General features: G+C 33.5%; 15 protein-coding genes and 1 non-coding gene across 30 annotated transcripts; 13 read left to right on the top strand and 3 right to left on the bottom strand.

Moving 5' to 3' along the window:
* Positions 1 to 1,580: 1,580 nt before the first annotated feature.
* On the top strand, positions 1,581 to 3,764 carry LOC129309329 (adenylate isopentenyltransferase 5, chloroplastic-like). Of its 2 annotated transcripts, XR_008592895.1 has the most exons (3): positions 1,581 to 1,719; positions 1,997 to 3,069; positions 3,403 to 3,764. XR_008592895.1 is itself a non-coding variant. In XM_054950873.1 (2 exons), the coding sequence occupies exon 2, from the start codon at positions 2,029 to 2,031 to the stop codon at positions 3,013 to 3,015; it is 987 nt and encodes a 328-aa protein (XP_054806848.1). In that variant the 5' UTR covers positions 1,581 to 1,719; positions 1,997 to 2,028; the 3' UTR covers positions 3,016 to 3,764. The 2 variants fall into 2 exon arrangements, 1 of the variants encoding a protein (XP_054806848.1); XM_054950873.1 differs by having other exon boundaries at positions 1,997 to 3,764.
* Positions 3,765 to 15,630: 11,866 nt separating this feature from the next.
* LOC129309064 (DUF21 domain-containing protein At4g14240-like) lies at positions 15,631 to 22,578 on the top strand. Of its 2 annotated transcripts, none has more exons than XM_054950409.1 (13): positions 15,631 to 15,948; positions 16,148 to 16,224; positions 16,688 to 16,771; positions 16,874 to 16,987; positions 17,642 to 17,725; positions 17,897 to 17,968; positions 18,437 to 18,504; positions 20,008 to 20,095; positions 20,170 to 20,243; positions 20,335 to 20,698; positions 20,795 to 20,841; positions 20,941 to 21,022; positions 22,095 to 22,578. In XM_054950409.1, the coding sequence occupies exons 1-13, from the start codon at positions 15,705 to 15,707 to the stop codon at positions 22,200 to 22,202; spliced, it is 1,506 nt and encodes a 501-aa protein (XP_054806384.1). In that variant the 5' UTR covers positions 15,631 to 15,704; the 3' UTR covers positions 22,203 to 22,578. The 2 variants fall into 2 exon arrangements, with proteins under 2 accessions (XP_054806384.1, XP_054806385.1); XM_054950410.1 differs by having other exon boundaries at positions 15,806 to 15,948; positions 16,148 to 16,250; positions 16,659 to 16,771.
* An 8,292-nt stretch (positions 22,579 to 30,870) lies between these two features.
* LOC129307673 (uncharacterized) lies at positions 30,871 to 34,632 on the top strand. Its single transcript, XM_054948529.1, has 6 exons — positions 30,871 to 31,166; positions 31,474 to 31,710; positions 32,400 to 32,511; positions 32,598 to 32,772; positions 33,576 to 33,813; positions 34,041 to 34,632. The coding sequence occupies exons 1-6, from the start codon at positions 30,980 to 30,982 to the stop codon at positions 34,337 to 34,339; spliced, it is 1,248 nt and encodes a 415-aa protein (XP_054804504.1). The 5' UTR covers positions 30,871 to 30,979; the 3' UTR covers positions 34,340 to 34,632.
* A 9,486-nt stretch (positions 34,633 to 44,118) lies between these two features.
* Positions 44,119 to 44,685, top strand: LOC129308346 (uncharacterized protein At5g19025). The gene has a single exon (XM_054949424.1). It carries the CDS (start codon positions 44,119 to 44,121, stop codon positions 44,683 to 44,685), a length of 567 nt encoding a protein of 188 aa, XP_054805399.1.
* A 5,111-nt stretch (positions 44,686 to 49,796) lies between these two features.
* Positions 49,797 to 52,700, top strand: LOC129309245 (pentatricopeptide repeat-containing protein At5g19020, mitochondrial). The gene has a single exon (XM_054950726.1). It carries the CDS (start codon positions 50,448 to 50,450, stop codon positions 52,563 to 52,565), a length of 2,118 nt encoding a protein of 705 aa, XP_054806701.1. The 5' UTR covers positions 49,797 to 50,447; the 3' UTR covers positions 52,566 to 52,700.
* A 9,639-nt stretch (positions 52,701 to 62,339) lies between these two features.
* Positions 62,340 to 71,702, bottom strand: LOC129308270 (mediator of RNA polymerase II transcription subunit 33A-like). Of its 3 annotated transcripts, none has more exons than XM_054949335.1 (13): positions 71,092 to 71,702; positions 70,755 to 70,865; positions 70,363 to 70,561; positions 69,528 to 69,766; positions 68,406 to 68,725; positions 68,231 to 68,322; positions 67,454 to 67,814; positions 66,430 to 66,640; positions 65,893 to 66,007; positions 65,638 to 65,799; positions 64,404 to 65,058; positions 63,949 to 64,155; positions 62,340 to 63,694 (listed from the first exon to the last, which is right to left on the bottom strand). In XM_054949335.1, the coding sequence occupies exons 1-13, from the start codon at positions 71,364 to 71,366 to the stop codon at positions 62,577 to 62,579; spliced, it is 4,065 nt and encodes a 1,354-aa protein (XP_054805310.1). In that variant the 5' UTR covers positions 71,367 to 71,702; the 3' UTR covers positions 62,340 to 62,576. The 3 variants fall into 3 exon arrangements, with proteins under 3 accessions (XP_054805310.1, XP_054805312.1, XP_054805311.1); XM_054949337.1 differs by having other exon boundaries at positions 69,528 to 69,571; positions 71,092 to 71,701; XM_054949336.1 differs by lacking the exon at positions 70,363 to 70,561 and having other exon boundaries at positions 69,528 to 69,875; positions 71,092 to 71,700.
* A 12,914-nt stretch (positions 71,703 to 84,616) lies between these two features.
* On the top strand, positions 84,617 to 87,242 carry LOC129308344 (uncharacterized). Its single transcript, XM_054949422.1, has 5 exons — positions 84,617 to 84,842; positions 86,004 to 86,025; positions 86,117 to 86,243; positions 86,348 to 86,437; positions 87,102 to 87,242. Exons 1-5 carry the CDS (start codon positions 84,617 to 84,619, stop codon positions 87,240 to 87,242), a joined length of 606 nt encoding a protein of 201 aa, XP_054805397.1.
* On the top strand, positions 85,273 to 91,420 carry LOC129308791 (endo-1,3;1,4-beta-D-glucanase-like). Of its 7 annotated transcripts, none has more exons than XM_054950158.1 (11): positions 85,273 to 85,545; positions 86,004 to 86,025; positions 86,117 to 86,665; positions 86,760 to 86,860; positions 87,102 to 88,659; positions 89,050 to 89,071; positions 89,615 to 89,741; positions 89,916 to 90,006; positions 90,174 to 90,263; positions 90,489 to 90,589; positions 90,984 to 91,420. In XM_054950158.1, exons 5-11 carry the CDS (start codon positions 88,512 to 88,514, stop codon positions 91,122 to 91,124), a joined length of 720 nt encoding a protein of 239 aa, XP_054806133.1. In that variant the 5' UTR covers positions 85,273 to 85,545; positions 86,004 to 86,025; positions 86,117 to 86,665; positions 86,760 to 86,860; positions 87,102 to 88,511; the 3' UTR covers positions 91,125 to 91,420. The 7 variants fall into 7 exon arrangements, with proteins under 7 accessions (XP_054806133.1, XP_054806134.1, XP_054806136.1 ...); XM_054950161.1 differs by lacking the exon at positions 85,273 to 85,545 and adding an exon at positions 85,552 to 85,920; XM_054950159.1 differs by having other exon boundaries at positions 86,004 to 86,665.
* Positions 91,421 to 94,595: 3,175 nt separating this feature from the next.
* LOC129309256 (40S ribosomal protein S15a) lies at positions 94,596 to 96,827 on the top strand. The gene is made up of 4 exons (XM_054950745.1): positions 94,596 to 94,724; positions 95,766 to 95,903; positions 96,266 to 96,426; positions 96,573 to 96,827. Exons 2-4 carry the CDS (start codon positions 95,771 to 95,773, stop codon positions 96,669 to 96,671), a joined length of 393 nt encoding a protein of 130 aa, XP_054806720.1. The 5' UTR covers positions 94,596 to 94,724; positions 95,766 to 95,770; the 3' UTR covers positions 96,672 to 96,827.
* An 8,113-nt stretch (positions 96,828 to 104,940) lies between these two features.
* Positions 104,941 to 110,798, top strand: LOC129308492 (mitogen-activated protein kinase 15-like). Of its 3 annotated transcripts, none has more exons than XM_054949615.1 (11): positions 104,941 to 105,793; positions 106,546 to 106,954; positions 107,114 to 107,241; positions 107,321 to 107,380; positions 107,901 to 108,050; positions 108,139 to 108,294; positions 108,379 to 108,590; positions 109,046 to 109,147; positions 109,248 to 109,396; positions 109,536 to 109,681; positions 109,958 to 110,165. In XM_054949615.1, the coding sequence occupies exons 1-11, from the start codon at positions 105,770 to 105,772 to the stop codon at positions 110,018 to 110,020; spliced, it is 1,599 nt and encodes a 532-aa protein (XP_054805590.1). In that variant the 5' UTR covers positions 104,941 to 105,769; the 3' UTR covers positions 110,021 to 110,165. The 3 variants fall into 3 exon arrangements, with proteins under 3 accessions (XP_054805590.1, XP_054805589.1, XP_054805588.1); XM_054949614.1 differs by lacking the exon at positions 109,536 to 109,681 and adding an exon at positions 110,359 to 110,798 and having other exon boundaries at positions 104,944 to 105,793; positions 109,958 to 110,253; XM_054949613.1 differs by lacking the exon at positions 109,536 to 109,681 and having other exon boundaries at positions 104,945 to 105,793; positions 109,958 to 110,798.
* A 153-nt stretch (positions 110,799 to 110,951) lies between these two features.
* LOC129308493 (guanylate kinase 2, chloroplastic/mitochondrial-like) lies at positions 110,952 to 112,581 on the top strand. The gene has a single exon (XM_054949616.1). It carries the CDS (start codon positions 111,278 to 111,280, stop codon positions 112,196 to 112,198), a length of 921 nt encoding a protein of 306 aa, XP_054805591.1. The 5' UTR covers positions 110,952 to 111,277; the 3' UTR covers positions 112,199 to 112,581.
* A 3,491-nt stretch (positions 112,582 to 116,072) lies between these two features.
* On the top strand, positions 116,073 to 119,505 carry LOC129308489 (uncharacterized). Its single transcript, XM_054949609.1, has 2 exons — positions 116,073 to 118,654; positions 118,771 to 119,505. Exons 1-2 carry the CDS (start codon positions 116,606 to 116,608, stop codon positions 119,194 to 119,196), a joined length of 2,475 nt encoding a protein of 824 aa, XP_054805584.1. The 5' UTR covers positions 116,073 to 116,605; the 3' UTR covers positions 119,197 to 119,505.
* A 33-nt stretch (positions 119,506 to 119,538) lies between these two features.
* LOC129308491 (uncharacterized) lies at positions 119,539 to 128,274 on the bottom strand. Of its 3 annotated transcripts, none has more exons than XM_054949610.1 (14): positions 127,761 to 128,274; positions 126,453 to 126,534; positions 125,914 to 126,017; positions 125,163 to 125,289; positions 124,500 to 124,594; positions 123,834 to 123,957; positions 123,392 to 123,472; positions 123,164 to 123,262; positions 122,661 to 122,819; positions 122,498 to 122,558; positions 122,316 to 122,386; positions 121,413 to 121,457; positions 120,271 to 120,447; positions 119,539 to 120,168 (listed from the first exon to the last, which is right to left on the bottom strand). In XM_054949610.1, exons 1-14 carry the CDS (start codon positions 127,796 to 127,798, stop codon positions 119,662 to 119,664), a joined length of 1,770 nt encoding a protein of 589 aa, XP_054805585.1. In that variant the 5' UTR covers positions 127,799 to 128,274; the 3' UTR covers positions 119,539 to 119,661. The 3 variants fall into 3 exon arrangements, with proteins under 3 accessions (XP_054805585.1, XP_054805586.1, XP_054805587.1); XM_054949611.1 differs by having other exon boundaries at positions 125,914 to 125,982; positions 127,761 to 128,273; XM_054949612.1 differs by lacking the exons at positions 126,453 to 126,534; positions 127,761 to 128,274 and having other exon boundaries at positions 125,163 to 125,209; positions 125,914 to 125,993.
* Positions 128,275 to 134,921: 6,647 nt separating this feature from the next.
* LOC129309070 (glutamine synthetase leaf isozyme, chloroplastic-like) lies at positions 134,922 to 139,002 on the top strand. Its single transcript, XM_054950416.1, has 14 exons — positions 134,922 to 135,102; positions 135,507 to 135,772; positions 135,965 to 136,004; positions 136,090 to 136,193; positions 136,286 to 136,334; positions 136,434 to 136,540; positions 136,908 to 136,995; positions 137,094 to 137,222; positions 137,313 to 137,387; positions 137,581 to 137,634; positions 137,707 to 137,744; positions 137,833 to 137,992; positions 138,098 to 138,156; positions 138,483 to 139,002. The coding sequence occupies exons 2-14, from the start codon at positions 135,519 to 135,521 to the stop codon at positions 138,622 to 138,624; spliced, it is 1,299 nt and encodes a 432-aa protein (XP_054806391.1). The 5' UTR covers positions 134,922 to 135,102; positions 135,507 to 135,518; the 3' UTR covers positions 138,625 to 139,002.
* A 115-nt stretch (positions 139,003 to 139,117) lies between these two features.
* On the top strand, positions 139,118 to 140,602 carry LOC129309071 (membrane protein PM19L-like). Its single transcript, XM_054950417.1, has 4 exons — positions 139,118 to 139,537; positions 139,812 to 140,031; positions 140,146 to 140,191; positions 140,295 to 140,602. The coding sequence occupies exons 1-4, from the start codon at positions 139,411 to 139,413 to the stop codon at positions 140,394 to 140,396; spliced, it is 495 nt and encodes a 164-aa protein (XP_054806392.1). The 5' UTR covers positions 139,118 to 139,410; the 3' UTR covers positions 140,397 to 140,602.
* A 58-nt stretch (positions 140,603 to 140,660) lies between these two features.
* TRNAP-UGG (transfer RNA proline (anticodon UGG)) lies at positions 140,661 to 140,732 on the bottom strand. Its single transcript has one exon. It is a non-coding gene; the product is annotated as a tRNA-Pro (tRNA).
* Between the last annotated feature and the right edge of the window lie 792 nt (positions 140,733 to 141,524).

Genomic DNA, 141,524 nt, shown 5'->3' with positions numbered 1-141,524 from the left:
TATTTTTATATTTTTATATTTTCTGGTTATTTTTTAATGAACTAAAAGAAATAAGATCCTAGCTAATAAAAGATTATTTAGATTAAAATAAAATTAAAACCTATTAATTATTTTTTTGAAAATATAATATTAAAAAGGATTAAATTTTATTTTTTGTATTTTTATATATTTTTGGTTATTTATTATTATTTTTATTAAATTAAAAAAATGCCTGAATAAAATATAGTGTTCACAGTCATGTTAAACAGACTTTTGTTATGTATGCTAGTTTGATCAGAACAAAGCACACAATGGAAGTAGGTATTAATCATTTGAAGGCATATGAGAAAGTTGAGTAATTGCTGGTAGTGGAAAATTAGTGTTAAAGAAACTAAATAAGTAGGAGAATATTAATAAACCCTCTCACTAACCAAAGTAGAAACTAGAGCCGTTAATTTGGGCTAAGCCCAACAAGCTAATTCAAATTTGCTCGAAAAAAGTTAGGGCCGAGTTTAGAAAAATATAATTTTTTTATGTTCGGCCCTATTCAGAAGCTCGAATAGGCTCAAGAAAATTCGGGCCAAGCTCGATCGGGTTCAAGCTTGGGCTGAATACCTGAATAAAAATTTTTATTTTTATAAAATATATTAAATATGATAAATATTAATTAATTAATTAATTTTTAGGTTATTTTATACTAAAATATCATATATTTGAGTTCTATACATCATTTAAGTATAAAAAAATATTTTATATTTTTTATAAAATAAAATAATTAATTTTAAAGTGAAAAAATTAATTAAAAATAATTTTGAAAATAAAAATTCAGATATTTGAGCCGCTCGAAGCCCAAAGGAATTTGGGCCAGGCTTGGCTATTCTAGCTTCTTAGGGAGTCAGGCCTATTCGGGCCGGACGTATTCAGGCCAAGGCCAAATAGGCTTAGCCAGTCCAAATTTTCAGCTCTAGTAAAAATGGAGGATTTAGATTCGGTGACTGTACTTAATACAGACACTCAGTGTTTGTAGTATCTGAACCATTAAAATCTAAATTAACTATTCAGATAAAATTACTCATTTATTAATCTTAAGTGGGGTATAAATTTGAAATTGTTGATTTAGATTTCAACAATCTAGATACTACATGCATTCAATCTCTGTATTAACTATAGTTATTAAATCCAAACGGATCAGCACACATGCAAATTAAAGAGAGAGAGAAAAAAAAATAGAGAGATCAGAGCTGTTTGAAACTATTTTTATTTTATAGTTTTGAGAACTAGTGTTCTGCAAAATATGTTCTGAGAACAAAAAAAAAATAAAAATAGGTGTTTTTTTCATTTTCTCTTGTTCTCCAGAACAATAATCACAGAACACCTAAAAGTTGTTTTCATTTTTCTGTTCTTCAGAATAATATTTTATTTTTTTTGATCTCCAAAATACTTTTTAAAAATACATTACCAAATAATTTTTTTATTCTCTTATTCTGAAAAATAAAAAACCGTTTTTAAAACAGGTTTCCAAATAGGCTCATCATTTCCAAATGGGTGCACACGTGGCACGAGAGTCTGGGCTTTTCGCCTGTATAAATAGAGTGGCCTTCCCTCGTCTGCCCATCGAACCATGGGACACCAAAACAACGGAACACCTTACTCTCCCTGAAATCCCTCCATTTCAATCCATCTCTCCCACTTCTCGCCACTGCACATCTTCACCAGGTCGCCGCGTCTTTCACGCTAAAGGTACGTCCCATGTTACACTGAACATCATACAACTGTTCCCCGTGGTCCATGTATGCTCTATATATTTCGTGTTTTTAACTTTTGGATTCAAACACGCTATAAAGTCATGGGATTTTCTTCTCCCCTGTTTCTGAGCTCTCAGCTTCTTCTCCCTCGTCTTCCTTCCCTTCCTCCTCCGCTAGTTCTCCTGATTTCAATATTATTAGTTTAATACCTCTGAGCTGGTTTTTGCGTCCTCACCCCGGCCTAATTAAAATATCTTTGGTCAACTCTGCAGGTTCCTTCCTTTTCCTTTCTTTAAACTTCAATATGAATATCGTCTCGCTTTCTGTCTGCCGACACGTACCGCCCTCGGTCAATTTCCAGAGAGGACTCGCCATGGAGCCTTTCTTTCACCACCCGCGTAAAGACAAGGCCGTCGTCATACTCGGCGCCACCGGCACTGGCAAGTCCAGGCTGGCCATCGACCTCGCCTCCTGCTTCCCTCCGGCCGAGATCGTCAACTCCGACAAAATGCAAGTCTACCGGGGCCTCGACATCACCACCAACAAGGTCAGCGAAGAAGAATGTCGCGGCGTCCCGCACCACCTCCTCGGAATCGCCGATCCCGATTCAAATTTCACCGCCAAGGACTTCACCCGCCACGCCTCCTCCGCCATTGATTCCATCGTCCGCCGAGATTGCCTCCCCATCATCGCCGGCGGCTCTAATTCCTATATTGAAGCCCTCGTCGAGGACGACTCTGCGTTTCGGTTGAAGTACGAGTGCTGCTTTCTCTGGGTGGACGTCTCTCTGCCCGTCCTCGATCCATTCCTCTCGAGGCGGGTCGACCGGATGATCGAAGCGGGTCAGGTCGATGAGGTCCGTCAGTTTTTCGACCCGGCAGGAGACTACACGGCCGGAATCAGAAGAGCCATTGGACTGCCTGAGTTTGATGAATTTCTCAGAACAGAGGCCACGGTCGATGAAGGGACCAAGAGGAGGTCACTAGACGCTGCCATTGCGAAGATTAAATCCAACAATTGCTCGCTGGCTCGTCGCCAGCTTCAGAAGATTCATCGGCTTTACAACATGTGGAAGCGAAATATGTACCGCCTCGACGCCACCGAGGCGTTCAAAAAATTCGGGGACGAGGCAGAGGAACTATGGGAGACTAGCGTGCTTGCCAGGAGCCAGAGGATTGTACACAAGTTCCTCTACGACGACAGTCCGGTGGTTCCGACAGCCTCAGTAATGTCCTCGGTGCCACCGTATCAGCAGCCGAAGCAGGTGGCGATGGCTACTGCCTGTCATTAGAGACAGAGCATGGCAGAGCATCTAGAATCGTCATCAGTGAGATTGAGGCACCTCGTAATACTCCGTCTTAGATTATAAAATATTTTTACATATCAATAAAATTTATTAAATATAATTTATAATTTTATTTTTTAAAAATAAAAATATAAACTTTTAAAAATATTTTTCATTTAATAATTCATTAAAAAAATAATATTAAAAAGAAATAATATATAAGAAGAATAATATTAAAAAAAGTATCATTATTAAAATATTTAAAGTGTCTTATATTTTAAAATATTAAATCTTTTTTAAAAGTGTTTTATAATTTGGGACTGAAAAAATATTTATTATACAAGTACATAAGGCATTCTGAAATTTAATTTTCCTTTTTTTATTTTATTCTAGGGTGCAAATTTATCTGCATTGATGCACCAGACAGAAGAAGAAGAGCTCTTAAGGTTCTCTTATTTTGGTGGAGACTCATCAACGCACCAACGAAATTCGTTGGAAAGTGGGTTTCGTTGCCATCGAGAATCCTCCTTCGTTGTCTCTACTTCAGAAGAAGTTCATCAATTAGCTTGTTGCTAGCATTTTCTTCTTTTGTTGGTGACTTTTCTCTTGTACATTAGTGGTGCAGATAGAATATAAATTTCCGCCACAGAATTTAGTTTTCTTTTCGCGTCAGTTAATAGACTTATAGTAAAAGTTTTCTTACCTTTTGTAAAATGATCGACAGCTAATACTAAGGAAAGAGTTGTATTTTTATATGTGTATTTCACTAGGTCAGATTTGCACATTGTTATGTATACATGCATATATAAATTTTCAGAAAATCTCCTTACTTGAAAGTTAATTACCAGGAATGTGAATCACTCTGCTCTAACAGATAAAAGAACGCAGTCGGATGAAGAGTAAATATATAAAAACCAACCCTGGCTCCAGTAGTGGCTGTTACTCTGCATATGGCTATCCACTTAATTGATAAGGGAAGTATGTCATCTTAACTAGAGATGTCGAACTCAAATATTGGAATGCAATTGTGTTGGTAGCGTGACTTCCATCTAAGGGAATGTTATCTCGATTTGATCCGTATTAATTTGAATGCCTGTTAAGTGATCTGCTCATCGGATTGATGTACAGTAAGCGTAAAATAGCGGATTGTCACGGATGATATTTCCGTGACCGTGTAAAGACCAAGATAATGAACGGTCCGCTGGTTAGCCTCGCACAATATGGGTAAAGGGGGCGACATTAGCATTGGGGGTGTTCTGCCTCAGTCTTCGGACTGTGTGCACAACTGGTCGGGAGCTAGTGCCGCCTCCCTGATGAGCCTATGGCAGGGCGAAACCAGTGTGATCCGTACGTGGTAAGGCTTGTCCTGAGGATTATGGGGTCCTCCAGGACGCCGCACGGGCGCCGTGTGCTGCGCCAGACTCTCAGCCCGTGACAGGATGCTCACTTGCTAAGAAAAAAGTGGATACTGCTTTCCATTTACTGGAATTGGAAAAACGCTGTTTCTTCAGCTTCTTTTCACCCCTTTTTTCGGAGACGAGGAAAATGAGGTAGTTAACTCTGTTTACATTTGACGTCCGTACGGATAAGGAGCAACATGGAGATCCGTGCCCAAACGGCTGCTTGCTGGTGTTTCCAAGTCTTTATCGAAAGGAATATGAATCTTCCTAATAAAACAATATTTTGCAAACAAGATAGATACTCCATATACCCACTCTAAAAAAAGTTATATTTTCACGCAATCAGGGAATTCCACTGTTCACTCCTCTTTAATTAACAGTGTTATGTGACTTCTTCACCCCAGAGATCCAGATCCTTGAGAAAAGTGACAAATTCTCTGATAAATGTAAACAAGTTTTGAAATTTAAACCACTATAGTGCCTCAAATATTATAAAAGGTTGCATTTAAATTAAAAGAAGCATTTAAGTGGTGGCGAGTTTTTTAGTCTAATGTAGCATTGTAATTAAAGTGTAAATTAAACATGGATATTTATTCAAATTATTTTTCTTTTCATGGCTAAGGATATTATTTCTGGACCTTATTTAGTTTAAACCATCTGTTTATGAATTTTCACAGGATTTGACGCGCAATAATCTATTTTCTTTTCAAGAGTAAAATTCATCACTCATAAATGATATGCCTAGACCTAATCATCTAATTAAAATACCATTTTCATTCAACTTGCGACCAGCTGTTATCTTTTCCACGCATCGCTTATCGTTAATAACTTTTTTGTTTTTAAAATTCAGTAGTTTTAACTTTAATTTGAAATTAAACTAAGTTTCATGCTAAATTTTAAATCAAATCTTCCTTCTTTCTAAACTTCTGTATATGTTAGAAGTAGTATTCAATATTAATTGCCAGAAAGACAGTAGAATCAGTTCTTGATAGGAACAAAAAGGTGGCTCGTGTTCAGTGGCGGAGGCCGTGGAGCCACATTAAGCTGAGAGGAAGCAAATGCACCCGTTTAGTCTAGAGAATATTTAAAATTTGATTTACAAATTTTAATATTTGCATTCAAGTCTTTAAAAATTTAAACTACTTACCTTCATATTTTAATATTTTGCACAATTATTCTTAAGTTTTAAGACATTGCATTCACTGGCTTGGAGATACTACACTAGCTGCGCCACTGCGTATGTGCGTGCAACAATGCATTCACAGCAGCCCTATCAAAACACACAAATAAATAATTGTGTTTTTTTTTTTGCACAGAATATAAATTCAAGGAATTGATAATTAATGTGCTTAATCAATAGTTGCTGTTTATCAAACTCGTGCCTAACAACAACGCGTTCGATGCGTGTAAGTACCGTAAATATTCCTTTTATGGTCTTGGCCGAAGGAAAAAAGAAATTCCATTCACGATTCCGCCAAAAAATTTAAAAAATAAAAAGAAACTAAAAGTTAAGCTGTAAGTAATTTGTTTTCCGGCCAATAATTAAGTTGATGAGCAGTTGTATATGTTAATATGCCATGCATGGCCATTGGCCCGACCCCTAGTGGGGCCCATTTCCGGTCCTTTAAAATAATGATAGTTGTGATGAAATGGCGTCTCAACTATTTACCTTTTTTGAGTTCTGATGATTAATTAATCATGAGTAGAGTTTGCTCCCACACATGTAGCTATGTCAGGGGCTATGTGAGACTCTAGCAATATAAAGCAGGTCGATTATTTTTTTCGGGGGTGCTCAATCTATACACTACTAAAGGCATGCTTGTTGGAGGAATGAGGCGTGGCTTTGGGGAGGTTGAAAGGTGCATACAATTTATAATATATGTATATCCACACATACACATGTAAGTAACATACAGTACACTAAAAATGAATCTAGCTAGCCAACAGGGGAAGAATAATAATAATAATACTTGATGAGGATCAAATCAGTGATTATTAATGCGGGTGTCCATGTCAGGAAGGAGCCACAGTGATCAATATAGCGAGGTATATTAATCAATTCCAAGTGATATGATGGAAATGAAGGGGATGGAATGAATGGGAATGTAAGTTGAGGGTGGCGAAGTAGTGATGAGATGGAAGAGGAGGGGTAAAAGGGGGAGGAATTAGAATTACCCCAAGATATTCTTATTCCTTTTGCTTGTGGGGAATCTTGAAAGAGACACTAAACAGAAGAGCGGGTAGTTTATAATTTAAAATGATGGGACCAAACAAACCTCCTCTCCTCAATTCCTCTCCCTTTCCCTCTCCCTCTCCTTCATCTCATCTCACATGATTCCAACCAAATATATTCAACACAAGTTTGCCTTTATGCTCCCACTCACCGCCCCACTTTCTACACAAACCACAATATTACATCTAATTACGTCATCTTAAACATTTTATTACACCTCACTTCTTAATCAACCACCCACACCTCCATTCATGTTTTCATACTTATTTGTATTTTTAATACTGATAATTAGTTACAATTCAAGTTGTCTCCAGTTCTAAATATGACTCTTCTATGTTGAGATTATTATACATGGAAAATCGAGTCCTACTCCTTTCTAGACCACGGGAAAAACTCTTCAGATTTGGTTTGAATGTAAGGAAAAGTCAGGGAAAAAGAACAGGAGAAAAGAAAAACTAGGAGGAGAAGTTTTCAAAAATAGTGTGTGTGTGTGTATTTACTATTTTTTAAAATTTTTCTCTCTTCATGTTTCTCACCATCCAAATGAAGGATTAGACTTGGTTTGGATGAAGAGAAAAGTGAAAAAAAAAAAAGGAAGGGCAAGAACTGGAAGAAAAGATTTCTAAAAATAATAATTTTTCTTTACTATTTCTAGAAGTTTTCTTTCTTAATTTTTCTTTCTCCCTATCCAAATAAAAGGGTCAGGATTTGTTTGGATAAGTGGGAATGAAAATAGGAAGAAGAAAAAAACTATGATAAAAGACTAAAGAAAAAAAAATATTTTTCAACTTTTTTGCCCTTTAGAGAAGAGGAAATTAAAGCTAAGAAAAATTATATTAGGGAGAGAAAAGCGTATTTTTCCTCTACTTGTTTATTATAGTTTTGTGTCTCCCTCTTTTCTTGTCATTTCAAATGAAAGATTACTGATCCGCACCAAAATTGCGGCCAAAAATTGAAAAGCGGAACATATTTACCAAAAATTGAAAAGGGGAACGCACGCACATAAACGAAAAAGGTGAAACAAATTAAAAATTTCCATGTATGGTCAAAATCAACTTTAGTAAAGAGTGGGGGCATAGTCGCCTGGCTTTGCATCTCACATAAAAAGGGCAAAAGATAAAAAGGAGAAAGGCGATTTTTGCCCCCATTGCTTTCCTTCCTCGAGCATCTTGGTCCACATCAACGCAAATAGAATATCAATTTTTCCCAAAAGCTGCCTTTATAGTTACTAGCTAGTAATGCTAGAATATAATATATGGTTTCGGTTCTTATCGGTCCCGTAAAATCGTCCATGCTTAATATATACCTCAAAGCGTGCAAGTTCATTCTATACAACTATATACAAGTCTATATGTATGAAAACGATTTACAATTACACCGCTGCTAGTAATTAATATAATATAACTAAAAGTGTGCGACTAATTTACTCTATACAGGCTCCTTTTGCATGATATTTGTGGAATATTATATGTAAGAATTGCAACTAACATAGTATAAATCTGTGTGTATGTCATTGTTACACCAATGGGGTTTGCAAAAAGTGATCTCTATGGGTCTGTACAATGAGCGATATTAAAGTATTTTAAAAATTTCATATCGATAATTCACTAGTTAGAAGTCATGTTATACAACTCACCCTCAGCTTTGTGAAACTACCTACGTACTCATCCCCACTCCTTTTTCTTCGGTTTAAAGCAACTGAAGATAAACACTATGCCACTCAAATGTGTCATCTTAATTCACTTAGATATAGAGATACTTGTGCAAATTAATAATTAATTAAACCGATATTGTGTGCATGCATGTGCATTCAATATTTCCAGCGTTATTTATAAGACTCTTTTAATCAAATTACATGGGATTAAGGAAAGGGGTTAAATTTAGTTAAGATTCTTATTTTTTCAAAAATTTCTGTGATATTCTTTAATTACCCTTAATTTTGTAAAATTATTAACTTTGGCTTTGAATCTTAAAGTTAAACATGCCATCCAAGAAACCAACTAGATATGTACGGATAATTTTAAAAATAACTCATTAATACTTCATTAATTTTTATAAAATATTTTATATTCAAGACTATATAAAAATTTTAAAAGGTGTAAAAAAAATGCATACAGTCCTGTATAAAAGATTAAATGAAAACTACTAAAAGAAACAAGTGTTTTTTTATTTTTGGCCAAAAAAGGAACAAGTGTTCAATATTTATAGGAGAGAGAGCGTTTCGTAGGGGCGAATCTAGGATTTTTAGTTTAGGCCGGGACCATGATTGAAAAAGCACATACGATAACGGAAGAAAAGTTATGCATGTGTAACATAAATATTTTAACACACTTGCAATTAATTTTATAAATATATAACTAAAATAACATGTTTTTTTCATTTTTTAAGCTTTGACCGTGGGTCATGACATAAAAATAATTAATTATTATATTTACAAAAAAAATTTAATATTTTTTATAATGTAAACTATCATTAAATTGGTGAAAAATTATCTTCCATATCTTGTTTTCATAATTTTTTTAGCTTAAAAAGCTCATTTGATCAATGGTTGCTGTTGATATCAAAAGAGATAGTATAAGCTTCCCTAATCTATCAATCGAATGATAAAAATTAAACTTTCCAACCTGTAAAAGTTTTGACATAATTCACCCATAATAGTCAAACTATGCAAAATTAGGATCATTGAGCATATTAAGTTCATAATATTGTAATTCATAATTTCACATTCCAATCAAATCTTTCTTGATTAGAAAAATCAAAAGAGTAAAATTTTCATAAAGATTGCAGATGTTCTTAGTTTTAAATTATTTAAATTCATCTTTAGAATTTAAAGTTGGGGTCATTTTAAAAAGATTTATTGCTTGCTCACTAAATCTATTATTCAATTCTTTCATTGCTAAACTATATGACAACTTAAATATATAACACAGTAATGATATTCAATGATTATAGAATCTATGTCAGCAAAACCAACTTATATCAAAGTAAGAAACAATTCATATAAGGTATTTCGATAGCTTGATTGTTATAAAAAAAAGTAACTTTTTTAATAAAATTAATACAACTATAATCTCTTAATTTTTAAATAAGTGATTATTAAAGTGTAAGTAGAAAGTTAAATTTTATCAGCATCAAATATACTTGAGGGCTAAAAATATATAGCTCATATATTTTATTAAAAAATTAAGAAAGTTAAGGGATCGTGCTAGCCCCTTTTTGCCCCAGCCACTTCGTAATACGGGAAAGAAAGGTGAAAAGATATATTTTTTGCCCTCACGCGGTCATGCATCCATGCATGTTAATTAAAATTTACGTACATGACTGATCTTCCTCTCCATCAATTATATGGGTGATATAATAACATATTATAAGTCAGCAGGCTCCAACTTAAACTATATATAATTATTAATAACATATATATGACCAGTTCAATCTCTGATGAAATGAAAGATGTATGCAACGTCCATACAGGGGCGCATTCTAGAGATAGATCAAATCCCCCCGGGGCCGAACTTTAATTCTGAATAAGAATAATAAAACATGCATATAGATTCATTAAATCTTTGTCGGCTAGGAATGCGAAATGGGACAAATTACGGTAACTACCAAAACGGAAAACGAAAGAATTGCCGCGCAATATTAACATCGTTTTCTTCTGCCATAGCTTCTTGTCCAGCCTTTCTTTTATCATCATTCTCTCGTGATAAAAAGGAAGTTAGATTAAAGTTTGATTGGGATAGCATGTGTGGGCGACAATAATAATTATCATCAAATTGCGATCCATCTAACAGAGAAGACAGTATAAAGGTCAAAGGATGTAGCTTTCTCTCTCTCGCTCAATAACATAAAAGGACAGTATAAAGATCAAATTCCTGTTTTAGTCGCTGTCTATGGAATTATCATTGGGACTGCTCACCCAATTCCATGTGCACACAAGGACAATTATTATTCTACGTTCCTCACGGAGCACCACTTCTTGCATCATTCTGTTATCGTGACGTTTTCGTCCTATATGTGACAACGCCTCGTCATTGCATTCTGAAACGCAGGTATGTTCTGATCTTCATACATTCTACCTGGCCTCTCTCTCAACTCTGTAAAAATAAGAAAATCTACATAGCAAAAGGCTTGTCTCTTTTTCGTGTAAAACCCGGAGAAAGGACTCGCGTGCACTAACGAGCCAACACATTCATTAGTCTCGCAGAATACATGGTCCGATATCCAAAATAATATTCAAGTCCGAGCAAGGTAGCCTCCAATTTCTTCAGTCAAATTACGCGGTCAGGTGCTGGACATTATCCCGCTGTCATGCGTGTTTTGAGTACTTTAATGTTAAAACCTTGATGTTTCTGTCTAGATTCCTGGCCGTTACTGAATTTTTCTTTCGTATAAGATTTAGACTTGTCAGAGGAAACGTTAAAATCCAATCCCAGTCACTCGATAATTAAAGTTTCGTAATTATATCATAATTACTGCATAGTGATCACTCGTATTACCAAATAATTAATAACTAAGATCATTGAGTTGGGCAAAACCACTTCAAATACATGAAGCTCCTTGAATACAATGTCAGGGACTTCCCTTTAATTTTGGCCGCTTCTGTTATGCTCAATTTGCATAGTCTTTCGTTTGACTGGTTTGTTTTACATTCCTCTCTTGTAACGAAAGAGAAAAAAGAAGGAGAAAAGAAACATCACATGAAAGGCATTCAAAAAGCGTAACCTAGTTTAAACTATGAACCCATATGCTTTGCACTGATCTTTGGAAGAAAGTTGTATTAGTTTATACATAGGGTTGTTTTCTAAAATTTTCATCTTATATATCTAGATAATTCGTAAATATTGAACCATACATACATACATACATATAAAATATAAAAAAGACTATTTCTAGTCAAATTCTTGAAAATTTTAAATTAAAAAAATTTAAAATTCTTGTAAAAAGACTATTTTCGGATTTAATGCTAAGCATGTATAAATTCATGTGAAAATTGATCATGTAATATAATATTGTCATAATATCTAGAATACAAAGAAAAATGTAAATATAATGTACACGGATGAATATATATATATATATATATATAGATAGATCGATAGAATGATAGATAAGATATGGGACCCCTTGCAAATGAAAAAAAAACTTAAGCCTCATTTGATTTGTCAATGGAGAGGTAATTGAAATAGGTAATTATGTGTAATATCAACTATGCTTGTAAATAATTACTATATTCCTCCAATCTTATTTATAGGATAGAAAGAATTAGAAAAGATTTTTTTTCCTTCTTATTTATAAGGTATATTATTAAATTTTTATAACAACAAATTATCCTTTTTACCTTCTGTTAAATGTTGAGAGAGAAAATATATTATTAAAATATATATATTTAATGGAGTTAAAGCTAAAAACTTCTTAAATTTTTAGATAAAATTAATGAGTTTTAAAGTTTTTTTTGATTATAATAAAACATATTAAAAGTAGAGGAGTATATTTATAAAATTCTTTAAATATGATGGTACAAGTGTCACTTTTCCGCATAAATTTTCTTAGTATATTTTTAATCTCGCGTGCCTTTTTTTTTTTCCAGCTCCATTCTGCATAGTAAGCAATGGTTAGTGATGAGACAAAATATTAATTACCTTAACTCCTTAGCAAATATCTTGTTAGACTCTATATCTCGTATGACAGACACCAGTAAAAGTTATAATTATATAATCTATCACAACACAAAATTTAGACCTATACATATTAATGATATAACACACCAACGGACCATTTTAACCAACCTGTTTTATAAAATAAAATCTACAATTAATATATGAACTTGTTACAGTTATAAAATTATGAAGTGACACGGTATCTATGTTCATGTCATGGGAGAGAGACAGAGCACAGGCTTTTTTTTCTGAGCTGTTATGATTCCTTCTAATCCAATTAAGCAAGTGAAGCTGCATATCATATCCAAAGAGACGGCGGTGCAAATATAGTTTCTTTCTTTGATAGTACATAGAGTTTATCGTTGCTGGTCTGATCCTACTCCAATAATTTCAGATATATAATCAAACCAAAAAGGTTGCACGTGTGGACCGGTGGTCAAATCATGCATGACATAAGAGCTGCCAATATTATGAGGTTGAATTCCATGCACTTACTTGCTGCTTTGCATCCGCCGCACGAATCCAAATTTATAGTCTCCATTGGCATTATTAATTCATCGACCCACTTTTTTAGCTTCTTAGCTTGTCAACATCTTTGTCTTCTTCTTATTCTTCCCTCTCATTCGATCTTTCCCCTTGAAATAACATAGAGCTTCGGGGAAACTATATCGGCTCCTTCACTTTGTATTGTTGTTAGCATTTCTTATGTGGGTCTTCTTCGCATGTATTGTCTGTAGCGAGGAGTGGGTGATGCCTGTCATATTCAGACCACATTAACTGATTCACAACTAAGAAACGCGTAACCTTTAGCCATATTATTTTCCATGAGAGGACGCGGTTTTGGAGGTTGGAAGACATGTATATTAAAAATGGAATCTTAATAGTTTGTTTAGAATTTACATGTATAGTGTGTATTTGTTACGTCAGTTCCTTTTGGCAATTAAAATATATTCTCGATGTTTGATATGGTAGATTAGATCTAATCTATTATTGCCTCTGTATATATTTCACTTAGATTTTGAAGATCGGGTCTCTTGGGATATGATCTCGCGGCAGTTTTTCAAGTACATATCTTCATATATTAGAGATATTCATCGTATATCTCCGTCTTGAGAATAATGTTAGATTTGCATCTAAATAAATAATTAAATAAATTAAAACGTGGTAATAATGCATGTATACAATTTTGTTCAACTCTTCCAAACTAGTTGCCTGCGGTTTACTTATTTCTTCATCACATCGAGAGATATGCACAAGAATCTTTGAAGGTTTCAAATTTATTTTCTTAATAACCGCAACTTCTACTTGATCAGATTCAGTGATCAGATTCAGCAGTGAGATTTAGTGAATATCTTGGTCAGTCAACTAAAAAAACAACTACTTATTGGTTATCATGTGGTTCAAGTAATGTTTTGTGTACATTTCATCATCACTTACGTATCTATTTGGTTGAGAATTTGTCTGATATTAGCCAAGGAAAAGAATCATTATTTTCTGTTTGATAAGATTGATGCACTAATTAAATCACAACAATGATAGCAAAAATAGGGCTATGCTATGTGAAAGAGGTGATGGAGGACTGAAGAAGGATGGGACTTCATCAACTCTGCTAGAATATGAAAGAAATTTCACACCTAAAGATTTAAAAGATAAATTATAAATATATAAACTTAAGAAGTATTTAATCAAATGACTTAAGCTATTTTGGTGGAGTATATTATCATTAAACATATTTCGTATAAGAAGTCTAATATAGTATTATGATCCATTGAATTGAGGATAAAAAAAACAAAAAAAAGAGAGAAAAAAAGAATGAAAGATGAAAAAAATAAGAGATTAAAAAAAAGCAAGGAGGAGAATGAGACGAAGAAGAAATTGATTAGATTTGAAGTATTTGAGATTAAAAAAAGTAAAAACTCAGGTAATAAGAAGAAGAAAATAAAAAGAAAGAGAAAAAGTAGTAAAAAAATATCAAAACATAAAAGCAATCTCACATCTGAAAATTAAAAGATAGATTATAAATATATAAATTTAAAAAGTATCGAATTAAATAGCTTAAACTATTTTGGTAAAGTACACTATCTTTAAGCATACTTCATATAAAAAATCTAATAAACTCAATTGAAGTAGTTGGAGGGCAATACTCAAACCATTTCAAAAGATAAAAACATTAGAAGTGGAGGTTGGGTCTAGCACATAAAGTTAGTCATAGCACACAAATGCTTGAATTCTCATTGAAAAAGATGATAGAAGCAAAGGTTGGATTTAGCACAAAAAGGTTAGTCATAACAAATTAATATTTGAATTCTCATTAAAAAAAATACTCTCATCTAACATTCAATTATATTTTGAATAAAATTGTCTCTAATAAGAAAACATTTGTGTGCAATAAAAAAACATATAAATGTTACAATGTGATTAATAACGTAATTGCCCTTCATTGGCAAACAAGTATGTGGTCGTCGACTGATGTACAAATTGATCTGAGCTGTGATCTCTTCCAATCCGTCTTCGTACCTCTTCATTGAATCATTTAATGATCGGCAATCACTTCATTTTTTTTGCTAGTGGTGTCTGGGATTTATTTTGTCATTCTTGCTCATTATAGTTTGCTCCAAAAAGTTGTTTGTATGAGGGGAATAGTTGTAAAAATTGGACTTAAAAAACAATACCTCGGCATGTGAAGAAACACGAAGATAAAATCGAAATGGAAATTATTTCTTTCTTTTGATCCAATCAGGGGTATTTGAAAAACCAAGAGCTCTCATTCATTCAAAAGAAAAGTGAGTCTCTCTCTTCTACTGAATTTTCGTTTGCTTGCTGCGTGTTTGGTGTCAGTGTTGACTTAAAATTAACAATCGGGCTAAGTGGAGTGAAGTTTCCGTTTATTTTGGATCAAATTCAGATGCAGAGCCAATACATGGGCTCTCTACCCCCGGCCTAAAAGCTGTAGAAAAGTAATGGGCCACAGGACCCATGTCCTCTAAACAAGCCCATCGGTTCTTTTTCATTAAATTTATAAATTATTTTTCTGATGTTATTAAAAAAAAGATATAAATGTAAGTGATTTATTATTATTTAATTTAATTAATTAACTTCAACTTGGAGTTGGCGGGTTGCTCATGAGCGTTCAGGATTTCACGACCTCCATGCGCACCCGATTGGACCAATCTGGACTGATCAGGAAATGACGTGGACCCTGTAAAACCGTCAATCTACGACACGTAACAGTGGGATCCACGTATCAGACAAATCATCTCTTTAAGATTCCGACACGTGTTCAAACGACTGCACTTGCTCTAGCAGTCTTCAGTCAAACGCCAACAAAACTGCAAACTGCGCTTCCAGGCGAGAATTGGCAAACAAAGAAGAAGAAAATTGCTTGCGCATTCAGCCACGATCACGATGCATCTGTTGAATGTGGTGATGGTGAGTCGGATGCTTACTCGCAACCCTGGCCTAGAAGAGGGGGTCATCGGTGGCATTCCCTTCGGTTCACTCTGGTGGTTTATCTATGCCGGGATTTCCTGTGTCCTCGTCCTCTTTGCGGGAATCATGTCCGGTTTAACCCTTGGGCTCATGTCTCTCGGCCTCGTTGACCTCGAGATTCTTCAGCGCAGTGGTACCCCAACCGAGAAAAAGCAAGCAGGTTCGTTTACCCCCTTTTTATTATTCGTCCCCTGGATTGAGATTCAACTACGCTTTTACTTTAATTAAAAAAAGTCCCGCACCTAAAGTTTCTTTGAATCTTTAGGGATAGTCGAATTTGGAAGGTTCAATTCCTTCTTTCATTTTAATTGTCTTGTTTATGAAGATAAGTAACGATCTGTTATTGGGGGTGTATTCAGCGGCAATACTTCCTGTGGTTCAAAAGCAACACCAACTGCTCGTAACTCTGCTTCTCTGTAATGCTGCTTCAATGGAGGTCAAACAGTTGCTATGCTCATTTTCGTATAAATCTCTTACTTTGTTAGTGCGGTCATACGCATGTTTGTTTTTTTGTTTTATTTTTTTGACCTATCAAGATTAAGGTCGCGTGGTTGAACTTGTTTGTGAAGTTAGAAGTCCGAATATTGGTATCAGTGTCACTATGTCTCTGGACGTAAGCATTATTGAGATATTTATAAGCATTTATTTTAGGCACTTCTAGGAAGGTAATTTTTCGTAATGTATTATATATTCGCCTTAAAAGAGAATTCTTAATTATATCTCGTTGGACCATGCACTAAAATGTTGAAAGTGGTCACCAACGCATCATAGCTAACTTTGTTTTGTGGTTATGTAAAATGTGTTTTTGCTTGATATTGACCATGATTAATCTTCGTGCTGATCCATAAATACTGTCTAACGTTTAAACAGCGTTTGTCTTTGAATCATGCCATCTGCAGGCCCTTCCAATATACCTTGATAAACTGTTCAATCAGTATGTGGCTATCATTCTCTCTGTGACTTTTGTTCTAGCTTTTGGGGAGGTATGTATTTGTCTATCTTTCATGTTCAGTAAACCACATTTTGCTTTTTAACCTAGTGAATATCCTGATTTTATTCTGTTCCTTGCCTCTCTACAATTTCAGGTTATTCCACAAGCAATTTGTACTAGATACGGTCTTGCTGTAGGTGCCAACTTTGTATGGCTTGTGCGGATTTTAATGATAGTCTGTTATCCAATTTCTTATCCCATTGGAAAGGTGACTTCTCTTACAGTGGCTAAATTTAATCTTTCTGGAACATGAACTGTTAATAAAGTTGAACTATGTTAAAAATATGTATTCGTTTCCTTTCTTTTGTATGTAACCAGATTACTTTAAATGTAAAGAGAAAAAGGTAGAATTTAGTGGTATGTCTTTTCATGAAAGAATGAAGCATTAGTACTCAAACATGTTACTAGATGCATGATATATATATATATATATACATACAAATTAAGGTCTTTTATAAGTTGTTTTATTGAACCTTGTATCTGTCTTGCTTGGTGTAGGGGAACTAATTAGTGTCTCAACAAGGCAAGAACATTACATGTTTGGTTTTTTGCTAAAATTTGGGTCACTATCATTTCATCTCTTCTGAAACAGATTATTCTTCCCAATGTTTATGTTACCTCAGCTTATTAACTGCTTTAGTTATGATGCTGTAATAAATATGTTAAATGCCATTGGCGATTGATTTTACTGGCTGAAGTTTGCTCCTGTCTGAGGATACTTCCTCTATATATGGAGGAACTTTCTTACAGTTATGCTCTTTAACCCCTATGAGGTTAGAGGTCCTCTTATTTTTGGCAATGGAACAACGAATTTTATTTGTAACATGGCCATGCAATTTTTCCTCATTGACATTCTTTCTAGGTTCTGGATTGGGTATTGGGACATAACGAGGCTTTATTTAGGCGTGCTCAGTTAAAAGCTCTCGTTTCCATCCACAGCCAGGAAGTAAGGAATACTATCTCTGACTCTGTCAATCAAGTTATAATACTTGGATGGTAGATCCAGTTATTATGAGGTTTCTGAAGCTACCCTGTTATCTGTGTTAATTCTTGGTTTTTTAATAAATAACAGTTTAACTATATATCTATATCTACATATATTAAATTGCTTTTTTAGGCTGGGAAGGGTGGTGAACTTACCCATGATGAGACAACAATTATCAGCGGAGCACTTGATTTGACTGAGAAGGTGCGGATTTCAATTAATGTTGCATGCTTTTCTTGTTTCCTTATTTACTTTTTATTATGTATAACATCTCAATGCAATTAAATGTGCATGGTATGGCTGTCAGGGTATCAGAGTCTTGAAATTTCTGACCAATTTCTTTCTTTCAAATTTCAATGTACATTCGAAACATGTAAGGGTATTCTATGAACCTGGTAACTGATGAATAGAAGTCCTATTGTAATGTCTTGACCCCTCTCCCTTTTCTCTTTATGAGATATGACAAAGTCAAAGTTCTTCCCCTACTTCCTGATGATTTGTTTTCCTTAAAACAATGCACTGTCATTTTCTCAAAGCTTTCTCTGTTATTTGCTTAATCATGAGACTCATGCCACATGCTGTCCCCTAATACAGATAGTGTTTTTTGCTTCCATTTTGCAGTTTGTTTTAAAAGCTACCTTTTCTTTTAATTTTTTATCACATCTTTAACAGACTGCTGAGGAGGCCATGACTCCTATTGAATCAACCTTTTCTTTGGATGTAAATTCAAAATTGGACTGGTAAGTTTTCCTGACTGCTACTATCTCTGTTATTACTTTCTGCAACTCTTGCGGGTTTACTATGGGTGCAGCTTGGTGTATTGGCGTTGACATAATGCTTTGTTTATTCCCTTGATATAAGTTAAACAAGTTCCAATATCAATTATAATTTATTTCCAACTGTTGTTTATCAGAGATAGTATTATTGAGACTTTGGAATATTTTGAGACTTAACTAAATAACATCAGCATTCTTTTTGGCTAGATGTTAAAATTTCTGACTTAAAAGTACACTTCTTCCTGTAGCTTATCTTTCTATTATGGGTACTTTCTGGTAATCTGGTGCATAATGATTTGCAAATTTTAATCACTTGAAATATACAAGCAAGGGACAATCACTTCTGTCCATTCTTCTCTTTATCAATAACAGAGTTTGTTGAGGATGAACGTGGAGTTAAACATAAATCATCATTTTTGGACATGACAAAATCTGTTTTTAGGTGCTATGTGAAGTGTCATGTTATTTTGGATGTTAATGTCTATTGTCGGAAATGAAGACAACTCTTTTAGGGTGTTTGAGATCACTATTCATGCATGTTTCTGTCCTGCCAAATAGTCCAAGTTGCCTGAGTAATGAACTTCCAAATAGTTTTTTTTTTCCCCCCTCCAGGGCTCTGTTTGTTTTGTGGGACAATGAGAATTTTTAAGAAGTCTTTCTTTAGAATGTTTTCTTGTAATTTTTTGCATGAAGAAAATTTCTATGGAGAATTTTTATTTGGGCCCTAACATAGCACATTGTGTTTTGATAATGATGCTGGCCCAAGGGAATAAATGGGTGATAATGGCTGTAATTAGCTTATAGCAATGGGATAAATTAAAAATGAAAATGATTCGTTCTTATTTAAAGAAAATTTTTCTTCAAAAACTGAAGTAAAATTTTTGTTACTGAAGAATTTTTGCTTGATTTTTTTCCCAGCTCAATTAACACAAGACCTTTTTTTTTTTTTTGGCAAAAGAATTTCTTTGAAAAAAGTTCACATTGAAACTAACTGTACCTCCGTGCCTGGAACAAAAATATATTTAACTGATTGAGGAATCGCCCAAGAGGCCAACATGGTTAGAATAACGATGTTGTTCTGAAAGTTCTTATTTGTTGATACGCATAAACGATGAGTTAATGATCAATAGCCGTTTAAATCAGTCTCTGACAACTAGTCAACTAGCAAAATCTGACAATCATTATGTGGCACCCAAAGGTTTATTTTATTACAGTGGTCTGTAATCTATAGTTGGTTTCAGAAATCCAAGCAAAGTCTATTTGAACAATGGCTTCTATCTTTAAGAAGAGGAAATCATTCTTTGCGTTATGTTTACTTCTGATGAAACATTACTCACTGGATCAAATACTGTAACATGTGGAAAATGTCTTTTAAGCTATTTTTCACTGGCAGGACTTCAATTTTCTTGTATGCTCTTGTTCTTTTGCTTTGGTTTCTTAAACTATTGGTGCTATTTCTCAAATCAGGGAGGCGATGGGAAAAATTCTTGCTCGTGGTCATAGCCGAGTTCCTGTCTATTCTGGAAACCCAAAGAATATTATTGGGCTTCTTCTAGTGGGTGTCTCTGGAAGATTTTGACTTTTTTTTTTGGGAATTTCTCTTTTTCACCTTCTTACATTTTTAATTAGGTCAAGAGTCTCCTCACTGTGCGCCCAGAAACTGAGACCCCTGTCAGTGCTGTTTCCATTCGGAGAATTCCAAGGTTTGCTTGTCTTTATTAATACATTTCTCATCATTCGCTTTCAAGAATTATTATGAAATATATTGAGGTTGGTAATGGTATATTTCTACAGGGTTCCATCAGATATGCCTCTTTATGATATACTAAATGAGTTCCAAAAAGGCAGCAGTCATATGGCTGCTGTTGTTAAGGCCAAGGGAAAAGGCAGGATCATTCCACCAACAATTGATCAAGAGAAATATAGAGAGTCCAAGATTAATGGTGAGAATATTCAGTTGACTACTCCATTGCTACAAAAGCAGGATGGGAATTTAGGAAGTGTTGCTGTTGATATTGACAAGCCTTCAAGGCCTGCCAACTTTAATAAGCAAACTGCTTTGCAACGTAGTGATGCTCCAACAAGTGGTCCAGATGATATTGAAGATGAAGTGATTGGTATTATCACTCTAGAAGATGTATTTGAAGAACTTCTGCAGGTATAATACCTGTCCTTAACGCTTCTTTTCTTTTATTCAACACTGGGTTTCATACTTTTTATTCTCAAGACTGGTTATATATCATCAATATTGCAGGAGGAGATTGTAGATGAGACAGATGAATATGTTGATGTTCACAAAAGGTAACGGAGTAGGGAAAAATATTTAAAAGATAGAGGTGCAGAAATAAATGAAAGTGTTACAAATCTCAATTTGGATGTTCTATGATTATCATTTTGCAGAATACGTGTGGCCGCAGCAGCTGCTGCTTCCTCAATGGCACGGGCTCCGTCAGTCCGGAGGTTGACTAGCCAAAAGGCAGCAGTAAGAGATTACTTTTCATACTTTCTTTATCATGTCAATTTGTGTGTCTTTTGGCATGGGCTCCATCAGTCCATAGTAGCTAAATCCTGTATATTTTTCTTTTTGATCTTTTGGCGGGTTTAGGATTCTAGTTGAAGCATTTTCAAGTTTTTGCTTTTGCACAGTATTCTTCTACTTTTCCCCCCAGTAAGAGAGTCTACTTCTACTCTAATAGTGTATGTCATTGCATCTGGGTTTGAGACTCTGAAACATAGCATTTGTGACTGAGACAAGTAGAATATATATTTCCATTAAGAGCCACAGGTTTTTAGTAGGAGAAGACAACATATGCTTATCCAAGATTTTGCAGGGTGTGAAATGATTTGACTTCAAACCTGTTTTTAATATTTCAAATGTAAATTTTAGAAACTCTTTGTTGGGGACATGGTCATATTCCATTTTACTTGCCATTCTTGGCATTGATAGCCATTCTAATTAGTTATGATATGATCCATGAGAACCTAATTAGAACTTGGAGTCTTAAAATAGAGAAACATGCGTTTGGTGTAAGACATTATTGCCATAAACTGTATCTGCAGAAAGTAGTACAATAAAATATTGTGCCTGTAACATGGATTTGAAATTCAAGAAACTGAAAAAGGTAATAACTGTTTTTGTATTCTCGTTGGTCTGGGTGGAGGACATTATTGTTTTGATCCCGGCCTTAGTAAGCTTCACGTGATGTTAATGAGATATCGAAAATTTATTGATCTAACACTCTAATTGTTGAGTCAGAAACTTTCTGTCTGCTTGGTGTGTCAGTGCAAGGGCATCATCAATAAAACTAAGTTTTAACACTATTTACAGCTTTATACATGAAAAAAATACACTCAAGAATCAAAGATGACGTGACTCTGAAGAAGGAAACTTTCCTTCTTTGTCATGATTTAGGGTCCAGCAAATTTTCAAGCATAACCCGAACTTGTTTTATCAAGTCCGCAGCCAGAGGGCTTCGTAGTCATCTTGCCTGAGAATTATTTCTTTGACTTACCTCTGTACAATTTACGCCTTGAATAATTATTGTCTTGTCCAGGGAGGTCAAACAAAGCAAGGGCCAACTACAAAGAAATCTGGTGAAGATGTCGTGAATTCTACACGATTACAAATAGCTTCTGGAGAGCCTCCTGCGAATAGGGGTTGATCCCTCCTCTCAAATGAAGGGGTCCGCATTTTGTATCAGCATTATGGAATGTGATGTTAATATTTTGTATAATCTTCCTGTAATAATACGTTATTAATTTTTACTTGGGAATAAGTGCCCTAAGATTTGATTTGGTTCAATTATGAGCAAAAACTAAACCAAACCAAATCAATTGATTTGGTAAAATTGTGGACCTATTTGATTTAGGATGAAGTTGGCTAGGCTCTGTTTTAGAGTTAGTTGGGCTTGGTTTGGACTTGGATTTGTGCCATGCTAATTTTGTTTTAAGTTTAATTTTTAGTAAATCAGATTTGATAGAGTACAAATCTGTGTTGTTGACTCCATTCGGTAAAATAAGACTTATCGTGGTTGTAAACTAGTTGTAGTAGTAAATTATATTTAAATGCATTTTTTTTAAAATATTTGTGTCATGTCCGCCTAAGCTTCATTTTTCATATAAAAAGTCTCCTGTTCAAATTTTATGCTGACATTGTGAAAGGGAACAATTTATTATAAAAATGGACTGAACTTAAGCGAACAATTTCAGGCTTTGTTATGAAATGTCCAAAGCTTAATCAGAAGGGAAGTATCATTGAAAAAGATTTTTTTTACAATTTTTTTAAAAAAATATATAAAAAGTTTTTCTTTAAGCAAAACATGATTATTATCATTTAAATTTTATTCTTTGTTACTTATCAAACGTATGTTTATTTTTTGAAATTACTTATGACCATGTAATGAAAATTGAATTGCACTGGCTAGTTCAACTGTTAACCCAATGAACTAGCTATTGGCCGATTCGGTTTCACATCGAATTGTGGGTGGCATTGGCTTGAGCTAACTCAGAGTTAAGTTTGAATAACTGAGATAATTTGATGTTTTGGCTTGGTTGTTTGAGTTATTATTTTTGCCTCTCACAATCTTTTTTGGGGGCTTTTTAACATCAGAAAAGGAAGCTTGAATCTCTTTCGTCTTCGTTTCTCCCTCTCTATCTCTGAAACCTTGCCGAGTCGCCATCAAGTGTCTCTATCTTGTTCTCCAAAAAATCTACATGAGTCCTTTATTGGTATTATTTTTACAGAAAACGCGAGTCCTTTCTTATTTTTACTATTTATTTTTTGTTATTTTTTATTATCATGATTTTTAAATGAATATTGTCATTTGGTATTAAATTTTTGTTAAGTTATTTGAGTTAAATTATTTAAATTTTTATTGGTATTATAATGATTTTTAGATTTTTGTTAGAATTGTGCTGGTATTTATAAGATTTTATGAATAGTTGTTCCATTTATATGAGAATTAGTGATTTTTATTTAAATATTCATTATATATATAAATATGAATATTTGTGTGTTAAATTATATTATTTTAATTAAGATCAATTTGACTTAAGGTTGACCCTCAATTCATTGTCTTGATCAGTTTAATGATTGATTGAATTTTTAGTACCTTACTCATGATCAACAATTATAGTTATTTCCAAATGATATTAGGTTAAAAACAAATTTTAAATTTTAAAATATATTAAAAAATTATAATGATAAGAAATGTCAAAAAAAGTATAAAAACAATATTGCTGAATAATTCTCAATTAAAAATAATATCATAAAATAAATATTATTCAATTTTTTTAAAAAAAATGGCATGTGTTTGGGCTAAGCAAGATTTGACTTCTATCCGGTGCTCAGCTCGAATGGCTTTAGGTAGGGTCGACTTCTAACAACAATGTGCATAATCCCACTTTGAACATGAATCCTGCACATAAATGAATGTGCGTGTGTGAGAGAGAGGGGGGGGGGAGAGATATGTGTATGTATTGAAATTAAAAATAATAAAAAGAAAAAACTACAAATATCCTCCACCCAAAAAAGTTTTAAAAAAAAACAGGAAGAAAAAGAAGAAGAAGAACAAAGAAAGGACATAATTGATACGCAGAGAAGCGAGTGACCTCCACTGTTTTCAATTTGGCATATTAACTAAAGAAGTGGCATATAAAGTGGACTAAAGAAGTGAAGAATGATAAACTAGGTTGGAAACATGAAACAAAGTGGCATATAAGTTCTCTTATGGTTGAGAAGTTACAGATTCGGGATCCATTTATTTAAAATTAAAAAATAAATAATTTTTAGATGTTTTAAAAATTTTATAAAAAGAAATTCATTTTGTAAAGATTTTATAACAATTAAACATTATTTTATGGTTCGTCACAATAATAATTTTAACATATCCTGCTTTTTTAAAACATTTTTTCTTATATTTCACGTTAGATTATAACTTGAGAAAATGATAAAAAAATCCATTTAAATTATTTAAATGATATATTGATTCCACAAAATGGCATAATTGCCTTGAAGTCTTATGGGATTTTTCTATCATTAGGGAATTAAATGAAATGACCAAATTATCCTGAAATAAAACAAAAATCTCAAGTCTCAATGTAGAGGAATTGGCACGCATTCTTCTACTTCATCGTCACACCAACTTGGGAAAGATGGTCGTCGCCAAGGATAGTACGAGTGCTAACATTGTACACCACACGGCGATTCGAGTTGGTTCAGAAAAACCATCGAACTTGATGCTGGAAGCTTTAATTTTGGTTTCAGCCTTTTTTTAGGGGTGAGGAACAAACAGAGTCCAAACGGAAGGGGAGATGTGGATGTGTTAGAGACAAAAGGGGAAAACCATGCATTCCATTTATTGAAGTCAAGTTGTGAGAATACTGTGGCTTTGCTTACTAGTGTTGCTTCCTACATCAAACAGTTGTGAGAGTAAGCATCAAGTTTCTCGACTTGCTTTTGGTTATTGTTAGATTTAGATTGTCATTTGGATTGTAATATTTTCAGACTCTCTGTGCTTGGATTAGAGTGGTAATTCATTTTTGTTGATTTAATCAATTTACAGAGGGTACTGATAAATTATAATTCCTTATTTCATTATTGTGAATTTAAAAACAAAAGTTGCTAATATAGAAACAAAAGTTATGAATGAAAAGTTACAAATTTTCAACACCTGATGCATGTTAGGATCTATAGATGCGAAGTTGCGAATGACTGTTGAATTTTTGTGAATTTAGGAACAAAAGTTACTAATATAGGAACAAAAGTTGTGAATGAAAAGTTGCCATATATCAAGACCTGCAGAGGCAAAGTTGTGAATGATTATTGAATTATTGTGTTTAAAAACAAAAGTTATTTGTCGCACCCGAAAAAATGCGACGCGGACGGCATGCGAGCGGAGGTTCTAGCCTTCGCGGTGGGAACTGGATCGAACGAGGAGTCGCCACCAAGATTTTGAGGTAAATCTCGAGAAACCGATTAAATGGAGGATAAGGATGATCTGCGTAATCAGAGAATAGGTTCGGGAGTCGGTTGAGTGTGGGGAAGGTGTTAGGCACCCCACAACACCCGTTCGTCAGAACAGTTACCTGAAGTTTGTTGTGCTCTTTTAATATGATTTTATAATTATTTTAATTATCCCTTTTGTATTCATGTGTTTGATAAAAATGATAAGAATTAGGTGAGAAATATTTATTTATTTACAAGGGAGGACGGACTTGACTCAGAATCTGACTCTGAGGCCTACGTACCCTGTGATGGGGATCGAAGTCCACGTAGTTCGAGCTTAAAAGTTGTTGATATAAAAATATTTTGAAGAGAAATTAATTATAAATAATTCACCATTTTGCAAATAAAACAATTTCTGAAATTTTGATATGTGTGTTTTAAATTACAAAAGGTAATTTAATTTTAATTATTTTTTCCATTTTTGAATTTTTGGGATAAAGAAAGGAAAGGGTTTAAAATTACTTTTCTTTATATTTTATGATTAGAAATTTAATTGCAGTACCTGTAGAACCTTATTGATTCATACGGTAATGCAATTGCTCTAAGTATCTGCGAAGATTCTGAAATCTCACATGATAGAAGAGTTTGGCAATTTAATTTATTTATTTATATTCTTATGTATATTTTAAGTATTAAAAATATATTTTAAGTATGTATATACATGTTTTGAAGAATTTCAATCATCATACCTGCAAAGCCTTATTGACTTATACGGTAATATGATTATCCTAAATATCTACGGAGATTCAAAAATCTCACACGATACAGGAATTAAATTTAATTAATTGATTTAATTAATTATATAATATATATGTATATATATTTTAAAAACTAAATCGTTATATCTGCAGAGTCTTATTGACTCACACAATAATACGATGATCTTAGAAGCCTACGGAGATTCAAAAATCTCACATGACTAAAAGATATAATTGATAAATATGGTTACAATTTAAATACATTTAATTTGGTTAATTAAGTTTCTTAAATTGTATATTATATGATTATTTGCAAAAATTACTTATTTATTACAAAAATTGAAAATCACTATATCTACGAGGACTTACTGTCCCACACAATAATGTGATTAATTTAAGTCCCTACGAAGATTCTTAAAATCTCACATGGAACTTAAATATTTAGTATAAAGAGAGTTAATTTCAATAATGGGCCTTTAGAACCCGTATAAGTACCTACAAAATTGATCCTCATACTTGCAAAATCTTATTGATCTTTATGGTATGAGATCATTTTAAATGCCTGTAAAAATTCTCAAAATCTCCTACTTTAAGTTTTAAAAAGAATATATATGTGCTTAGCATATGAGCATAAAAAAAATACGTATATTCGAGACTTATTCATCTGGATATAAAATTCATAGAAGCAATTAATAAGGTGTGAACTAACTTTACACACGCTCCCGCGATGCCCGTAACTGAGAAAGGAAGAGGAGATGAAGACTGAGCACATGCACGCACACCACCGTCGGCCACAGAGTGATTCAGAATGTGAAGAAGAAGAGGTAAAGTTCAGTCTCCTTTCCAAACCTTCAGACGCACCAAGCGAGAAGAAGGCTAGAGTTCTGTCGAAATACCACAGAGGAGAACGGAGTGCATGGCAGTAGCCCCTGCAAACTGAGAGGAAACGACGAGGGATGAAGAAGGTGTGAGTTTGACGAAGCAGCGGTAAATGTTCACGCGGATGAAGGAGGAGAGAAAGATGATGAGCGACGAAGAGCTTTAGGTGATTCTCTCCCTTTCCTTCCACACTTTCTCTCTCTCTCCAGTTGCTCTGTTATTCTTTTTGTCTCCAGTCTTCGTTCGTCCTCGTGCTCTCTCTCGGTTCTCCTATGCTCTATTTTTACTTCTGATCTCCTTCTTCCAGTTTTTCTCGCCTCGTTTCTCCATTTTTCCTCTCCTTTTCTGCTGCTTTTTCTCTGCTCTATTTTCTTTCTCTCTTCTCTTCCTCTCCCGGACTCTCTCCTCTGTCTCTATTTTTTTTTTGTTTTCAGTCCTCTCGGTCTTTCTTTTTCTATTTCACCTCCTCTGTCTCCCTTTTTTTCTCTTTTTTTTTTCGCCCAGCCCTGTCACTCCTTATATAGAGGATGGAAGAGCTGAATGATTACTCCCTTTCTCTGCTTCTTCCTTTTCCCTTCTCTTCCACTGCATTTTCTGCGTGCGCCGAAAGCTCTCTGCTCTGTTTTCATTTCTGCATGGCTCTTCTTTTTCTTTGCGTGTGGGTGCTGCCTTTCTGCTTCCCTTTTTCTTCTGTCGTGTCCATGCCTCTACTTTTTCTGTGTGTGTTTCGTATGTGTTGGTGCTGTGTTTTTCCTTCTGCTCTCTCGTGTACGTGCATGTTTCTATTTCCTTTCATTGTGCGTCTCTGCTTGTTTTTTCTGTGTGTGTTCTTTCATTTTTCTCTTCTGTCATGCACGTCTCTAGTCTTGCTGTTTCTGATTGTGTGTGCTTACTCCGTGAAGCTTTTATGCCTGGAAAGTTGTTTTCAAGCTACTCTCTTTAAACGTGCATGACCAGCATTTTTTAGCATTCTTTTTAATGCCTTTTTTTTAATTAGATTAAAGGAGAGAAAGGAAGATTTAATTTTAAAATATATATATATATACATATATTTAAATGGAGAACAAAAAGATTTAAGGAGAGAAAAGTTAACTCTCAAAAATTGACACTCAATATTTTTTGAATGGTTGAGATAATTTGAGAGAGATTTTTTCAAACAAAATTAAACAAGATTCCTTTTTTTTTTGAAAATATAATCCTAAAAAAGGATTAAATTTCATTTTAGTATTTTTTATATTTTTTTAGTTGAATTTATATTTATTATTAAATTAAAAAAATGCCCGAACAAAATACGGTGTTGACATTATTAATATAGGAATAAAAGTTGTGAATTCTCAACACCTGATCCATATCAAGACCTTTAAATATGGAGTTACAAATGGTTATTTAATTGTTCTGAATTTAAAAATAAAAGTTGTTAATATATGAATAAAAGTTGTAAATAAAAAGTTGTGAATTTTTAACATCTAATGCTTATCAAGACCTATAGATTAAAACTTGTGAATGGTTGTTGAATTGTTGTGAATTTAGAAACTAAAGTTGTTGATATAGAACCAAAATTATGAATTTTTTAATTTGAATAAAGGGTAAAAGTGTCATTTTCTATAATTTCTTAATGACAGAAACATCTCTTAGGACTTTAGAGGAATTATGCCATTTTGTGGGACCAATATGTCATTTAGATAATTTAAAGGGATTTTATTATCATTTTCTCTTATAACTTCTTAAAATAATTGAAAATTTATTTTTTAAATTTTGATTATTTCCAAAATTTTAAACAAATACCATAAAAACTCAAAAAAATATATGTTTTTAAAAAAATAAATATTTTTTAATAAAATAAGTTGAAACAAATGAGTTATTGATCTTTGTAACATTGCACAGTATAATTTTTTAAAAATAGAAATGTAAAATACAAAAAACATTAATAAAATAATAATGTTCGATGCTGATAAAATCAATAATTGAGGCGATTGATCGTCCTAGAACAGTACTGTTGATACATAGGAGGGTGGTGTTAGAAACTAATAAGCAATATTATAAAAATTAAATTGATTATTGAACTGATCAATATATCGGTTTACAATTCAATGATTAGATCGCGGTCTAAACTGGAGCCTAACAGGTCATAACTAAATTGATATATTTTAAAAATTATATATTTAAAGTAAAAATAAATAATCATATATAATAAGAAAAATAAATATGTAAATTTAAAACAAGATAATTTATAATTTTTGACATCATTTTCATCCAAAATATATGTAATTATTTCATAATTTATAATTTATAATTTTAAATTACATGCATATATATATATATATATATATATAATTCATATATATTTCTTGCATTTTTTCATTTCATCATGCTTATTGGGTATAAATATGTATAAATTATATTTTAAAATTATGAATTAAAAATAAAAAAGTAACATGGTTGGTTCAATCGATTTTTCGCTGGTTTTATTGATTTTGGCCAGTTCGCAGCCGGTTCATGAGTGATTCATAAGAAAAGCGGTTTTTAGGTGTAACCAGATCGAGCCTATGACAAGTTCTCAGTTCAATTGGCCAGTTCGATTCGATTCTAATAATAATGCTAATAAGTAATGTAAATTGGAATTGATGTAGAAGAATCTTGGATTCCTGACAATGCAATGCCAATAATGCATGGCACTGACAAAGAAAGTAGACAAATTTGATATAAATGACAAACTATAAAGTAGAACTGTTCAATTTGCACTCATTTCAATTGATTTGATATTATCGTGATCATATTGAGACGAGTCTCATCCTGGTCTAAAAACAATTGGGACAGGATTTTGCGAGACAAGACATGAAAAGGGTTCAAGATGGGATGGGATATGAAATTATCATCGAGATGTTTTGTCCTGAATATTTTATATATATATATATATTATTTTTTATTTCAAAAATATACATTAAATATATTGATTATGTTAATTATTTTTTTATACTTATATTAATTATATTAATTATAATTTCAATACGTGCAATTCTTATTTAAAACTAAAGGTTTTTATATTGATAATTCTAATGACATAGAATAAACAAGATGATATCTTTTTTTATAATATATTAATTATATTAATAGAATTTATTCTCATATTTATCTATTTAATAACTTTTTATTTATATCATATTTCTTGCTTTATTTTTGAAAAAAATAATTAGCTTAGCAAATCTTAACTAAAGTAGAAGAACAATGATTTGATATTGTATTTGATTGGTTTATTGTTGCTGCTTAACTTAGAGATCACTTATAATTGTTATTATAATATGTAGTTGTGATTAATGTAATTTAATAATTGACTTTAAATTATTATGATTTATATACTTGTATTGTTTTGATTTTAAACTTAATAAAATATATAATTTAAAATTTTAATGAATGCTATTATTAAAATCTTTTTTCAATATTATTCAATTTATTAGAATCGTGGAATGTCTCGATCTTATCTTAGCCTCATCCCGATTTCTAATGAGATGATATAATTTTTAATACAGAATGAAACACGAAATAAAAATTTAATCTCAATCTTTTCTTTAAAATGAGATATAAGACAAAAGTATCATTTTCTTATATCATTCCATGGACACTCCTACTAAAAAGGAGTAAAATAAAAAATAATATTATAGGCCATAGTTTTAACATCAAATAAAAGATTTAAAAAATTAATTTAATAATAATAAATTTAAAAAACATAAATTTATATTGTTGGGTCATGAGATATGCAGCAACCTTCGAGTCTGACGATCCTTCCAGTTCCACCCCGAACCCCTTCGGCGGATCATCACCCTCTGAAACTTCAATTCTGGAGGAGAGAAATTGAGCCATGTCGTGTTTGTTATCTTGCTGCGCAAGTTGCTGCGCAAGTTTAACCTGCGGTCTCTGCACCTCTGTAGCATCTGGAATCACACAGAGATCGGCTAGAATTGCTTATTGTGGTCTTTTTGGCGCTTCTCTTATTGTTTCTTGGATTCTCAGAGAAGTAGCAACGCCCCTTTTGGAGAAAATTTCATGTAAATTCAACCTACCTTTTGACTTTTAGAATGTTTTCCCGTTTGGGTATGTGGAAGAATTAGATGCTTGGCTTGTTGGGGTGGAATTGTTGCGTAATTGGTGGAGTTTGATAAGGGTGTAGTGCAAACTGTTGTTTCTTCTCTGGATGATTTTATTTCTACTGTATGAAAGGATTTCCTGATTCACGAGTAGTTAAGGGAATCCTCCTGTATCAAACCTTTTTATTGTAACTGCTGCTGAATTTGTGATATGATATCATGGTTTTTTCCCCCCTTAATAGAATTATCTGAATTCTCTCTCTAACAGGGATAAACACTTCCGGTACCCGCTCAGAGGAATTTCTTCAAGTACAAGCAGTTCTTCGTGTGAGCTTGGGAAATTTCTTGTTTTTCTCTATTCTAGCCGTAATAATGATTGGTGTGAAGGACCGGAATGATAAGCGTGATTCATGGCACCATGGTGGATGGATTGCAAAGATAGTGATCTGGGTTTTGCTTGTGGTCCTTATGTTCTTCCTTCCAGATGCTGTAATCTTAGTCTATGGTCTGTTCTTTGGCCTTCACCTTACTCTTTTATTGTTTTCTTTTCTTTAACAAAAATTTAGAGTCTAAGTCAGGTGTTATTGAATCCGCTTTTTTCGCCTTTTAATTTTCCCTTGAAAATCATTTGTTTTTGAAAGTTTTTACATTATATATACAGCAAAGAACTAAATCTAGCCTAAAGGTAGCATATCAGATGGTAAAGCGTCCTATATATATCTGGTACATGTTAAAGATATTGTGGATTGTTTATCAATATTCTGAAAATAATCCTGACTACTCATTGCTTTTGTGCTTCCGTATTTCTTAATCTTCGACAGAGAACGATAATTTGTTGTTTGAATGCTTGTTGAATATACGTTGCTTCATATCAGTCCATAAGTTGAGATTCTTCATTTCCTCCCTCGTATTTGAACATTTTGAAAAGGCCTGCGTATCTGTCAGTACAGTGTAAAATTGGACCATAGCCACAGATATTAGGTTACCATATTTACTCATGATTTGGGGGAATATTGTGTTTACACAATTGTTCCTCATTGATACCTCATGGAAAGCAAAAATACCCATATCAATGTGGAACAACTGTGTAAACAGCCTAATGTGATGGAAGAATTAAAGAGAGGAATGATGGGAGAGAGGTCTGGTTTCTGCCTAATTTGATGATTGACATTGCCATATATATGATATTTGCAGGATTCATATCGAAATTTGGTGCAGGGTTGTTTTTGTTGGTTCAAGTGCTAATTTTACTTGACTTTGTACATTCTTGGAATGATGCGTGGGTTGAGAAAGATGAACGGAAGTGGTATTCCCAACAATTTTTTATATGATTTTATTTTTCATGATGAATTTCTGTTTGTAATTGGGATCTTAATAAATTTTCATATTTAGGTATGTTGCTTTGCTTGTTGTGTCAATTGGATGCTACATAGCAGCTTATACATTGTCAGGAATTCTTTTTATTTGGTTCGACCCTTCTGGACATGACTGCGGCCTAAATATCTTCTTCCTTGTCATGACCATGATTATTGCATTTGCAATTGGAATTATTTCTCTACATCCTCAGGTAAAGCATGTCAATGCTTTTATTTAGGATTCAAATATATTTCATGCTTCTCTGGAATGTGGATTGTGAGGCCTCTCCTCTCCCCACTTTTTTGTTTTTTTGATTTTTTTTTTTTATATATAATCCCAGTCTGTTATGTGATTAGTATGCTAAGTTCGTAAGGTATCCTGCCCCCTTGTAAGTTGTAAGTCTTAAAAAATTGATAAACTTCCATCTTTGATCTTTACTAAAGTTCCCTATGAATTATGATCCACTTTGTTTCCTTGCAATTGTATTGACTTATATGTGCCAGGTAACTTCATTCTACAAAAGCATTATTGGAGGAAAACAATTAGGGGAACCGAAGCAGTTGACACATCTTATATATTCATAGACATGAATTGTCTGCTTTAGCTGCTGATCATCTAATTCACCAAGTCTTGTAATCGCTTCTTTCTGTCTTGTGTATACAATTGGGAGTAATAAATAGCTTGCTTGAACAGTGAACAATTACATTCAGAGGGTTCTATGAATAAATTTGATATGGATGGTGGTGTCTCTTCTATTTATGAAGTTTTGCAAACCTATGCATGAACCAAAGAGTTTCTTGTTTAGTCTTGTCTTGTTATGTCGTGTTCTGAGATTTCTTCTTTTTTGCTGAAGAAAAGTTGACATAATAAGGTTAATGAGCTTGGAGAATGCCCCTTTGTTGTCCTGAATCTTATAATGGTGTAATGGGAACTGTAATTGATAGGCTTAGAAGGAAGATTCTGATTCAATACTTCCATGTTACCTCAGGGATACTTTTTTTTTTCCCCTAACAGGTGAATGGAAGCTTGTTGCCTGCATCTGTGATTTCCCTTTACTGTGCTTATGTGTGCTACACGGGCCTTTCTAGTGAACCTCATGACTACGCATGCAATGGTCTTGGCAATTCCAAAGCCGTCACCATAAGTACCCTTGTTCTTGGGTTGCTCACAACTGTGTTATCAGTGCTATATTCTGCTTTGCGTGCTGGATCTTCAACATCATTCTTGTCACCACCATCTTCACCTAAATCAGGTAACGGCAATACGAGTGAAATCCTTGGGGATCTTTGTTATATATTTGTTGAAGTTGCAAAACGCATCTAAATATAATGCATGACTGTTCAACTAAGAACCCGATTTTACAGCTAAACTTCTATTAAATTTCTTGAAGTAGATGTTGAGACTTGAGAGCAGACATTTTTGCTTGTCTTGTGTCACTTTGCCGTTTCCTCTCATGACTAGCAATTATATGTTCTCCAGGCGGGAAGAAACCCTTACTTGAAGCAGAAGAATTGGAAGAAGGAAAGGGAAAGAAAGAAGGAAAAGAAGCGCAGCCAGTCAGTTATTCCTATTCATTCTTCCACTTGATATTTGCTCTGGCAAGCATGTACTCAGCTATGCTTCTTTCTGGATGGACAAGCTCGTCTGACAGCTCAGGATTGATTGATGTTGGATGGACATCAGTATGGGTTCGGATTTGCACTGAGTGGGCCACTGCTGCATTATATGTGTGGACTATTGTAGCTCCTCTCGTCCTTCCTGATCGTGAATTTTCTTAAGTCTGATGTGTAAATTAAGATATGTAGTCTACCTCTCCTTGTAGTTGTAGTTGTCACTGTCAGGTCTGTATAATAAGTAGGTTTGTTACTATGGATATGTTAGGTGCAAGCGGTATTGTAATGAGTAAGTAATGATGACCTTCCGTGCCTGCATATAGAATGTTGGTTGTTGCTGGGAAAGTAGATATAGGATTAGGAAGTGCAATCTTGAATCTTCCCTCTATTATCCTGTTCAGATATATTATTATTCTTCTTTTTCTTTGGAGTGGAATGGATTTATTACTCTTCTTTTATGGTGTCTTCAGTCTTGTCCAATGTTTTTAAAACCTATCAAGGCAATTTGATTCAACGATGTCAAACCAGCGTTAATAAAATTTGAATATTATACATTAACAAATTAGATAAAAAAATTTAAAAAATTATTAATAAATTTCATAACTTGATATTAAAGTACGTTAATGTTTATCCGCAATTGCACTTAAACCCAAAGTTGTAAACTAATAAATCTTCGTCATTGTATTCATTTAAGTAAATGTATATTTATAAATAATTATGTACAAGATCAATGCATGCATAAAAAATTAGAATAAAATTTTAAAACAAAAAATTTATCATAAAAATGATGGTTATTAGCATATTTTAGCAACTAAATCTGGTACTGATGGGCTATCATGTCTTACAGGGTATTTAGGCGTATCTGGAATTTTGCGCTGCATTGAGAGAAGTGGAATCATTTTTAGCTTTTGCATTTTCTTAACCTTGATTTAACGGAGTCGGATTGAGTCAAACTAAGATTTGCGAGTTTGACGATCTCAATAATGGCATCGTTCATGCAATAAGATGAGGAATTTCAGATTATATGTTATACCTTTGTAATCTTGACAGAGGTAGAAGAGAGAAAAAGAGAGAAAGAATGAAGGAGAAGAGTAGGATAGAGAGAGGAGAGAGAGAGAATTGAGTGGTTTAGGAGAAACAGAGGAGGAGAGAAATATGAATAATATGCAATCTTATCAAGAGACAAATCACGCAAACAATAGGAATCAGGCATTTATCGGCTTAATCCTCTTCCTAACAGCTATATCCTCATAACTAATAAAACTATTGCTGTCATTATTATAAAATCATACTAATACTTGCCCTCAAGGGTCTTGAACCACAAATTGAGGAAATTTCTGCTGTAATTGATATAATGGCATCCAAAAGGCTTCTTCATCAAGAAGTTACTTCCATTTAACCAAAACCTCAGTGATAATTCGCCTCCTCTTGCGACCAACTCGTTGCTGCAGAATTTATTCAGGTTCTATTATTGTTGGAATTTCTGGCCAGTCAAGTAGAGGATGCCTTTGCTTGACTTTTGGATCTGGACAAAGTTTCAACAAGGACACATGGAAAGTAGGGTGGATCCTTGAGTCTTCAGATAACTCTAACTTGTATGTAACAGCTTCAACTTTTTCTAAAACTCTGTAGGGACCAAAATAGCATGGAGCCAGCTTCCATGATCTTCTAATGGCTGCTAAAATTTGGTAGTAGGGCTAGAGTTTGAGAAAAACCCACTGTCCTATTGCAAATTCACGATCAGTCCTATGAGTGCCTGCTTTTTGCTTCATTATGTTAGCTGCCCTGTGGAGATGGTGCTTTAGAATAGCTAACACCTCTTCTCTTGCTGTAAATGACCTATCTAAAACATCTAATACACTATTGTGAAGTAAATAGGGAGAACGGAGAAGAGGTTTCTTACCATATAGAATTTCAAAAAAAGTAGTCACAGTTGGTGTTTGAAAAGTGGTATTTTAGTTTTACCACAATTTTGCCTATGATAGCCACTTATTCCAATCTTTGGGTTGTTCTCAGCACATGCATTGGAGATAAGTTTCCAACCAATGATTGAGCAATTTGGATTGGCCATTGATTTGAGGGTGATATGCAATGGAAAGATGTTGCTTCACCCCTAAAACCTACAATGCAAAAATTACTAACAAATAAAGGATCACGGTCACTAATAATTTCAGAGAATGCCCCATGTAATTTGTAAATGTGATCTATAAAAATCTTGGCTAAAGTAGAAGCTGAAAAAGGATTAGTAAGGGGTAAAAAATGTGCATAATTATATAGTCAATTACTACTCAAATGGTATCCTTACCAAATGATTTAGGTAGCCCTTCAATGAAATTCATAGTGACACTTTCCCATGCCTTGCTAGAAATAGGTAAAGGTTGCACTAGTCCAGGTGTAGCAACAATCTTGTATTTACATTTAGCACAAGTGTCACATTATTTAATATAATCAAAATTATCATTTATCATTTTTTTACCAAAATAAAGATTTAACCTTTTGATATGTAGCTTAGATTACTGAGTAACCTCCTTGAGGATTAGCATGAAGCCACTCTAATATTTGTTATATCAAAGTATAATCAGCCCTTACAACCAACTTCCCTTTACTTCTTAATTGCATTAGATACGAAGAAAAACTATTGCAAATATGAGTATGTCATTGAGTTGTGTGTTGTAGTTGTTATGTGTAAGAAAAGTCAAAGGCACATCTACACATCTTATAGTAGGGCCTGCAAGGATGGTACCAACTTTTTAAAGCAAGAAATGAGAATAGAAAGGATGAAAATGAGCAGTATAAGCTAAAGGCATTTTCAGTGAATGATCAACTCAAAGGTTTAGATAGTCAATCTTCATGCTACTATTTAAGAGGGTGTTCAGACTATAATAGCATAAGATCTTTGTCTGGTTATGAAATTTGTACCTAAAGGTTTTGTTGTTCTTGACCCTTGAGGGCAAGGGTCTCTTGTGAGAGGAGTATAATTGTGTAATTGTAATTATAGAATAATTAGTCAGTTGATTAGATAAATAGCTAGTGGGATTAGTTAGTTAATAAAGTCATAAGGGGTAGGTTAGGGGTAAAATCCTATACATAGGGGATTACCTATGTAAATCATATGCTTATCCAGATTACAATAATGCAACTTACTATTCATTGAACCTCTTTGTCTCCCTCTTTCTCTTCTCTCTCAATTCTACTCAATTCTCTCTGCCTTTTGTTCTCTATTCCTCTGTTTCTCCTCTCTTTACTCTCTTTCTCTTTCTTTTCCATATTATTCTTCTATAATAGTGGTATCAGAGTTAGTCATCCTCAACAATATAGGTGCAAAAATATTGAATGATATTCAACAATCTCTCATCTAAATATCAAAATAAATTATCTATTCATTTAGAACCAAGTAGAAAGGGTGTAAAGTATTCAAGAAGTGTACATATCTGGACATAAGGAAGAAATCAAGGATATGGAACATTGGTTTAATAGCATGGCAGTGTGGTTAAAGACAATGTTGATTATGATAGTGGCACTAGCAATCGTTAGTTACCTGAAGACTATCTTATTATTGCATTTCATATCTAGTCTTAGGGAAGAAATCAAAGATATGGTGCGGCTATTCAAACTTGTTACATTATTAGTAGCAAGAAGTCTAGCTAAACTCCAAGAACTTGTCTTGGAGAAGGATATAACTAAGTCACTCGTAATAAATACATCAAACATTGTCACTAGGTATATTAAGGATGCCAAGAATGTTGAAGATATGTTTGGTTTGGTCGTGTAACATCCTGATCCTTAGATAATAAACAAAGTGTGAAATTTAGGTTTTTGTTGAGCATTCAAAATTATGAATTCATATTGTTTTGAGGTTTAGAATAAATAAATTTGTATTCGAGGTTATTTGGAGTTAATCACATATCTAAGTATTCAAATGTAGATTAAATTTAAGTTCAAAATCATGTAAGAGATGTTTATTATGATATAATTAATATAGATATATTTAAAAAAATCAAGCCATTGAAAAAGTTGTCGAGAAATTTTGTTTCTTTCGTTTGAAATTTGCCCCTTTAAGTTTGAAAAAAATAATAATAATAAATGACTGTAGGACCCATGTTTTATTATAAACACCCTCCTTCCCTTCTCATTTTTTACGCACAGCTTTCTTTCTCTTTTTCTTCTTTCCATTTCAACTTTTGCACAACATTGTTCATTTTATTTAGGTAAGGTTTTAAATTTTTAAATAATTTAGGTGTACAAAATGTCTTTCATTTTTCAAGGTCTTTCCATAAATATTTTTTACTCATTTAGAAATATTTAATAGTAGTATTATTTTGATGTATGGAGAAAATTTTTTGATTATGATTCTTCTATAGGGTAGTTAATATAAGGTTATGTTAATTCAAAATAAATGTTGAGGTTACTGAAGGTATAATAAATACTATAAAATTTTCTTTTTGATGTTGAAACTTAGATATGAAAATTTTTAAGTTAAACTTTACACTTATATGATTGAGTTTATATGAGATATGAGATGTTAGGATAGATTTTTAATTATTAGATATTTATTTGAGTATAAATAAATATTTTTGAGGCCATAAAATGGTGATTTGAGGCTTGAGAGTAATTTTTAAATTTTTAATTTATTTTTGGATAAATTTTTAGAAAATAAATTGATAAAATTTTGATATTATGATTGATTTAAAACCTAGGTATAGTCTATAGAGGCATGAAAATTTTAGAAAGTAATTTAGAAAATTAAATGAGAAACTAATTTTGAATTAGTATTAATATCTAAATTAAGCCTAAAATTTCTAACTTTTTAAATTAAAATTATTTATTAATTAATATTTAGTATTATGAAATTAATATTATACTTATATTATTAAATGGGTGTGTAGATTGTGTGGTTCAAGAGAGTGGTGAAAGAGTTGTGGTATAGGAGAACGCATTATCCAAGATACAAGATAATCATTATTAAAATGTCGTAGTGTGTATGTGTGTGATTAATTGTGTGTTTGTTTTGTTATTTGAAAAATCTTGATTTTTGTTGAGAAATAATATATAATTATATTTTTGTTCGAAAATAATTACCAAGTGGGTTAAATTTGTAATTATAAATATTTTGTGAATATTGGCACTACTGAAAATATGAGATAAATTGTCTGTTGATACTAAAATGTGCCAAATGATTTTTGTTCGACTGTTATAAACATATGACTGGTCGAAATATATTAAAAATTATTCGGTAGGGATTTTTATTTGGTTGAGTTACCACATAGTAAGCCCTCATTAGAATTAATGTGTGGCTTATAACTTGGTCCAACTTACCTTTGGTCGAGTGACTTGGTGTCCGAGCATGGCATAAGAAGGGATATAAGGTGTAGTCATGCTAATTAAATAATTGTTTGGATTGTTGTTTTATTTGCCCACTTAGCAATTACATGATTAACTATTTGATATCCATTATTACATATTACTATTTGGTTACTAGACCTTTAAGTCTCATTCCTCGTGGTTATTAATTTTTCAAGAGCGAGTTTGGCCGGAGAAGTATCTGAGGCATAATTCAATGTATGAGACACCGTTTTCTGATTTAGCTTCTTTATTCTCATTAATGATGTATATTATGCCAACTTAGGATGGAGATATATATATATATATATATATATATTGAGCATGTAGACTCTATTTATTATTGTACTTTATATGCCAAGAGAATTATGTCTGTCTCTCATGGCCCTGGGTATTTGTAAAGTAAAATTTCAATTAAGTATGCCGTTATGTGGTAGTTTTTTTATGGTAACCAATGTTTGAAAATGTATAATTTAGGGCTTAAGTCAAGTATCCAAAAAGTATAGTTTGTGAAATGTTACTCATTTGACCATGGCTTTGAAATTATAATAGAAATGTACACTTGAAGTATTTAATGATTTCTTTTCTTAATTACTATGATAAAGTAAATCTATTATGTTTGAATTTTTTACCATGATAGACCCTTTTTATCATGGTAAACTATTTGTTAAATGTTTTTATAATTTCTTTTCTATCATGATAAGAGTTTAAAATTTATAAAATAATTTATCAAACTATTAATTTGTGAAAAATAAGTGCTAAAATTTAAAGGTGTTACATGTTGCCTCCCCAACAAGATTTTACATGCGTTAAGTGCCATTGAAATGCTTTTGGGTCTTGTACAATTCGTTATATATCGATAATCTTCTCCCTTAGCTCTTCTAGAAGAGCATCATTGCCTTAAGGCCTCCGTTGTTCTTGTTTAGGTGATACCTCTGGTATAGGTTCTTGATTTATTGATTGATGACCAGTAATTGGAATTCGCCTTATCATTTTCTCCTCTCTCAAGGAAGAAACCAACCATAAAGAGGGTTAGTATGTAATTACTAATGTAGACAAAGGGAAAGAGTTATGTAAAGAATGTATATAAGTTGCCAACTATTAATTGATAAATGCAACACAAGAATCACAATATATTAGATCTCTAAATTTGAGAAATTAATACCAAACAACAATACCTACCTTAACATTACCAATCACTTAACCAAAATCAAGTCATACAATGGTAATTAGGAATTGTTAAGCTTCTAACTTACCTTAATCATAGAAAAGTTAAATTAAATATAAAGTTTAATTTCATGATAACTTTTTATCTCAAAGGTGTAAGTTTCTTTCGTATAAAGTCTTTCAAAGAAATCACAAGCCATGTTTTTAAGACTATCTTGGTCTATGACCCAATTACCACCATCATCTTTAAGTGCTTCAATTTTCTTTTTCCTCCTTTTAACTATAGTTGCAGCATGAAAGAATTTAGTATTTCTATTACCCCATTTCAACTACTTGCACCTAAATTTTTGGTACCAAATAAGCTCCTCTTGTGCTAACAGCTTATGATATTTTTCCTAGAGCTTAGTTTCTATTTTTTTCAAACCATTTTTGTCACTGGTACTTATAGCTTTATCTATACCTTTAAGTCGCCTGAGAATTTTATGCTTCTTCTTTGGGATACTACTAAGGATACAAGCATTCTACTCTGTAACTTTCGAGGGAAATATTTCAACACCTTCAATCCAATTTTTATTTTCCTAAGTGGCATGCACAACTCTTTAAAGCTTTCCTCCAAAGCCTGAGTAGCATTATATATAAATCTTTAACAAGTTTGATATTTCCTTGTCTCCAATTTGTCTGTGACCAATATGACTCGATGATTAGATTTGAATCTTAAAAAATTAAAAGCCTTATAGTTTGAAAATCTAAGTAGCCAAAAAGCATTTCAAAACACCCAGTCTAGTTTCTCCTTAACTCCATTTTTCTCCCAGGTGTAACGATCTCTTATCAAGGTATATCCAACAGTCCTGAGGTAGAAAGGCAATGACTAAAATTATTCGCATTGGCTTTAACCACATTTAAACCTCCAATTTTGTCTGTGGGATTTCTAAAAGAATTGAAATCTCCCAAAATTAACTAAGGATCATTACTGGCATTAGTTATAGTTTCAATAGCTTCCTAGAGTTGATGTTGTCGCAATTCTTATGTTTCTCCATACATAGAAGAAACTAGGGAGGACTCTTTTGAATGCAAATTAGCAATATTATAGTGGAGTATTTGTGTATTAGACCACAAATATTCAACAATAAAATCAAAATCATTCCACATAACCCATATGCCACTTGCAAATCTTGTAGCCTCTACTCTAATCCAATTAGAAAAACTAAATTTTTGAACAACATTGTCAGCTTTAGAACCACTGATTCTAGTCTCCAATAGGCAAAGAATGTCAACTTTATTTTTTTTCTTAATATCCTTTATGAGATGGGGGAAAGCCTTGTTTCTAGCTCCCCGACAATTCCAAACAGAAATAATCATAAAAAATCACAAAAAAAGGAGGTGAGAAGGGTAGCCCTTACTTAAATGTTGTCTCCTTCCATAGGCTCAGCGCCTTCCTTGTGCAAATTCGCACCCCTTCCCTTACCATCTTCACAAATCACCATTGCTCCTTTCTGGTTGATTTTCTCGTTACTTGGGTTTGGTGGATTAAAGGTGATATTCTTTCTCAACACAAGCCCAGAAGAGGATACCCTTAGAATTATTTAGAATCCCGAACCCACTTTCTTTGAGCCTTTTAACCACTGCTCCCTTAGTTTCCATTATGGGCTTATCCTTATTTCGGTCTATTGGTGAGTTATTTCCAATGACTACAGCATGGACCCTTTGGTTATGTTGAGGAGTCTTGGGTTGGTAAGAAGGACTTGGCCTAACCTTTTTAGGAGTGGATCCACCAACAGTGTATTTTCCTGTTTTTGCCTTATTCGATCTCTTGGGTTGGATATTTTCTTTATCCCTTTTTGCCTAATGTTCTTTACCCAGGATTGGTTCTCTAACGTCGTTGATGTGACCTTGATTTATAGGTCCCTTTTGTTTTGCCCACTCTACATTGAGGTAATTGTCTTGATGGGAGACAGTTTTTTTCTCCCCCCTCTGTGACAGGTGCCACTTTTGTGTTAGTATTAACACTCTTTGTGAGTTGATCTTCTTACCCTAGCTTTGCTATCACTACAAAACGAGATTGTTGAATCTCCTCCCTTTTCATTCTAACATACTTGTTAGCTCCTCTTTGTTGGTTGTATTGCCCTTTGTATCCTCATCTCCTTCTCGAATAGTGTTCAAACCTTAGTTCCTCTACCAGCATCCATAATCTAAAGATGTTCTCGCCCTCATATGGTTGCTTGATTGGCATTATCGCTTGAATCCTGATTATTCTGGCTATTGTGCTCATGTTGCCATAGACAATCTTCCTATCGATATTCATAACGTTTGCAAGAGAAACAAATCAATCCAATCTCTTCATATTCAGTTCTGTAAATCATATTTCCAAATATAACTTTAGGTACAAGCTTTTTTTACAGGTCAATTTCTATACATAGTTGGGGATATTTACCTCGTTCAATCTTTTGTAATTTCTCAGTCCCTATCCCTACCTCATTGAGGGTATTCATATCTACCTTAAGTGTTCGCCCCACTCAATGCCCGAGTCTCCATGTAAGATGCTTGTTATATAGCAGTGCTGTTCACATTTAGTACTCTGATGGAAATTGCAGTTCTCCCTAAGGCATTATTATACACATCAAAAAAGGGATCCCACCTCTAGACAATGACACAGTGCTGTTGGATCATCTAGGGGCCTTCCAACAGAACTTTCCTATATTACTGCTTCCCGTTCTCCCAGTTAGTAAACCGAATGGTGAAGTAATTATTCGGTAGATCAATGATCTCAAATTTTGAAATCGCCCATAGTCTGGACAGCCATCTTTTCATCATAGGTAGAGTCCCAATGCAGTAACTATGAGAGCATATTTCCAAGCTCTGCACTAGTCTTTTCTTCTTCTGTAACGAGGATAACTGGGTACATCTTCATTTGCTCTTTTATTTCTTCCGATGGTTCGGGCATCTTCCAAGGTATATGGTCAATATCTTTGAACAGGTCATCTTCTTCCATTACAGATGCATCATTTACCATACCATTGAAGCCCAGTAGAGAATCACGATATGAGACCTTCTTGTTTACATCAATCGTCGTGGTCTCTATTTTCATTTTCGTTTCTGGTTTAGGAGCATCTCTGTATTCCCTTCTTCCTCACTAATCATGTGGTCATCCATGGTGGAGTCTTTCTTTCTCATTGGGGTTTTTCTTCATCTTCTTATTGTTAGCTGATTGTAGAGCATCAGCTGGCTGGTCCAACTTGGTCCTTAACGTCAGAGCTCATCGAAATCTAGTCCTGGCACATTACTCGAGAGAGAGAGAAAAGCATCCTCTTTTTCGATCCCTTCCCTTTAAAAACTATACGGCTCTATTGGTTCCTTCTAATTGCCAGGCTGTTAAATAACAAAAGTATAATCACATTTTATATTTCTCCGAAAAAAAAAGTCACGTTTCGGACTCTAACATGCATCACCTTCTGTACGCCTCCACCGGGACCGTGATCTCCACCGCCGACACCGACGCCGCCATGCCCTCTTCTTCCTCTTCGTCTTCTTCATCCTCGTCATCCAACTCCAAGCCTAAATCCTCGAATCATGCCCATAATTCAAATTGCAGCTCTCGTTGCCTTTCCTGCAAGCACTTTCCTTCCGCCACCCTTGACCTCCTCATTCTCATTCTCGTCGTCTTCTCCAGTGCTTTCCTTCTTTCTTCTTATTTCTCTTACATCTTCAACTCCCTTTCCATCCTTCTCTCTCATTTCACTCCGCAGCTCTACCAATTCACGATCCCTCAGATTCTAAGGTTCGTCATCTTCTTTGTCATTTTGATTTTATTAGTTGTTTTCTGCTGTGGTGCTCAATCCCGTAAGTGTGGCAAGCCCAGATGCAAAGGACTCAAGAAAGCGATGGAATTTGATTTGCAGTTGCAAAAGGAGGAGTCTCTCAGGACTGGGTCTGATGAGATTGATAATCTACCTTGGAAGGGTGGGAGTGAGAACAATCTCGATTATGAGTGTCTGAGGTCCGGCTGAGGAATATGGCTCCCCCTAGTGGGCATGCTGTTTTGCTGTTTCGAACAAAGTGTGGGTGCCTTGTTGCCAAGCTCGAGGGATGGGAACGGCATAAGAAGTAAGTTTGATGACTTGTTAACTCAATCTGGCGATTTATGAATGAATCGTGTCTGATTATTTCATGTTCGCTAGTTTCTGACTGCAATGTGAATCAGCTTTGTTTACTGCTTAAACTTACAGTATCTGGTTGCTTTATTTTCTCATAGTGATTGGGTTTCCGTAATTACTGCACAGTCTGTAGACAGTGTAATTATGCATCATCTGTTTTGACACCTGTGATTCGGATTATAGAATGGTTTCTGCTCATCACCACAGTTTCTCTTTTACTGTTGCCTGAGCATTGCGCTCTTTCTATCATCTTATGAGGACAGATGAGCATACATTTTAGCTTGTGTTGGTATCACGGCGTGAGAAAGATGTAATCTTTTTTATTAAGCATAAGGCAACAACTTAAGATATAAAATTTTGATGAAGTATTATAACACTCACAAATGTATCGCAGACGAGGTAATCTTGTAGAAATCTGTGAGTGGTATGCATTGAAAATGTAATATTACATATAGACATAGGTAAAAGACGTCTGAAGCTTCAGCCTAGGTATTCATCAGTGATGACCCAGATTATGGGCAGTGATGCCTCTGACTATTTGCTTTACGTTAGCTGATGATGCCCCTGCCCTTTAATTTGTGCTGAATTGTATCTCAACTGTTGGGTGTAAAGCAAACCAAGAAGGGTCATTTTGATTGTTCATTGCCAATTGGCTGAATGAGCAATGCAGTACCTGATGGTTAATGTGCACTGAAGGGCTCAATGCCGATTCATTTTCTTCACAAGCTCTTGACTTTTCACTGGCATCTGCAAAAGCTTTTAGATTAGCCAAGGCCATTAGCCAAATATATAATTTATTAATAAAACCTTTTTCTACCTTTTCTTTTTTCATCTTACACGCCCTGAATTTGATTCTGTTATTCAATATTTGGCTAATGACCTTGGCTAATCCGAGGTAAGAGTGTATTTTCACAAACGTGCCAATAATGGTGGGCTAGCACCCTACACCAAGTAATGCTATGCTTGTGTTGTGAGCATGTTGAAATTCTTATTGATTTTGATTACACTGAGTAAGGTGACTAAAGACAGTCATTATACCCGTTTTGCACTTGTAGCATTCCTAAATAGTATAACACAGTGCTGTGGACGCTGCATGAAAATGCAGCGCATAATTTGAAAAAAAGACAACACAATTCATGATCAATATATATATAGCAAACCAAACTCATTATGAAAAAATCTCGAACAACATGATGATCATCCCAAAATCACAATTTTATGTTCTTAAATAGTGAAACATGTCAACGTCAAACAACACAATGATCATCCCAATATCACAATTTCATGTTCTTCAACAATGAAACATGTCAACATCTAACAAAGTATTAGTGTTAGCTTCATCCTAAGAAATTTAAACTGATTTCTCTTCTTCATCAGATGCTAAATCATTATTAAGCACTTTCAATTTCCACTTCATCTTTTGATGGTTCTAGTAGTTCATCAACCATACTAAGAGCATGATAAGAGAAGGATGCCATTGCCCTCTTTTGAATTGGAGTAGATGTGAATGATAATAATAGATGAGATGGCTCCTCAGCTAAGCCAAATATTACCGTTAAATATAAGATAATTTTGGTTACTATTTAGTTCTTCATGCACCTGGCCAATCAGCAACTCATTGCGTATTATCTATCTCATTGAATGAAATGGGGTCAATGGTATTGTGGGAATCAAAGTTTCCAAAGCCCTTTTTTGAAATTTCTGTTGCAAAGGCGTGTTTCTCTGATGGCTCAAGGATGAGTGTAGTGAATCTCTAGCTGTAGCCTTTGCAGTGTAACCTAAATTAGGGCTGATGTTGTCCTATTTATCTGTAGCTCCTGTAGTGCATCTGTGGCAAAACTTAGTGGAAGTTGCAGCGTTATACATGTAGCTTAGTAAGAGCTTCAGTGTGTTGCTTCATGCTGTAGCTTGAGCTCTAAATAACTACTAAAAAGTTTAGTAGTTAGAAGATGTTGAGGATAATAGAGCCGCTATCTGGTATGCACTTCACTAATTTTGCAGCCAAATAGTGGCATGGTATGTAATTATTCTTACCCGACAATGTTTTTGACAGCTTGGGTTATGAACAGAAAGACTATGTTTGTGAACTGAGAGACCCTCCCCCCCCCCCCTCTCTCACACACCCCAGTGAAAAACTGTTTCGTTTGAACAAAGTGTCAATAAGATATTAATAGCTGCTTGGGTGACACATGTCTGGATTTGGACCATCTTACATATTTTCTGCTTAGCTTTGGTGGACTGCTCGAAAGGCGTGTGTGTGTTTTTCCCTGCCCAGGGGGGAGGTTTTCTGTTGCACCATGTTGAGTCTTTCTAATATATTAGGAACATTTGAACCTTTGACCTTTACCCACATGGCTACTCTCCACTCAAGTGGCCAGCGTGTTGGGCCTCTCTGTCCTAGAAAAAATAAGAAAAGGGTGGTGGGATGCTGGTGACATCATGTAACTGTAACTTAAAGAAGAAACCCTCAACTTTGTTTCTCTTGTTTGACAATTTATATTATTTATGGCTTTCTTATAGCATCATCATTTTGACCTCTTTTGCCCATGTAATTTGCCTACCTGTAGTTGCTGACTTGCTTCCTATCTGGATTTCCAATTCACGGCAGTCTGTTTGGCTGTAAATTGTGTTGGCGAGTGCTCTCTGGAATGGCCATTTGTTGTTTTATTTTCCATCATAAGCTTTACTGTTCAAACATCTCATATCCCCTAAACTTTGGGGTGTCCATTATCATATTTCATATATGTAGAAGAAAAATAGTGGTTGACGCATCTTCATCATGACCTGCTTTAGAAGTTATTGGTTACTCTACCTACTTGCCCAAAATTGATGCAGTTGTACTCTACAATTATAAAGCCGAGTGATTTTTCATTTTTACTGCGTGGTCAATGTGAATTTCCTTTTATGATGCTTGAATAATTTGGTTTTGATGATTTGGGCAGGTCCCTACCCAGTACAATTCTTAATGGAGGAGGAGATCATCCCTGACTATTTCTGATGTTTCTCCCGCCAGCGCCTTCTTTATATGATTAACATTTGACTAAAATATACCTTTAATTATTTAACTTTATATAAAATTTTATTTCAATTTTTTAATTTTATAAAATATTTTTTTAATTCTTTAATTTTAATATCATTAGTTTATCACAAAAATTTTTTACATTAAACTTTTGAATATTAATAAAATATTATTAAATATTGACATATTAAGTTTAATTTTTTTTAAAATAACAATGATTGTTATAAAAACTAATCATTTGAAACTAATGATATTAGGGTTAAAGAACTTTAAAAATATTTTATAAATTTAAAGATTTAAATTGAATTTTATATAAAGTTGGAGATTAAAAGTATATTTTATCTAAATATTTTCATGATTTATCTTTTTACTGTAACGCAGTCCTTTGGTCAGAACCTTTTTTTTTTAAATAAAGAAATAGGACAGTTATAATCTGGTGCTAGCACATCTTGGAGATTTGTCTATGAACTTTGGAGGGATCATGGAAAATTAAACTACAATAAATATATGAAACACCAGATTTATGTTTGATTAATTGTTGACTCAAGTGTTGAACCATAAATCATTTCACTTTTCGCTTTAGAATAACATTATTGATTGGAATTGCGGCGTAGGATCTGGGATCATGGTTGCCGTACTTTGTTAAATATGAAATGGTTAATCCACACATGTATTGTGGCAAAACTGATGGCATCTGTTCCAGGTGCCCGACACAACCAAATACAAAAATTACATTAAAATAAAATACTTTATCTCTAGATTGTGTATCATATATTTTCTCTATTTAAAAATATAAAATATTTTTTAAAGAGTTAGATATTTAAAAATATAAGGTATTTTTAATTTTTTGAAGTGTAATTATTGTTTTTTTTTAAAAATAAAGTGCTCTTATTGATAATAATTTTATATTTATTGTAGGGTATTTAATAGGAACAAGTATGAAAAGATATGATTAATTTAAAAATAGAAAATTATTTTATTAGGGAGTAAAATTTAATTAAAAATATTTTATATTTTTAAATGAAGGGAGTATGAAATTATATAAAATATAGATTTGCATTGGGAGAGAGATTAAAAGCGGTTATGAACTTAAATTGATTGCACGCCTTGCAAATTACAAGGAAGTTGTTAAACAGAATATAGATGATGGCGTTGACACTTGACAGAGACAGAATATGGATGATGGCATTTCTTTTTAATTTTCTTAATAAAGGATTTTACATTTAAGAAGAAGATCTCTAGAACTTATAAAAGTGGCCCAATTAGTTGTAATTTACAAAATTATGAATTCAAATCATGCTGGTTATGAAAACATTGTTGGTGATTTAGCTCCTCTCTGAACACTTTTTTGTATAGCCAATTCTCTAATTAAATTTCAATACATAGGCTTTCTTTTTCTTACTTTTTGTAATAAAATTCAAGTGTTAATATTTGATTCGAGAATTGGTGGTAATTTTATGTTTTTTTTTTTGCCTCCTTCCTTATAGCTATATTGTTTTATATTACAGCTTTTGATTCCAAAAATATATAATTGTGTCAGTGTATAATCTGTGAAATTTACTTTTGTCGCATGTAAATTTTGAATAAAAATTAGTAACACTGAATTTTTCTTTATGAAAAAAAAAAGGCGTCCCTGTTCTTGTAAACTGGTAAATAAATGAATAATTTTTTTAAAAAAGTAGGATTAATTTAAAAATTAAAATTGTGACCTCTTATCTGTTGCCTTGTTTGGCACGCAAATTTTAATTTAAAGAAATTAATATTGGTATTGGAATTGGACGTAATAATGAGAGTGAAAATCAAACTTTATGATTGATATAAAGTAATATTTATAAAAATATTTACTTTTATTTTATTTTATAATTAAATATAAATTATAAAAAGATTATAATATTTTTTAAAGTAATAAAATGAAAAGAAAAAAAATTGGAACCCTACATTCATATATCAATCAGTCCCCTTCTCCTCAAAGAGCGACAACGGCGGCTCTCCGTCGTCTGCCTCTGATCTTCGACCACTCTCCTTCGCCACTCCTTATCGTTGTCTTCTTCCTATTCATCTTCTTGGATCAAACACTCCAATTCCATGCCTGTTCACGACAAGCACACCCTTGCTCCAGAGCAACCCTTGAGAATGTTGAGGATATCAGAAGCATCCTTGCAAAGCTGATCCAGAGCAACCCTGACCTCTTCCTCAAAACTCTGCACTAGTATGTATATACACTTTCGCTGCCTAGACTGCTTCTAAATTACCCTGGAAACACTGCCCAAGCAGAAAAGGAGTGATGGAGATCGAAGTAGATCAACGAACTGATGGAGATCGGCGAACCAGGCTTCACCAGCGATGTACAATGATGGGCTGATAGAGATAGACAGAGTGAGTGCTTCGCCGGCGATAGAAATCGAGTTTTGTGCGAGGTATAGCGATGGAGATCTGGACGAAATTCAGAGGGGCACTTTTGTCTGAAACTATTATGACCAGGGATAGTTTTGTCTCAAAATTTTTCAATCGCAGGACGGTGATACGAAGGAAAGCGTATTGGTTCTTCGTTGTTCCCTCGTAACGGCAGCAGTTTTAATGATCCGTCCCATGTTCAATGTTCATTTCTTCCGTACCCAAAATTTCCCCTCGATTTCTAACATTTCATCTTTCAGTTCTCTTACCCAATCTACGATGGGTTTCTACCACCGCCTCCAAAGTTCCTGTGGTAACTACGAACCTCGAATGTTGCATTCGAATTTTCTTCGATGCCAGACAGAAGCAGAAACATGCTGGGTGCACGTTTGCTTTGGTTTCGGCACTCAAGTCATGTTCCTCTCTGTTGGCCTCCTTTCAGGGCCGGCAATTGCATTGTTTAATCTTAAAATCCGGGCTCCATTCCCACATATTGATTCGGAACAGCTTGATCAATATGTACGCAAAATGTGGTTTCATCAATGATGCCCGATTGTTGTTTGAAGTCTGCTTTGAGTTGGATCCCGTGTCCTGTAACATTATGGTTGCTGGGTACGTGAAAGCTGGTCGATTGGACGATGCTCGCCGTCTGTTTGGCAAAATGCCCGTTAAAGGTTGTGTTTCTTACACCACCATGATCATGGGTCTTGTTCAAAATGATTGTTGGAATGAAGCCATTAATGTCTTTAAGGACATGAGGTCCAATGATGTTATCCCTGATGACTTGACAATGGTGAATGTGATCTCCGCTTCCTCACACTGTGGCGGAATTTGGAGCTGTCGCATGCTTCATTCCTTGGTTATTAAATTAAACATGGAGGAATTGGTTCGTGTGTCAACGAATTTGATGCATGCATATTGTCTTTGTTCAGGTCTAGTGGAGGCAATAAGACTCTTTGATAGGATGCCTGAACGGAATATAGTGTCTTGGAATGTGATGTTAAATGGATATTCGAAGGCAGGTCTTGTTGATACAGCCAGGGATTTGTTTGAGAAGATTCCCATTAAAGATGTCATTACGTGGGGGACAATGATCGATGGTTATGTGCGAACAGAATGTTTATGTGAAGCTTTCATGATGTACTGTGCAATGTTACGCACTGGGCTGCAACCTAACGAAGTCATGCTTGTAGACTTGGTTTCAGCGTGTAGTCGGGTGATGGCAATTCGTGAAGGTCAACAATTGCATTCAACAATAGTTAAGAGAGGTTTTGATCGTTGCGATTTTCTTCAGACCACGATTATCTATTTTTATGCAGCTTGTAGAATGATGAACCTTGCCTATCTGCAATTCGAGGTGGGTGTAAAGGATCACCTTGAATCATGGAATGCCCTCATGGCAGGATTTGTTAAACATGGAATGATAGATCAAGCTAGGAGAATTTTCGATGAGATGCCTGAAAGAGATATATATTCATGGAGTACCATGATTTCTGGCTACTCACAGACTGTTCAACCTGATGTGGCTCTAGAACTCTTCCATGGAATGGTAGCTAGCGGGATCAAACCGAATGAAATCACAATGGTGAGTGTACTCTCTGCAATAACCACTTTAGGCTTGTTGAAGGAAGGAAGATGGGTCCATGATTACATACATAATAACTCCATTCTTTTGAATGACAATCTATGGGCGGCTCTGATTGATATGTATGCCAAATGTGGGAGCATCAACACTGCGTTACAATTGTTTAATCAGATTCAAGACAAAACCTCCACTGTGTCGCCATGGAATGCAGTCATCTGTGGGTTAGCCACACACGGACATGCAAATATGTGTCTAGAGATTTTCGCTGACCTGCAGAGATATCATATTAAACCCAATTCAATTACATTCATAGGAGTCCTCAATGCTTGTTGCCACGCGGGGTTGGTGGAGTCAGGGAGGAGAATCTTTCAGAGCATGAAGAGTGTGTATGATTTGGAGCCAAATATAAAGCATTATGGTTGCATGATTGATCTCCTGGGTAGAGCAGGGAAGTTAGAAGAAGCTGAGGAATTAGTGAACAGCATGCCGATGAAGGCTGATGTGGTGATATGGGGAACTCTGTTAGCAGCATGTAGAACTCATGGAAATGTGGATATAGGAGAGAGGGCTGCAAGAAGCTTGGCGGCGTTGGAGCCCCGTCATGGTGGAAGTAAGGTTCTTTTATCGAACATATATGCAGACGCTGGACGGTGGGAGGATGTATCGATGGTAAGGAGAGTCATGCGGACCCAGAAAACGAAGAGAATGCCTGGGTGTAGTGGTTTTGTAAGATAAACTTGAGACAATTCCCCTTCTATCACACTTTCACTTGAAGGCACAAGTTTCTCACAGCACTCATTCTCTCTCCATTTCTTTGTCAAAATTCTTCCCACTCATTTATCTTTTAGTCTATTTGGTACATGGGTAGTCTATTGATGTGACACTTTTTTCTACACCCAAAAAATTATATTATTAAATTTTTTTTTTGGAAAAAAAATAAATATTTTGACACAATTTAGAACATATTTAAAAAAAAAAACAGACAAAGTAGTATTTACAATAAAAAGATTACAACTAGATGAAAACTTGGAATAGATAACACAAGGTGAAAGGGAATTAATTCATATAAGCTTATTAATTAGGGAAAATTGGTCAAAAAAACCTAGTTAGAACTAAAATTGGTTACATGAACCAAATGTATTTAAAGGATGAAGTCTATTATTATATTCATAATCTAATTTTCAGTGTTGATTGAAATGCTCGTGTGAAATTCTTTTTTCACATGCCCTAATCGGAGAACCACTAGAACGCTTTCGGCGTTGTTGAACTTACCAATGGTGACTCCTCCTACTGCTACTGCCTCCACCTCTGTTTGCTAAAGGTGATTGGCAACTCCTTTTATCACCTCATCATCCAGACATCCAATGCCTAAGATCCCATTCCAAGTCTCACCGTGTTGTTTGTCAAATCATAAAATCTGGTACTGTCTCAATTAATGCAGAACTATCAGAGAAAAATATCTCTATGAAGAGACGCTTGAAATTTTAGACTAAAAGAATAAAGCCACTTAGGAGCGTTTCTTCTACTTATCCTCTTTGCTAACATCTGTACTACAAATTTTCCTTTTCTCAATTATGAACCATATTTGGTATCTTCCCTTATGCGTCTTTTTCAATTTTCTTTTGTCATAACATTCAAGTATATATTAAATCTCACTTATAATTTCCTGTTTGATTCTGCTGCTTTCCAATTTCAGACCCTTGAGTTTGCCTTTCTAATGTTTTAGAAGCCACCAGAGGATTACTCTTTGCTATGCTAATTCCTTGGTAGATACTTCACTATATGTATGTGACTCACTATACTTCAGGATGAATTGTCTCTCTCGTTATGGGTATGCAATATTCACCATTTATGAGGTTCGTATAAGGAATGTCCAATACTTATGATCCAGATTAAAGTATGGCAGTGAAGGTGAGTATAATATCATGCGCTGTGAGTTTTTCATTTCATTTTTCTTTTATTGGGTTTTTGTGTACCTTCTTGAAGATTATATTTCTATTTTTTTCTAGTATATTCATTCATCCTCTTTCATTTTGAGATCATTATCTTGTTGTTTTGTGTTGTCATCATTTTTGTTGGTATTCAATCATTATATGCTCATGCTTGTAATTGATATAAAAACCTTTTGAATAAGGTTTAGTGGCTGAATAAAAATATGATAATGTAGAATTTTTAGCTGAGTGCAGTAAAATCCTAATAGCAAGTTGTAAGGTTGCCCTTATTTAAACCCAATTAATCATTAAATCTAAGGTAATCAAGGGTCAAAACCCAATAAGAATTATCAAGATTTCACAATTTAGAATGAATTTGTACACTTTACTCAAATTAAAGTTTAAAATATTTGCAGAAGCATGAGAATTAAAAAAGAATCAAAACATTTGCATATAACATCAAAACAGTGAAACATTGTAGGAAACAGCACGTGCATCGCAGTGTGTTGCTTTTGTGCCATGCATTGCGGCACATTGCACGAGTTTGACAGCATTTTGCTATCAATTTGACAGTACAGGGCATGAAATTTCAACGCATTCCAAATCTCCATTTGACGTCTAATTGAGGTGATATATGTGTTTATAGAGAGTTTTCTTTTAATTTTAGCTAATGGCATAAGTTTTGTAATCAAATTATTTTTTCTATCTAAAGTTAGACACTTGTTACAAATTTCACTCCTTTTTTCACAAACACATACAACTAAGGTGTCCAAACTCCCACACATGTACCAAAAGCTTACACTAACCCTTTAGACCACATTCAATAGACCATTTAAAACTTGTGCAATACACACAACCATTTGAATACACATATATCATAAATTCAATTCTTAGCCCCTCAATTCACAAAAACATAAAGGGGAGATAATTTTGCATTAAATCGTCTATATTCATCCAAACAACTAAAAATGTACTCTACCCTACTTGCACTGGTATTTTGGCTCTATACAACCTTTACAACCATATTACCACTAGTTCAGGGCACAAAATACACATAATTTTCACAACGATAATGCAAGTAGTCAAAAATAATGGAATAAATTTCTAGTTGGCAAATTAACTATCACAATACACATAAAGATAAAAACTAGAGGCCTACTAGGAGGATTTACTCAGAATCCTATGCCTCAAGTCATTTTTCTTGATCTTAATCCTATGAACTAGGCCCTAAAAATATTAAAAAATAAAAGGTGAGTACAATCACTTAGTAACCAAAGTCGACCTAATTTATACAATTGCATATCAATTAAAAATAGATATAAATGGCAATAAATCCAAATTTTATACATAACGCACATATATCCTCAGCCACAACAATAACAACCATACGACCGGGCAAGCAATCATTGAACATATCATAGTGATTCATATCTAGGGGTCACAAAAATAATAACTATACACCCTTAAAATGTCAGACCACAATAATAACAACCATATGGATGGAACTACAAAGGCATGATCAATGCCAACCTTCCTTTTGTTATCTATGACATGAAATTGGTGGCTATTAGCAGTTACGTCTGTAACTTGGACTAACCCAGCCTTATACCTATAAGGAGCTATCATGCTAGAATTAACTCACTTGTGTACCACGATTTCACCGAATACTAACAATCATGGGATGTTGTATCTTTAATCTAGCCTTCTCATGAAGATTTGACAAAGATGACTGTTGAAATTTTAGCAACTATAATGACGTTCCTTTATTAATTTCTCAATTTCTAGATAATCTCTTAAGAGATTCAATGAAAGTGGTTGCAGCATTGTATGTAATAGATTTGACAAAGATAGTGTTGTATGTGATGGTAGACACAACATATGGTAATTGTTTTGTTTTAGATAAACATCTTATACCTAAATGTCATATGGCATGAATGACCTACTTATGATGACTACTAATTTTCATTTCAAGCACAATGCTTTAGACTCACTGAATCATAAGATTTTGTCTGAAGAAGAGAAAAAATAAGTTCAAGTCAAGAAACTCTTACAAATTCAACTCATGCATATCATAAATCAAGTGAACCATAAAGAAATACTAATAAAAGAATTCCCCTAAAAAATTGAATGGAATTATGATTATACTTTAAAGTGTACTTATTACCATCCTCCTTATTTGTTTTTTTTTTTGTAAGGTAAGATGTAGTTTAACATAGACATGATGTTATTCTTAACCCCCTATAATATATTTAATATGGGATGCCTTATGATCTTTGTTTATCATTTTAATTATACTTAATAGAAAGATAAACCAAACCAAACCAAATGGAATTAGCGTATGTTTGGATAACAGAGAAACGCGCGTTTTCAGTCTAGAATTGATTTTTTGAACAAAATCACCCAAACAGCACAAAAACGCAGAAATCGATTAAAAAGATAAAACGCGCGTTTTTTCATAATCTCCTCTCACCAGCTTTCCACCAAAAGTTTGTCAAAAATGTTGGGGAAAATTACAAAGAAAGGCCCAAGAAAAAATTACAAAGAAAGCACAAAATTTAATAAAAATAAAGTTAAACTCTCTTCTTTTTCCTTTTTTTTCTTAATAAAATTTAAACTTTGTATATTTAAAAAATTAATATTTGATGTTTAAAAATTAAATTATATAGTAATTTATATAGTTAAAATTAATTCTGATTAAATTATCCAAACATCTGCAATTATGTTAAAATCAATTTTAGAAAAACAGTATCCAAACAGATTATGTTATAACATAATCAATTATGATTAAAATCTATCACTTAATCAATTATTTTTATAATCTATTATACCCAACTGAAATCCAAACGGACCCTTAATGTTCTTTCATTAAAAGTATTATTGTTCATTCTTGCTCTTCACATTTACTTATTTTTTTGGGACAATTCAGTTGTTTTCTATGTTACATTATTTAATCTATATCTTTTACTGCAATATCCTCCTTCTCACAACCATAATTAACTCTAAAAGTCCCTACTTAAGGGAGTAATTCAAGGTAAAAGACATATTTACCAAGTTTGCAAGTAGGTCGGAAAGATGGGATTCCAATTTTTAAAAACTAAAACCATTTCAAAAGGTTTTATAATTGCCAAATCAGAGTTATTAGTTATGCAGAAGCAAGTGACCACTTTAAGAGTTAATGCATTTGATTAGAAGTCATAAAACCATGAAATTATGTCGTATTCAAGGGCATATGCCATGGCTCATTGAACAAGCGCTGCGGCTTGTTCGCCTCTATGCCATGTGCCACGGCTCGTTACATCATGCCCCACGACAACAAGTCACAGTGCCTTGCACTTTTCATCTACTGTCAAAATGATAGCTTTTGGGATAACTTTTGACGCCTCCTAATCCTCTGTCTGACATCCAATCAATGCGAACTAAATGTCTACGAGAAGATTTTTCGAGCTCTAACTAATGGCTTAGGTTTCATAACCCAATTATGACTCAACTAAAATTTGAACACTCTTTTTAAAACTTACACTTTTACATTACTTTTTCATAAACTAAGTGTCCAAAACCCATTCCACAAGCCAAAAGCCATAGACACATCTCAAATCACATACAAAAGGCTTAAACTAACCTATGCAATACACCACAACACATAGGATACTAGAAAATAGCATTTTTAGTGCTCAACCTTAAATTTCCAAAAATAGAAAGGGGAGCTAAAATTTTTCATTTCATCAAATAATCCATAAACTACTCAAGTTATACCCAACTCTTACTTGTACTAGTATTTTGGCCCTGCTAACAATGCCATATATCACAAACACACCCCTTAGGGCCCAAAATACTCTTAAAACTCAAAAAATACATAATGCAAATGAGACGCAAAATGAATTATTCCTAGTTCGCAATTTCAATCATCATATACATATAAATACTTAAAATAAAGAGGCCTACTAATAGGATCGTAGTCCTAAGCCTCTGGCTGTTTTTCTCTGTCCAATCCTCTTGAGTTATTCCCTGTAATATTGAAGATAGTGGGGTGAGTACAACCACTCAATAACCACAATTCATCTAACTTATATTAATGTATGTCAATTAATTTAAATGCAAGTGGTAAATTCAATAATTCCAAAACATGGACATGTTCAAAAGTGTAATTCAACCTTTAGTTCTCAATCAAGTATACACAACAGAATAATTAACATCAATTCATCATTTATGTTTTTAAGAGTATACATCCATATTTTTATTCACAATAATGCGTACTCATAAGACATTAATCAATCAAGGCTATGTCATAAAGAACAAGGCTTCCACACACTTTGTTTCCCTAGGGTCACATTATAAAAATCAAGTGCCCTTTTTTCTATATGCATGATCATATCTTCCTTATATTCTCCTTATTTCTTTAACACGAAACCGTGGATTATAACATATTAAGATGGTCTACAATTTAAGATTTCCCTAGCCTAAACACATGTATGGGGTTACCCGGCCAAGGTTTTCTCAACTCACTTATAGATCACAGTTTCTCCCATTTTTTCACACTATAGGTGTCATACTCCCTAAACTAGCATCCTCATTGAATTAGTGGATAGCTAATTAGGTTCACATTCCTCATTAAACCAATGAAACAGTCCCTCGTTGAATAAGTGGGATAATATATATAAAAACAATCTAGGTAAGCCATCAACTCGAATGGGAGTCTTACCACGTTAATTTAATTCTTTACTCTCTTCTTAAGTGAACTTTCGCCTCTCATGATCATGCAGTGCATAGATATACAATAGCTCATTACATGTAAGTATTCACTACTCAAACATGCTCAATCATCTCATTGTACTCACATTTAACACACATCATTGAACTCTATAATACATATGTCATTAAACTCCTCTAATATATAATTCGGTGTATCCTATTACAAATTCACCTCATTGAACTCTAAATAAAACAAATCATTGAACTTTATATTTTCATAATCATTGTATCTCGCACATTTACAATCATTAAACTCTGAAATTTCAAAATCATTGAACTTATATCATACACATTCATAGAACTCCCAAATACACTATTTTCATTAAACTTATCACGTTTTAAATTATTGAACTATATTAGTTAACCACCTTATAGTGGGTTTTTCAAAAAAAAAATCATGCCACATTTACATTTCAATCAATCTCACACAATTCAATTATTAAATATTAATCAATAAACTAAGTAACACATAAAAGCACAAGATAGAATTCCTTTAGTTACCTCAAATCTTTGAGAGGTCAAAGGTTTCACACCTTAAATACTCACTCCTAAAGCTTCTAAGAAGCTTAAATGGTGCTAAAATGATTATTCTACAATCAATCATAATGAAGTTCATCAATATCCAAATTTTAGATAGTTTCAACTATTAATTCAACTCTTCACTCTCAAGACTCATTCTCTACTCATATAAGAATACCCATCGGGTTTGTTAGCTTCCTCTAGCCTTCATTAACATCATTGATTCTTTAATAGCCATTAATGGAATCACATTATTCTCGACCAATATATTTATGGAAATTTTGCATATTAAATGCTTCTTAACCACCAATCATCATAACTCCATAAATATCAAGTTTTATTAGGTCAATCTACTCCCATTAACTCTATTTAAGTCAATGGATTCAGACCTATATCTTATATGGACTAAAAATCATCATTATCAATCAAATCCTAACTTTTAACATCAAGAAAATGGAAGAAGATAGGAAGATTTAGGTGTAGCAAGCTTACCTTTTGTATTTATGGGCTTTAGAACCACTTCAAATCTTCAAATCCTCAAAACCCTAGAAGATCATTTTCATTGCTCTCTCGTAGCTCTTAATTTTTATCTCTTCTGCTTCATTTTGTGACTGTATTTCAGCAAAAAAGTGACCATACATCTTGGTGGACGCACAATGTGTCGTGGTGCATGGCACAAAGAGTATCCTCCCAAGCGTATTATCACACATACGTAGCGGCATCCTAATCTACAAGCCGCAGCTTATGGCATAAATCCTTGCCCTTGAATTTTTCTTCCTCTCTCCATTCCTAGGTGACCCAACTTTCTTCGAATCTATGTTTAGGGCTAGAAATGAAACTAAACACACCTGTTAGACCTCTCTAGCCACACATCTCACTATTAAACTCAATTTAACCTAATTCGAGCTTAATTAATATAGTTTAAAATTAAAGATGTTACATTTATAGGTTAACATGGCTTGCTATATAATGTATAATGCTTAAAAAAGAGAAAACTTATTGTGAGTGTTCCTTTATTTGTTTTTTATATAGGATAGGATGTAGCTTAACACGAGCATAATGTTGTTCTTACCATCCATGATATTTTTTTTATTTGAGATGCCTTATAATCTTTGTTTATCATTTGGTTTGTACTTGAAAAATGATATAGCTAAACTGACAAAATAATTATTGTTTCTTTCATATTTTTATTGTTCATAGTCTCCTTAAACATTTATTTGTTTTCCATTGAAAATTCAGTTGCCATTCATGTAAAGTTATTGAATCCTCACTTGTTAGTGTGACAATTATATGTAATATCTTGTGGATTACATGCAAGTTCAATACACAAAGAGCATGCCATTGTTAGTACCCTTATAATTACATGAAAACGACAACTAATTACATATAAATCAATATAAAAAAATTCACAAGTATGTTTGCGGAATAATTTACATGTAATCTTTGGGGAATTACATGAAAATCAAACACACAAAGAGCATGCACCTATTAGTGCCCCAGAATTACATGGAAATGACTACAGGTTCAATGTAAATTAATATATGAAGAAACTCACAAGCATGACTGAGGAATGATTTACATGTAAACACATAAAACGTATGCCCTTACCAGTATCCTAGAATTACATGAAAATGACTGCAGACTATATGTAAATCAATATATGAAGAAACTTACAAGCATTATTGAGAAATGATTTACCTGCAATCTTTAATGGATTACATATAAATCCAACACACAAAGAGCATATCTATGTCAACATCACAGAATTACATGAAAATGATTACGAATCACATGTAAATCTCATTGCTATAACACAAGCCATAACACGTGTACCCTAAATCAGAAGCCTTACACCCTAAGCATCTCTCTTACACTCAAGTCAAAACCCTTACATCCAAGCCAAAAATCTTGCACTTTAAGTCATAACACGTACACCCTAAGAATGTACCTCAAGCTAGCAACATTGCGCCTAAGTTATAACCCTTACATCTCAAACCAAAAGCCTTGCACCTAAGCAAAGCCCTTGCACCGAAGCCATACCCTTTGCACCCTATATCATAACCCTTGCACCTCAAGCCAGAAGCTTTACAACCTGGAACCCTTGCACACAAGCTAAACCCCTTACACCCTAAGCCATAACCCTTGCACCCAAGTTAGAACCCTTGCACTCTAAGTTAGAACCTTTGTACCCTAAGTCAAAATTTTTGCACCCTCTAGTTATTGAGTTTATATGTAATCTTTGATGATTACATGTAATCAAGGGGTGTTGATTTTTTCTAATGATACTTTATGGCGACCCTTCACCTGCTAACCGACAGATGTCACATGTTGAAGGAGGGGTCGGATCTCCGATGGCCATATTTTGTGCATTTTTTTAAAAAAAAAATTGATTAACATAGAGGAGCATTTTGGTCATTTGTTCAAATTATTTAATGAATAAAATATTAACCTTAGTCTTTTAAGTACATTTGGTCCTTGGGATTAATTTTGCTTCTAACCAGGTCCTGTCCTTTTGAGCAATTTTCCCCATTAATTAATTTAAACTTATAAAAAAATTAAGTATATTTTTATTTAAATATTTTTACATTATAAAACTCAGGTGCAATCTATAACAGAATTCAAAGTGCGAAAAGGAATCAATTCATATAGGCTTACTAATGAATTCAAACTTATGAAAAAAAAAATAAGTATATTTTTATTTAAATCTTTTTGCATTATAAAACTCGTGCAATCTATGGCAAATAATTCAAGCTGAAGACGTATTGGTTCGTTTAGGAGTACGAAAAATTAAGTATTTTTTATTTTATACTATTAAACTCATGCCCACTCTAGAACAAAGGATATAACGTGAAGAGAAATTGATTCGTTTGGGCTTGCAAAAAAAAATCAAGTATATTACAAATTTCAGAATAAAATATTTGTTTAATTTTGTTAATATGTATGAGTAACAAATTTTAAAATTAAACAATTTATTATCTATATTTTGATATGCACCGTATGAGAGTTTTTTTGCCCCCTAATAAAACAAAGTTGAATTGAGTAGAATCACTCTCTTGGACCATTATATATTTTTGCAGTCAGTCCTCCAAATATCAGTATAATTATATTATATTTTTGACATACCCTGATGATGTTAATGGGTCATGTGTAATTGCTCTTCAACTTAGCGTGCAAACCAACAGTTTTTCAAAGTCTCGGAGCATATCCGACGAGGAATAACCTTTCGAGAGATACAATTCTCCCTTAAATGACCTTTCTTTTGGATTCCACTTAAATCACCTTTCCATGCCACAGATTGGAAGACTAGCACTCTTGGAAGCTGGAAGTTGGAACCATGTAATTGGAGAGATATTACAAATTAGAATCACTACAATATGATAAACTTGACAGCTTAAGATGAACATCTACAAAATTTCATTCTCATGGGTGGTACTTTTCCAAGAGAACCGTTGATAGAAAAAGGAAGCGTATAGCTGCACAGCTTAAGAGCAAGAAACTACTGTACAGATATCATGAACCCTAGAAGGTTATATTGGAGAAAAAGGGGTTACATTTCATTGTCAATTATGACCTCAGCTGCAGCACCCATGGTTCGCAAGCCACCAGCACTCAATAAAGCAAGGGCCAGCTTCTCCTCGTTCAACTGCCTCAAGCCATTGCTCAATCTCTTCAACACATCTACATCTACTTCCAGAACCCAATTTGGTGTGCAACCTACCATAAGGCTCACAAACCCTGATACATAAGCCCGCCAAGTCGCTGAATCACAGCCGAGTGATATCTTACCATCAAGTGCACTGGCTAGAAACTCCATATGGATGCCCAGAACATTCGGACGTCTCTTTGATGCCGATGATGAAGAGTCAACTCCCCAAGCAAAAGCTCCACAAAGAACTGCAAAATATGCGAGTGCATATCCGCCAAGCATTGCAACCATTCCATCTGACTTTTCTTCCTGGTCAGATCTGTGAACAGCTATAAACCATGAAGGCAATGTTTCTTTTATTAATAATTGAACCAGCATCAAACCCCCAGATAACCAAACTAAAGAGGCCCCAAGTGCAGCGGCAAGTTTCATGCGAGTCATTGCTGCAGAGAGAGAAACCCGTCCATATCTAGTGCCATCTTTGGCTGCTTTTAACTTTTCCAACCGCTCCTTTGGGAGCTCACCAGAAACAATTTCTCTCACAGAGTGTATCAAGATGGAAACAATCTCTTCTGTCAAGAAGACAACATCTCTCAATGATCGATAAACACGTAGATAGAGAATTCCTGGAGCAACAGGGCATAGCCCTCCACATAAATGAGATTTAAATCCATGACCAAGAAGGGCTCCAACACCACCATTGCATGAGAGAGGAGAGCTATTCATGCCAAGGGTCGCTGTGAAGCAGCTTTTAAGAAGTTGAACTACTGCATCACTGTTGTGTAGGAAGACAGTTCGAGATGCTGAGAAAACAAGAAAGTCACTCCAACGCTTTGCCTTTTGGGTCCACAGGGAAGCCACAATTGGCATGCAAGGCCATGGACAACCTGCAGCGAGGGACTCCAATGCTGGGCCAGCCAAATTAAGAAAACGTTCTGATGCTTTGTCAATTTTATAGGTTATCGTAAGGCTTACAAAGGCAGCCAAGGGTAGTGGAAGTGTGGCACGAGAGCTTCCCCCTGTGGAAATGAATCGAACGATGACCTCTTGCTCCTAACACTTGAGTAATAATTACATAATAACGATGGAAGATAAAAATGAGGTGTAGAAAGACAGGCAAAACATCAATTGGATCCTTATACTTAATTAAAACCGTGTAAAAGATGAACTTAATTAACACAAGTTGCAATATTGACACACGAGATGAACTTACCTTGTATTCAGAATTTCACAAAAGCAGCCAAACACAAAAACGAGCAGGAAAAAAAAAAACCTGGAGCAAGGCTTGGTACATCAACACCAGTTGCAGCCAAAATTTTCTTGATCTGTTCCTCCACATTCAACAGATTTGCAGCGGGACTTGGCCAATCTGTTCCATTCATAAATGCAGGCTTCCAAACACCCCGAGTTACTTCTGCAGAGAAGTAACTCACTATGGTTGCCAAAGATGCAGGGAGAAAATCAGCTAAATCTTTAAGCCCTGATACAGAGAAAAGCATTCAGGCATTATAATGTCAACCTCGTCTATAAAAAGACATGAATATGGAATTTAATTATTGCCATAAATGCAGAGCCCAAATACATCAAGGAGAATTATAAAAGGTTAAGCTAATGAATGAGCTAAATTTTCAAGGTTTGCCAACACCTTAGAAAACGGGACTTTAGTTATTTGGAATGTTTGCATAGATTTACAACTAACCTGATCTTAAAATAAGGTAGTACCCATACCTGTTGCCAACTCACGAGGAGATAGCCTTCCATGAGCACAGGCTGTGAGAGCAGCATCAACAACAAAGGGAATGGCTTCCAGAATATCCCAAGCGGGCAATTTTGGCCTTGTTGAGGTGTCCTCGTTTCCAGGTCCAGAAGAGCTACTGCTTCCAGATGTAACAGAAGTCTGGCTTCCTTTATTGATCTTTCTAAACATCATATTAAGAATCCCCTCAACAATTTGATGAAAAGGTGTTCCATGAACAAGACCAGAGAGTGTTGAGGCTATACATGCTTGATGCTGCCGGTACCAGACTTTTAATTTTGGAAAGGAGTCAACAAATATGGAATTTGGGGAAGATAAAGTAGCAATTGTTGAGAGTCTCCTCCGGTTTCGATCTTTGTGAATGTTAACAGCAGACATCAAGTGGGAGTTTCGCACTAATAAGAGGTATTCAGGAGTTAGCTGAGAACCAACAGTGGGTACATCTCCAATTCCATGTTCAAGAGGGGGGCGGTTGAATTTCCAGAGCCTTAAAAGCAGAATGAAAGCATTGGAAAACACAGCATGGGCAGATATTTCTTCCCCAGATGATAGTGTCCATGAGACATTGGGCACACATGATCCAAAAACTTCACAGATTGGCATCAACGAACAAGCAAGCTGTGGAACCTGATGGAAGATTTCCAAAATGCATTTAATCAAAATAAGATAAAGTCCTCACTACATGAGTCCAGCCTCTTCCCGGGATAAAAGAAAGCAAAAAGGATGAAAACAAATTATGCTTTTTCGAAAATGATCAAAAGGATATAGCTTTATTCAGTTTCTTGCACCTAATTTACCAGGTTAAAGTTAATTTCTTCAATTAAGGTTTACCTCTTAACTATGCACTGGCAATGCTACAAGACACAATAAAGCTTTACAAATTAGCCTGAGAGATTTAAAAAACTATTGAGTATTGAATGTATTTGTTGGGTCTTGTCATTCCTGTTTTCTCTTTCAACCTACGTTTATAATGCATATGAACTCAGATGATTTCCTAGTCCCCAAACCTGCAAATTGCCTAGCCAGTTCCATACACTTTTTCAATACCTCTAATCTACCTAAGGTATTAAAAGCAATGTCTACTTAAAGAGCATCACTTGCATTGGTAAAATTCCAAATTCTGGATAAAATAAGTTTAAATCCACACCTTTATTTTTGGAAAAAATTACAATATTATTTCATGCTAACTTTTGAAATAAAACTTACCAAGCCATGGAGCGAAAATGTTTGAACACAATCAACTGATGCAATTCCAACAATGAGTACATTAAGAAATGGAGCATAATTAATCAAATGGTTGTTGCCCTCGGTGCTGTCTGCAGGAACTGGTGGAGATAATAACCTAATAATGAGATGAACAGTGTGCTCCTGCATAAAAGAGTTTACAGAGAATGCTTCAGGCTACTGAACAAGGTACCAGAGGTTAGAGTTTCTGTAGGCCACATTTTCCAACTCCATTACCTGTATATTCCATCCCTTAAGTAGGGATGCCCCACAAAGAATGGTGGCCGCAGATATCTTCTCATCCTCTGATCCTTTGGTAGCAATCTCAAAAATTTTCTCCAGTTCTGCTAAGCTTCCATCAAATCCAGGAGCGTAAATTCAGTAGCTTTATCTTTGGGTAAATTTACAAAAAAGAGCATCTGATATACCTGACTTCTGGAAAGAAAAAGAACAACTGAAGACCAGGCCTTTAAATTTTCAAAGTTAAAAGCTACCCACTATTGCCACCATAAATCTTATGTGTCAGCTGTAACGGGCATGAGTATAATCTTGGAACTCAGTAAATGAACTAAGAACATTCTTGCTATATTATTACAACGCATAGAAGCTCCCAAAACGGACAATGTTATGAAGACCATAAGTTCTAACTAGAGGCCTCCGTACAGAGGAGCAAATGCTTTACAGTATTGCCAAGGTTGACATTACAAGCACTTCTCAGAGATGCACTGCTGAAACCAAAATATCAACGAATTAACTAAATAAAGAGAGACATACCTTGAAGCAGGACTTGAAGCCAGAGCATTTATCATAGCTGGAGTAAGTGCTGCTCCCTTCATAAATGATGACCAGCCAGGTGCTTGAGTTGGCAGACACTGAGGTAATCGATTGATACGTCCACTCACATAACCTGGCCACAAATATGCAGATGTGTCGAGCAAATTCCGGGCAATAAATGCCTCAACCATCAGATGCCGCATGTTTCCAGCTGAAAAATAAGATCCCAAGTCATTTAACCTTTTAATCCCAATTAAAAAATTGCACACATTTGACACATGAAGGGAAGCATGCATGTTCCTTGTAAAGTAAATAACCAAATATTAAATGGAGAACAAATGATCCTAGGAAAAGTAAATACTAAAAAAAATTGAGGAATTCATACTAATATACAAAGGCTCCAGGTCCTACAACACAGTACAGCCCCTTCTCTCTTTTTTCACCTAACATCGTCTTCAGCCACAGATGTGTATTCTCACTAGGGTCTATGCTATGGTCTTCAAAGGATGACATTTTTAACCTTTGTAGTATTCAAGGAGGCTTCTTTGCCTTCACTACATTTAAGTTTCCACAGGTTCAAATGTTGTACAGGATGACAACCTTTCGTGACACAGAACCTCATTGATCCTGATGGGCTTCAAACAAAATCAGAAACGCAAGCAAAGTGCAGCAATAGGACAGTATATTCAGGGCACTACATAAAGTCAAGTGCAAATCAACAACTTCCTGTCTCTGGTATTCCCAATATTTATAAACAGTGTAACTTCCAAAGATCACATGATGTTCAGATTAGCTTAAATTAAAGATTACATTTTCATAGACCCTCAGCTACATTATAATACTCCTATTTGGTTGATGGAATTCATCTCAAAATGTAAAGATGTACGTGTGCGTTTGTATTAAAAGAAAACCACAAATGGCAGACAATTGCCTCAAGGACAAAGCTAAAACTAATAAATATTGTTATCGTTGTTGAAAATGTATACATATCTTCTGGTTTACACTGAAAGCATAAGTCACTCACAACAGTCAATTGGCATCTCCTGCATGCTAAGGGATTCAAAGTATGCACTTCCTATTGTGATACCAGAAACAAATAGCATTGCTTTGGCCGCAGCCTGATTCGTGGCAGCAACAATAGACTGAGGTGGAACAAGCAAGCTCTGATAATCACCCAATACTTGTAGACTCGATTCTAATTCACTGCGACACTTTCCTGGAACACTCTTCTCCTTCAATTGATCTATTGCACCATTGTCTGATTCATGAATTGGCGTCATTTCCTCTTCTTCAATAAAATCAGCAACAACAAGAGGAATGATACATAAGAGCATGCATAAGCGCGTATCAATACGAGGCATAGGGCCTTCAATAGGATCTCTTTCCTAGAAACACAGAAATTTTAAATCAAAAGGAGTATACAAGTGATGCAATCTTAACAAAGAAGCATATGGTAATCAAGAATAGATATCTCCTTTTTCCTTACTAGGTTAATTCATTGACCTTATCAAATTAGTTGTATCAGTGACCAACTGGGACTCTGGGACTAATGAGCAGATCCATATATCAATCAACAAGGAAAAAGATCAGACCAATCAACCTCATCCCAGAAGTATCTTTGTCATAGAAAAATGAACAAACATGGAATTTGGCTGGAAAAATTATAATCAGAGTTAATCTGATCCTATGAACTGAGAACCTTCAAACATAAAATGAATTTTAATAGTATATGATGCACAAGAAAAGCATAACCTAAAACTTTACAGAAAAATAAAGTAATTAGTAGAGGAAGAGCTCCAACCCTTTGAACAAGACGAAGAGCTGCCAACCAGAGACCCAAAAAAGTATCATGCCAAGAGGTACCATTTATTGCTCTTAGGGTTTTTATCAAGCCTGAAAGAAAAAACACAAACCTATAGTTAAAGAGATAATATCAAGCACTTACACCAGACTTCAAGAACTAATTTAAGTCTTACCGCTAATTATTTCAATAGCACTCGTTGTACTAACTTGATAGCCATCCATGGCATCTTCCAGTACCAGATCAAGAGGAATCCAGAGAGCAGAATGACTGGCACCATGGCAGTGCGATGCAGAAGAGGACAGATACTCAAAAGCCATAACTGCTTGGAACTTTTGCTGTGAGCTCATTTTGCGTTCTTCAGACAAAAGTACGCCAGTATCTGAGGTGAATTGGAGAATTACCTCAGGACTTATGTTGCTCGATTTCCTCAATGTGAAGGAATTAGCTCCCAGAAGTTGCAGCTGCTGGACAAAACTTCGCCAGTGTATAGGCCTGATAAAGTGAAAGAAAGTTGTGAAGCTAGGGATCATCAGTTCAAGAAATGCAACATAGGATTGGTACTAAATCATCATTCCACTGAAGCAATTACGGTAAATTACTCTCTCTCCACAGATACGTGGCTTAATTACATTGTGCTCCTCTCTATTATGAAAGTTTACACTGATGTCTCCTGAAAAGAATACAATAGAAAACCATTCTGACCATATACAGTCAAGGACATAGTTTTGTTAAGAACTACTTCCAATGTAATTTTTTTTGTGTTTAAATAATAAATTTAATTCTTTTCTTAACATCGTCATATTTATGACAGTGTTGTTGATTAAATAAATACATTTAGCACATATATCATTGTTAAAATTAAACATCACTAATTATTTTCTATTAAACAGTTAGACTTCAATAAAAAAATTATTTTGTGAATAAACTCTTTGTTTTTAATAATGAAATGTTTGAGTTTTACTTAAGTTTAAGAAATGATTTTCTTTAAAACCTTGAGGGTATTTTATATAAAATGGGTTAGATGCAGAGTATCTTTTGATTTCAAGAAAAGCAATGTGGATTTTCTTGACACAGGGGAGGGACATATAATTAAGCCAATTTTCAAGGGAGTGAGAGTAATTTACCCCAAAAGATAACTAAAAGAAGTGCAACGGAAGATCAGAAATTTTATGGCATGCCAAAAAAGTAGCAAATTTCATCATGAATACATCAGATATGATTCAATTCATTGCTAACACTGCGTTTAGGCAATAATATTTCAGAAGAAACACAATGAATGAGTGCAAGCACGTACATATTTTGGCGAACCAAGTAAAGAATCCTTGAAGATGTTTTATCCTGCAGAAATTGCCCAATTATATCAATAGCCATAAGAATATTTATGTTCTTCAGTTTCTCTTGATGCTCAGTCTTTTTATCATTGTAATTATCATGCCTATCCAGTTCCATTTCTTGATATAGATTTGCCCATCTGGATTTCTTTTCAGGAATAAGTTCTAGCAGCCCTTCATCATCCATTGATGCATCAAGCAACTGCCAGACAATGGAAAAAATAAATTCAACCACTATAATGCCAGGCTCACTATGTGTAAGGCCAAATGTCTGGGAAAGATGAAGGGCATGATCTATTGCCTTCATGACCCTGTCCAAAGCAGAAGCAAAAGACTTAGACAAAGAAAGAAACCACCTCACTCCAAAATCAACTATTAATATCACCAGTTTCAGCAACTGGTGCAACAAGAATGACACCAATTTAAGATGAACTTCACTTATACTTTAACTAGCATCTGAAATATATTCTCAAACAATCAAAATCTTCATGAAATCTTCACATAAAACGGAGCTAAGTCTATTTTGTAGTTAAACAAATTGATAGGAACTGTTGCTTCCAGCATCATCATAGAGAAAGGAGTTTTCTTTCCCCACAAAGGTAATCACTTCATCAATCTCTTCAACTCCTCTTATTTAATCATAGATGCAACCTGTTCAAGTTAACTGTCATTCAGCCATTTGATATACTCTTGAGTTTATATTATACCAGACCAGCAAGAACCATGGGGGATGAAAATAAAGTTTTGGATCACTAAGCCTTCAATTTAGCAGCAAAAAGGTTAATTGGTGACACAAACCTTGGTACATCTGAAATTATGATTACCAAACAGAAGCAACAGATTGTTAATCACTTTAGTGACAATGGAAAAAGGATTTGATGTGATGCAGAAATCACAAGCACAGGACAAATTTGAGCTATCAAGTTTTGATGGTGCAGAGCATATTGAATAGAGTGTCAGAAGAACAACATGATTGCAGTTCCAAAGACTTAAGAGCCTGCACACAACAAGAGTGAGTCCCATGCATTGAGCTTCAAGAAATGAGTCGCAAAATTCATGGCTTAAGAATAGTGAGGTTTATTCGATTTTTATATTATTATATATAGATGTATGGATTTAGATTTTGAACACACTAAGGATATAAAGTGAGGAAACCTATAAAATTTCTGATAGATAAAATCGAATCTTACTTTAGATAATTTGGCCCATTTATCTGAGATTTAAGCTCAAAAGCATGTCTTCTGAGAAGTTCCAAATATAGCCTATATGCCGCAGGTTGGAAATTCCTACAAGGAATAACCCTGAAAAAAAGAATAGAAGTATCAATATGGCCCATCAATGCCCAAAAGTGCAGCGCATCAAGGAACCCATAAATGCAGACGCCATTTCAATCTGATCAGATGATATTATAGTGAATACAAAAGGGAACAGAAGTAACTCCAATAAGAAAAGACTCGGCAAATTGATCACCGCTTAATCATCAAATAAAGAAGTAAATTTGGTAAGTGAAAATTGAATCACACACACCTCACAGAAAGCAGAGCAAGAACCAGCATAGGAGGCACGATCTTCAACATGAAGGCCTTCTCCAGAAACTTCCACATAATGGGAACATTGTTCTCCCAGCAAATGTACGATACTAGAACTCTGGCGAGCTCCAGCGAAGGCAGGGACTCTCCCGCTGAATTTAAATGTGAATGTATCTGTATAGCCCAGCCTAAAGGGTCACAACCCTTCCCCTGAGCTGCCTTGGTCATCTCTACGACATCGTCCCACGGACTGCCTCGGGAAGAAACCCCCATGGACGAGCCAAATCGTCGCCGGAGCTTCGTTGCGGAGTGACCAGCCGAAGGTGCAACGGGACTCAGAGATAGAGAGAGAGACGACTTGAATTAATTATGTTTCCTCGGAGGTTTATTTTTGTCATAACAGGATTTGTGTATAGATCAGAGAGGTCAAAACTGCCAATGGCAAGCTTGGGAATCAACTCTCTCTCTCTCTCTCTCTCTCCTGGATTTGTGCTTAGATCAGAGATGCGGATGAGAAGTGAGAACAACTAACCGCAAACCAGATACCGGGGGTAAAAGTCATAAAGATCCTCTTCCATGTTTTTTGAGGGACCATCGCTAGTCCTGAGGTTGCCTCATATCCATTTGAGAAGACTTAACAATAGCTAATCCATCACCAATGTTGTCGTATAGTTAGGTTTGAACTAAAGACTATAACACCATCCATGTTAATCACATCATCAAAGACCTACCCACGTTTGTAATATAAGAATAAGTAAAAATTTTACTCATCTTCATGTTAAAATTACATTTATCCCCTTTTTAAAACTGCAACTACTCCTTATAATTAATTACCCCATGCTCTCTTTAAAATTAACCAAACATTCATATTTAAAAAATTAATATTTATATTTAATTATTTAATTTCACACAAATTTTTATTTTTATTTTTTAATTTTGTAAAGTTTTTTTAGTCTCTTAATTCTAATACAATTAGTTTGATCAACAAAATTTTTTTATATTAAACTTTTAAATATTAACAAAACATTTTTAGATATCAATGTATTAAGTTAAATTTTTAAAATAGTAATGAATAGCACAAAAAATAATCAATTAAAACTGATAGTATTAGGATTCAAAATGGATTCTTATAATATATAAGTAGAGGATCAAATGTACACTTTATTCTATTTAAAATATAGCTTGTCTTTTATTTATTATAAAAAATAAATTTATGATGGAAATGAAATTAATTTATATTTTTAAACTTCTTATATAATTTATTTGTATATCTATTTAATTAATATTTAGAATTATATTTTTTTAAAAAGGTAAATATTTATATTTAGTATAAATATTGCTCCCACAGTCCCACTAATAAATTTTTTTGGGTTCGTTATTGTGCATAATGAGTAGATAATAGTGTATAAAAAAAATAATGAATAGTTAATAGTGAAGTATTTACTGAATTTTTTAATAGAAATGCTATTATCGAAGTATTTCTATAGAATCAGAGAACATAGTAACTTCAGTCTTCAGGGAGGGAAGTCAGAATCATAGTTATAAACAATGAGGGCTCGGTGAAAATTTTATTTAAAACCACATCTGTATATCTTTGTGTTATTTATATGCTAAAACTTAAAAGTTTGGTTGAAAATCATGAAGAATGCAAATTGTAAATCAAGAACAAGTTGAATTGAAAATAACGAACAACTAATCTGCAAATCGATAATGTTTAATAATAAGTTATTCAACAGATCTTTGTAACTAAGTTTTTATTATTTATAACTGGGAATTCAATTTTTGTAAATGAACTCACTGTTTTTACCTTTTAAAAATCATTATTAAAAAATATTTTATGGCACTTTTTAAAATTAATACAGGATATTATTGGTTCTTTAAGTATTTTTTTCAATGTTTGAGGTCTTCATGAACTCTTGTATGTGAAATTGCCGTCAGAGTAATTTGCAAATATTTTTATTAATATTTATTGAGTCTAATGATATGTTATAATTCTAGTGAGTTATTAAATTTAACTCACTTAAATTCTTTTATAAAAAAATATTTTAGTTTTTTTATGAGTAACTAATGAAGTTTTTAAAAAAAATATCCCTGATTAATTTTTAAAATTAAAAAATTATTAAAATATTTTATGATTTTTAAAAAGAGATTATATACTTTGGTGATAAGAGGGAAAAAAGAAGCAGGTGACTACTGATTAGTGGAGGACAGGCTGCAGTCATTGTTATCATATGCCATTTTCCGGGAATAAACGTGCGCAGTGACCACAAGTCCACAAATGGAAGCGGTCCAATGAGATTTCAATATAACTACTGTTATACCCTTTGGTACTGCTCATATTTACGAACTACTCAGACCTGATTCTCATTTCTCCCTCCCTGTAGCTCAGGGCCAGTATTGCCATTTTAAAGATAAGAAACGCCTCGCGGGGGTCTGGATCCGTGCAAACTGGTTCTTAAGTGGACCCCACTGATATCCATGGGTGTCAATTTAAGTCTTTGCTTATCATTGTAAATATTTATTTTTAATTAAATCAATACATATTTGCAGCTACTCTGTGCCTTTGTAATTTGTTGCTATACTTCAAGCTTCAAATCACAAGTTCGAGAGCTGGCATTCAAGAAAGATCGAGATACATTAATTTTTTTATATATTATCTATATCTATTGTATAATTAATTTTTGCTATTTATATTATTAATGTTTTAAAAATTATTTATTTTAATTTAATTAAATAAAAATATATTAAGTATATAAGATTGAGTCATGCTTTCTATAGTAATCCACCGACTTTGATAAAACTGGCAAGTGAAATGGAGGTAGTCTGTGTTGGCCAACAAAACTTAAGGAATCTGCAAGTTTGCGCTTGAATTTTTCTCAAATCGTATTCCTGGCGAACTGTACTCATTTCGAATTTCATGTGGCTCACCCTAATTACTAAAATAAAAAACAACGATATTTTGCGCCACATAGAATTTACAAACGCCAATGAATTATATGGTACTTGTAATTCTTCGAATGTTCCCTCTCTATGATTGTAGGATGAAGTGGAGGGGGTTTGGTGGAGACGGTGACTCGGGTGCCTGTACCGCCCTGTCGCCGCAGTGGGCCCAAAAATAATTGGCCGTCTTGACGATAGCTTTGCCTTGGGAAGATGAGCGCTTGTTTGAAACTGTTTCAATTTTATTATTTTAAAAATTAATATTTTATAGAATATGCTTTAAAAATAAATAATAATAATAACAATAATTAATTATTTTTTATTTTCTCTTATTTTTTAAAGTAATAATCTTAAAATACTTAAATTTATTTTTATTTTTTATTTTCTAGAGCAATATTTTATAATTTTTAAAATATTTTTTAAAAACATGTTATTAAATAATTTTTTTTTTGTTTTTTGATTTTGAAGAACAGAAAATTGAAGATAAATTTCTAAACAGGCTTAAAATCTTCTCGGCAACAAAGAAAGAAAAAATAGAAAGCAAAACATAGAGAGAATCTCCCAACCTATAATTCTTCCATGTGCACATATATCAATTACCATTAAAGAATACTATCAATAAAGTTAAAATTTGTAACTTTTTAGCATCGTGTTATTGTCTAATAATCCTTAACAAACGATCATGTTAAAGGAGTATTTTTTCTTTATTTAAAACTTGAGATGTTTGCTAACAATGGTTGAGTTTAAGAAAAGAACTAATTACTTACAGAGATATTGAACTAAGATTTGATTTCTTATTAAATGATATACTTACAATTAATGACTGACTGTATTTTAAACAATATCACTTTTAATAAAAAGACACCTATGCACAGCAAATAAAAGACGAGACGCTTCAATTTCAATTAGATCGGTAGAGCACTGTTAGACATGAAAATATTATTGTGTTTTTTTTTTTCAAAAACAAAAAAGAATGTGAGAAACCAAAGGGCATGTAGAGGAGTTTTTGTGGGGATTGTTGATGGGGTTGTGAAAAGGACGTGTTGGTTGGTGAGGGGTTAGCACCTACTACCTTGATCAGTTACGAGCTTCACTCATATCCATAGAAAAAATGAGGCACGAGACCCCCAAAAGATTCTGCCCTTAGTGGTTCAACCCCTATCCGAAACAAAACTCTCTTCTCTATGGGAGCATATTCCCCCACTTTTGTTTTCTTTTTATTTTTTAGAAAAAACAAATAAATCAAGTTGACTATGTTCATTAGATATCAAGCATACATGGCCGAGAAGCGCCTGAATTTCAATTTCTATGATGATGATGGTGATGTGCATGTCATGCTATAATTAGCACCGTGTCACTTTCTCGCCTAACCCTTCGAATTAACTACGTTAGAGTTGATGTTTACTTAGAATTATAATTATAATTATAATTATAATATCCTCGATCTCTTAACTGTTATTCAAGAAGACAAATAATGAAGCCCTTTAATTGTGTGATCAGTCATGATTGAAAGAGTAGAGTGGGGAATATAGAAATAGAGGAGGCATGAATGAGGTTTGAAGATTCAAATGATGGGGACTAGTCACCTAAGCGAAAACGGAAGAGCGAAGCAAAGGGACCATGATGAATGAAACAAGGTTTGTTTGTTTAGGTAGTGCTAGTATTCTATTAGTGTAGTAATGGGCGTAACTAATAAGCTTAATACTGCAAGTAATCTCGAAATGATTAATCAATTAACCAACTTAATGAAAAGGTCTCCCTGGTTGGTCAACGCGGAAAGGCCAGTGGAAAGGCGTGGGGGTTAGGATTACCAGCTGCTTTGTCAAAAAGATCTCATCATGGTGACTCAAGAGTGTGCGCTGCCCATCATGATTATTCAAAAAATGAACTGAAGAAACAATTTATACAATAAACAAATTTAAGGTTAAGATTATTTGCTCATCTATCCAAAATTTAATTAGAGATAACTTTTTAAAATATTTTTTATGCATTTACACAAATTTAAATATAAAATTTTATATTTATAAAATTATAATTTATTTCATAAGGATCAACACTTATTATTTATTAGTTCTACTTAAAGAGATTGGCTTTTTATTTTTAAATTTTTTATTCTTATCTTTTTTCCTCTCATCCTCCAAGAAAACATCTCTCCACTCGTGAAGAAAAGAGAGTGGAAAAATCACTCTAAAGCTCCTCATAAGGATTTTAATTATTAAAAAATTTTATAAAATTTATAAAATATTTTCAAGTCTCAAATCTCATGTATTTACAACTTAACAAAGGAAAATAAGAATTTATTAAAAGAAAATGGCAACTTGGTAAGTTATAATTTTTTTTTTGCCAAATTATAATTGCACAGAATTTGAGATTTGGTAGCAATTTGTATATTTTATGAGACTTTAAAGTAATTGAAATCCTTATATGGAATTTCTATGTAATTTTCCCAAAAGAATTCCTTTTGCTTGATTTTTTTGCTTTTTTAATGAAATATTTTTAAAAAAAAAGTTGCAGTTAGTATTTTTCTAATATTTCTGCTGAAATGCCCATGAAGAAACAGTGAACAAATTTTAAAAATGGAGCCCACTAAACATTTGTAGAGAAAAGTGTCCCTTAGAAGAAGTTTGGTGGGTTATGAATGCATATGCATCATTACTAGTGCTGATTCATGAGAGTGACGTTTGATTCAAGCGATATCCGTTGGCGCACTCCAACACAACTTGCAGGTTTGCGGAGGGATAGGGGAAGCATTCGGTTGGGTTGGAACTTGGATGACTGCCCAGCCCGTTATGCCCAGGACTTATCCACGGGCTTTCACACAAAAGAATTGAAGATAAACTCATGTTTTTAACTGAACGAGACTTTTTTCTGAAAATTTGAAGAAAAAAAAATATATTCTCATCTGTTCGCAAGGGAAATGGATCTTTCAACAGTGAAAACTAGTACCATTTTTTTTGGATTGTTCACAAGTATTCTTATATTGAGATCAATCCTATTTAACATATTGTTAGATGTTAAATATGGACAATTCTTTTGGTGAGAATTCAAACATTAATTCATCATGTTATGAAAGGCTAACCTCTTCCAATCAATAGTATGATTTTTATTAGTTCACTCAAATTTTTTTAGAACAACCAACAAATTTATTCAAAACAAAACAAAACAGCCAACAAAGATTGGCCAAATGATAAAGATTTGACCCAGAGGTAAAACTAGAGTAGGAAGTGTAAGGGTCAATTTTATAGTATATCTAGACTGAGTTATTTGAATTTTTATTATAAATTAAAAATAATTTTATAATAGAATTGATAAAAATTTTAAAGTGACAAATTATTTATAAACGTAAAAAATCAAAAGGAAAAAACATCATCTTTTGTGATTGTTGATATATTAACATTGAAATTTTTTAATAATAAATTTTGCCAAAAATTCAGGAAAATATTTTTGCAAAGAATATATATATATATATATATATATATATAAAGGAAACCTTGATTATTAAAAAAAGAAAGAAAAAAACTTATACACATTATGTTTCCAATTAAGTAAATGCCATCTATATTTTTTTATATTATTTATTACATAAAAAATTCTTGTTATTAATATTAATAACATATTTAACCTATTTTGATTTGATTGGGTAAAAATATATTAAGCATATAAGACTAAGTACATATATATTATTGTAACACTCTTAAAAATCCTTCGAATTTATTAGCTTAATAATATAGAAAAGAATCCATCGTGATAAATAAAAGATAGCTAATCCCTTTATATTTTGAAATAATGCTTTAACTTGAAATATTACCATGGCAAAAAGGGATAAAACGTAGTTTTATAAAACATTTCACTTTTTAAAATGATTATCATGATAGAAAAGGTTCTAATATGTTTATACAATAGTACGAAGAATTAAGTTAGATAAATAAATATTACCATAATAAATAAAATTAAATTTCTTAAATTGTCATTTTAAAACTTTGGGATCTCAGACATTTATAACATAAAAACAAGTGTAAAGGGTCTATATTATCCTGTTTAAAATTAAAAATATGATAAATAAAATAAAATAGGAAAAATATAAATAATTATACATTTCAAAATCTTATAATCACCCAGCAACTTTTCTAAATGACGCATTAATTTTTGTTACTACTCATATACATTTACAATTATAATTAGGTTATAATTACCCAACACAATTTATATAGACAAAACCAACATATATTTACCTAGCATTTGGCTTTGGTTTACATAACACAATATCTTATAAAGTTATCCTCCCACAAACCAAAATATCATTTTTCCACTCTAAAGCTATCTACAATTGCAAACTAAAGGCAACAACTATAGATAGAGCAATTGGTCAAACTCAACAAGCAAGCTAAAACGCATGACTCAATCATTATGCTCTTTTCAAAACACCCAACATTATCAATTATCATCAATGCCTTCATAACTATAAAAATATTTCTTAGCAATGTAAGATTTATAGTCATCCCAAAACATATAACATGTAGAAACTACTTAAAAAATCATGATCACAACCATGAATCCATATATTCAATAAAAGGGACCAAAGGAGCATGCATTAAGATGTCAATAATCACAATACCATTTTCACATCATGCTTTGCCTCCATATTGAACTTTAGTCATTCATAACATTTCATTCCATCATCAAACAAGTTCATTGCGATAAATCACACAATTCAAAACAATCACTACCAACATGCTTATATATCCATATCATCATTTTCATCACAATTAATAACATACAACTTATAATTGTAAACAATAATTATCTATAAGAATTCAACTCCCAATTATCTCAACTTTTGAGTTACCACCCCGGGCGTATACTTTGGATTCAAAGGGAGCTCAACTTTAAGAATGGTCAAATCTATAGTTAGAATCATTAAACCTCATTAATGGCTAATAATTATTAATTAGCCCTTAATCATGATTAAGGCTTGATTTCCTCATGAAGCATGGTTAAATAAAATCAATCCCAAAACTCACTTCTATTAACTTATTTAACCTTCATTAAGCTTAAATTTGATTAATTAGCATTAGAGTTGACCTTAAACCATAGTTTATTTCTATCATTAGCTTAATCTAATTTAAGAAAACTCTAGGGTTTCAAATTTAAGCATCCTTTTATGATAAAAATCATCAAAGTAACCTATAAAATTTGAACCCAATGGTTGACCATCCAAAGAAAGAAAACTCTAACCAAACCCATAATAATATCTACGGCAAAGTGAAGATTAGAGGGTAAGGGAGGGATTAGAAGTGTTACCTCAAGCCCTTGATGCCACAGAATCAAGCCCTAATAGAGAAAATGCCAAACCCTACTAAAGCTCAAGATTTTCACACCTATGTCACTCTCTGCATTTTTATTTTGCGATTGAAATTTTAATTGTAGATTTTTGGTCATTCTCCATAGACCATGGTGAATGCCTATTTCCTTGTCGTGAACTATTTCTCACTAAAACCCAATACCTTAGGCCTAGATTTGGTCCAAAACCTAATTTTGGATCCTAAATAACTCTCACACATGATTCTAGGCCCCATTTTGATCATACTTAAGTGCCTCAATAATTAATTGACCACAATCATTCAAGATTTCTCAATTAATACTTTAAATTCACAAAATTCTTAATTAAGTCCTCAACACACATATCTCCTTAATTACATCCTTAAACTCTCTTAAATACTCGATCACTCTTATTTTTTGAAATAATTCAATTAATCCTTAAATTAAATTTTTAGGATGTTACAATAAATAACCATTCTTATCTCCCTCTATTAACCTCAATTCACAATCCTCACTCGATGCTAGATCATTCAGTCAAAAGTAGACTAACTCGAACCCTTACAAGCCACCTATTAGGCCTCCAATAAGGGTGTATTATGCGGCATAAAAATACAACAACAACAAGTCTCCTAACACCTCCCACAAGTCAAGCAATTACATGTTAACGATGTACAAATATACAACATTATAATTTTCACAATTTTTTCATTTTCAACATAACATCCCCTTGGCAAAACATTTCAAAATACATATTCATAATTTCATAATTTTTTCATAAACATAACAATATAATTTTTCTCAACAACATTTCAATATAATTTCTCAGTAATCACAAAAATAATAGTAGGCAGCTCTAATCACAAATTAAAGCATGGTTGTCTTGTAGCTTCAACAATAATTTACCCCTCACAACTTTCCTCTCACCACAATCTTTACCAATAATACAATTTACATAAGGCATGTTTTTATAATATATCAACTTCAGTTATTGAGATCGATAAAATAACTATAATCATAGAGTTAGATGATATAACTTGCACTTTTAATTTTATTATTTATACCATTTCTAAAGTTAGTATGACTAACCAAAATTCTAACATTATTCTAACAAATTATAAACATCAATGAGTTATGACTTATGACTAGCCTATAATTCATTTTTAGTATCATCATTTTTCTCTTTTTCATTCCATAAATTCATACAAAAATATTTCATAAATAAAAAATTTAGTCTCATGTTACAAATCATCATTCTAGCGCCTTACAATCATTCTAAACCTAAAAAACTCCCAATCATCATAAAGAAATTTAATTTTCTCTAAACTTTATTTTCTTTAAAAATCTCAATTCACTGTTACAAGTAAATTTATCCATCCCAATTATATTCTTATCATTCAACAACCTCATTTTACTCATTATAGCTATTAAACAATAATCATTTTCCCAGATCATCCTTAATCCAAAATTTCAACATTTACAATACCTACAAAAATTACTAATATTTACACTCAATTATAAACCTCAAAATCAATCTATTTAATCATCAATATAACCTAAAATAAACCTTTAAATTTGAATAAATCACCACCATATTCATAAATCACACTTTTCTCAATTAAAACATAACTTAAATTCTTCAACTCAACTATTTAGGCAAATATATTATTCTACCATCATTAGATTCATTAAAAACTAAGTAATTAATTAAAATACCTAAAACTCAAATTTTACCAAACCTTAGGTTTTCCACTATCAAGAAATTAAAAACTAAAGAGGATATGTAACTAATAAAGATATTTACAATAATTACATAACCTTGAAAAGCTCAAAATCTCATCTAAAATATTCTATTATGAAATTTTGAATAAAATTCACTCCCTTATTCTCTCCGTGCTCATTGTATCTCTCCTTCTCTCTTAGACGTCACAGAGGAGAGAAGAAAGAATAAAGAAGAGAGAGAATGGTGGGGTGATTTTAAAATATGGGCGTGGTTCTTGTGATAAATTCACCCTTCATCATTCTTTTCCTCTCTAGGGGGTGTTTGGTTGGAGTGAAGGGGAGAGATTTTGCTCCCTCTCCTTGTTTGGTTTGAAGAATTAGAAGGAAGAATTTCCTCTCCCCTCCAAATTGGGGGGATTGAGAAAGGAGAGGTAAAATTTTTCATACCCTAATCCATATGCTCTTCGTGATAAGTTTAAAAAATACAAATATAATTTTACATTATATCAACATTAATAAAATGAGGGTAAAATTGTTCATATATAATAATTTTTTTCCTCCCCTCCCCTCCCCTCGAACCAAACATATCTTGATGTATTCTCTCAACTTTTGCCACTTTAATCCATCTTATTTCTTTATTTTTTTGTTGTTTTTATCTTCCTTCCTTTCTGTATCTTTCTTATTTTCATCCTCTTCCCCCACCCACATTAGTCATATTCCTAATTTCTTTTTATTCCACTTCTTTTCAAAAATCATGTCCCATGATATTATAAATTCTCAAATCATCTTGTATAATTTTCTATAATTTTTCAAGACTTTCATAAAATCTCAAGGACCAAAAATTTAATTTCTAATTTTTCTTGAATATAATTTTAATAAAATTTTAAATTAGAAGCACTCAAGTGTAAGATTAATTTATATAGTTTAATTTAACCCCCCTTAGCCTTATTAACTCTCTTTATTTTTTTTTCAAAAATTATTTATTGGAATTAGGATCTTAAAATTAGCTAAGATAATTACATGATAATTTATAATTACCACAAAATAATTCACCCATACTGTTACTTAAATCCTAAGAATAAAATTGAACTGTTACACTTGTCTTGTAAAAAATTCACACTTTATAATTTAAAAAAATGATTAACAATAAAAATTAAAAGGAATTAGTAATGTATTCATATTTTTATTTACTATTATTTGTAAAGAAAAAGAGATAAATAAAAGTGATTGATATTAAAGCAAATATTTGTTTTATTGAGTGAAAAGATAGCACGAGCATGTGCAATGAAAAATTTGGACCCAGCTTCTCTCCACTTCTTTCTCTCTCCACTTTCTCTCCACTTCCCATCTCAACCGTTGGATTTATTTTTGAACGGTTGAGATTTGATATTTCATAAAATTATTATTATATTTATTTTTTATAAAATTTTATATTTTAATAATAATTTTATGAAATATCAAATCTCAACCGTTAAAAATAATCTAATGGTTGAGATGGAAAGTGGAGAAAATTAAGTCCGAAAAATTTAAGCTAAAGGACGAAATTGAAAAATTGAGAGGTCAAAGAAGTAATTTGACTCCTTAAAAACCCATACCCCATTGGCAATTAATTTTTTTTTTAAAAATCTGGGGCCACTGCCAGTGGCCCCTCCAAGGATAACTTAACTTAAGTGTACTCTTGATTTGATTTATAATTTATACGGTTTTGATTTTATTGTTGATATGAGAATTTTATTGGTGATAATTTATAATACTAATATACGTGCTTTTGGTTTTATTGGGCAAAAGTTAATTTGTCAAATATTCATTTAACAAAAATTAATTGTTATAATAAAATGTGTATTTGGATATATTATTACAAAAGTTAATTTAGTAAACTAAAACTTGTTTAGATTAATGATGATTTCAATTTTGACTATACAACAACTAAAAAAGATATTAATTTATAATAATTTTTAATTTTTATTATACAAATATAATATATTAAAAATATTTAAAATACAAGAATAACATGGTCAATTACAAAATTAAGTACATATTTATTCCGCTCGTTAAATGTTCCCAACTTTCATATGTGTTTGAAATTTAACTTGAAGTTACTTTTGAAAATCTACTTCCAAACCACATTTAAGAATACTTTTCAAAAGTATATTTTCCTGCATACTCTCTAGATTAAAAATATAAGGTATTTTTAATCGAATCTCACCTCCTAATAAAGTAGTTACTTATTTTCAAACTAACCCCATCTTTTCATATTTATTCCTATTAAATATCCTACAATAAATATAAAGTCATTCATCAGTAGAAGTATTTTTGAAAAAAAGATAATGATTATACTTAAAAGACTAAAAATATTTTATATTTTTAAATAGAGAGAGTATTTGATATTTAGACAGCTTTGTTTATCTCAAATAATAAAATATGTTTTTTCATATGTTAGATGTAGTTCACTCAAACAATCATTATGTGGGCTTTTTTTTTTTTTGAAAAAAAATTTAAAATTTATTTGGATAAATGTTTTTCATTTAGTTATTTTTAAAATTGTTTTATTTTTTTTAAAAAAATAAAAACAACTTTAAATTCATTTTGTTTTATTTTTTTTTAAGTATAATACATTTAATTATTAAAAATTATAGTTACCACAAATGATTTCTATTATTAATCATTCCCATTAATTATTTATAATTATCATTATCAATTTATTTTTAATTCTAAAACTGTTCTTTAATTAACATAATCAAACAAATTTTATTTTATTTTTTCAAAACAATTTAAAAATTATATTATAAAATATTTTTTAAAAATAAAAAATGAGAAAAAAAATTAAATAGGTGTAATATCTCCGTTCTTTGTAATTATCATCGAAGCTACAATGGGTGGCAATTGAGGGGAAAAACAAGTCTTAAAAAGAATATGTGGGCCAGGGGCTGAAATGGCTAGAATGTGCCTGCCTTTTTTAAACCCTTATTATTTCAAATCCTTACTCAATTCTTTTGTAATTTGACTGAAATTCATAAAAGTTTGATCGATCTGCTAATGGTAATTGGATTGGACTATGAAAGTTGACGGAAATAAGCCGCCATCGTGGACTGAGACTAGACGATCGACTTTCATTGAAACTGAATATAAAATGATGACCAGGATAGGACGGTCGACTTTCACTGGAATCAAACTAACGACGATGATGGAAATTGGATGGCCAACTTCCTTTGAGACTGGACCAATAGCGACTATAGGGAGAGGAAGGCCGACTTCTAGTGGGACCAGATTAAAGACAACCACCGGCACCGGATTGAGAGAGATGATGTGGACCAGGCAACTGACTTCCATTGAGACTAGGCAGACTTCCGCTGAGATTGGACGATCAACTTCCATTGCAACCAGACCTAAGACGACCACTGCGACCAGATTGACACGACCATGGAGACCGGACGATTAACTTCCATTTAGTCTAGTCTGCAGTCTCGATATCCTGATCATTGCTATTGTTGATCCTGTTGGATGTTGTTGGTTTGGGCTTGGTGGTCGCAGTCAATACAATCTCGATGAAAGTCAACCTTTTAGTCTCGGTCATCACTGTTGATCATGTCCTGATGGAAGTCGGCTATTCAATTCCCATCGTCGTCTTCTGTCTTGTCCATGTGAAAATTAGCTGTCCAGTTCTCGTTGTCACCATCGGTCTAGTCCTGATGGAAGTTGGTTGTCCCATCTCGATCGTCGCTGTTATTACAATCTCAATCGGCTTTGATAGTTTGATCTTGGTGAAAGTTGGTCATTTGAATTGTCGACTTTGACCAATCATCCAAATTTCTTTTAAATTCAAATATAAATTTAAAATTTAAAATTTTACTTTAAATACAAATAAATGATTTTAATATTTTAATTTAAATTTTTTTAATATCATTCAAATAAAAAAGTTAAAATTTATAAATTTTAAATGTAAGATTTTAAATATAAAATTTTAAATTTAAATTTATTTATCCAAACACAACCTAAAATCTTTATTTTGTCCGACCCCTACACTTCCTTTGAGTAAATAAAAGATTAATGTCCCGTGCATGTATTGCAAGGAGTCTTAAATTTATTCTCGGAGTGGAATTCCAGATAAGATAGGCTACTTTGTATTTTTGGCTAAATAAGACAAGCTACTACAATCATCTTTTTATACCGTGCTTGATGACATGCCTGGTGACGCACTTGTTGGTCAAACAAAATTAAACTCAAACCCACCTTTGTTTCACGCCATCGTATCATATCTCCCCTTCTATAAAACTCGCGCAAGGTCTGAAATCTGCCATTCCGATCGCCATTTGCATCCAGTAATACAGAAGCACCCTGTGCTTTGAAAACCCGCCAAGCTTGACCTCGGCCTCAAATGGAACGGGGACCGTCCAAGAACTTGCAGGGCTTAAAACCTACGTCACAGGACCTCCTAATTTCAAACGAGCCATCCTTTTAATTTCTGATGTCTTTGGTGCGAAACTATCCGATTCTGATATCATTCTCAACTAGTTGTTCACTGTTCAGTCACTTGCAGTATTTTCTTTTCTTTCTTTCTTTCTTTCTTTTTTTTTTTTTAAATTTTCTTGGCCAACTATTTCATGTTTAATTTAATTTAATTTGCCACGAGTCTGAACCTGATTTTTTTTTTTACGTAAAATCATTTAAAACAAAGTTCAAAGAAAGGCCAACATGAGTGTGTTCCCTTGCCAAAAATGATGCTATAACGTTGCCCTGGCTCCAAGTTCTAGTCACTATTCTGATGAGAATCGATAGCTCTTAAACGTGAATGCCAATTTACATTCACTACTAACGCATTTAGTCTGCACCGAGGAAATGGAAATTTTAGGTGATTTAGCGATTATACTGTTTGAAGATGCTCGCAGTGAAAATTTTAAATTTAACATTATGTTGTTTTGAAATTATTTGCAGGGTTTGAAGCGCCACTTCTAAGGTAACGATATTTTCACAACCTTGTCTCCTTCAGGAAATGAAAGCACCAAATACTTTCGGTGTAAAGGATTTGACATTATCTTGCTGTAAAGGAAACTTGCGGACAAAGTGGCAGCAGAGGGATTCTTGGTGGTTGTTCCTGATCTTCTGTACGGTGACTACTTTGATCCACACAATCCTCAATGTGATAGAGACACGTGGAGAAAGGCTCATGGGACGGTTAATTTGATGCCTGGAGATGCGAATCCTTTCACTTGTTCATCTGCTTAAAGGTTCTACTATTACAACTATATCATGCGGTATATGATTTATTGTCCTCATAGGATAAAGGACATGAAGATACGAAACCTCTTATTGCTGCTCTTTCAAGTAAAGGTGTCACTGCCATAGGACTGCAGGTTTCTGCTGGGAAGGCGAGTTATTTCTCTGTGAACAATATTATATTTCAATTAGCATCAGGGAAAAAGCCAATCATTGTTGTGCCTTGAGTTATTGAAAACGGTCTTTCACGGAGTAGGCAAAAGTATGTTAAACTTGCTACATTTGTCCAGGGGTTGTGGTAGCAAAATTAGCCACGTTCGATGACATTTAGGCTGCAGTTCTGCTGCATCCCGGTGCCATCACAGTTGATGAAATTAATGGTAAATTTGCGCTTTCCGTTATTCTAAGTTCATATTATAAACAATGAATTCACTACGGTGATTGGTGACATTTTCCCCCGTGTTTTTTCCCCAGAGGCCAAGGTTCCTATTGCTATATTGGGAGCTGAAGTTGACAACTATTTCCCTGCAGAAAAGTTGAAGTAATATGGGAAGATATTGTCTGCAAAAGCACAGGTGAGAAGTTCTGAGGGGACCATTTTCTTCCCTTGCTAATGTTCCCTAAACCTTTAAAGAAGCTGGTCCATCATCCTGAGGTTTTAAATTCTTCTAGCAGAGAAGAAGCACCATTATTATCAAGTATTGCATAAATAAAAGACGATGTTCTGGAGATCCATTTTTAGTCTCTATAACCATCTTGACATATCAAGTCTAAAATATGAACAGGCGCATTACTTTAAATTTTCTGTGTCTGTAGTTTGACAGCTTCGTGAAGATATACCCAGGTGTGTCTCATGGGTGGACGGTAAGGTACAACGCAGACATTGAGTCAGCTGTCAAGAGTGCAGAAGAGGCTCATCAGGACATGTTGAATTGGTTTACCAAGCACATCAAGTGAAGTCGAATTGTTCTGTTATTAGATTCCTATGTTTCTGGAGGTCTCAGGTGTGAATGTTGTGTACTACTAATTACTAATTAAACATTAATATTTTGTGACGTTAGAGTCAAAACTATTGTTAGAAACCTAATGGTGGTCTATGTAATTTAACATGCTTGTTATTTCTTCATTGGTAGTGGGATAAGGTTTGTTGTATGTTGTGTGCTTTCTTCATTGAATGTGTTTGGCATTTGGCAGCAGAAGGATGTTTGCTTGGGAAGAATGGTCGACAAAATTGAAAAACAAATTAAACAGAAGAGACACAAAATTTACGTAGCCAAGCATAAGCCTATGGCCACGGTTGAAGGGGGAGCAAAATCCACTAAATGAAAGGAATTATGTATTGCCATGTTGTTTCTGAGGACGCTAGAAATGAGTTCTTGAGGCTTTATTTATAGGGTGAAAAACTTGGCCGCCCAAAAAAAAAAAAAAATCAATGGTCAAGATAATTTACTTGATAGCCAAGAAAACTTGGTGGCCAAGGATCCAAGGTCCAAATAGGCTTGTTGCTTTGGATCCAATTAGGTTGGAAAGCCAAGTCACAAATTATTTACTGCTTCCACCTCTCTACGGGAACAGCTCAATTAGTTCATGTTCATATGACAACACTACAAATGCTGGCACTGGTGAAAGACAGCATATATAACAGGATACAGCTTATAACCGGGCGTGTGTTCAAATGCCTGAAAACTTAACCAAGATTTCATGGGGGAAAGCTTTAACCTGCTTTGACCTGCAGTTGGATCTAATTGCACAAACTTTTTGCACAATATAAAGGGGAAAATGATAGACTAATCGCAGATACTTTTTTCCCCTCTTCAAATGTGGTTTAACTATCGTTTTTTCATTACATTAGATTTATCATAAAAATTGAGAGATTTGCGATGGCGAGTTCATGTTTCGCAAGAAGCAATGTTCGTTTTTCCTACGTAGACTTCAAATTAAGAATTGTAGGATGAAACATTTGACCGTAGTTTTTAATGAATTTAAGTAAGGCGTCGTCAATTGCTTGCTCCGCATCAATATCTTAAAGAAATGGTTAGAATATAACAAATGGATTGCTGGAATTTATCTTTCTTGTGAGGTCCAGTCTTACTTCCATTTCAAAAGGAGTAACAGTTAGGCAACCCGGGTTGCTCATCTTGATATGCCCGCGCGCGCGCGCACATATAGACACACCTGGAAGTGTCAGAAAACGATATTAAGCATTGCAGAAATTACAGGTGAAGAATGTCAGGCCCAGAGTGCTGCTCAAACCCACCGATCCTGGACCCAAACTCTGGAGCAGGCCACGTTCAAAGACTCGGTGGCCTCAACTCTTACGTCACCAGCCTCTCCGATTCTAAGCACGCCGTTCTTTTGGTGTCAGAAGTTTTTGGTATCTTTTAATCAACATAATTTTTCTACCTCTTGCTCTTAGAATATTCAAATCCTTCCATGTTCTGTACTCAAGATTGTCAGGGTAGTTATGGTGTGTACTGGTCAGCTTTGAATCTTTAGTTTTATTGAGATTACACTTAGCCGTTTCGTTTGATGCATGGAATTATTCTTCTTCACGATGATAAGTTTTCTCTGATATGCACTTATCTTTATGTTGTTTCATTCCTTCCGACACAAACATCGCTATAGACTTTTTGCTTGCCTCAGTCCTTTCAATGAGTACAAAACACAGTTACAAATCTTTGTTGTTTTATTTGTTTTATTCCTGTTTACGACTGTATATTTCCCTGACATATATTTGACTTTATGTGTACAACTTATCTTGCAGGATATGAAGCTCCGAAGCTAAGGTATGTCTATTTTTTGCTTATATTATCTAACTTCGATTATATTGTGAAGCAGTTTTTTCCCCTCCTGTTTTCCTCATCAAGCTGAAAGCTATATCTGAATTAATTTGTATTATGTAGCCTACATCTTAAAATTCGTTCTCTGCAGTCACAATCACAAAGTGGTATCCGCTGGAACTGAGGGATTTATAATCAACAGTTTTTCTCACGCGCTAGAAGAATGACATGTTGAAATCATGATGTAAAAGTACTTCATTCTCCTGCTTGCTGTGTAGATGGTCACACAGTGGGATTTGATTCAGATACTATTACATTCGTTTTCAACAACTATCACAGTACCACATCTTCCTTACAAAACTAGAATAGAGACACTGAATGTTATAGTTCTTAATCCTCAGGGAATATGAATGCCTCACTTTATCAGGAAATGTTGCTTACAGCTTATAAGTTTCTCATGGTTTCGTTTATTGTACCACCAAATATTGGAAGTATATTGGTTGTATTATATTTCTCTGAAACTAATGCTATTTGTTTCTCGTTGAACAGGAAGCTTGCAGACAAGATTGCCGCTAAAGGGTACTACGTAGTGGTTCCTGACTTCTTGCATGGAGATCCCTTTGCCTACGAAAATGCCAGCAGACCTCTGCCAGTTTGGCTAAAAGATCATGAGCCAGTTAATTCTTACTTTCTGTCATTATATTGAAAACCAATCATTGGTCTCATTATTGAGAATCTAACGACGCTCAACTTCAAAAATCTATGATTTAATAAAAGATTTGGATTCTGTATTGTTTATGAATATGACTGCAACGCGTTACTCTCTGATTATTTGACACCATATTGATAGGACAAAGCATTTGAAGATGCAAAACAAGTAATCGAAGCCTTGAAAAGTACGGGAGTTTTGGCTATTGGGGCTGCATCTTTTTGTTGGGGTGGTGAGTGACTTATTGTTTGCCCTTTTATTTCCCCTTTTTTTGTCATATAACTTTTTTTAGTTCCACAGAAATATACTTAGTGGATGAATTTGGTCGCATGAATCGCAATTGTGTTGAATATTGACTAATGACTGGATTCAATGGTGTTCATATTTTCCTCTTCTCAGCAAAGTGTGTTGTAGAACTTGCTAAGTCTGGAATGATTCAAGCTGCGTTGCTATTTCATCCATCATTTGTCACTGTGGATGATATCAAGGGTATATAATTTTATATGATTTTATTTTCTGCAACGTTGAGTTATTATTAGAACACCCTTTCACAAATCGAGCAATTAACTTTAAAAACTGCTCTTCTTCCTTGTATATTTTCAATTAACTTATTTTCAATTCTTTTTTTTTCAATAAAAAAAAACTCCTGGACCAAAGAAATATCAGCAAGGCATAAATTCAAGGGTAGATTAAATCATTGGGTGTTGTTTTCAGGGGTTAATATACCAATTGCAATACTTGGAGCTGAGATTGACCAATATTGCCCTCCGGAACTAGTGAAACAGTTTGAAGAGGTCCTAACTGCTAAACTTGGGGTAGGATGACGCCTTCCATGTTTTCTGTTTTAACAGTAGTTTTTCCTTGTGCGGAAAGTTTCTATCTATGGATGATAATAATCTCTATTTCATTCGTGTGTTTGTGTGTTCAATTTTACCGTTCCTTCTAATAAGAATCTCCTTTTTGGCATCTCAGAAACGAGCATTAACACCATCATCTCAAGTTTTTTCACACCCTTCTTTGGGAAATTGTTAGTTGCATTGTGTGCATCAGTTTGTTTTACTTTTATTATGTTGCTACTTGTTAGCTGCACTGCATTGTGTTACTGCCTGTGAAGCACCAACGAATTTTGCAGTGTCTTGTTCTATATTCATGTAAGTATCTTTGCTTGTTAAATTGTGGCTGAGGAACAAAGATTATTGTTGTTCTCAGGATGATTGCGATGTGAAGGTGGTTCCCAAGGTGTCTCATGGATGGACTGTGAGGTACAACATTGAAGATGAAGCAGCTGTGATGGCTGCAGAGGAGGCCCATCAGAAATTATTCGCTTGGTTTGCTAAGCATGTTCACTAAATTTACTAGTTTTAAAAACACAACTGCTTGTGATGAACAAGAACAACTGGCCTTTTGCAGCCATTTTGTTGAAGCTGACAGACATGGAGTAGCCACGCTTAGACATGCAATGTCAAGAAAAGAAAGATTGCTCTATGATGAGGAAAAGTTATCCCAATATATCATATTTTATTTTATCGTCAGTTCTTTGTGTATTTGCCTTGTAAGAGAAGATTATAGCTTTGGTTCTTATATATCAGAATAAATGGTTGTTACCTTTTGCTAATATATATGTATTGTCGGCAAGGCTTAAAATATCCTCCACTCATGTCTAATGTAGGGTGTGAGAGTAAAATGTAGACTTTTCATAACTAAATTTGCTCCACTGCATTTGGTATTTTAAGAAAAATCTTTATTTTATTTTAAATTTTATTTAATTTATCCTGAAATTAATAACTAGCCTCCTAAAATTTACTAAAATGTTAAAAACCCAAAATTATAGAAAATAAGGAAATAAAACTTGCAATATTTATGACTTATAAATAATATAGTGCTCAGTAACTTCGGCAAAGCGAAAGGTGGGCAATCACGTAGCTCATGGTCATGGCACAGGAATCGACTGTTTTGGGGAGTAGAAATAAAATTTCAGAAAAATAACTGCTAAGAAAACATAAATCAAGCTTGAGAAAAAAAAAGGGGGGGGGGGCTTGAGGATACTGCTTTAAGGGATCCAGTTTGGATGCTTGTCACAGTGATGAGCATTATGGTGATTATAGCTGTGATGATATTTGGACCATCCATATTTTGATTTAGATGGTACAGATTTAAACTATTATTATATATTATATTTATTAAAATAAAAATTTATAAAAACTATAAAATAATTTTAATAATTTTTTATTTTTACTATGATTTAGATTTAATTTGTAGGGTCTACTTTAATATTAAAATTTTTATAATTGATATATATTGACTATTCAAATGTACTCTGCATATTCCAAATTTAATCTAACATTAATACGGACTGTGCAGAGTACATTTACATAGTCAATATACATTAATTATAAAAATTTTAATATTAAATTGCACCTTTCAAATTAAATCTAGATCATATTAAAAATAAAAAAAATTTATTAAAATTATTTTATAATTTTTATTTTAATAAATATAAAATAATATTTTAAATTTGAACCATTTGGATGGTTCATATCTGAACACAGTGATCATCACCCAAACCAAATTCCTACTTTGACTGCTTCTACTGAAGATTTAAGGATTTAGGAACTCCTTGTTGAAGGTGCTTTCCCATTTTTTAGATTCCAAATGTTATTTGGGTACCCAAAGTGACTTTTAAAGGACTTTCAAAATGGCATCGAAAGTGGATTTGGTTCCACAGTTCCCCCCCCCCCCCCCCCCCCCCCCCCAACTTGACCAACGGTTCCATAGCTTTTGAAATGAAGAAGTAAGGGAGCATTAATTATGGAAATAAATGTGTACATAATTTCTTATTTGATCATGTAACCCTTCGATTGAAAATTTTAATTTTATATTTATTAAAATAATTTTTAAAATTTTTAATATTTTTTATTAGATGTTAAATTTGATAAGTAATTTGGATAGTTTAGATTTAATATGGGTGGTTTAAATTTATTATTTTTTAATAATTTTTATAAAATTTACTATTCAAATATATTTTAAATAGTTCAAATTTAATACTTAAAATAAATAAAATGTTAAGTATTAAATTTAAACTAATTATATTAAATCTGGACTGTCTAGATTGTATATTATAGATTAAACGATAATCATGTTAATTTTAATATTATTGTATGTTAAACTATTTATTATATAATTTTTTTAACATATCAAACTTTATATTTGTTTTTCTTATTATTTGACATATCAAATTTTATGTTATTTTAAATTTTTATCACATTTTTAAACATTTTCAATATATTATATTTGTATAACAAAAATTATATATCATCATAAATTAATGTTTTTTTAATAATTATATATTTAAAAGTATATTTTACTATATATAAACTAAAAAAATTTTTAGTTTATCACATTAACTTTTTAAAAAATATATCCAAATAAATTTTCTTGCAACAACAAATTTTTATTAAATTAACTTTTGTTAAGTAAATTTTTAACAAATTAACTTTTACCTAATGGAAAATCAAACACACATATAGTATAATTCTTAACAACATGTTGTCTTCAAGCCAAATTTAAATAAGGAGCTTCCTAGCTAGGTTAAAACTAAGATCTTTATGAGGAGGCTAAAATTAAAAAAACAAATATGATAAAACTTTCATAAATTTTAAAAGGACTAAAAATATGTAATATTTACTTTCCTTATTGAAAAATATAAGGTATTTTTAATTAAATTTTATCTCCTAATAAAGTAGTTATTTGTCTTCAAACTAATTTTATATTTTTATATTTATCCTTATTTAATAAGGTGTTTCATCTTAAAATAAATATAAAAATAATTTATTTAATATAAGTACTTTTTTTAAAAAAGATAATGATTACATTTAAAAAATTAAATATTTTTTTTATATTTTTAATATTTAATTTTTCAAAAAATACTTTATATTTTTAAATAAACGAAGTATATAATACAAAAAAAATTAAAAAATAAAAACTTGGAGCATAGTGAGTCGTGACCTTGTTGGTCCTCCCCCTTTTGCCCCTGCTCCATGGTAGGCTGGACTTGGATGGTGTTAGAATAAGCTAAATTTTAGGTTAATACTAAATTGATGATGATGTTTTTTTTTTAACAAAAATTAAAACTCCTTGCATTGGTGGCAATATACATCAAGTTAACATGCAAAATAAAATTTTAAATAAATCAGGGCAGTATTTAGCTGGGGAAAAAGCTTTGAATTTTTTTAAAGGGACAGAGTAAATATTTGATCCCCGAAAAACAAAACAATAATACTCAAGGATGGAGGGATAGCAGATAGATTGAAAAGTAGTTGTTGTTATCATTTTTTTAAAAAATTAATCTTTTAGTCTTTCAACTTTTAATTTACTTATAATTCAGTCCCTCAATTATGACTTGCTGTGACTCAGTCTTTCAATTATGACTTATTTATGACTCAGTCCCTCAACTTTTAAATTACTTACAAATTAGTTCCTAAATTTTTTTTTTTTTGTCATGTTAGCTTAATCTCACATCAATGAGCAAGGACATGATATTTTAAAATAATATATGAGCATTTTTTATTATTATTATTTGATAAGAATTTTTTTTAAAATTAAAAAATAAGGATCGAGTTATAAGTGAATTAAAAGTTGAGGGATTGAATTATAGTGAGTTATAGTTGAAGGATTGAATTATAGTGAGTCATAATTAAAAGATTAAATTATAAGTTAATTAAAAGTTGAAAGATTAATTTAGGACAAAAGAAATCATTGATGAAGCTCGCAGTTGGATGCAAGCAAAGACCAAAAAGCCCATTAAAAAAAGCCCAAAAGAATCGGTTTTCTAAACCCTAAACGTGCTGCTTTATATCTTCTGCTTAGGCATTATAACGTTCTCTCGCCCCCAGCTTTTGAAGCTTCCATACCAGCGCCGTCGTTCGGAGGCCCCTCTCTTCTTCTTACTATGTAAGATCTGCGTTTTACGGCTATTAATCTGCTTTTTCTTGTTACAGTCTTTCATTTTTTGCCAGAGAGCCAGTCTTGTATGTTTTTCAATTATAGCTTAGGTCTCGTAATGAGAAATATGAGGATCAGTATGATCACGTACAGAACGGAGCTTGGGTTTGACCTAACGTGTTTTGTTTTGTTGTTCTGAGTATAACTGTATTAAAACGACCGAAAATTAGTACTTTCTATCTAATTCCTTTCCTGCTTATCGTTTGATAAGCTGTCCAATCAGAAATGTTTTCTTTTTTCTTTGCCTAATAAAGTGAAGCTCTGGAGGTTCCCAGCTTTGTTTTGTTTCACTTATTGTTTTGTTTTGATTCAGATTATAAAATGTGCCCTCTAGCCTCTAGATTGGTGTTACAATCTCGATCTTGCGCTTTATATTCATAAAGTAAAATAGAGACGCTCGGTTTATTAATTTATCTTGGTACGGGGAAACCTGGTGTATGGAAACTAGGACCTTTTTCGAATTACCTGAACTACTGAAACTCGGCTGATATGTTTTAAAAATTATTTATTGGAAAAGACCTTGTTATGACTCGTGTTTTTCTTCGACGAATCTTCATACTACCAAGAAATAAGAATTACATGACTTCATGCAAAACATCAGTTTCAATCGAAAGTAAATAAAATGGCTAGTTAGCTCTTATGGATTTAGAAGTCTTGTTTTTTACTTTTCTAGTAATGGTTGAAACTCCATAGATTTGCGCTCTACGCCGTTTGTGTATTTTAGATATTGGTTTGGTTGAAGATCAATTGGAATATTATGTAATATCTAATAATAGTTTGCTGCTTCCATGCATGTTTTTATAAGGATGAACTGCTGTATCACTCACTTCTATAGTAATTAGAGACAATGGAAATGATTTTGTGTTTGGATTATGTTATCCGGCATGGTTTAAGCTTTAAATATGGAACTAGTTTCATTCATATCTTTTGCATTTGTTCAGCACAATGACAATATAGGTTACGATTAACTCTTGTTGAAATTTGTGATAGTGACAATGGTGAGGGTCAGTGTTTTGAATGATGCTCTCAAGAGCATGTACAATGCCGAGAAACGGGGAAAGCGTCAGGTCATGATTAGGCCGTCCTCAAAAGTCATTATCAAATTCCTTTTGGTCATGCAGAAGCATGGTATTTCTCATCCTGGTTTTTGTATGGATGTACTATAATATATTTAATTTCAGGCTTGTGATGGTTTATTTTTGGGAAAAATATAACTTTAGTACCTGCACTTTGTTCAAATTTTGTTATAAGCCTCTAAACTTTTTTTTTTTTTTATGTTTTAGGTTTCTGCACGTTTTTTTTTCTGACGTTCTAGGTCCGTATAACCTCACTGATGGAGGGACTTAGAACATCAAAAAACAGAAATGTAGAGACTTAGAATATCGAAAAAAATGCAGGAACTTATGACAAAACTCGAGTAAAGTACAAAAACTCAATTATGTTTTTCCTTATTTTTAGTGCTGGGCTGATACCCCCGTCAACTTTTGTAGGATACATTGGGGAGTTTGAATACGTGGATGACCATAGGGCTGGCAAAATTGTGGTTGAACTGAATGGAAGGTTGAACAAATGTGGGGTTATTAGCCCTCGCTTTGATGTGGGTGTTAAAGAGATAGAACCCTGGACTGCAAGGCTACTTCCCTCAAGACAGGTCACAATAAACCTCCCTTTCCCATGTTTAAAATTACATCTTGTATTTTTGTTGCTTCTACGAGAGAATAGTGGTCTTTTGCCTCTCTCCCTCTCCGTTTTATGCATGTGTTACTTCTATTGAATCCGATTACGCTTTTAATGCAGTTTGGCTACATCGTCTTGACAACCTCAGCTGGTATAATGGACCATGAAGAGGCTAGGAGAAAGAATGTTGGTGGGAAAGTGTTGGGTTTCTTTTACTAGAAGTCTTGTTTGAGGATTTCTCTGAATTTTGTTTGATCGGTTGTAACGGATGATATTCTAGTAATATTAAGCATAGCTGGATTTGTTATTTTATGGTTCTGCTTTTGTTTGTGAAACAATTGGGATATTATAATTAATCTGATTTCTTTATCATTACGTACATGTTGCCGGAGGGTTTTTGGCTTAATCTGGGATGCGCTCTGATTTGATAATATAATAACAGGTCAGGAAGTTAATCAAGTTGGAATGCTTAGTGTTTAATTTGTACCCGCTTTTCACTTTCAGCTTTTAAATATTTTGAATGGTTTGGATGTAGCATTTTATAAAAAATTTTTTAAAAATTAATTATTTAGTTTTTATAGTTTTGATTCAATGGTAATTCAATTTTAAGTTTTGATTTTTTATAATTGAATCTTTAAGTTTTGGTTCTATTATAACTTAATTTTTAAACTTTGTTTTTTATAATTTAATTTTTATAGTTTTATTCACTTAAAAATTGATCTCTGTTTTAAAAAATTAAAATTATAAAAATTAAAAATATGTTAAAATTTATCACTCATTTAAAAACTAAAACTCTTTTAATTTTTATAATTATTATAAAGAGAAAATGATAATTAAGGACTTTTAAGAATATTCATTTCAATTAAGAATTATAATATTTTAAATTTTAGTTAAGAATCATGGTTTTTAAATAGGATAAAAAAAATGTAATTTGTGTGGTGAGATTCACTTCATTTAAAAATTTACCAATTCAACTTGAGAAAAATGATAATGTATATTGTGAAAATATAAAATCTTACTTGAAAATTAATTGTTTAACAAAAAAGTGACTTAAAAATTTACTAATTCAATTTAAAATTTTTTTAACATATATTGTGAAAACAAGAAACTCTATTTAAAATTGATTGTTTAATAAAAAGCCCAATTTACATTAAACAATTTATTCTTAAGTGAGGTTTTATTTTTTACAATATACGTTAGAAATTTTTTCAAATCTGATTAGTAAATTTTCAAGTGGCATTTTTTGTTGAACAATCGATTTTTAAGTGAAATTTCATCTTTTCACAATATATGTTAGAAATTTTTTTAAAATTGAGTTAGTGAATTCTCAAGTGGTATTTTTATTAAACAATCGATTCCCAGTGAGGTTTCATACTTTTACAATATACGTCAGCAATTTTCTCAAGTTAGGTTAATGAATTTTTAAGTAGTGTTAATGAATCCTACTTCAAAAACTATATTTTTTTATCCCAAGATCTTAATTGAGATTTCAAAATGTTATGGTTCTTAATTGAAATTAATATTCTGATAGGGTCTTTAATTGTCACTTTTCCTATTATAATATTAAAAGTTTTAAAGTTTAAAATATTTTAATATTTATGATTTTATATTTTAAAATATAAAGATCAATATTTAAGTGGATGAAACTATAAGGATTAAATTGTAAGAGATAAAGTTTAAAGTTAAGTTACAATCGACTCAAAATTTTACAAACTGAATTATAATAAGTCAAAATTTAAGAATTGAGTTATAGTTGAATTAAGCTACTAGGATCAAATAATTAATTATCCTGATAATTTTATAGTTTAGCTTTGTTTATTTATTTTCCATAATTCATATTTTAATTTTAACATAATGTTGTGAAATACTAAATCAAGGTCATTCAATTTAATCTAATGATTAAGAGAGAAAGTTGAGAGCAAGTACAGGGGTAGGGATGAAGATAATCAACTGTTTTGGCATTGAATTACAAGCATGTTTTTTAAACACAACAATAACACCACAAGTGCGATGTTAACATGTGAAACGGGAGGAGATTCCTTTCTAAACTCAAATATTTTTTTTTATTGTATAACAAAGCATGTAAAATATATGTTTAAGAGGGCAACAATTACTGTAAGAGCATTTAGCAGTGAAATAAAAGTTTTTTTTTTGTAAGAAGAATTTTATTATATCAAGATCATCTTTAAATCCTACTTATTTGACTTAGTTTTAGATATTTGACTGAGCATATTAAAAAAAAATTTAAATACATACTATTTACAGATGATATAGTTTTTATTACATAAATAAAAGAAGAGATTAACTATTATTATAAAAAAAAAAGATTAACTACAAACTTGAGTCATGAAGAAGAAGAATATTGGAGTTGAAAGATTTCTTTTTGAATGGAAGTAAGATGAAATATTTATATTTTTATTATTAAAAAAATATTTATATTATAATTTTGATAAGAGTTTAGTCAATAATAATTGAAAATACGATTAGGAGGTCAAATTATACCACAAGTGATAAATTTTAAATACTTGGGGCTATTATTTAACATGATGAAGAAATTAATAGAGATGTTACATATAAAATACAAGTTGAATGGTTTAATTAGAAAAAATTAAAAGAGTTATTAGTTATTAAAAGGTATCCAATAAACTTAATAGAAAATTTTATCGAACTCTATAAGATTAGCTATGTTATACAGTAGTGAATATTAGACTATAAGGTGTATTTGGTTCAAAGAAGGGAAAGGAGACTATTATAAGACTAGCTATGTCATACAGTAGTGAATATTAGACTATAAGGTGTATTTGGTTCAAAGGAAAGGAAAGGAGAGGGAGAATTTTAATGAACATTTATTTGGTCTAGAAAGAAGGGAAGGAACCAATAATAAGTTAAAAATTTTATTTTCATCAATTTTAAATTCCATTTTTTACTTTATTTATAGTAAAATAGTTATATTATATTTTAGTAATTTTATTATTTAAGAATATGAAATTATATGATAAAATTTTTTAAGAAGAATATATTAATGTTATATTTTAGCAGCATATCTAATAAAAATATTAACATTTTTGACAATAAAAATCATACATTAATTTTTGTAAGAGGTAAAATTTTATTTCCTTCTAAGATAAAGGTGGAAAGATAATTTATAAATTTTAAAATTACTCATCTTTTATAAATTTTAAAATAGAAATAAGTTTTAATTATAATTTTTCTCTTTCTTCTCCCCTATAAAAAACCTCAAAGGAGAGAGAGTCGAGAGGAGCCTCTTTTCCTTCAATATTTTAACCAAATAAGGGCTCCTCTCCCTCCTTTTATTAAATACCAATCGAATAAAGAAAGAAAAGTATTTTCTCCTATCCAGCCCTCCCCAACCAAACACATTTTTAAAGGGACAATAGAAGTATAAATTAAAGTAATAGAGATAAAATGTTAAGATGAATGTCTGGCATACCGAAAAGATAAAAATTAAAATAAGTATATACCAAGAAAATGGGCATGACATATATTGAGAGAAATGGTAAAAAACATGGGCAAAATCAGGACCTCGAGTTAAGGGATGCAAATAATTTAAATTCATGAGCCACACAATGAAATTGTGGGAGAAAGTAATTGAGCATAGGTTGAGATTGGAGACAAGTATTTCTAAGAATCAAGTTGGTTTTATGGCCAGGTAGATCAACTATAGAGGCGATTTATCTACTAAGAGGAATTAATGGAAAGTATCGTTGTAAAGATAAAGATCTACACATAGTTTTTATTGATTTGGAAAAACTTATGACCGTATATTAAGAGAAGTGCTTTGGAAGCGTTGGAAAAAAAGGAAGTACGATTGCTTATATTAAACCATACAAGATATGTATGGGGGGTAAAAATTAGTATAAGAACGCCTAGTGGTCAAATAAAGAATTTTTCTATAAAGATTGGATTACATCAGGATCATCTCTGAATCCTTATTTGTTCAACTTGATCTTAAATGTTTTGACGGAACATATTCAGGGGAAATTCCGAAATGTTATGCTTTTCGCGGATGATATAGTTTTATATAGAGACAAGAGAAGAAATTAATTGCAAACTTGATTATGGAGGAGGACATTGGAGTCAAAAGGTTTTCGTCTGAGTAGAAGTAAGACAGAATATTTATAGGTTTTCGTCTGAGTAGAAGTAAGACAGAATATTTATATTGTAAATTTGATATAAAAGACTATTTGACAATAATTTGAAAGTGAAATTGAAAGATCCAATATACCTCAAGTGGAAAAGTTTAGATATTTGAGAGCCATTAGTGGAGATATTTTCACATATAATTCAAGATGGGTGTTTGAAATGGAGAAAAGCTAAAGGAGTTATTTGCAATCGTAAGGAGCCTAATAAACTTAAAGGAAAGTTTTATTGCACTGCTATCAAACTGGTAATGTTATATAGTAGTGAATGCTGGGCTCTAATGGGACAGTAAGAGCATAAAGTTGGACGTAGCAGAGATGAGAATGTTACGATGGATGTGCGGACATAACATAAAGATAAAATTTAAAATGAGCACGTACGCGAAAAAGTGAGGGTGGCACCTATGAGGAAAAATGGTTAGAAAATCGGTTGAGATGATTTGGGCCTGTACAAGAAAACCACGGGGAGGCACCAGTGAGAAGAGTGAAACATACAACTTTGAGTCCAATTAAGAGAGGTAGAGGAAGGTCTAGAGAACACTCTTGGAGTTGTTGAACGCGATCTCTTAATAATAATATTCCTAAAAGCTTGATAAATGATAGCGCACAATGACGTTCTGCAATCCATGTAGCCAACCCTACCTAGTAGGATAAAGGCTTGTGGTGTTGTTGTGTTGTAATATTGTTTAAAAAAAATAATTATGTTAGGACTAAAATTATAATAACATAAATAGGTTTTATCATTATTTTCATTTTTAAAAAATTATATAAAAACATATTGATTGATATTTTATTATAAATATGCTCTTCATATCTTAGTCAGATCATTGAAATATTATATATTTAATAATTTTTTGAGCTAAATATTTTTATTTAATTCAAAAGGTGCAAAATATTAAGAGTAAGGGTGCAAAGTTGAAATTTTATATGCCCCACTTGTAAATTTTCTCAAAGTGAGGGAGTGCATTTGCACCTCCCAACTCTAACATGGCTTCATCACTGGTAGAAATGGTTTAAAATAGTTTGGACATATATAAAGAAAGTCATAGGAGGTACTGATAAGAAGAGTAGAATGAAGAATTTTGAGCTATGTAAAGATGGGTATGGGAAAGTCAAAGAAAATATTTATGAAAGTTATTAAGCGAGATCTCTCAGTTAACAATATTTTTAAAATCTTGGTTAATAATATAACGCAATGACATTATGTAATTTATGTAGTCAACATCATTCAATAGAATAAGATTTATTGTTGTTGTATAACAAAGCATGTACATAATTACTTACAATTTCAATTATAAATTGACATTTTTCATTGGAAGTTATAATTAAAAGGCGGGGGCAACAAAATATCATTTTGGTAATTGCATAATTCTAGAGAAACTGGTTAAGATCCTTTGCCTCTTGCATGTTTGTATATAGTTGGAGGCTCAAACCTAATTTTTATGGGATGTTTGTATAGTTATTTTTGCAAAATTAAGTTTTTCTTTCCAAACCTCAGTTTTTACAATATAATTAGAAGTGTTTTTTTTGTTAAACTAATTTTTCTAAACTTGGATTTTCTCAACATCATTTTATATAATTGATATCTAATTCATCACCTTTTTCCTCCTTTATTTCTCAATTATAGGAACCTTTTTCTTCTGTCAATAGTTGAAAAATTATGTATACACACAGTGTGAGTTAAATTTTAAAAAGGAGAAGCATCTAAGTGTCATTAAATGAAAGTATATATGTGGATGCATGTTTAATATAAAAAACTTAAAGAGTGGATATTATGTTGATTGCATAGTTTTACCTCTAACATTTCAACGTATGAACATGTAGTCATATACACATATATATATATGTATGCTTACTGATAAAAACACTGTATTTTTTAAAATATAAGGTGCTCTTGGAGGACTTGTAAAGGTGCACTTTTTTGAATTTTGCTGCGCTATGTATTTATTTTATTGTCTGAAATTCTCATACAATTTGGACAATAACAAAATTGTGTGTGTGGTCATCCAAAAAAGAAAATGGTACCAAGCGAACTCTTGCAATTCATATAAATTTCTAAACATAAATGACCCCCTCATGAAATCGTCAATTGTTAATTTTAATTTCTACGCTCTTCATTCTATGTTTATTTCTCCATAATTTTTTTTATGACTAAAAAACAAATCCTTTAATGATTACCAATACTTTTGAAGATATTTACTATTACATCTATATTTAATTTAATTACTTTACCATTTCAATGTATTATAAGTTAAAATTAAAATGTTTTAATTCATGTGCCAAACTTTATCACAACTAGAGTTAGAAAAATAGGGAACTCAAGGGATGTGGGTTGTTTTGTGACAGGTGTGGATTGAAAATACTTGCTTCCTAATAGGTTGAAATTTTCTCAACTCATCTGGCTTGAAGTGGGTAGGCAGGTTAACTTACTTGTTTATTTATTTTTTTAAGATTTTTTTTTAGACTTTTAAAATCTATTTTTTTATTGTAAATTAATTATCCAAACACTAAAAAAACACTTTATAAATTATTATAAGACATTTATGATAGGGCAAGCATGAAAATTTGACTATTTTCATTATATAGCGAATGCAACTTGGAGAAAAGCATGAACTTGCAAGATCTCCCTAAAAAAATTGATAACTAATTTAAAACATGAATCAAATAGAATCCAAAGCAAAACCATGCTTACAAGTCGAAGTAGCAAGTGAGCAAGGTGTATTATGAGAGAACGGGGGTAGAGAAAAGGAGAGTGACATAGTCCTTTGTTTGTCATAAAACTGGAGTGTGATGACTTGAACATTGAGCGAATGGGGAAAAGATGTAGTCCTTGGCATGGAGTAACGAGGAGGAGACGTAATCCTAACAAAATATAAACATGTTAGGAATTTTTTCACCAACATTTTTAAGGGTTAAGATATAAAAAAAAGGAAGACGAATGATTAAAAAGAAAAAAATGGATTGATGTGGGGTTAGAAACTTAGCATACCAACGGAGGAGATTGAAAACTATTAAAGGAAGGTGTTGCACCTAGCATTTGCCCTTTTTTTTTTTTTAAATGGAATGAAAAAAGGCCCACTTCTAATCAAGTTTCAAGTCATTCATGTAACTCCTTGATTATTTAAAACACGATGTAACGATGAGTTAAGGAATTATAATTTAGATTTCTTGTGCCTGTAGGATAATTTTTGGTGGAATGATACTTTTGTCAATGTCTGGTCATGATAATATCTCAAAAGGGATGACCATGGATGCTAGCCTCGTGTTGACTAGTCAAAATGAGGAGACTAATTGCATGTGGACAAATTTTGTGAAGGTACGACTATTGATGAATGAAAGGCAAATCATCATTTTAAAACTCAAAAATCAAATAAAAAATGAGGGTTCTAGTTTAAGGAAAAGGGACGGTAGCTTATGGGGTGAGATTTTCTGAGTTTTGGTTGAAAATCCAGTAAGGCTGAAAATTCAAGAGGGTTAAACATGCGAATATTGATTTGAGGTATGTGGCTTGGTTCCGGCTCCTCCTCTTCTATTTAACTAGTAGAAACTTAAGATTTATTAGGGGTTTCAATTGTTGGCACTACTCTGTCTTTAATAACATGTGATTTTTTAACTCCTTTTATTTTTTTGATAATGAAGATCAAATGTATGATTTTAAATTTTAAATTATAAAAATTTGAGATCCATTAATTTAAAATAATAAACATGATAATCTCTTAATAAATTAATCCCTTCTTTATCATAAATTACGGATTTACTCATATTTAAGAGTAAGGATTATTGCACCTTCTACCTGAAATGTTATCATAAAATATTTATGCCTTTCATCGAAAAGTGTTATTCAAACTTTCCACTTATATTTCACAAAAAGCAACTAATCAAGTTGAGAATATTATGGTTTTCCTCTTGTCCATTTCTGGCCACTGTAAGCTAAATATGGCAGTTGATGTAAAGTAATTGTCTTTCATTTAAATTAAATGACCGATTCTTCTCATGATTGGGACCGTTCGGTTGTAAATGGAAATAAAAGCGGCTTTTTTTTTTTTTTTGGGGTCACAGCTCATTTTTTTCTTTATTATAAAAATAATGAATTTTACTTTCTTTACATGTGATATGAAAATATATATTGTTATTTTTGGGTAATATATTTTTATATTAATATTGAATGCCAAATGACATTTGTTTTGCCTGATTAACCAAGCATTTCATTGAATTCAAACACTCAAAAAGAAAAGAGAAATCAAGTCTAAACGAAAGTGAAACATTAGGGAAGCCCTTGTCCTCTTAAATTCCACCCATATTTTTCGAATTATATTTTATAATGATCATTTTGATGTTCTCGTTCCCTTACGTCTCTCCCATGGCTCAGCACCACAGCCTTCCTGTTGGAGTAACGCGGTTTCTGTGAGATTCTCTTTCTGAGATCCGAAAGCTTTTTATTTCGTTTTTCCCCCCCTTGCCAACTCGGAAGAATTTTCAATTCCATTCCAATCCATCTTTTTCATGCTTCTTCTTTCACACCTTGTGCTGCTGCACGACCAACTAAGGAATCTCATTCTGCTTTTAAACCCCAAGTATTTCCCAGTATTTTATGTTCTTTTTCTAGCGCGTTAGACATCATCGCCATAGCGGATCCTTCATGATTAGTTTTTCCCGCTAATTTTAGCTCCGTGTTAGAATAAATCAGACTCTAACGTGATCTGCCACCGGGGGTTCTCCAGTTACATCTTGAGACTTCCACTGAATTGTCCTGGTTTAGCTGTATTGTAGTTGTTTCGCCTTCCAAGTTCTTTGGTTTAAATATACTGGTATTACAGTATATTTTCCGTTGTTTCAACTGTGGTTGCTATTGAAGCCGCCAAACAGTGCCCAATTCCTGTTCTTGTTTGTCTTCCTGTTTAGTGGCAACTCTCTTACAATTAGTTTTCTTTTCTTGCCATTTTATAGCGTGTTTGGACTTTCTACGTTGCATTTGATGAGTCCGTTATGATCCGGTTGTTGTAGCTCGACTTTACCGTTACTGGGGGATTATCACTTTTTCCTGGTTGTTGAACGGGAAGCGGGGGTTTGGTGATTTGGATTTTTGAGTTGAGAGAGCGCTGTTGGGCGCACCTATTGACATATATATATTTGACTGTTTTATGCTTAGTTACTACGATGCTGCCTGATCAAAGAAGAAAGGTAAAGTTACTCATCCTCTCTTGTTTATGTATGGATGCTCGCGCTTGCTTTAATTTGCATGGATTATTGAGTGATGGACTTAAGGGGAAATTGGGTGTCTGTCATGGATATATAACAGAATGATTAATGCTTGATTTATAATTTCTGCATTTCATGCATCACAAAATTTTTTCTAGCTTGATCGAGATTAGGCTGGTGTATGGCGCCTCCGTCTTGTCTTTCCCCGTTTCTATTTGGTAGTATTCTTCTTGTATATGTTCAGGCTTCCCTATATGCTTGCTTTGCTGGTTCTTATTTGAGGGACCTCCTGGTGAAAATTTTCTATCATTTTAGACTCGATTGCCATTTGTTTACTCTTGCAATATTTATTGTATCCCCAGGCTTTTGGAGCTAACTTATTGTCATTTTTTTTTAATTGGTCTACCGATAAGTTTGACATCCCAAATTGATTGGTGCTTTATTTTCATTTTATTGTTTAAAATTTGATTATTCTTGGTGAATTCTATAAGCATATCTTATACTTGAACACCGATTAAATAAACCATTTGTGTAGTGTAACATTGATGATTCTCATCTCCTAATGGCTAATGCTTTGGAGAAGATTTTTGCTTTACTTGTCCATGGATGGACACTAATTTCAGACTCCAACTTTGCAATATTTTTGCATATGGAACGTTTTTCTGTTCATTTGCTTGGTCTTTTCTTTTGTTACTATCTTGTGACAATTTTTCTGTTTTCTTGCGTTTCTGTAGTCCTCTGTGGATGTAGATTTCTTCACAGAATATGGTGAAGGCAGCAGATACAGAATAGAAGAAGTAATTGGTAAAGGAAGCTATGGTGTCGTTTGCTCTGCATATGATACACACACTGGAGAAAAAGTTGCAATAAAGAAGATCAATGATATATTTGAACATGTATCTGATGCCACCCGCATTCTTCGTGAGATTAAGCTTCTTAGACTCTTACGTCACCCAGACATTGTGGAGATCAAACATATATTGTTACCTCCCTCTAGGAGGGAATTCAAAGATATATACGTTGTTTTTGAGCTCATGGAATCTGATCTACATCAGGTCATTAAAGCAAATGATGATTTGACTCCAGAGCATTACCAATTTTTTCTCTATCAGCTTCTTCGAGGCTTGAAGTACATCCATACAGGTCATGATCATTATAGTTATAGTTTGAAGATCTATCCTAGTATGACTGTAGTAGCTTATGTTACTTTTCCTTTTGCAGATTAAAGGGCGTAATATAAACAACTAGATGCTAAATTATTTGATTATTCTGGCTGATTTTGGACTTCTTAATGTCTTGTAGCTAATGTTTTTCACCGAGATCTAAAGCCAAAAAACATTTTAGCAAATGCTGACTGTAAACTTAAGATCTGTGACTTTGGACTTGCCAGAGTAACTTTTAATGATACGCCAACTGCCATATTCTGGACTGTAAGAATTTCCTCGACTATCAATGTGAACATACCTTCTTTCTTTATTTGTCTTCTCATTCTCACTTGTTTGTTGACAGGATTATGTCGCAACAAGATGGTATAGGGCTCCTGAATTGTGTGGATCCTTCTTCTCCAAGGTGCAGCATGTTTTTACACTTTTATTTAAGATCATTTATCTCTTAGACAGATTTGTACCCCAGCTTATGGGTTCGTTACAGTTTTCCTGTGAGCAAACCCATGTGGCATGTAACTTCTCTCTAATTGGTCATAAAACAGTAATTTGTTAGATGTGATGTGCTGCCAGAGAGCATGATTTCCTCCCTTTCTGTAACGCCTACGAATTATCTTTCTTTACCATGCACAATAGAATGTGATAAAAAAGATGGAAAGGAAGATGTAATGGAATGTTACTATAATGTTACATTGCTGATTATAATTATTCTTATTATCTTTGCTGTATACTAATACATTTCATAGTGCATTGTTGCCGTTTGTTTTGTCACAAATTAAATAGTAGGTTGTTCATGTTTGTGAAATCAACCTTGAGGATGGTTGTTTTGTTTTTCTGTTCATCTTTTAGGCTCATTATCCCATTCTCAGTAAATATATGCAGTCATGATATGTTTCTGTATTCTAATATTTACTATTTTCCCCCAGTATACACCAGCCATAGATATTTGGAGTATTGGCTGTATATTTGCAGAACTTTTGACTGGAAAACCTCTTTTCCCGGGGAAGAATGTTGTCCATCAACTAGACCTTATGACTGATCTTCTTGGAACACCATCTCCTGAAGCCATTGCTAGGGTCTGTTGTTTGGTTGCTCTTGCTTGTATGCTATTTTTTGTGTACTTTTTTTTTTTTAAAATTTACTGACTTGGAATTATATTAACAGGTAAGAAATGAGAAAGCTCGGAGATATTTGAGTAGCATGCGAAAGAAGAAGCCAGTTCCTTTGTCCCAGAAGTTTCCTAATGCAGATCCCCTGGCTCTTCGTTTGTTAGAAAGAATGCTAGCATTTGAGCCCAAGGATCGACCAACAGCTGAAGAGGTTGGCTGATTATCCATGCATCTACTGTTCACTCCCCTCGTAATATCTATTTCTGATAGGGCATATCATGTTGAATTTCATCAGGCTTTAGCAGACCCATATTTTAAAGGCTTGGCCAAAGTTGAAAGGGAGCCTTTTGCTCAGCCTGTTAGCAAGATGGAATTTGAATTTGAGAGGCGTAGAATTACAAAGGAAGATGTACGGGAGCTCATATATCGAGAGATTTTGGAGTACCATCCAAAGATGCTGAAGGAATATTTAGAGGGAGCAGAGCCAACTAATTTCATGTATCCAAGGTATTGTTGTCTAACCCTATCTGTTGGATGAAACACATTTTATAAATTTTATATAACCTACACAGTTGGGGATTTCTTTCACTTCACATTGTCAATTAAACTGTTGAGTGTCTCTTTCTCCAGCACATTTTCTTAATGTTACCATTTGCTAGAATTTTGGGAAAAAAGTTATGGCTTGAATAAATGTTAATAATCTATGTTGACAGTATTTTAAAATCCATGCAATTATGCATTTCATTTAGATATTTACAGACTTACATTATGTTGACGCATGCTGCTTAGTTTCTTTTTACTTCAGAAATTTTGCTTGGATTATGCTTGTTAGAGTGTAAGATTACTTTATTGTAATTGGGTTTTCAAGCATCTTCAAGAGATCTGTAATCCCTAAATTCCATTTGGGTAGTTTATCAGCCTTATATTTCCCAACGTTTTGTCCTCATATCTATTTTGAACAGCGCTGTGGACCACTTCAAGAAGCAATTTGCATATCTTGAGGAGCACTACGGTAAAGGTGGAACAGTTGCCCCACCTGAGAGGCAACATGCATCATTGCCCAGGTTTTCTTTTAGTTAGTATTAATGATTTTGTTACGTGGCTTGCTTCTATGGGTATTTACCTATTCTTGACCACTTCACTGATTTGAGGTTGTGCATGCAGACCATGTGTGTTATATTCAGATAACTCAATACAGGATACAGCTGAGGTTGCAGACAATCTCTCCAAGTGTAGCATCAAGGAAATGGGGAAGCCACCCATAGATAGGAGCAGTGGTGCTCCAGTGACTCGGCTTGCTCAAAATGTTCAAGGTTTGACACATTTTGCCCCTCATCTTCCCCCTCCCCCTTTCTCCCTTCCTCTCATACATGCACAGCATCCAAAACAGCGTTCTGTTTTCTTGGAGCTTGTTTCAAATTCTTTTACCAGCAGTGGAACCATTATCATCAGTTATGAGATCGTGCCGTAACTTTATCTTGTGCCATATGATGGTCAATTTGCGTGTGAGTGGAGCTGAAAGCAACTGGATTAATGGCTTGCATTTTTGTGACTGTATTCTCTTTGCTGGACGTGCGTGTGCAGTTGCACACCCCCATGTAAGGATGCGAGCGTAAGATGGTTTACAGTCAATGGAACATCACAATTTTTGTTTTTTTGTTTGTTAATAGAATGCAAGCCGTGAATTTGCCACATTCTATGCATACATTGTCCTTCATCCCTCCCATCATATATCTTTGGATATAAATATATCTGGAGATCCTTGTATTTGAGCAGATGCTCCTTGCTTTTCTTTTTTTTTCTTTTTTCTCTTTTCCTGCTTCTTGGACTTGTTTTTCGCCCCCAGCTCATACTTTTGCGACTACTCGGTTCAGGTATTGCTGCAAGGCCTGGGAAAGTTGTTGGTTCTGTATTGCTATACAACAATTGTGGGGTAGTGGCAACAGCGGAGGCTCTTGAACAACGGAGGGTAACCAGAAACCCCTCTGTTCCAGCCCAATATGCTGCTTCAAGTTGTTCATATCCTAGAAGAAACCCAAGCTGTAAAAGTGAGAGGGCAGAAGATGTTGGGATCGAAACTTCTAGTGGAATGCAGCCAAAGCCTCAGTATATGGCAAGAAAAGTTGCTGCTGCTCAAACTGGAGCTGGTGATCGTTGGTATTGATTCTGGGTATGTTGAATATGTGGCCAACCTCTGCCTTGTGCCATGCAACTCTGATGTCTGGATTCATGTCCTGCACCTAATCCAAGGTTGATCATCTAAATTCAAATTTAGGTGGAATGATCTTAATCCTGCATGCTATCATCAACTGGAGAGCTGAAGAGACTGAAGTCTGAAGATTTCGGCTGCCGCTTCCTTACATCTTGCAATCCGCACCACCAATTTAAAGTTTTGAAGGGGTTCACGGGGTTTGTTTGATGATTTTCTAGCATTTTCGATCCATTTATAATACGACATGAAAGATACTAAAAGCCATGAAATTGAGGCAGATCAACTGCTGCCTACAAAACCGAGCTGTTCTCCTCATTGCAGAATTGACGTGGATACTTTTGCCCTTGTACCTTGGGCCATAGCAAAGCAATGATACTGTATTTTTTTTCCCCCTGTTCCACAGGTCTGCTTGCAGTTCAAATAATTAATTCTTTCCCTTTAAAGTGTACCATGGCTTGTTAGAAACTGGTTCTGTTGGTGGCAAAGAAGCAAATTTGATACAACCAGTGTTGCAACCCTTAAATTCTTCACATCGAGTGCTTGCTATATTTCTATTGCACAAACAGTAAATTAAGGTGCTTGCCCCCCCGTTAATTTTGCGAGTTTATATGGATGAATATATTTATTGCCTTACCGGGAAATGTTATCACCTGCCAATTTAACCCTAGAGATTAAAGAGTCATTTGATGAAGGGAGGCAAATCAAGTAGCCATTGTCAAATCAAGTATGAAGTTTGTTTTCTGTTCCCTTACTTCTTGTTCATCCATAGACACGCTATAACAATGATCTTCTGCGACCTCTAATGGTAGCTGCATAAAAGTTTGCTCCAGTATTTCTATTAACGTCGCTCACATTCTGGTCAAGGGATAAATGAGAATAAAGCTCCCTCGCACTGGCCCTGATGAACTTCACGATCCAAGAAACTTCGATTTTTCGTCCAGATTGGGCAAGCATTTGATAAGCTTCGACCAGCGTTGCCCTCATGTTTCGCTGGCTATTCTACACTTCTCTCTCGCACTCCAATCTTCACCAGCGTTACCTTCTTTCAATTTCTCGCAGAAACTTTCAGAACACTAGCACTCTCCCGGTTCCTACACTCAATGGGCTCAGAGACTCTTGCGCCGTCGAAAGACTTCAGAATTTTGAATCATTCCGGCGATTTTCTTCTCCGTGTTCCCAAATGGCTCATTCCCAGAAAAACCTATCGGCTTCCATCCCTGCTGCTGACAAAGCCGATCGGTCTGAGCTGCTTCGTTCTCTCGAATCATCTCTAGGTTCTTCGTTTAGCTCAGACTCGCTCCTCCCAAATCCTAATCCACAGATTATAGTCATTAGCGGGCCCAGCGGGGTTGGTAAATACGCTGTGATCAAGAAGCTAAAGGAAACTCGAGAGGATCTTCGCTTCGTGGTCACTGCAACGAGCCGAGCGAAACGCCCCGGTGAAGTGGATGGGAAAGACTACTGCTTCGTGACCAAGGATGAGTTTCTTTCCATGGTTGAGCGAGATGAGCTTCTGGAGTACGCACTTGTTTATGGTGATTACAAGGGTGTACCAAAGCAGCAAATTCGAGACTATGTGGGTAAAGGGTATGATATTGTGTTGAGGGTTGATATTCAGGGGGCTCAAACACTGCAGAGAATTCTTGGTAAATCGGCGGTTTTCATATTTCTTGTGGCTGAAAATGAAATGGCAATGGTCGAGAGGTTGGTAGATAGAAAAACAGAAACTGCAGAGTCGCTACTTGTAAGGATTGCCTCGGCTAGGGAGGAGGTGAAGCATGTTAACAGGTTTGATTACGTAGTTGTGAATGGAAAAGGGAAGCTTGAGAATGCTGTCAAACAAGTGAAGTCCATTATTGATGCAGAGAAAGCAAAGTTCCAGCACAGGATTGATCAAAGATAGTTAAGGTCTTCTCCAGCAATGAGCTTATATTGTTCTAAGCCCTTTCTTTATTATTTCAACACATTTTTTTTCTTTGTCCGCTCCAGTTCCAAGGAAGTGCTAACTTCTTTTGCCATACTAAGTGACCCTGGCAGCTCTAGGAAGTGTTTTTATGCTTTATGATACTAATCTTATTCATCTGCCCCCTTTTGGCCCAAACTTAATCCTGGGGCTTTAGGAAGCAAACCAAGCACATGGTAAGTTGGGATCATGGATATATGAACAGATTATAGGGATGACTACATAAATGGATTAGACTTTGTGTTGCAGGAAAAAATCCCTGTGGTTGGGTCTGTGTTCTCTTTTCTATCTTTATGGCACGCACCTTGTTCGTTGAGTCTTTATTCTGTAGACTGTAGCTTTATTCTCTTCATGGCTTCTGTTGCTCAATCAAAATCTGTGACTTTCAATTGAGCCAATCTGTTTGCTCTGTGTTGACTTTTGACTTACATGCACTCTAGATTCTACGAGAATGCAGACTCTTCATTTCATATCCCCTTCCTCCTCCCTCACTTTTTTCTTGTTTTCATTGAACTCTTAAAAGTTGTGCTATTCATTGAGACATAAGATGTGCTTTTCTATTCATGACTTATAAACAGTACATGTGTTATCATAAATTTTATCTTATATTTATTGTTTTGTTATTATATATCTTCTCTGTGTTGACTTTTGACTTGCATGTAATCTAGAATTCAGACTCTTCATTCCATTTCCCCTTCCTCCCCCCTCGCTTTTTTCTTGTTTTCATTGAACTCTTAAAGGTTAAAGATTGTTGTGCGCATTTGCGGAGAGATTGAGATGAAGTTGTACTATTCATGATGTGTCTTATCATAAATGTTAGGGAGAATCATATTAAAGGATCACTCAGCCAAATTATTTCCAAACAAAGATCAATATGTAAAATATTGTGATTAAAATGGGAATGTGGACTTTTTTTTTTTAAGAATAAAACTTGTTAGTCTTTGTTTGCCATCAATTTGCTTGAGTGGTCTTTGATTGAGATTCTCCTTGAATTTTATCATATATTTATTGATATGTTGTTATATATCTTCCGGGTGTAAGCTTTCTAAACTAAACATCAGCAGACTACAGTGCCCCAATTCAAATAGTGCATTAATGTACTTTGACAACCGCAATAGTACATAGATGAGGTCTCATAAAGATTGAGATATTGTACTTGGTCATAATCCAGACAACGGAAAATTTTAGGCTCTAGCATATGGGATATGGGATATGGGCAAGTAACTGGTTGAGAAAAAGTAGAAGAAAGGCGAACGAGACTGCTCTCTCTTTGTGGCTATCTTGCATTGCTATTGGGGCATATCATTGCTCATTTGTGATCAAAATTGCAGAAGCTACATATAACACTACAAGAAGCTGGAAACAGAATCTTATCCAACTTCGAGTTGATCTCTGGGAATTAGGATCTCTATTATGAAGTGCATGTTTGCATGGATTAGTTCACGAATTGTGATTGCTGTACCTCAAGAGTAAAGAATTGTCGCTCTTTGCTGCATTTTGTTTGCATGATTAAAGCAGAGTGAGAAGAAAATAATAGCAATCACCTCAATTTATGATTTAATAGTAAAAGTTATATTTGATTATTCGGGTTCTCGTCCCTTAGAAGTGCTTTAGTAGGCTTGCCTCAATTAAGTCTGTTGATTTAATGTAGACCATAAATGGACCAAATTCCTTAAATTATTTTCATTTTTAATGTTGGTTTAAACCCCCACTCTGGGGAGACTAGAGTTGCACAAAGCGTTTCGTTTCTTAGATGGGCTTCTAAAAAATAGGGTTTAGCGAGAGATGATGTGTATAATGAATTAATGATTAAGAGTTTAGAAGAAATCTATGCATTTTGGCCTTGTATAAAGGTTTTAATTTTAAACTAAGTTTGAAAAGAATTACCCCTAGTATTTGTTTGTGGTTATATCGGTTTGGTAGGATATAATGTAGTGCCTGTTTGAATAAAACATAAAATTAATTTTTAAGTGAGAGTTATTCAAACAACAATTTTTTAAGTAATTGATTATTAGTCAAAAAATTAATTTTTAATATAATCTTCCAAAGGCAAGGCAGCTTCCCAGGATCAAAAATCAACGTTTTATATAATTTTACTATTACAATATTAATATAATTTAAACTTTTATAATCAATCAAATATATAATTTAAATAATATATTTTACTTTTTAAATAAAATTTAACAAATTTAATAATATTATATAAATTTATTAATAATTTAATTTTAAAAAGAAATGTTTTTTATAGTAATTTGTATAGTTAAAGTTGACTCTTACTCAATCATCCAAACATCTTCAGTTAAAATTAATTTTTTTAAAAATAATATTTAAACAGATTGTGTTATAATATAATTAATTATAATTAAAATCAATCATATTAATCAATCATCTACATAATTAATTATATTCAACTAAAATTTAAATCGACCAGTAGTGTGTTCCTTTGGATGCTGTTCTGCAATTAATGTCATTTTCCTTTTTTCTGTTCTCATTTCTTGGCCCCCAAGCTTCATCAAAGAATGCTTTGACGGAATTGATGAAGATATCTCTCAATTGCTTAACTGCAATACACACACAAAGACACACCCTTTATCAAGAACTGGATTAGAGGCAATAAGGTGGTCTACGAAGATATTGTCAAGAGTTGGGTCCCTCATTATATGTATGAAAATGATTCTATTGAAAGAAGTGAAGTCCATTTTTATAATCTTTTACACTTTGAAAATTTGATGATAAATATGCATGCATGACAAAATAACATTAATGATCTAATGTAGCCCTTCTGGTTTGGTGTGGTCATTAGAAGCGAAGGCGTTTAGGGAGGGACAATGAGTGCATAGAGAGAGAAGGGTCCCATTTCAAGCCTTGAAAGGCTCACACTTTTTTGTCGTGGTCAGCGTTTAAGCCTTAGCTTCCAATATTAGACTTTTCTTCCTTAACCCGATTGTACAAGCTACAGTGATACGCACACTGTCACATGTGGAAGGAAAGATTGTCAAATGCTAATCTAAGGCAAGTGATGTGTTATTGTTATAATAAAATAAGCACATTCATGTGATTAAATTACTCGCACGTACAGTGTCTGGTTGTCACTAATCAAATCCTAAAACTATCTTTTAACGTGTTGAGCCAAAATTAGGAAAATGGCTTGATTATATTCTTTCTTATTTTGTCGTCTACCTGGTTTTCTTCGACGAAGCAAACCCTTTTTTTTTTTAAATTTAATTTATGTGATTGGTAATAAATGTTGTCAGCTAACTTTCTAAGATAAGCATCCTTATCGAGAAAGAGACACGTTAAACCCCTGTAGCTAAAGAAACAATCCTCTCTGAGCTTTCATGCCTCGACTTGCCATTTCGTTCATAAAATGATAAAATGACAAAAGTCCAGACCCAAGTCAACGTCAGACTTCTTAGTTTCAATTTTAATAAATTTAATTATATACACACACGCATTCATATTTGTGTTAACCTTAAAGCCAGGAATAAATCAGGCTACTTGTTTAAGTATTTTTATCCTTAAAAATAAAGTATTTTAATTTTTAAATTAAACTTAGACTTTAAAACATGCACATCACTTATTTTTAATTTGTAAATATTATAATTTGTATTTTAGAGAATAAATATGTAATATTATGACATAAAAAATTAAATTTTTAAAAGTAAAAAATTCCAAAAATAAAAATAAATAAAAAAGGGTTTCTAGGCTAAGCTCAAGAGTCAAGACTCGATAAAAGCTGGCATAAAAAAAATTGATCAATTTTAAAGTAATCCGGCTTTGAAGTATGAACCTAAAGGGGACTGGTCCGCCTATTTACATACACCAGTTAACCTCTGCAATTTTCCACGGAGAAAAATGCAAGGAAGAGAAGGAACTTTTTCCAGAGACAAACACGAGAGAGAGAAGTAAACCATTTTGTTTATTTAAAAAGAAGAAGAAGAAGAAGTAAACCATTTTCCAAGTTGATGGGGGGTGTTCTGCTGACGACATTTCGTAAGATACTTCTTCGAACATTAACTGAAAAGAGAACCTTAAAGTTACTCTTTTCCCGACGTACCCTCATCACAATGCCGTGCTTCACAATTACTTTTTCTCGTATAAAAACCCGCCTGTCAATAATCAACTCGTTTCTCTTCAACACAACCTTTTCTGAGATTCAATCACCACCTACGTTTCTCTTCCCCATTTTATTTATATCACGACCACCCTTTTGTGATCTTTGATAGATAGAAAACACAAGTGCATAACCCACTTCCCAATTCACCGTTTTTCTCTCTTCAACACTTACCTTAATGTGATTGCCTTAATGTGATCTCTGACAGAAAGATACAAACTTCAGTCCACCATATGGATCAGAGGCATTCAAGGGAAGGAGAGGGAATCAGCAGCATTCACATACAAGTTCCAGAAACCAAAGCGCTGAGTGGAATGAGCAGCACAAAAGGCCCCCCCTCAATGTCTGAACCGCGAGAACTTGGCAACGCTGAAGATCGAGCGTCTCCAAAAGCCTCCACGATGCGAGCACCAGAGAAGAAGCTGACTCTCTTTGCTCTGAGACTCGCAGTGCTTGAAAAATCAGCAACAGGTTTAGGAACGCTTGGATTCATATGGGCCACTGTGGTTCTTCTTGGTGGTTTCGCTATTACCTTGGACAAAACCGATTTCTGGTTCATCACAATCATTTTGTTAATTGAAGGGACTAGGATTTTCAGCAGAAGCCACGAGCTTGAGTGGCAGCACCAAGCCACATGGTCTCTGACTGATGCTGGATTCTATAGTTTCAGGATTCTGAGTTCTAGTTCAAGATTCTTCTTTCAAAGTATAAAGCGTCTTTTCAAGCCAGTGAAGAAGAGTAAGCAGAACCAGAGAGAAATAAAGGAGGAGGAGGTTAATGGGGTAACACCTAAGAAGTGGGACACTCCTAGGACACCAACTAGGACGTGGACAAGCTCAGATGTTCCGTTTCTGCCATATGCCAAATGGGTTTTTGCTGCTAGCAATATCAGTAAGATTCTTTATTGGCTCCAGCTTCTCTCTGCTTCAGCTTGTGTGGTTCTTTCGTTGATAAAACTTGTCAAGCATAACTATGGAGATATAGAAAAGGGAGACTCTGATAAAAGAAATAGAGCATCTGCTCTGAATATCTTCTATGCATTAGCTCTCGCTGAGGCTTTGTTGTTTCTGATGGAAAAAGCTTACTGGGAATGGAAGGTTAGCTATTGTAAGCTTTTGGAAGAGGTGAACGCTGAATGTGAATTGGAGCAATCAGGAATAGTGTCAATTAGAAGATTCTTTTATGATGCCTATTCAAGATGTATCAATGGAAGCGTATTTGATGGCTTAAAAATGGACATGGTTAGTTTTGCTATGGAACTTCTGTCTTCAGAATCCCCCGATGAGCAGCTCATCGGGGCGAGGATCCTTCGCCAGTTTGCCAAAAGCTGTCAGTTTTCTGATGATACACTGCAAAAGATTGGGATTTCTATATCAGTAATTGAAAGATTGGTTGAGATGCTGAATTTGACAGACTATAAAGAAGAAGAATTAAGACAGTCATCTGCAGAAATTTTGACAAGACTTGCCGGCAAGAGGCAGAATTCTCATAGAATAGCAGGAATTCCAGGAGCAATGGAATCTATATCTTCTCTTCTCCACAATAACAGGAACCATATTCCTGCAGCTGATGAAATTGGAGAGAAGAAACTCATCTTTGATCATCCAAATTATGGTTTTTGGACATTCAACCTTCTGGGACTAGCAATTCTGAAAAGACTTGCTCGTGATCATGATAATTGTGGAAAGATTGGAAATACCAGAGGCCTGTTACCAAAGATCATAGACTTCACACATATTGAAGAAAGGACATTGAAGAATGAAACTGTTCTTGATTCCCAAATAAAGACGGTCAAGAGATCTCTACAGTTGGTGAAGATGCTGGCCAACACAACAGGCACTAACGGGAAGCTTCTTAGAAAAGAGATTTCTGAGATAGTTTTCACAATCAGCAACATCAGAGATATACTAAGGTATGGAGAGAAACATCCCGAGTTACAGGAACTTGGGATAGGGATTTTAACCAGTCTAGCATTGGAAGAGGAGGCAACAGAGAGAATTGGAGGTACTGGTGGGGTGCTCAAGGAATTGTTTAACTTGTTCTTCAAAGTAAGTCGGAACCGAGTGATGACTGTTGCTGGCGAGGCCCTGGCAATGCTGGTATTAGAAAGCAAAAGTAACTGTCATCGTGTTTTAAAGTTGAAAGTATTGGGAAGGCTTGTGGAATCGTTGAAAGATCCATTGCTTCGCGTCAATGCTGCTAGAATTCTAAGAAATTTATGTATCTATAGTGGATCAGAATACTTCAACCAGCTAAAGGAAGTAACAAATGCAGCGCCCACAGTAAGTCTGTCCTGTTCTCAGTTTGGTCCTGGTAGTTTCACAATTTCCACCTTTGTCTGTTCTAGTTTTAATCATTTTTGTCTAATCTTTGATGATATTTTGACAAATTCCTGCAGATTCTTCGAGACATCTTGTTGGAAGAGAACAAGGTACAAGAAGTGATGGTTGGACTGGCAGCATATGCTTTCAAGTTTCTGAGTTCTGAAGAATCAAGCATTGTATATGAAGAAGCTGGAACTACAGAGGTTCAAATAGCATATAAAATGATCCAGATTCTGCGGAAACACCAATATCCGCCAACCAAGGTACCAAGGATAAGGAGGTTTGTGATAGAGTTGGCCATTTGGATGATGAAAGACAAACCAGAAAACAGAACTACCTTCAAGAATCTGGAGATGGAGGAGGTGTTGGAGTGTGTATTAGAGACTACGTCAGAGCTTGAAAGCTTCAATGTCTTCTCCGGTACAGTTGGACTGAACAGGCACAATACAACAATTCATTCACTGGTTGAGACAGCATTGAAGCTGATGGAAGATAGGTAAAAAACAAAAAAAATGGAACACCCTTATTCATTTTAGCTCAGAAATAATTGTAGATGTTTGGAATACTCTCGTTGATTCTGCGAGAATGCGGGTAACTCTAAGCACGCATGCTTAGTCTCATTTAAGATACCATAGCAGTGGCCTCCTCCATCACCCCAAGAACCTATAAATTTTCATTGTAACTCGTTGCACCTACTTTTAACGCACAACTTGACTCATGTAACGTGCGCATTCCTGATATTTTGAATTTGTATTTATTTTAATAATGATTTGAAGGCCACTGCTAAATGAACACTTATATGCAGAAAAACCAAATAGTATAATTTGTTAGATGAAAACAAATGAATCTAAGCAAACTAACTTTGCACACAAGCAACCTATTTCTCTGGGCACCATTGTTACAAACCTTGACGTTTTGTAGTTACAGTAACAATGTAAAATCAACCATGGAGAGAGCATCTCAGCTCATTTACTATTACTGTTCCGGAAAAAATTGAAATCCCAACGACGCATCACGCCATCCATAACATGACCTGCTTGACTATTCTTTTTAACGGTTAATGTGGCCTTGGTATTGTGTGATACGTCGGTGTCAGATGAACTTGGTACACTAGCAACACTATCACTACTAAAAGAAGAAACACTTGTGTTCGGGGATGAGTCATTGGCTGGTGAACTATCAATTGCTGCTGCCCCTGGTGACAAACTTGGTTCAGTGGCCGGGTCTTGACTCGAAATTGATTCAGCTTTCGGCTTGATTGAAAAGGAAGAGGTCCCTACGGACCTTGAGAGATCTTGTGAAGAAGCCCCCATACCTTCTTTTTCCGATGGCCCTGCAGGCACAGTACTAACTCCGGGTGGTACTTGTTCTGCCTGGGGATCTCTTATTTCCATGTCTTTGGGTGATTCCTCTGCCTGGGGATTTCTTATTTCCATGTCTTTGAGTGACTCAATCACGGCTTCCATGAACATCTGAATAATATGAACAAATCAAACAAGTTAAAAAAAAAAAAAATCTTGAAGAGAATTTCATTATAGATTCAGATTATGCTAGAAGTCAATTAATTTACTCACTCTTTCTTCCTCCTTCGCACTAGATGGAAAACCTGTCAGGTCATCAAGTGCATATTCCACATATTGGTCATCTTCCCATGAGGTTGGAACATGGGGTCCATAGGGATTGCCATTCGACAGTTCAAAGCTAATCATGTTGGAAGACGATGAGGAGAGATCATCATTGCATTTCTCAACCTGCAGTGCACAAAAATCATACAAAAATTGATTAGGCCCTCGTTCACCTTCATTTCATGGTTTACTTATTCTCTTTCTAGTTTAGTTTACTTTCACTGATCTCCCTCCATCTGAAGCCAGATATTGGAAAATTTATTTTATCACCACCACTGGGTATTGGGGCCCTCAGTAGATCACACGTTATACACCATGAATTAAATGCCTGCCCTTGTACAATTTGCAGGGTGCGTTCAAATACATCAAGAAAGAATTGTCAATGCATGCACTCCATGTGACCCATCTTGCAGCATAAAATCATCGAACAACTCAGAAATGGTACTCCCTTTATCTCAAATTATAAGACACTTTTATACAAAATCACACATATTGATAAAGCTTATTAAATACACTTTACAACCTCATTTTTTTCAAGTAAAAAATATAAACTTTTAAAAATGCTTTTTATTTAATACTCCATTGATAAAAGAATATGGAAGAGAAAGAATATATGGGAAGGGTAATATTGAAAAAATATCATTAATAAAACATCATTTTCGTCAAAGTGTTTTATATTGTAGGATGCTGAATATCCCCTTAAAGTATCTTATAATTTGAGATGGAGGTAGTACTTTGTATATTATAACAAAGAGATAAAAGGCAATTTGACACTTCTAACAAGATGCCATGAGTTCAACAGCTTGTTATGGCAATGTCACGTTTCGTCAAAAGAAAAAAACTTAGTCTGCAGATAATTTTGACTATGGCTTAAGGTGTAACTCAAAAAATTGGAAAATTCTTACACTTTCCCAAAAGAATTAACATTAAATAGAAGAGGGAATTTCATGTACATCACATACATGTGCGCGTGTACATGTGTTGTGTAGAGACAGCGGAGAGAAATTATTTTCTAGTTTATATATTCTTCACACAAGTTAGGTAATAGAATGTAACCGGAAAAAAAAAAAAAGCTTGGTACAAGAAAATACCTCACGTTCACAATGTTCATCTTTTGAAGAAATATCAGATGGAACCTGCAGGAAGTCATGAAATATTTCTTAAACTAATAGAAATTTAAAAATCATGCTAATAACAACTTTTCTTTTCTTTTTTTAAAAAGGTTATGGGTATGGCAGTTCAAGCAGCCACATCTTTTCTTGCCATGTATTCATCCAATAAGATTTTTAGGGGACATTGTTGGTGCTTGGTCTTTACTAAGGAGGATGCCCTAACCTCAATTTTTTTTTCCAGCCCTCTCTTTGTTCTTTTTTCAGATGAAAAAACAGAACAAACAAAGGATACACAGGCAGGATTATTCTTCCCCAATGCTTCTCCTATGTGTTTTCTAATTTGAAGACTAGTAACCATACACTTCTACGCCAACCCCTTAGATAACATTTAATTAGACTTTTTGGCAATTTTGGTGACTGTTGGATCTTGGAGCATTCTCTGCTATATATTTGTGAAGGTTTCGGGAAAAAATAAGATAGGGTTTTATTGCAGATTGAGGGGTAAGATTGGACAGAAATGCCAGGACATTCAAGATAAAACTTTTTTCACACTAATTGTTCTGAAATGGCGTTATCTTGTCAGCTTTTTGTGGTGGCTTGGCTAATGGTGTTTCATAGGGGTATTTCACTCTGCAACACAACAGAAATGGCAAACTTTGCTTAGTCAAGAGTTGAAACATTTGTACTTTTCTTTGGGCATTTGGTTTCCTTTTGCCCTCATTTTAAGTTGTACTATAGGAAGCCCCAATCTATTTTATCATTAAACACATGCATACCAATGCAAGACTATTTTCTTTAGAAGCCACTATAAATCTTCCAAGCCAATCTGCACCCATCCTATTCTAACAACTCACTAAGACTAGAATAAAAATAAATACAAACCTCCATCCTGCTCATTGGTCTTTTTGAACGGACTTGTTTAATGGCATCTGCCGTACTGCTTGCTGATGGTTCTGCAACCAACAAAGAAATAATTAAGAAATAGAATAGAAATTACCAAATACAGATCCGGGTTGCAATAGAACAGTGAAAATAGTTCAGAGATGCTAGGCACCCAGTCATGCCTTTGTGTTCTGATGATGAGGACTCGTCATATCCTACTTCATTCAAAGATCTCCAACTACCCTGTATGTTATAACGGCCAGTCAACAATGGCAAGATGTACAAGGATGGCACTTCAGAATTTAACCAAAACAGAACCATTGAGATGCAGTGCAGTTAATTTACCTTGCCAAAGTAATCATTCACAGTATCAAAAAATGATTCCCCAACCTTATCCTCTGGAGGTTGCAAGACATTGTGAAAAAATATGTTTATGGAGTCAAAGTAAAACTGAGGACGTGGGGAGTTGTGATCTCCCTCAAATTTAATTATGTTTTTGTCTCCCTACAAAGTAAAGACAACGAGGTTAAGAATCCAAAAGGCAGAGAGAGAGAAAAAAAAACCTGCAAGAAGCAGAGACAAAGTCACAAAGACCACTAGAGGTAGCTAAAAAAAATGTAAGAAGCCAGGAGACCTAAACAATCTGCTCTAAGAACCTTTGCACATTTAGAAGTTATCATGACATTCTAAGCACCTTGTAGCCTCAGACATACACTCACACACTAAATTAAATTAAATGCTTGTTAAAATGACATGAAAATTTGACCTGAATGACCAAATACAACACGAATTCAGTCATAACATCACTTCTCAATTAAAAGTTATAAGTTTCCTAAAGGCATGCATACCATGTAAGCCTCAAATATACGATCTGAATGATGAGGACGTATAAAACCATCATCATCGGCATGCCCTAGTAAAGCAGGGACAAAACAACACTTTGACACCTGCAATAGAGAATAACCTCTTTTAGATAAAAGAAGAAACTAAAAAAAGAGAGAATAATAATACAAAGGAGGAGGATTAGATATTCCCCTAGGATAAAAATAGATCAGAAGAAGTTTTGGAAGGACCACCTTGATGGTGTTCAGGTCCATTATGTCAAATTTTGCCTTCTTCTGGATTGCTCTCCGCATGTACTGGATTGCAAATTTCACCTGCAGTATGAAAAAGAAGCTTAAAATCAAGTTTTTCCCATGAATTTATAGCCCACAATCTCTATTTAAGCAATTAAATTTCTACACTGAGTACTAATTTTTTGTGACAGCAACAAGAGGTGGTCTACTAGCCATCTACCAATCAGAAAAACAGATATTAACTTCTTTAATACAGAGTTCCCAGATCCATCATGCAAATGGATTGATTTGCTTTCTTGAACTAATGCTCTTTTCTCTTTGATCCCCCCTTCTATAAGAGATTTGTGATACTAACGAACTAATTTCAAAATACCCATGACTCCATGAGCAGAATTTTGGATAATGAAATTTGATGCCACGTGAAAAGAACAAATATACCCACAGTGAACTTTGGCAGACGGACTTTGTATGTATCAACCAGTTCCATCATCAAATCAACCAAATCAGAAAAGGGACTGTCTAAAACCATCCCAGCAATTGAAGGATCCTCAGCTCCATACATAAGGCTTCAAGGAATAAAATTGTTATCAATGGTAAAGAAAAATAAATTAGCTAGAACAGAAATTTTGATGTTCTAGACAATAATGAAGTGTAACTTGAGTTGCTGAATAAAAAATTAATGGGTAGCATTTGCAAACTTCCAACAAGAGAAACATGTTTGATCAATAATGTTTGACTTATTTCAGATAGTTATTATTTCTCATTAACATCATCGGTGGATACAACTCCTTTCAAGTAATTTCAGCCACCATCCAAGAGAACGTCATTCTTCCATAATCATTCCATATGATCATTATCAAAACTTCAACAAAGTCCCAGCATTTATCTTCATCTCAAGTAGCTCTAGCTCTCATTCTAAGAGGGGCACGATAAGGGAATTTATGGGGTTCATTTAACAAATTTCAAATTAAGTACCATTTAACTACATGAAGTGACTAATCGTGGACCATATTACAATCTTCAGCTAGAGCCCCATGTATGACCAACAAGCAGTTTCCTTAACCTTGTTCAAAATACAGGCTCAAGTAAGCAAGCGAGTGAAGAAAACCTAGTCACAGCACCCATGGAGCGGCCCCATAAGCCAATCAAAGAGACACTTCCATCAGCCCGTAGATAATCAACCACAGCCTTCAGATCATCCTTCTGAAAACAGTCAAGAATGTTAGATAATTATCTTGAAGAATGGGAACAAAGCAAGAACTAGAGAAGATTCTCATGCAGACTCAGCAGAGAATAGCTCTAATTCTGGTGGGATAGAAGCATTATAATAAATATAAGGACTAAGGATAACATAGGAGACTCGGGTAAATGACAAGTCTCAAACTTTTAACAAAAGATTATAGTATTTAAATACATATTTTTATTCTTATGAATTAGCTTGCTCTCAGAGCACAATCTTCGTTGGGTTATATCAAGAGGTTCAAACCCCCCCCAACCCCAGTGCCCAATCTTTAGCCTTTACACATAGTTTGATGAAGTATATTGTCTTCAACAAGCACAGAAGAAAACAGAAGGCACAAATTCAGGCATGAGAGAAAAGAACTTCAGGTATCTACATAATATGCCAGTTATCTTCAATAGGTTAAGATAGAAAAATATCACTTTATACTTGAGCCTCGTATGCCCATCTATCTGTTGATTTCCTAAATTAGTCTCATATCTCAATGATAGCCAAATATGACACTGAAATGGCTATAAAGCAACAACTCACTTCATTCCAGCCTAGAGTAACATGCTCCCCTCCAGAAAGTCCAGATCCTGAGAAATCCAGAGTAAAAACTGTAATATTTGAAGGGAGAAGAATTATAGCAGCTTCACTGCCATCCGCCCTGCATCCACTATACAAATATTGCACCCAGTCAACACAAACCTATCATACAAAGCTACATTCATAGCAATCATCATAATTAATCTGTGATTTTCAAGATACAAAATCAAAATAGAAGTTTCGGTTTAGCACAAACCATTTGAAACAAAAGAAATTAGTAGATTATCTTGAATTAAAGCAAATATTATTCCATGAGAAGCTAACAGGCCAAATAAGTACGCTTCAGTATCCTGTTTATAACTTCTTCGTTTTTAAGCCATTGCTTAATCATCCATAATATCTGTTCTAAAGCATTACAAGAAAATCATTTTCAGCAGAATTCAAAATTTCAAATTAGCATGATAACATTGACCATACAACTTTTCTGGGCGACACCCCAGTAAAACTTATTTTGAAATTGATATAAGTTCAAGGAGCAATACTAAGCCCACTTCTTTCATAATGCACCTGTAAGGCCATATCCATATTAAAATCACTTCTTGATCTAATAGACACAGTGATAACATACTCCTCTTACTAAAATTGTAACGATGAGAATCTTCAAAGCAGTAGAGTCAGAAATGTCCTAAATATGAATCTAAAGATTAATTGGAAGGGTATTGATATCAACTTGCATGCTAACCTAAATAGTCACCTGTTCCCATGGCAATATATTACGCACGGCAGAGGCTTTTCTTCAAGACTGACAATGGGCATGTAATGACTGCATTGAAGAACATCACACCGGCTATTTTTTATCTACAGAATATCGAAATTACATGAAAGGCAGACAAAACAGGTGATCAACTCAGATAGATAATCAAAGAAAAGAATACTTTGACTGAAATTAAAATGGCATCTACAATTACAATGTTCTCTAATCATTTGATAAGACTTTAAAATATCACAAACACACATCTTTTATAGAAAAAATTACTAGAATTAGGTGCAAAGTCCATTGTGTATGTCAGAATTATCTTTAGCGTATTAGTATTCTAGACATGCCCAGGGTGCGTGTCAACATCAAATCCACTATGACTAGACTAATGAATCTCCATTATGCCAATAATCACTTATAATTAATATTGCATAGATACGTTTTTCTCCTTGGGGGGGGTGCAGAGAGTGAGGGTTACAACTACAACCAATGCTAAAATTTTACCACGATACTGGATTCAATATTATGAAGCTTACCTCTACATCCTTCCGTTGATACCATTTTCCTTTGAGCATGAACTCTTGTTCCAATAAATCACTTTTTGGGTCATATTCAGCTCTGCATTCCAATAAATTATACACTCATAACATCATAATAGTTTGAAATGAAGTCATTTTTTAAAAGATTATATGCCTAAGAGATTGATGAGGCATGTTGGTAACACAATCCAAGTCATATTTCACCAAAGCTGCAGAGAGAAAACCAATAAGTGTAGATATCATCATTGTGTGATAGGCATACAAGTCCATGATATCCATAGCTTCTACCTCAAACCTAAATTTCAAATTAGAATCTTATGATTTCCTGGAAATATTTTCCTTTCCCGTTGCCTTGAAAAGCTTCCCCTTTGCTCCATGCATGTGATGCAATAACTCCTTTTCTTTTCTTTGCATTTTCCAGGAAACAATGTTTTTCGCCTTCCTGATATTGTTCTGCTTGAACGAAAGATAAAATATAATTTGACATTTTATCCTAATTATAAACCTAGAATTTCAGGAGTATTTTTTTCCCCCTTACAAAAGGGGGGAATCAAGATTCAGCAGCTAGTTCTTGCCAGAAATTATTTGATAGATCCCATTTGTGGAACACAAAACAATAAGAACTCACCAACCACTGATTTTCACTTATATGCAGTGCAATCTAGCTATATCTGCCTAGAAGTGCACTGCTTCACCTGTGCTACCATGTGAGCGGTGAGATGCATCGCATAAGCATTATCTTTTCAAGGAAGGTCCAAGAAGGGGGTAAATCCAATATGAATTTGAGATGACACCGCTTAGATATGATACCATTTCGTCCAGCGGAGAATTGTTAAATCTCAAATAAGGAATAAATCAGGGGCTATCAGATGGTCCACGTGAAAACTAACAGAAGAATACCAAGAGGAACCTTCAGGTAGCTTAAAAATTGATCTGGAATTGAGAACCCTCGAGTAGATTAAGCCAAGTTAAAAAGATGCGATAGCACACCCAATAAAGTATTAAAATCATTCAGGGTTCTTGACGAAGAAGCACGAGACACCTAGATGTTGAACCTACTCGGGTCCGTTGTAGTTATTTCCCTCCAAATGACGGGTTGGTTGATTCACAACCAGGCCAGTTCCTAACAATTCAATTGCGGTCACTCAAGTTGGGGCTTCCCAAGGACTCAATCAAATGTTCGAATTCCATCATATTGCAACTCAACAATACCAAGCAAATGCAAAAACCCATCTGGGATTTTTGAAAAATAACATATCTTGGCAATATATTTATTAAGGAAAATAGACGGTGAAGATTCGTCACCTTGGCGGCCGGATGATGAAGTTCACGAGTTGTTCCATAGATTCAAACGATCAAGATGACGCCTTTCAGGTCAATATATATCTTCAAAATACATAAATCGTGTATATTGGCCGAAAGAATAGAAAAATCGAAGCAGCCCAGGAAGAAAAAGAGAGATTGGGAATGTTCCTGATGAGTGACGACCGTTTTCTGAAACACAAAAGGCAACAAAGAAGAGAGAGAGTAAAGAAGAAACAGAAAGAGAAGAACCAGCTTTTCTTTATGTTTTGTTGCTGCTGCGTTTTCCAATTGTGTTTCTTTCTTTGTCTGAAAACATCAAAATCGAAAAAACATGTCTCTTCATCAACCTGGCTCGCTGCTTGCCTGGCTCTTCATGCGTGCTAACTTCCTCCTGAGTACGGTATGGATGTGTGGGCGCCTCTTACACGTGGCACCTTCTCATTTCTTCTCTTCTGTTCAATGGGGTCCCCTCCTGGTTTCTTTTCGAATTGAATCTCTTCCGTCTCATACCGACTTGGCTCCCTCTCACTCTGAACCGTTTCCATATTTTTACTACTTTATTCAGACATGTTATGCATCGAAGTTTTCTTTTTCGGTCAAATGTTTTGAATTGAGATTGAAGAAAACCATAAAACTATTTATTAATATGATAATTATTAAATCAAATAATATAAAATTAAGAGTCCAAAAGCCTCGCTCGCAACTTGAAAATGATCACGATAGGAAAGTGTCACCCACCATTGTCTCAACAGTACTCCATCACAATGTTTTATACGTATATATGCTTTTTATTTTTCTATTAACGGAAATATAATTTTTTTCTGTTAAGGCCGCGCTTCTCCGGCTTGGAAAAAAATTTAAAAAAATAATAATAAAATTTTTTTAAAATGTATAAATAATAATTTAGTCTTTTAAAATGTCATAATTTTTTTAAAGTTTATAGAGATTTTTCTGTCATTAATGAATTTATATAAATTATTAAATTACCCTTGTTAAAAATAAATAAGTCACAAATTTTATTTAAATATTCATAACTTTTTTTCTTATATTCACAACAATTCAATAATAAATCATAATTTCGCACGTTAATCCCTTAGTTGCTATTACATTATTGTTAATATAAGAAAGAAAGTTATAAATATTTAAACAAAATTTATGAATTATTTATTTTTAATAAAGGCAATTTGATAATTTATATAAATTCATTAATGGCAGAAAAGTCCTTAAAAATTTTAGGGAAATCATGACATTTCGAGAGACTAAATTATCATTTATACATTTTAGAAGGATTTTATTATTATTTTTTCAAAAATTTTTGACAGTGAGTGAAATGGTTTTGCAAAATTTGAAATGGATAGTAGGTAATAAGAAATCCATTTATTTAAAAAATGAGCTTTCATTACCTTTGCAGCAATCAGATCTTCCTTCTCTTGTTGAGAGAAGGGAAGATCTTATACTGTGCCCTTAGTTTATTTGGAATAAACAATTACTTTTTTATCTTTATGTCACCCTACTATAGCTTCACAAATTTTGCAAACACTATTGTCTTTTACTAATCAAGAGGACTCTGTGGTTTGGTCTATTAACTTTAATGGTAATTATACTGTTAAGGAGGGTTATAATTGGCTAATTGATTCTAATCGAGATCCTCCTTTTAATCTTGGTTTTTCATGGAAATTCTTTTGAAAAATAACATTGCCTCATAAAGTAAAATTACTAATTTAAAAAATCATTCGAAAATCTTTATCAATAACAAAATGTCTTTAGGTTCACCATATAAATATTACTGAAGTTTATTTGTTTCTAGCAAAGTTCTAATGAATCATTGGATTATATTTTCCTACTTTATCCTTTTGCTAGGATAATTTGGTTTGGATCTCCTTTAATTTTAAGAACATCTATGGATCCAACTCAATCTTTATATGAATGGATTAAAAAATAAATTTTGTCTTTCATACAGAAAAAAGGATCAACTGTTATATAACTTTGTGTTGCCTTTTTCTATCATTAACTCTATATGAAGATACAAGAACCCAAAATGTTTTCACAATTTGAATATCATGCTAGCAGAAGCCCTTTTAATGGCACAAAGGAACTATTCTTATTTCCTCCATTGCAATAAGTTTGAAATTTTTCTTCATCCTCAGACAAGTTATCAACACATAGAAATCTAAGTTTATTCGAGAAATTTTAATAGAGATATTCTTCAAATCTTGGAATCATGGAAAAATGTTGTTCAATTGGAAAATCTAAGAATGTTAGGAGGACTCATCTACATATTATATTCAATAATTATACCCTATATTTTAGAAAGTTGAAGATGAAGATAAAAAACAACATACAACTACTTCTACAAATAAGATATGGCTTAACGTCCATCAATAATCAACCTTGGATATCATCTTCGACATCTTTTCCGTTGATTATTTTTATATCTAAGTCATCTTATATTCCAATTATTCTAGGCCATAGTAATTTATCTTATAAATTATGTATATTACGAAGGGATATTGGAAGTATGCACCAAATATTCCCTTGGATATTTGTATGTGTTTCTTAACTTTAGTATATATTTTGCTTTATACCAAAATAAATATGTGTGCGCGAGCGCGCGGTGTCACCGATTCACGACAATGCATATAATCACAACGCCTTTGTGGGAATATGTCAAATCACATCACATATTATTATCAGTGCCCGACATCTCAAAGGAATCACTGAACATGATCATATGATTGAGATTTTGAAGGGGGAGCAAAGTTGGACCTGGGAATAGTTGTGCATGAGACGAACATGATTAAGGTTTGGTTTCAGCATGAGACTAACATGATTAAGGTTTGGTTTCAATCATTTATCACTGTCTACCATGCACTTTATTCCGATTCCTCCCCCATGGTTGGTTCCATATTTGCTTTCCACAAAATGTTGATCATGCAATTCAAGAAAAAGCCAAGGTTAAATGACAAATTAATTCCTAAATTTTAAAAACAGTGTAATGTCACTTTTATTATTGACAAAAGTTTATTTTGATTGTTAATTAGAAAATAACAAGACAAAGAAAATTGCTAAAAAGATTCAAAACTTATAGACAATAATTTAAAAAATTACATAAAAAGATCAATAAATAATTTTGATGTTCTTTTATAGTATAGCATTTTATAATCAACTAATTGTCTCAATTAAATTTAGCTAACAGTAATGATGATATTATACTGTTTTCAAAAATTAAAGTAAACGTTGCACTCTAAATGAATTTAGAGTCATAGATGTTCCTGAACAGTTTAAAGCCAATTTGTCTTTTAATCCAAAAAGTAATTCATAAAATAGTTATAACAAAATTATTCCCTTTATTTTGAATTAAGTCTTTTGAGATTTAAATTCACGTTTAAAAATTGTAATTATTATTAAAATATTAACTACATTACTAAACTTATCCCTAATTAATGCGTTAATAAATTAAAGTAATTAGTTAGAGCAAATAAGGGTATAATAGATAAAATATTAATGAATATTGCTTTGAATTTCTAAAAAAATATACAAAATAGAACAAAATTTTTCATAAAAAGAATTTATATTTTCAAATGGATGGATGGAGTATCAAAATAAGTGTTTGATATTAAATATTCGGACTAACTTTTAGATGTTAAAAGATTTTCTCATTATGTATTCCCCTGATGTTATTTATTAGTTACTTTCAACATGTTTTATTAAAATTAAAAAAATATTAAATCTCATTAATTTTGTCTTGAAATTTAACAAGTTTTCACCTTTATTCTTAATAAATATTTTTAAATTTTATTATTATTCAAATTATTTAATAAAGGTAAAAATATAAAGAGGAGTGTTGAAAATTGGCGAATACCCTAAAAATAGTATTAATTTTTTTTTCTTCTCTCATTGCCTTATAAAAAGATCCAGAGGAGCATACGCGTACTCCATTGTTCTTTTTATAAGCCATCATTTTCAGAGAAATTAAGGAAAGACAACTCATTTATTAACTGAGTCTTGAAATTAACAAAATTTTTAATTTGGTTCCTATTAAACTCATCCTTGAAGAAATGGGTGGGAAACAGAAATCAAAATTAAATAAGTGTTTAACTTCAGTGGTACTTGTTAGAAAATGTAAAAGCTTAAAATTAAATGTAGGAACTAGACATCCCCTCATTATTTTTATATTCGGAGCTTGAATTCAGTTAAAAAGTTTTAAAATGACATACGTCAGTGCATCAAGATTTGATGTAGGTGGCAAAAACTCGTCAATCCTTTTCTCCAATTTTACTACTGCTTTGAATAATGTAGTATAAAAATCTGGGTCAATTGCTCTGGTTAAGTCAATAAATTATTAAACTAATGGCTTGAATGATTTAATAAAATACTTTATTTATGACTAATGTAATCATAGTTCGACTATAATTTTAGCTACTAAATTTTTAAATCAGTGCATTTACCAGTTTAATAATCAAATTTTTAGTATCTTATTGAATAACAAGAGTAATTTCCAAAGCACATGGGTTGTCATGGTTTGATTAGGCAATCCAAATTAATGAGTCAGCTAAATCAAGAAGTGAGTGTGATCCAATTGATCATTCTCACTCTTCCCTCCCTCCTTTTCTTCGTTGGTTGCTGCTTTCGCGGTGTACCCTGTAGCTAGTGTCCACAAACTATACTTGCTGCTGCTTTAGCCTCCTCATAACAGTCAACATGGTGAGCGTTAAGGCCACGTATAGATAGGAGCAAGAGAAGAAGATTTTCGTGGCAACTGAATGAGGCATTGAAGGGGCTGCTCGTGATTCATTCTTTCAATCACACTTGGTGGAACATTGTTGAATGCAGAGCTTGCGATTAAGTTGGTGAATAGGTTTGTGAGTTTGCATTGTGAAGGTGCCATGAGTGATACAGCTCTAGTTAAGGTGTATGGCTAAGTTAGTGGAATCGTACGAGTAGTTGAGTAGCTTGCATTCATCTTTAATCACAACTCTACACGCGCGTCTCCATATATCAATATGCTTCTTTCTTTCTTTCTAGTTTCTACCATGAATCTCTCTCTCTCCTCTTCGTTTTTTATTTTGCTTGAATTAGACACTTTACCATAAGACAAAGGTGAATCGCATGAGAAATTAGAGTGTCTAGAATCTTTGCTGTGCAAATTGACAAAGCATTCTTTATCAGTTTTTTCTTTTTCTTTTTTTGTAAAGTCATATAATTGTCTTTAAATTAATGTAAATTTCTTTTCCTTGTAAATTGTAAAATTTGACATGCAAACTCCCTTATGTTTCTTGTTAAGACTGAAATATTACTTATGTAATATTCATCTTGTATAAAACCATCCATGGCTTATTAAATTACCAGCTTCACTTATAAAATGTCTAATATTAATTGTAAATTGCCTTGCATTGCTTGTCTAATACTACTTATCAAATGCCTAAAATGTGTGAATCTATACATGACTTATTAAATGCAAAATGTCTTATAAAATTTGATAATGTAATCATCTTCAAATTAATGTAAATTCCCTTAACTTCACTTGTAAATTATGAAATCTTACTTATGAATTTCCTTACATTACTTGTTAAGATTGAAATAGTACTTGTACAATTTTCATCATGGGTAAAATCATTCATGATTTATTAAATTATTAGCGTTACTTGTAAAATGTCTAATATTACTTGCACATTGATTTATGTTGCTTGTTAAGTTCGTAATATTAATCGTCAAATACCTTGCTAGACTTGTTAAATTACTAACTCCAAAAGTGAAATATTTTTGTAAACTTTGATGATGTACTTGTTTATAAATTAATGTAAATTCCTATAATTAACTTTACTTGTAAATATTTAAATCTTATTTGTAAATTTACTTACCTTACTTGTTAAGACTATAATATTACTCGTCCAATATTCATTTATAACTAGTTAAGTTACTAACATTGCTTGTAATTGTAGAGCCTCTCATAATAGCACAATAAAACTCATTAATATATATTATAAATGTGAGAATCATCACATCTTTTAAAAAAATTTATAAATTATGATTTTCAATTTTATGAATTAAATTACCCTTTTCTTTTATGGATATGGTCACTTATTCTTTTTGATCATCTAATTTTTTATTTTTATTTTTCAATCCATTCAATTTCATTGCTTTTTACTAACCAAACATGGTACACTTTGCTCAATCCCATCAACTGAGCCTCTCACAGCTGCCACATCATCAATGCAAGGGCAACACTAGAGAGACAAAGTGTATAATTAGTTTTCAATTTGTTAAAAGTTCATTTGGTGAAAGTTCATTTAATAAAAGTTAGTTGTTGTAATAAAATTTATATTTGAATGTATTTTTTTAAAAGTCAGTTTGATACACTGAAAGTTGTTTGAATTATGATAGTGAAATGCACTTTTAAATGTACAATTATCAAAAAGGACATTGATTCATGATGATTTATAATTTTTATTATACAAATGTAATATATTTGAAATATTTAAAAAATATGATAAATATTTTAAATAATATAAAATTTGATCTATAATGCTAAAAACTTAATATCTAGTTATTTATACTTTTTTAATTTGTAATTTTGAAAAATGTGATAAATATTTGTAATTTTTATTATACAATAATGCTAAAAAACAACATGATTAATTATTCAATTTATAATTCTAAAAACTTAATACCTAATTATTATTATTGAAATGATAATTATATTTTAATGAATTAACTATTTTTTAAATAAAAGAATGAGAGATTAAGCTTGAGATAATATGGTCAAATAATATTTTACTTTTTAAATTTATTTTTTAAAAATTTTAAATAGTTGTGCTTTTTCATTTATTTTCAGTTACTAGATGCTTTCAAAATATAGTTTACTGTAAAATATTTTATTCAAGTAATTTTAACATTTTAAAAATAAAATTTCACTCTTTGAATGTGAAACTGAGAGTAACATAGCTTTTTGGACTGTACCAGCAACACTAATTTAGATCTGTAGAGAAATGACAAAGCACGAGTTTGTGTCCTCATAGTTTCTCGAGATCCAAAGAAAAAACCTGTCATTACGCTTGAAAATTTTGAGTAATGTTCGTGATATAATCAGGGCAGATGTTAATGAACCTTATCCACTGTATATCTAAAGAAACACATGTTACGAGCCTAGGCTTCTTGGCAGCCATTAAAGCAGCGAAAACTATTTTCGCCCACTCATAGTGCATCCCTATCTGTTTTGGAAAAGCCAAGAGATCATTCCATTTCCCACCACTTAGTCTTTCCCACCACCCTCTGTCTCTGACACACTCCGACACAGGGCCACATTCCTGTCGAAGAAGCTCCGGTCTTGGTCCTTCTTCAGGTGATTTCCTTCTGCCATTTTGTACTTAAAGCGTTCTCTCTCTCTCTCTCTCTCTCTCTCTCTCTCTCTCATGACGAATCGTTTAAGAGCATTTTTCTTTTGGTTCTGGGTTTTGCTGGCTACTTTCTTGAATCTGGGTAACTTCGTCATACTTGACAGAGTCTCATTGCGAATAAACGTGTGTTTTATATATAAATCCTTGCCGATTGCAGAACCATTTCCTTATCTTCAGTTAAAAAAGGATTTTCGGGTTGAAGAGCATGTGTGCTGTTGAGTATGATGAACATTAAGGTCAAGATCATAATGATACTGTAGAACGTGCTGCATGATTCATGTGCTTGATTCTGATTACGGCATTGTCTTGTGTAATCAAAATTGACTTCTCTTTTTGGTACCATCTTCAGTGAGAAGCAAACATGGCACAGATTCTGGCACCGTCTACACAATGGCAGATGAAGATCACTAAAAGCTCTCACAAAGCAAGTCCCATTACATCAAACATGTGGGGTTCTTTACTGTTGAGACATGATAAGAAAGGTGCACCTGCCAGCTCTGCTAAGTTCAGAGCTCTGACTATCAAATCTGAAAGCGGTGTCGTCAACAGGATAGAGAAGCTACTTAATATGGACGTCACTCCATACATTGATAAGATAATAGCTGAGTACATTTGGTATTTATACCACTCTCTGTCTTCTCTTTATCTCTCTGTCACTCCTGCTCTCTTATGCAGGTGCCTGGATTTAAATCTTTGAAAAAATAGTTGTACTAGTCATAAAACCTTTTCACAGGGTTCAACTATCATATGATATTTTCTTTATCCTTTTTCTTAATGAGCACAACTATGTATATCATTTTCAAATAGGGTTGGAGGGACAGGAATTGATGTGCGCAGCAAATCAAGGGTATGTTATTTCGGAATTGTAAACAGGCTTGGAGAAGATGTTATTTGATTGTCTGTTAGAGTATATTATATTTTTAAAATTTCAGACAATAACAAGGCCTGTTGATCACCCCTCTGAGCTCCCTAAGTGGAACTATGATGGATCTAGCACCGGACAAGCACCAGGTGAAGACAGTGAAGTAATCCTATAGTAAGAAGTTTGATAACTTGTGCCCCTTTTGATGTTACCTTATGCGCAATTATTTATTACTGGTTGATTTTAAATTTCTTCCTTTGTTTAAGTCCTCAGGCAATTTTTAGAGATCCCTTCCGTGGTGGAAACAACATTTTGGTAAGAGCTGTGATATTCAAAATACATCTGATGGCATGTTGATTGAAGTTGAGACGCAGACATGATGAAGCTAATTTGTAATTTATTGCCTTTGCAAAGGTGATTTGTGATTCTTACACACCAGCTGGTGAGCCTATCCCCACAAACAAACGTCACAGAGCTGCTGAAATCTTTAGTAACCCAAAGGTCGTAGCCGAAGTTCCATGGTATACATTCTCTTAATTTTTTTTAATATCACGGGAAAAAACTTCTACTTTAATATTCTCTATGAAAGTTCCTAATTACTTTTGAGGTTAAGTAACTGCTACTCGGTATTGCACTCTAGCTTACACAAATCTAGAGACAATTTCTCAGAAAAATCACCATTTTAGTATGATCATAAAGATTGAAATTGCCAACAAATATCCTGATATATCTAGTATTTCTTGTCTGGTGGTGATTGCTGATATTTAGACATGAAAAGTATCCTCCTTCTTTGTATCACCTATCAGAATCTATGACAACTGAACTATTGATTTTGAATCATGACCTTAAAACAGAACACATGCTAATTTCTATGTTGTTTGTTCTAAGGTATGGAATAGAACAAGAGTACACCTTACTTCAAACAAATGTGAAATGGCCTTTGGGTTGGCCAGTTGGAGCTTATCCTGGTCCTCAGGTAATGTCAATTGTTGTATTCACCTGTCGACTATCATTCACATGTTCCAAGAATTTGTGATATTGCAAGATGAATTTAAGTATATTTTCATGTATTAGGGTCCTTATTACTGCAGTGCTGGGGCCGACAAGTCTTTTGGCCGTGATATATCAGATGCTCATTACAAGGCTTGCTTATATGCTGGAATCAACATCAGTGGAACCAATGGGGAAGTTATGCCTGGGCAGGTTCTCTTCTCACCATTACCTTTCTTTTAGGGATGGTTGATCTATCTATCAACTTAGTTTTTCTCACAATTTCTTTCATTGCAATTGCAGTGGGAGTATCAAGTTGGTCCTAGTGTAGGTATTGAAGCTGGAGATCATATCTGGTGTTCAAGGTACATCCTTGAGGTAAATATTCTACCTAAGCCTAGCTATACATATAAAGACCTATGGACCATTTAATAGAGAAATTTGTAAGATCATGACAGTGTCAGTCTTCCATTTTGATATCACAACATATTGTGTTTTGTTTTTATTGTCACTTTCCCCAGTTTTGTTTATTTCTATCAAGTATGTCACTTTTTTTTTCCTTTTCTGACAGAGAATTACTGAGCAAGCTGGTGTTGTTCTCTCACTTGATCCAAAACCAATTGAGGTACTGTGATGCACAAATGAAAGTCAGTGTCCTTCATTGATAGTTATCTCAAGTTTTTTTTCCCCGTTACAGGGTGACTGGAATGGTGCTGGATGCCACACTAATTTCAGGTTTCGGGACTTTGCCATTGATCACAATATCACATGTCTTAGTAACTTCATTAATTACTGAACTGTTAACCTGTCATTGACTTTGCAGTACCAAGAGCATGAGGGAAGATGGAGGGTACGACGTAATAAAGAAGGCAATTTTAAACCTCTCACTTCGCCACCAGGAACACATAAGTGCATATGGAGAAGGGAATGAGAGAAGGTTAACAGGAAAGCATGAGACAGCCAACATTAACACATTTTCTTGGGTATGCTTGACAATATCAATACCTTTACTGGTGCCAAGACTAACCATTTAAAAAAAGCAACAACTCAACCTTATTTAAAATATTTTCATAAAATAAAACTTGCAGGGAGTGGCTAATCGTGGTTGCTCTATACGTGTGGGTAGAGACACGGAGAAGAATGGAAAGGTAACATTATCAACTAAGCTTTGTGGTAGCTATGCTCAGGTCTTCTTGAACAATAGAAAGAACCATATAGGCTCATTTTTTTATTTATAATAAAAAAACTCAGATAACTATAGACTAAGTTCAATTAGAAGCTTTAACTACATGATTTCTCTTCTAGACAAGCTCACTTTGAACACTTGTGGACTGACACTGTCTTGCCTTGTCACCATGGACTTATTTTCAATGATTTATATTCTGTCATTTACAAATAAGCATTTTGTTTTCGCTAAATTGTTCAAGTTAGCTCTCTATTTTATTGGTTTACCTTGTCTGTACTTTGGGTTGCAGGTTACTTGGAAGACCGGCGTCCGGCTTCAAACATGGATCCATACATTGTGACCTCATTGCTGGCAGAAACTACATTATTGTGGGAGCCAACACTGGAGGCTGAAGCTCTTGCAGTTCAGAAGTTGGCATTGAAGGTCTAATTTGTTGGCTGGTGATATTCTGGATGGAACCGAGAGCCACTTGGGATAAACTTTTGGTGGGTGCTGGAAAGCTCTTCCACTTCCATTTTAGACAATTCAGACTCTAGAATGGATCTTGTCTAGACAGAAGTTAAGAATTGAGGAGCTGCAATTCTAGTTATTGAGTTTGTCAGATAAAACCCATATGGACCAGAAATCTCCTTGGTTGTACTGGTTCTGGTTAAATTTTTATGATGCTTGTGCTCAAGTCTAGGATCTCATCGATCAACAGCCATGTAATTAGCCCCTTTTCTTTTTGGTTTGATCTCCAATTAAAGATAGAAATTGTTGAACAAGACCTCTCAGTTAATAATATTTCTAAAAGCTTAGTTGATGAAAGAGTATAATGGTATCGTGCAATCTATATAACTAACACCAGCACCACCTAATAGGATAAGAATTTTTATTGTTGTTGCTGTGCAATTGAAGATGGAATGATCCCAGAAAAAGCAGTGGCCTGAATATTATTATAGAATATAAAAGAAGATAAAACAGGATGTAAGGAAGATTCGTTCCCTCCTTCTAGAGGAAGGCTAAATGTGCGTGGAAAGGAATATAAGCCGTTTCTTTCTATCGAAGAAAATCATTTCAATGTTGACAGCAACGAAGAGCCCTGTGGGTGGATTAACTTTGTATATTATATTTCCTGGTAAAACAATGAGAAGAATACTGCTTTGCTTATATGAGGATACATCGTGGCTCGAGAAGGATCATCATTTCAGGTTTTGTTTTTGAGCTTCTAACACCATGGCTTCAGGAGGATCCAAATCCGTAGCCAGCATCCTCTTAGTACTAAATTTAGTGCTGTATGTGGTTATTACTGTAATTGCTTCGTGGGCAGTGAATCATGGGATTGAACATTCTCGTGAAACAGGTAGGGGTGTTTCTCTCTCTCTCTCTCTCTCTCTCTCTGTTTCTCTCTCTATTACTGCACAACCGCAAACGTACACTGTTAAGATTCAAACTGAAGAATAGTAAAACTTTCACGATGTATTTCTTCTTGATTGTTAAATTTTGTGAAATACCATAACAGTGTCTAAGATTGTTACATCTATCCTTGAAAAAATCTAGGATGTCATGTATAGCATATGGCAGACATGTCATATTTTGGAATGTAATGTCAACACTGTATGTGTATGGATTCTCAGCATCTAGGTTGCCGATTCCAGCTCGAATATTCCCAATATACTTTCCAATAGGGAATATGGCGACAGGGTTCTTCATATTATTCAGTCTCACAGCTGGGGTCGTGGGCATCACCACCTCACTTACTGGACTACACAACCTTTCTCAATGGAATGCCCCAAACTTGAATGCAGCAGCTGTTTCTTCTTTCACAACTTGGGCATTCACTGTACTAGCCATGGGGTGAGTCTTGTGTTTTGATGTTGCTTTTTCATTTTTCATTGTTGTTTTAGTGTCTTTTTTAAGCGTGTATGATTCACAAATTCACATGGGTATTGATGTTTTATCTTGGTACAGATTTGCATGCAAAGAGATTGAGCTTGGTTGGACACACTCAAATCTGGTAAGTTGCTTCAAGTCTGGCTTAAACAAAATGTATAATATGTAATTTCCAGTATAATCATTCTTTGATTCTTTCGCTGCGATTGTTATGTTTGCTTTTGCAGCGCACGTTAGAGATATTCACAATAATTGTAACTGCGACTCAAATGTTATGCACTGGTGTTATCCACGTTGGGGTTTCAGAGTCTCCAAGTGCCGCATACTGAGCTTCGCTTTCATCACCAACTTCATTTCTCTTTCAAACACCTCAAATCGATGCTTCTGGGCTTTGTATTTTGTGATTCTCTTGCGTTTTTATCTCTGTTTTTATTTCATTTATGGGTGAAAATTTGATTTGTATGTTTTTGTACTTTCTCTTCGTTTCGATTTGATTATGGAATGCGTGATCTATTCACGGGACCTACAAAATAGATGTTTGCTTATGCAACGCCATTTGTCTTATGGCAAAAAATACAACACTAGCAGTGGCGGGGGCATTCCGAGAATCGAACTCGGGACCTCTCGCACCCAAAGCGAGAATCATACCACTAGACCAAATGCCCTCTTGGTTAGTAAGGTATGTCTAGATATACTTAAAACAAGCCTATTACGGCCATTAACATAACCAACCCGCCATTGTTTTGGGACATTTTGACTGACCAGGGTAGAACATAGTCATTGTAAAAGGCAAAGATAAATATTTAAAACAAAATCAAGAAATAAAAAATAGTTTAACTTTTTTTCTTTTATATGGCAATTATCTTGCATATAGCCAACTAAATATTTGATAATTTGAAACAATAAACTTGCTGGGACTTCAGTCAACTACTTGTTACATTTAATTTTAATTCTGCTTGAGAAATGTCTTTCATAAAAGATGCCATTTATTTACTTAAAACCTATTTGGTTATTAGAGAGAAATGAAATGAAATAATTTATACAAAAACAAAACAAACTAAAAAATTAAGAAAATAGAAAAATTAAAACTATCAAATGATACAGAGATGGGAATAAGAATTGTCATGAATGAAATCATCAATTCTCATTCCCACCTTACCATTATTCCAAAACTTTCACATCTCTAAAATTTTCATCTCTCTATCAACACAGCCCTATTTTAATCTATCTCATTCACTATCAACACGTTCCTCTTTTCATTTCATCTCAATAACCAAATGGGCCCTCAAACTCATGCATAAAATCAAGGATCGTGCAATCTTCATGTTGATTGGTGACGACAAAAGGATAAGAGCGATAATCCACCCACACAGATGTAGAATTCACCATCTGACAAAATGTCTTTTATGGTAGTAATGCATGCCATAAAATATTAAATGAGCTAAATTGATGTTGTG

Source organism: Prosopis cineraria, unplaced genomic scaffold, assembly GCF_029017545.1.
Source record: "Prosopis cineraria cultivar Desert tree isolate PC_DT_omini unplaced genomic scaffold, ASM2901754v1 PC4, whole genome shotgun sequence".
Lineage (NCBI taxonomy): Eukaryota > Viridiplantae > Streptophyta > Magnoliopsida > Fabales > Fabaceae > Prosopis > Prosopis cineraria.
The sequence above is the reverse complement of the archived record's forward strand: the minus strand, read 5'-3'. Positions and strand labels throughout refer to the sequence as shown.

Coding starts and splice junctions, on each gene's coding strand:
- LOC129309329 (XM_054950873.1), top strand. CDS start 2,029: ATGAATATCGTCTCGCTTTCTGTCTGCCGACACGTACCGCCCTCGGTC.
- LOC129309064 (XM_054950409.1), top strand. CDS start 15,705: ATGCATCTGTTGAATGTGGTGATGGTGAGTCGGATGCTTACTCGCAAC. Junction 20,096..20,169: donor ATATTATTGGGCTTCTTCTA/GTGGGTGTCTCT, acceptor ATTTTTAATTAG/GTCAAGAGTCTCCTCACTGT. Junction 20,244..20,334: donor TCCATTCGGAGAATTCCAAG/GTTTGCTTGTCT, acceptor ATATTTCTACAG/GGTTCCATCAGATATGCCTC.
- LOC129307673 (XM_054948529.1), top strand. CDS start 30,980: ATGTCGTGTTTGTTATCTTGCTGCGCAAGTTGCTGCGCAAGTTTAACC. Junction 31,711..32,399: donor TGCTGTAATCTTAGTCTATG/GTCTGTTCTTTG, acceptor TGATATTTGCAG/GATTCATATCGAAATTTGGT. Junction 32,773..33,575: donor TTATTTCTCTACATCCTCAG/GTAAAGCATGTC, acceptor TTCCCCTAACAG/GTGAATGGAAGCTTGTTGCC.
- LOC129308346 (XM_054949424.1), top strand. CDS start 44,119: ATGCATCACCTTCTGTACGCCTCCACCGGGACCGTGATCTCCACCGCC.
- LOC129309245 (XM_054950726.1), top strand. CDS start 50,448: ATGTTCATTTCTTCCGTACCCAAAATTTCCCCTCGATTTCTAACATTT.
- LOC129308270 (XM_054949335.1), bottom strand. CDS start 71,366: ATGGGGGTTTCTTCCCGAGGCAGTCCGTGGGACGATGTCGTAGAGATG. Junction 70,562..70,754: donor AATGGGCCAAATTATCTAAA/GTAAGATTCGAT, acceptor TGTTGTGTGCAG/GCTCTTAAGTCTTTGGAACT. Junction 68,323..68,405: donor TGCTATTGAAATAATTAGCG/GTAAGACTTAAA, acceptor TTTTTCTTTCAG/GCTTGATAAAAACCCTAAGA.
- LOC129308344 (XM_054949422.1), top strand. CDS start 84,617: ATGAAAGTCAACCTTTTAGTCTCGGTCATCACTGTTGATCATGTCCTG. Junction 86,026..86,116: donor TTTGAAGCGCCACTTCTAAG/GTAACGATATTT, acceptor CTTGCTGTAAAG/GAAACTTGCGGACAAAGTGG. Junction 86,438..87,101: donor TGCAGGTTTCTGCTGGGAAG/GCGAGTTATTTC, acceptor CTGTGTCTGTAG/TTTGACAGCTTCGTGAAGAT.
- LOC129308791 (XM_054950158.1), top strand. CDS start 88,512: ATGTCAGGCCCAGAGTGCTGCTCAAACCCACCGATCCTGGACCCAAAC. Junction 89,072..89,614: donor TATGAAGCTCCGAAGCTAAG/GTATGTCTATTT, acceptor CTCGTTGAACAG/GAAGCTTGCAGACAAGATTG. Junction 89,742..89,915: donor GGCTAAAAGATCATGAGCCA/GTTAATTCTTAC, acceptor CCATATTGATAG/GACAAAGCATTTGAAGATGC.
- LOC129309256 (XM_054950745.1), top strand. CDS start 95,771: ATGGTGAGGGTCAGTGTTTTGAATGATGCTCTCAAGAGCATGTACAAT. Junction 95,904..96,265: donor TTTGGTCATGCAGAAGCATG/GTATTTCTCATC, acceptor CAACTTTTGTAG/GATACATTGGGGAGTTTGAA. Junction 96,427..96,572: donor GGCTACTTCCCTCAAGACAG/GTCACAATAAAC, acceptor CTTTTAATGCAG/TTTGGCTACATCGTCTTGAC.
- LOC129308492 (XM_054949614.1), top strand. CDS start 105,770: ATGCTGCCTGATCAAAGAAGAAAG. Junction 108,591..109,045: donor ACTAATTTCATGTATCCAAG/GTATTGTTGTCT, acceptor TATTTTGAACAG/CGCTGTGGACCACTTCAAGA. Junction 109,148..109,247: donor CAACATGCATCATTGCCCAG/GTTTTCTTTTAG, acceptor TTGTGCATGCAG/ACCATGTGTGTTATATTCAG.
- LOC129308493 (XM_054949616.1), top strand. CDS start 111,278: ATGTTTCGCTGGCTATTCTACACTTCTCTCTCGCACTCCAATCTTCAC.
- LOC129308489 (XM_054949609.1), top strand. CDS start 116,606: ATGGATCAGAGGCATTCAAGGGAAGGAGAGGGAATCAGCAGCATTCAC. Junction 118,655..118,770: donor TAACAAATGCAGCGCCCACA/GTAAGTCTGTCC, acceptor AAATTCCTGCAG/ATTCTTCGAGACATCTTGTT.
- LOC129308491 (XM_054949610.1), bottom strand. CDS start 127,798: ATGGAACAACTCGTGAACTTCATCATCCGGCCGCCAAG. Junction 124,595..125,162: donor TTACTCTAGGCTGGAATGAA/GTGAGTTGTTGC, acceptor GACTGTTTTCAG/AAGGATGATCTGAAGGCTGT. Junction 122,820..123,163: donor GTATATTTGAGGCTTACATG/GTATGCATGCCT, acceptor TTTACTTTGTAG/GGAGACAAAAACATAATTAA.
- LOC129309070 (XM_054950416.1), top strand. CDS start 135,519: ATGGCACAGATTCTGGCACCGTCTACACAATGGCAGATGAAGATCACT. Junction 135,773..135,964: donor ATAATAGCTGAGTACATTTG/GTATTTATACCA, acceptor ATTTTCAAATAG/GGTTGGAGGGACAGGAATTG. Junction 136,194..136,285: donor GACAGTGAAGTAATCCTATA/GTAAGAAGTTTG, acceptor CCTTTGTTTAAG/TCCTCAGGCAATTTTTAGAG.
- LOC129309071 (XM_054950417.1), top strand. CDS start 139,411: ATGGCTTCAGGAGGATCCAAATCCGTAGCCAGCATCCTCTTAGTACTA. Junction 139,538..139,811: donor TGAACATTCTCGTGAAACAG/GTAGGGGTGTTT, acceptor ATGGATTCTCAG/CATCTAGGTTGCCGATTCCA. Junction 140,032..140,145: donor TTCACTGTACTAGCCATGGG/GTGAGTCTTGTG, acceptor ATCTTGGTACAG/ATTTGCATGCAAAGAGATTG.